The 124,633-nt window shown below is 37.8% G+C and overlaps 5 protein-coding genes across 7 annotated transcripts; all 5 read left to right on the forward strand.

The window, feature by feature from the left end:
* Positions 1-17,094: 17,094 nt before the first annotated feature.
* LOC149007283 (ras-related protein Rab7) lies at positions 17,095-34,160 on the forward strand. Its single transcript, XM_089166743.1, has 7 exons — positions 17,095-17,361; positions 17,501-17,527; positions 17,661-17,760; positions 33,132-33,278; positions 33,367-33,447; positions 33,559-33,704; positions 33,830-34,160. The coding sequence occupies exons 1-7, from the start codon at positions 17,309-17,311 to the stop codon at positions 33,897-33,899; spliced, it is 624 nt and encodes a 207-aa protein (XP_089022869.1). The 5' UTR covers positions 17,095-17,308; the 3' UTR covers positions 33,900-34,160.
* Positions 34,161-37,496: 3,336 nt separating this feature from the next.
* Positions 37,497-38,441, forward strand: LOC149007284 (uncharacterized). The gene has a single exon (XM_089166707.1). It carries the CDS (start codon positions 37,700-37,702, stop codon positions 38,210-38,212), a length of 513 nt encoding a protein of 170 aa, XP_089022833.1. The 5' UTR covers positions 37,497-37,699; the 3' UTR covers positions 38,213-38,441.
* Positions 38,442-63,284: 24,843 nt separating this feature from the next.
* LOC149007285 (uncharacterized) lies at positions 63,285-74,945 on the forward strand. Its single transcript, XM_089165307.1, has 3 exons — positions 63,285-63,396; positions 74,342-74,442; positions 74,522-74,945. Exons 2-3 carry the CDS (start codon positions 74,349-74,351, stop codon positions 74,668-74,670), a joined length of 243 nt encoding a protein of 80 aa, XP_089021433.1. The 5' UTR covers positions 63,285-63,396; positions 74,342-74,348; the 3' UTR covers positions 74,671-74,945.
* A 7,497-nt stretch (positions 74,946-82,442) lies between these two features.
* On the forward strand, positions 82,443-89,887 carry LOC149007286 (uncharacterized). 2 transcript variants are annotated; one of them, XM_089165688.1, is made up of 4 exons: positions 82,443-82,712; positions 84,328-84,526; positions 86,200-87,102; positions 88,640-89,887. In XM_089165688.1, the coding sequence occupies exons 2-4, from the start codon at positions 84,428-84,430 to the stop codon at positions 89,525-89,527; spliced, it is 1,890 nt and encodes a 629-aa protein (XP_089021814.1). In that variant the 5' UTR covers positions 82,443-82,712; positions 84,328-84,427; the 3' UTR covers positions 89,528-89,887. The 2 variants fall into 2 exon arrangements, with proteins under 2 accessions (XP_089021814.1, XP_089021813.1); XM_089165687.1 differs by having other exon boundaries at positions 84,331-84,526.
* A 25,235-nt stretch (positions 89,888-115,122) lies between these two features.
* Positions 115,123-120,018, forward strand: LOC149007287 (sulfite exporter TauE/SafE family protein 3-like). Of its 2 annotated transcripts, none has more exons than XM_089165888.1 (12): positions 115,123-115,807; positions 115,896-116,055; positions 116,540-116,740; positions 116,818-116,879; positions 116,973-116,997; positions 117,088-117,179; positions 117,249-117,335; positions 117,416-117,466; positions 117,679-117,900; positions 118,935-119,028; positions 119,172-119,312; positions 119,438-120,018. In XM_089165888.1, exons 1-12 carry the CDS (start codon positions 115,568-115,570, stop codon positions 119,524-119,526), a joined length of 1,464 nt encoding a protein of 487 aa, XP_089022014.1. In that variant the 5' UTR covers positions 115,123-115,567; the 3' UTR covers positions 119,527-120,018. The 2 variants fall into 2 exon arrangements, with proteins under 2 accessions (XP_089022014.1, XP_089022013.1); XM_089165887.1 differs by having other exon boundaries at positions 115,124-115,807; positions 116,970-116,997; positions 119,438-120,016.
* The last annotated feature ends 4,615 nt before the right edge of the window (positions 120,019-124,633 follow it).

A 124,633-nucleotide genomic window follows, 5' to 3' on the forward strand; every position in this document is an offset into this window, starting at 1 on the left:
TGTGAATAGAGATTCTAACATTCTAGATTTGGTACATAGTGACGTTTGTGATCTCCACAGTACCCCTACTCGAGGAGGAAATAAATATTTTGTAACATTTATTGATGATTGTTCCAAATTATATTATGTATATCTCTTGAATACCAAAGATGAAGTTTTGAAATATTTTAAAATATTTAAAAGTGAGTCTGAGAATTTTTGTAAGACAACAATCAAATGTCTTAGAAGTAATAGGGGTGGGGAATACTATGACCCTGTATACTTTGAAACTGTGGGCATAGTACATGAGGTTACAGCACCTTATTCTCCTCAGCAAAATGGCATGGCAGAAAGGAAAAATAGGACTTTAATGGAAATGGTGAATTCTATGATGTCCTATTCTGGTTTAAATAGTGGTTTCTGGGGTGAAGCATTATTAACAGCCTGTCATATACTTAACAGAGTTCCTTTCAAGAAGAGCCCAAAGACCCCATATGAACTTTGGAAGAAGCGAAAACCAAATTTGGTGTACCTTAGGATTTGGGGTTGTAAAGCTATTGTGAGAATCCCATAACCAAAAAGGAAAAAACTAGGTGAAAGAGGTGTTGAGTGCATTTTCTTAGGAAAGCATATAGGTTCATGGTTATTGAACCTAATGACTCAATAGAGTTGAACACTATTATTGAGTCAAGAGATGCCATTTTTGATGAAACCAGATTCTCTTCTATCCCTAAGACCACTAGTTATTTAACTGTGAGAGATATAAATGAAGAGTCTCAAACACCTAGTGTAGAACCAAGGAGAAGCAAAAGGCAAAGGACTGAAAAATCTTTTGGCCCAGATTTCTTTATGTATCTAGTTGAAGGTACTAGAGAAACTCAGAGTAATCAAACCTTATTGTCTTTAAATGTAGAGACAGATCCTAAAACATATGAGGAAGCTATGAAGTCACAGGATGCTGCTTTCTGGAAAGAGGCCATAAATGATGAAATGGACTCCATCATAGGAAATAATACTTGGAAACTAGTTGATTTACCTCCTGGATCTAAAACAATAGGGTGTAAGTGGATTTTCAAAAGGAAATTAAGGGTTGATGGAACCATTGATAAATTTAAGGCAAGGTTAGTGGCAAAAGGTTTCACACAAAAGGAGGGCATAGATTATTTTGATACTTATGCTCCAGTGGCTAGGATTGCTACTGTTTGAGTTTTAGTTGCATTGGCATCTATATATAAATTTGTCATTCACCAAATGGATGTCAAAACAGCATTTCTAAATGGTGAATTAGATGAAGAAATTTATATGCAACAACCTGAAGGGTTTGTTGTGAAGGGACAGGAGAATAAAGCCTGTAAGTTAGTGAAATCACTATATGGACTCAAACAAGCACCAAAACAGTGGCATGAGAAGTTTGACTGAGTAATTCTATCGAATGGGTTTAAAATACATGAGTCCGACAAATGTGTGTATAGCAAGTTTTCTGGAGGAAAAGGTGTGATAATTTGTTTATATGTTGATGACATGCTTATATTTGGTACTGATTTAGAACAAGTAGAAATTACTAAAAAGTATTTGTCTGCTAGTTTCGATATGAAAGATATGGGTGAAGCTGATGTCATTTTGGGCATTAGAATAGTCAAACATGATGATGGGTTAATGCTGACATAATCTCATTACATTGAGAAAGTGTTGAAGAAATTCAACCACTTAGATTGTTCACCTGTTAGTACACCTTTTGACTCCAGTGTCAAGTTAGTACCAAATGATGGAAGAGCTGTGTCTCAAACAGACTATGCTAGTGCTATTGGATGTCTAATGTATGCAATGACCAGTACAAGACCAGATATAGCATATGCTGTAGGAAAACTTAGTAGGTACACTAGTAACCCTAGTAACCTACACTGGAAAGCTGTCTTTAGGATTTTTAGATACCTAAAGGGAACAACTAGTTATGGCTTAAGATACAGTGGGTATCCTACTATTCTTGAAGGGTTCCACGAGATGCTAGTTGGATAATGAGGCAGCGAAGACCACTCATCCACAAGTGGTTGGATATTCACTCTTAGTGGGGGTGCAATATCTTGGGGTTCAAAGAAACAAACCTGTATTGCTGATTCTACTATGGCAGCAGAGTTTGTGGCGTTAGCTTCTGGTAGTAAAGAAGCAGAATGGATTAGGAATTTATTGATAGAAATTCCAATATGGCCAAAACCCATGCCACCAATATCGCTTCATTGTGATAGTGAAGCAACCTTGGCTAGAGCCTATAGCCAGATTTAAAATAGAAAGTCAAGACATATTGGACTTAGACATAGTTTAGTAAGGCAGTTGATAGTTGATGGAGTAATTACCATCGATTTTGTAAGATCAAGTCAAAATTTGGCAGATCCATTGACAAAAGGTCTTACAAGGGATTTGGTCAAAAATACTGCAAGAGGGATGGGTCTTAAGCCCATTTCCTAAGATCACCAACAGAGGAAACTCGTCTCAATACTTGAGATATCAAATTTGAGTTCAATGAGTAAAGTACTCTGTATGGAGTGGTTTGCAAGCACTAATAATATACCATCCCATAAAGGAGTGCTTGGTTCTTGTAATGTAGATGGAGGATGAGCTATATGCTCTTAATAGATCTATAACAGTTCTTGTTGAGGTGTTTATTACAGGACACTTCTGATAGATCTACCTAAGTGAGTGCATGAAGTGAGGCCGCTTCTGTTGAGTTTGGGCTTAGACTCTAAGGCACTCATGATACCGGGATAGAGACACATGGCCTTATCAGTGTCTGTTTTTGGAGAGTATTCAGAGAAGAATTCAAGTGTGTGAGATACGTCCAACTTGTCATCATAGAATTATCAGTTCAAAGACTTGTCTACTGTATACTTCTGATTAGCTTTGATGGATTTCACTAAGTGGAGGTTCAAGTCTAAGTATACCTACCATTTAAGCATTTGGTTCCCAGTTGTTGTTGTGTACTTATTTTCATTATATTGAAAATAGTGGGGGAATGTTGTATTATTTTTAATATAATAAAATATGTTTCATTTTATTGGATTAGTAAGTGCGGAAAACTTTCCTTTATTTATTTTAGGAAAGTGTATTATTATATAGTCCCACATTGGAAACCGAGGTGTCGGAATCCAGGTTAATTAATAGGTACCACCTATTAACTCTAACTTATAATAATGAGACACGCCAGTGTGTGTGCAGTGTATGAGTGAGGACGGTATACCGTCCGAGCGCGCACGCGCGGCGTGGGCTGTGGGCGTTTGTGGCGCACGCACTTAGCACGCTTGCATTGCTTCGAGCGAGATCAGATCTAAACCGTGTGATCTAAACCGTGTGTTATGATCAACGGTAGATCTAGGGCAATGGAAGTAGATCCATAAATATTGTTTTGATGGTTCAATATGGATCGTTAGATCGTGCGGCCGAACGATCCGACGGCTCATATCTGAACGTCAACATTCGTATCCCTACAGAGAGGTGCACCCATACGAACAGAGTCATGAACTGTTCAGTAGAGGCACCTCAATGCCTATATATACGTTTAGCTTCACAACAGCAGTACAAGAGAGAAAATCCCGAAGTCTTCTCTGTTCTTGAGTTTTGCGAGTGCTTAGCAAAACTCAAGAGATTCAACTCGAAGTTGGGCTTCTTTGTATCCGGGGGGGGGGGGGGGGCGGGCCCCACGGCCGCGGGGGGGGGGGGGGGGGGGTGTTTGGGGGGGGGGGGGGGGGGGGCGAGGAGGGGAGGGGTAAAAAAAAAAGAGTGTTGTTTTTTTTTTTTTAGGGGAGGTTATTTTGGGGGGGGCCCCGAGGTTTGGTCCAGGTCACTTTTAGTCCAGTTTAGGTTTCCTTTTGCATATGGCTCCCCTGTAGTTTTAATAAATGATTAAATAAGGACAAGTTAACAGAAATTGTTAATTTAATAAATTTGGTGACAAAAATACCCTCGTTTGGAATTTTTTGTTTTTTATTTTTGTTTCGTCCCACAAAGGCTTCATCTTCAACATCGAATTTTCAAGCTAGAAGGGAAACCCTAGCAGCAATAACTTGCTCGTTTTGAATTCAGTTCAAATCACAACCTCTCAAACCCTAAAAAACATCAAAATGGAAGTCATGAGGAACAAATTTCAAACTTCAATTCGATTATGATCTGAGATGAAAGATTATTCTTCAGATACCATACCTGTTCTCACCACTGGTTCTTTGAGAAAAAAAATTCAAAACGATGGATCTACAATCCAAAAAAAACAACACAAGAGCACAAAAACGAATAAAGAAATTCAAAAGCCAAAAAGAAAAAAACTGATTTTTTCTATCAGAATGTAGAGGAACGTCAACTACGAATCCATTCTAAAATAGAAGAAGAAAAAAATCGAAAAAAAAGAAGCCCGAACAGAAGAAAAAAGACCGTCAAACAAAGTCAGAAACCTGAAAAAAATTGAAAATTAGAAATGGGTATATTCATGTATTCAATAATCCCACAGCAAAAGAACCGATTGTCGTTCTTACCTCTGCATTCTAAAGAATGAAGCAAAAGATCCACTTCCAAGAAAAATAGTAACTGATCCAAGCTTGAAATATGAGAAAGGTAACACTTTTGAAGAGCGGTTATCCCTGTTGCAGACGGAGACCAGCAGTAGTAGCAGAATAAGAGTAAATCGTTCTCATTTTCTTTTTTGTGCAGTAGCATGAGGATCACAGGTATGGTTTTGATCTCCAAATGTGGCTCACTCAATCTTCTTCGTCGACGCGAATGTATTCCGACTCCGACAGATAATTGTTCAAAGGGAATCGATGACTGTTTATTATTTATTTATTTTATAGTATTTATTTTAGTAGATTAAAATAAAAAATAAAAAATTCCAAACGAGGGTATTTTTGTCACCAATTTATTAAATTAACAGTTTCTGTTAAACTTGTCCTTATTTAATCATTTATTAAAACTACAGGGGAGCCATATGCAAAATGAAACTTAAACTGGACTAAAAGTGATCTGGACCAAACCTCAGGGGGTCCAGATGAAAATTACCCTTTCATTAACAATCGGGGGAAAGCTTAACTGCACAACATAGACTTGTGGTCTTGGATATGTGCTTAACCCCAAAAACTCATAAAAGGTCCAAGGTTAACTATCACAGGATAAGATTGTGAAACTTGAAAGGAGAGTGCTCGAAATCCTTCGTTAATGAAGTAGTCAAACAAGGAAAGTAGACTTTTAAGGGGGATACAAATGCGATGTGAAATGAAATGGCTATGTGTATCAAGAAGGTAGCTAAAGATGTCCTAGGTAAATTAAATGGAAAGCTCCATTTTTATAGAGAGAATTGATGGTGGGATAGTGAGGTTCAAGCTGCCATTGGAATAAGAAAGCAAATTTTAAGACATAGCAAAACTAAGGATGTTGAGGATCTTCAAAGGTATACGTTGGATAAAACTAAAGCTAAGAAAATTGCGGGAAAAGCAAGGAAAAGGAAGTATGAAGAGTTATACATTAAGTTGGCACGAAGGAAGGGGAAAATCTATTTATAAGATAACTAAGATGAGGGATAGGTAGAGTAAAGATCTTGACCGTGTTAGATGTATTAAAAATAGAGATGGTAAAGTGTTAGTATGTGATGAGGACATTAAGAAAAGATGGGAAATCTATTTCTCTAATCTACTAAATGAGCATACTTCAAGCACTTATAATTTGGAAAATCACACATTTCACCAAGGCACCAATTGTCAAACTTATATACGTAGAATTTTGATGTCCGAAGTAAAATAAGCACTAAGGAGGCTGAAACTCAGCAAGACACAATGTTTTGATGAAATCCCAATAAAAGTATGGAAGGACTTAGAAACCCATGGACTAATTTGGTTGACTAAGTTATTTAATAAGATTATGAGCATAGGGAAAATGTCATATGAATGGAGAAGCGTCGTGGTTCCAATTTACAAAAATAAAGGAGATATTCAAAGCTGTAATAACTATAGGGGCATTAAATTGATGAGTCATACTATGAATGGGAGAGAATAATTGAAACCCGTTTGAGACACTTAACTACAATTACGAAGAACTAGTTTGGGCTTACACCGGAAAGATCTACAACAGAGGCTATTTACCTAATTAAGAGACTTATATAAAGGTATAGAAAATGTAGGAAAGACCTTCATATGGTATTTATTGACCTAAAAAAAGCTTATGATAGAGTTCTTTGAGCGTTAATTTGGCAAGTACTACAGAAAAGAAAGTGTTGCAAGTAAATATGTAGATATAGTTAAGGATATGTATGATTGTTCGGTGACAAGTGTAAGAACAGTGAGGGGACAAAGTAATGAATTCCCAATTGCAGTTGGGCTACATCAAAGATCAACTTTAAGCCCATATTTATTTGCACTTGTAATGGATGAATTAACCAAAGATATTCAAGATGAGATCCCTTGATGTATGCATTTTGATGATGATATTGTGTTGATTGATGAGACTTGAGAAGGGATTAATACCAAATTAGAATCATGGAGACTAGCTTTGGAATCAAAAGGCTTTGAACTAAGTAGAACAAAGACAGAATATCTAGTTTGTAACTTTAGTCATGATAGGGTAGACGATGAGGTAGTGATACTTGATGAGGAGAATCCTCAGAGTGATTGTTTTAGGGCCTGTTTTGTTGTGTGAATCCAGCCATTTGAAATGAAATGAGATTTCAAATCTGTGGAATCATAGTTCAAAAAACTAACCGTTTGGTTACTTGAATCTGGTGAAATGAAATTTGTGGATTCATCCTTAAAACTGTTTGGTTACTTGAATCTGTGAAATGAAATCTATGGATTCATCCTGAAAAACTGTTTGGTTATCCTAAATCTGTGGATTTGAAATCTATAGATTCACCTTGAAAAACTGTTTGGTTATCTGAATCCATGAATTTCAAATTGGATAATTTTCATCTGGATGAGGTTTGGTCCAAATCACATTTAATCCACTTTAAGTTTTCTTTTACACTACCCAGTGGTTTCAAGAAATTATTAAATAAGGACAAGTTTAACAGAAACCATTAGTTTAATACTTTTTGTGACAAAAATACCCTTTTTTTTTTTTTTTTCGATTTTAAGGGGGTTATGTTGCTTTTTGTTGAACATGACATCAAAATTGGTTGACTTAGACGGATGCAAGTGCACAAATATAGATCCTAATCAACTAATTGTAATCTAATATTATTCATTCTTTGGAACTGCAATGCCAAGTCCTAATAACTACGAATCAGTATCCCGTCACTGTCAATGCCTTCGCTATACATATGTTGCCTCAAGTCTTCTCCACCAAGAATAATATCCGACGAATTCTAAAATCATTTCCTTATAAGAAAATGTACTTCTATATACCATTGTTTGATTAGGAGATTTTTTTTTTCAACTGTTGACACTAGCCTCATTGCTTCATCATGTAGCAGAAGTGGCATATCAGATAAGATACTTTCTTTGCATAAAAATATATTCGCTTTATTCAATTTAAATATCTTGCAACCAGTGTTCCTTAGCTTTATAGTTTTGTCATCCTTGGCTAGACAATTGAGAATCATGATTCATTTCTCTCTTATATTTCTGTTTTGGAACCCCATTCCCTGGTTTGATCTCTTCATCTCCACAACCAGCCTCAATCCATAGGAACTTGGGGAGATTATTCTAGGCTGCATCAGGTTCTATCTTGGTTCATCTTAAGCTTGGTTAGCAACAAACAACCAAGGTGCCAGAGAAAATACATCAGATATAATTAGAACAAGGGAGTCAACGTAAACAAATAACCAGAATTCAAGAACACTTATAGCTGTAGGTAAACAACTCAGATAATTGTGAAATCTGGACATGAAGTTTATCAAACACTGCAAGGAATAACTGTTCAAAAGACGGGTTCAATTCAATGGTTAGATCTCAAGAACCAGAACTGTCGCAAAATTAGTAACTTGAGATGTCTCAGTTTCAGAATTCAGAAATCTGAGAAAATGATGAAGTAATGGAGGTAAGATTCTGGTCACAGCAGTTCTTAGACTAACCGAGATGTCTATCAAGTAAACCCAATGGTTGGATTAGGAGTTCTTAAGTAAGAGTATTGATGGAGAAGGAAGCTGAAGATGATGATATTACTATGCATCCTGAGATCAGATTTAAATTAACAATTCATTTGGGTTCATATAGATTTCTAGCAAACCAACAGCAAGCAGAAACCCAACTCTTCTTCTCTTCATCTTAAATCCAATCTTCCCAACCAACTCTTTAATCCTACAATGTGGGTATCAGTCACAAATGATCCTATGAAAAAGAAAATAGAGATCAAAAGAAGGGGTTTTGGGTTAGAAAGAGGAGACTCAAACCACCTGTTGCTCTTCACCTGGCTCATCTACCGCCATTTTAAGCAGATAAAAATGATTTGAATGAAAACTAAGAGTAACCGGAAAAGGGAAAATTGCTATGAGCATGAGAAATTGCAGAATGAGGGATTTTCATATTGATCAGCTTTTTTCTGTTTTTTTTGTTTTTTCAACAACAAAAGACAACGAAGAACAGAGGAGAAACAAGAAGAGCATAGGAGAAGGTGCAGGCGCAAAGGGGAAGAAGAGCATACGAGTTGGATAGACACCAGAAAAGCAGATGGTGCCATAGCAGCAGCCGGAGTGTGTAACCAGGGGCGGAGCCAGGATTGAACATTGGGAGCCGAATGTATGTGGGCCAATGTGGGACCCACTATAGGTCTCATCTCAGAATATATTATTATATTTTAAAGTAGAGTCTACATTAAAAATTAGGTAAATTAATAGAAAATTTGTGAGTGTGAGAGAGAGAAAGGAATAATTTAAAAAAGAGAGATTGAATACCTGATGTGGAGAAGATTTAGGAAAATTCCAAAATTTGAAAATTTGCTAACTACTTCAAATTTTGTGAGACGTGTGAGAAAAAAAGAGAGAAAAAATAGGAATAAAAAAGGAGATTCATGAGAGAATAAATAGAAATGAAAATATGAGAGAATATATAAGGAGAAATTCATGGATCGTGAGTTAGTTAGTTTTTAAGCTAGTTTTTTATTAGAATTTAACATTTTATTCCTTAAAATTAGGGATTTAATGATAACCATTAGATAAATATTATGAATGACATTTGTACCCATCATTTTTATCTTAAATTTTTATTTTTAATTTTTGGAGGGGGCCAAATAGTGGTATTTCACATTTAAAGATAGAGAAATAAGGAGAGAGACAACGATATTCACAATTTCAAAAAATCCGGGGGGGCCATGGCCCCCTCCGGTCCCAACATGGCTCCGCCACTGTGTGTAACTAATTGCAGGAGCTAGATCCAAAGGGAGTGTGTAAAACGTTGAGGAGAGAGCCATTCGAGAGAGAGCGTTGCAGAGAGAGCTGTTCGAGAGAGAGTGTTGCAGAGAGAGCCGTTTGAGAAAGAGCGTTGCTTAGAGAGTTCGAGAGAGAGTCGTTCCGTAAACATGAATGCGCTCATTCAAGGGCTTTTATAGCTAGGGTTGATTCCACTCATTTCACCTAAAACTATGGACTCCAGCTATTCACATTTTTACTCTATATTTTGAAATGGCTGGATTTATGAACCAGCCCATGTCTTTCAACCAAATGGTTTAAAAAAACAGATTCATGAATCCACGGATTTGAAATCCCTGGATTCACATAACCAAACAGGCTCTTAGGTTCCTAAGTTCAATCATAAGTAAAAATGGTGATTTAGAGGATAATGTTTCCCAAAGAATTAAAATAGGGTGGATGAAGTGGAGAGGTGTGTCTGGGGTGTTGTGTGATCAGCGTATTCCATTAAAGCTTAAAGAAAAATTTTATATGACCATTGTTTGACCAGATATGATGTATGGTGTAGAGTATTAGGTTGTTAAAAGGAATCATATAGATAAATTCAGTGTGGCAGAAATGAGGATGCTAAGATGGATGAGTGACAAAATTAGGATGGATAAGATAAGGAATGATCATATTAGAGTTGGTTGGGAGTTACTCCCATAAGTGATAAGCTTCGAGAAAGTCGTTTGAGGTGGCACGACCACGTTCAACAGAAACCTATAAATGCCCATGTACGGAGAAGTGATATAATCCAGATTTAAAAAACTAGATCAAATGCAGTTGAATATCTTCTTTAGTCTCCCACAAAGAACGAACCTGTAATGATTCTATAATTAACTTGATACTATATCTTTACCTTTAGACTTCTCCCTATTCACTAGTTTGATGGAACAATCTCTCCTAACACTTTATATGCAGAGAATAATGTGACGCATTAGGGTTTAGAGAAGGGACCTAGCATTTCTTTATATAGGAAAACTTCTTAGACTGTCCATCAAGATCTAATAGTTCTTATTATCTCACACTAGACAGTTCATATAAGAGTTTTAACAACTATAGATTACCCATATTAGACCAAATAAGGAAATTAAATTAGAGTGTAATACAATCAATTAAGTCCACCTTATATAGAATATTTTACTAATATTCTAGCATTCTCTCACTTTGGCTATATTGATTGTGATACAGTTAAGTAAAAACAACACATCTCTTTGGTTGTAAGAAAACAGTTGAAAAACATTTTGAAAACATTTTGACATTTATGTGCACAACTTTATATTGGTCTAAGGATAATACTAAAACTCAATCTCTTCACATAAAGCCTTAAGTACCGAATCATGGCAGTAACTGTATCTTTTAAGCGACACAAGACCATCTATGACAAACACTCATAACTTTACTAAAAATGGATGCAATATAGTAGTGTGGCGACTAATGACACTATACAAAATCCTCATGTGTCATTCCGTTGTCATTCTAAATCTCTCATTTTATGTAACTCAATGTCACAAGAGAATATATTTTATGGTTCTCACGAACCTGAATATCATCTTTATAGTTCAAGTTTAACTTTATATGTTACTTGACATATCTCAAAGTTAATACATGTATGCCCCAATCTTTGCTTAAGGTTAACACATACCTTAAAACTTACATAATATGAAACATGATAATAATATGAACATGCATGTATCATCAAAGAATTTTATTGAATTCAAACAATATATTATCAGCGCAAATACAAATAAAATGTCAAGAGACAAATATAGATGAAAGACCTTATTACACAATAGAGTAAAATACAAAAATTTCCATTAAGCAACTGCATCTAAGGATGCTCCTAAGCTCATAGTTACTATATGCCTTTAAAAGACATCTAGGCAAAGACTCTTAGTTAGGGGATCTGTAACCATATCATCTGTACAAATATATTGTATTCTGATATATTTTAACATTTTCTTTAGTAGTCAAATACATGACCATCATTTATTTAGACCTTATGATCACACATTTCTTGTTGTTAATAAACAACACAACAAAATAGTAACATGGTACAACTAGATGAGTCTATCTACGATATTCAAATAAAATTGTCAATTACCTGAGGAGATTATTTAGCCAAATAATTTGAGTGACTGCCCCATAGCATACTACAAACTCTATCTACATAATGGAATAAATAATACCACATTCCATTTTTTTTACGATACTGCCCCTCCTGTCATCAAGGTAAATAATTTGATGTGGACTTATTATTATTCTAACAATTAGCAAGGTTAAAATCTATATACCTATTAGGTGTGGAAAATGCTTGTAGAGTAATATATAATCACTACCTTAAAATAATATATTTTCTTCAATTGTTCTCTCTTAGTATTTTTTTTATAAGACAACTATAACAAATTTAGTGTATTTCTCTTGAGAATTAGAACATTCTCAGGTCTATGGTCTAGCATACCAAACTTCTTTAAATATAAACTATATATGCCCTCTGAGAAAGATCCAATAAATGGCATAAATAATCTTTATGAATCTCAATGCCTAAGACAAAGATGTCTTATGAAGGTCTTTCATATCAAAATTCACGGATAACAATTGCTAAGTCCCCATGCAGTAAGCCAATGTCACTAGTATAGATAAAAATGTTATCAACATAAATAATAAGGAAGATAAAATTCCTGCCACTAACATTGTCATATATGTACTGATCTATAAGATTTTCAACAAAACTGAATGAAGTCAGAACACTATCAATCTTTAAGTACTATTGTTTGGAAGCTTTCTTAGAACCATGATAGACTTCTCAAGTCTATTCATAAGATGATCAAAATCATCAATCACAAAACCCTCAAGCATAGCCATATAGACCTCTTTATCAAGTTTTTCATTCAGAAATGCAGTCTTCATATCCATTTGGTGTAACTCTGAAAGAGTCCTTAGAAGAGACCAGTGAAAAAAATCTCACTAGTCAACTTCTTCTTTCTGAGTAAATTCCTTAGTTGCTAGTTTGGTTTTAAACCTTGCAATCTTTCCTTGTGAATTCTTATTAGTCTTATACACCTACTTACAACCAATGGGTTTACATCCTTTTGGACAACCTAACAAGCTTCCCAAACATCATTATATCTCATCAATTATATCATATCTCTCATTGCACCCAATTACAAATCTAATTAAAGATTAAAGACAACTTTTGAATTAGTGACTAGGTCAACCATAATGCTAGTATAATAGTCATGTTCACCAAAAAATAGATCAAGTAGTCTGGGAACAAGTTACCCTTCTTGGCTACATCAAACTCTAAAAACTAATTATCTAAGAATTCACAATTTTGGTGTCTAGACAAAGATAGTAAAAACAGGATCTGGGCAAGAAACAAAATAGCAATGAATACCTCTAGGTTCTAATTTTTGCATTACCAAATTATATAACTTTAGCTTTGCAGAACTACCTCAAACTTTAAGATGGTTCAAGTTAGATTTATAAATAATCCACAATGGAAAAGAGTCAAAGGAACATATTTGAAAATGACACGATCAAAGATATAAAGAGTTGTTATCAAGGCTTTACTCTATAAAAATTTAAGTAAGTTAATTTTAATAACCATACTCCTTAGCATATCCATAAGGGTGTGATCAAACCTTTTGGCTATACCATTTTGTTCAAAATTGTCAAGCATAGTAAACTGACCAATTATACTCGAATCCTCCAAGTACTTGGTGAATGGGCCCTTAAGCTAACCAACATTTTCATATCTATTATAATACTCTCCTCCCTAGTCAAATCTAATAATTTTTATGACTTTTCTAACTGTTTATCAATTTCAGTCTTAAAAATCTTGAATTTCTCAAGAGATTTAGACTATTCCTTAGTTAAGTATATAAACCATATACAAAGTAGTCATCTATAAATGTGATGGAATAATAATTTATACATAGGGTGACTGAATAGAAACCACTAAGTCCATTTAAATGACCTCCAACAGGTCGAATTACAGACTATAGATTTCTTTTGGCCTTGGTCAACTTACCCCTGCAACAATTTACGCAAGTATTTAGGTCACCTTCAAGGGTAGGGAGGATGCTTGACTTTATCAACCTTCCCACTTTTTCCCTAGATATATGACCAAGTTTTTTATGCTACAACGTGTAAGACTACTCCTTAGGTAAGGGTCTTTTAGGGCAACAGTTTCAACATTACAGGAAATCTAGATATCTTCATTTAGAATCAGACATAATCTATATAATCTATATTACATTGTACAACATCCAACCTTATTTGAATTAAAAATATAAATATTCTATTATTTTTCACTTCAAAAGAATAACTACTTAAGTCTAAAACTAAAATAGAAATCAAATTTCTTCTAAACACGGGTACATAAAATATGTCATCTTACATCAATTTAAAACTAATATTTAATACTGAAATGATGTCTCCTACTACCTCTACATCCTCTTCTATTTGTGTCTCCATTGCAAGCTTTGATTCCCTCTATATTAGCTTCCACCTATTTTTGAATCCCTATAGTGTGGAAGTATATCATTATCTAGTCATCAGAACATAATGAGACTAGTGAAAATTGAATTCTTGTATAACAATCAAATAATGAATTCTTTTATTCCAGCATTTGGCTAACCAAGCTTTGTACTTGGTGCAGTAAGCCTTTGACCTTCTTATTACAGAAAAAGCAATAGTCAACTCCCGTTTTATAAGGAAGTTTTCTTTGGTCCCAAATTGTTAGTCTAACCGGATTCTTTATCTTTACCCCAAGAATCTTAATGAGTATGGTTCTTGAACTTCTAATTTCATGGGTGTTGTGTTTAGATGCAAACAAGGCTATATAGGTTTCATTTGTCTTTCTTTAGTTTCTATTAAGTCATTTAAGGACCAAGTTTCATCTTGAGAAAGATAAATGCTCTTTATAATTTCAAACTTAGGGGAAGATGCTAAGGGCTTTGAAGGACAATAGTAGGGGCAATGAAGAAAAACATTTGAGTCTTGAGTTTTGTCTCGAAAAACAATCATCCTAATAAAATAATCCCTAACTTCTCTAAAACCATCACACCTAATGATAAATAACTCTTATAGAAATATACTTATTTCAACAATAGTGAGATAACAATCTCAAAGCAGTGCATTCAGTGGGTCAACCACTCTTCAAGTGTTCCTTGATGAACCTCTTAATGAGTAGTAATTAGACATAATTTTTCACCTGTATAGTGTAAATCAACTTTTATCTTCTAAACTCTAATGAGTAGTATCCATCGATTTCTCAGTAACTAATAATGTGTGGTCATCTATTATTTCTATAGCAAACAATACATCCTCTATAATTTTGTAAAGTTTGACTTTATAAGAATTTCAATAACAATTACACTGTTGTTGACAGAAAATGTGACTAACATCAAACAATGCCTACTTTATTAGCATAATATGTAATTTGCAAGCACACTGCTAGAAATAATACATATATATCTCATGTAGACACTTTCAAACAGAATTCATGACTATACAATTGTAATACTCCCTCACTTTATTGCTACAATGTGGATAACATGTAACTTAAAAACACATCACTAGAAAATGTACATATATACCATCATGAAAATACATTTGGACAGAATTCATGACATATAGTTGTTCCAATGGCCATGAAAATGTTCCAATATCAGCGCCCATGAGAATGTTCCAATATTCGAAAATCTATCACATTTGGGTGTATAAACTTCTTGAATCAATCAACTCCCAACTATTTACTGGATAAGTCATCTTCTTAATGTCAATATGCAATTATTCACCTTTGAGTGTATAAAGGTTTATTAATATCAAGAGACATCCCGTTATCTTATATGATTATTATTCCACAAACCTAACAATGAGTGCCACTTTGTTATTCACCCATAATCAAGCTCATGAAACTTTCTTATGTTGAGATATACTTTATATTACTCACAATATGATATTAGTTGTAATTTTTTAAACCGAATGGCAAAGGGCTAGATTGCCGATAAAATTTGAATACATGCTAATACATTGTTTGAAAAAAGCTTCAGTATTATCAAAAGACAATCAAAATTTTATAAAACATGCATGATATACATCTTACAATTGCATAATATCATATAAAACATGCTCACAATACAAAATCATATGACAAAATAAAATAACCATATTAAAAATTTGTCCAACAACAAAGGTACAAAAATAATATAAATATATTATATCATATTTCACATATATAGGTGTAGAATTTGATCCTAAAAATGGTTCCATTGTGTTTGAAAGGATCCAAAACATAAAACAACGAGAGCACGCTTCAAAATTTCTTACAGTTTAATTGGCCAGAATTAAAAAAAAAAAAACCATATATATAACATTCTATTTTTTTAATATAATTAAATTAGTTCAACCAGGACAGAACCGGGTCAGACCAAATCGAACTAGGAGGCCTGAACTACTCACGAGCATACATGTTGACTGACAATTAGCTGGTCGACTTGTTGAGTCATACAATTAGGTTGTGGTCAACAACTAAACCAAAGGTCAAGTAGTCTGATTGAAACAAACCAAACAGAACCGATTAATGCTGTCAGATCGTTGATTGGTCAACCGGGTTGGCCTGATTGACCTGTAGGATCATGGTTAGGGGGGTCATCGATCGATTTGAGTCTGACCCGTTGACCTAGTCAAATAGCCACGTCGTCGCCCAATAATCAATTATTTATGATTAAATAACTCTAGAAAATAAAAATAAAATGGGATGCCGGATTTCGGCAGCATTTTTGGAGTTTGATAGTGGCCCATAATATACCGATCTCTTCGGTTTTTCTAGAGCTACGCAGTGGTGATCTTTGATTTTCAAGACTAATTCTAGAAAATAAAGTTATAGGGCAAAAATTATATCGTTTCAATGAAAACCCTGGGGAGAAAATTCACAAAATTCATTGTTTCGATTTTAGAGCTCTAAATAAACATTAATCAACATCATTGTGGGTTTAAATCAATTTTATGTTTAGTCACATGTAAGATTAAATCTAGTCAGGCTCACATAGATTGATAAAAAATACTTTAAGATAATAATAGTACAATATGATGAAAAATACATTCTTTGGGATCCATGGGAGACAAAATACAGTGGAATCTTTTCTTTAGTCTCCCACGAAAAACAAACATGTAATTGATTCTATAATTAACTTGATACTAGATTTTCTCCTCTGGACTTCTCCCTATTCATTGGCTTGACGGAATAACTTCTTTGAACTAACATTTTATGTGCAGAGAATAATGTGATGCATTAGAGTTTAGACGAGGGACATAATATCTCTTTATATAGGGAAACTCATTATATTGTCCATCAAGATCTATCGGTTTCTATTAGTGTATACTAACCAGTCTATATAAGAATTTTTTTTTTTTTTTTTGATAAAGTCTATATAAGAATTTTACCAACCATATATTATTCATATCAGACCAAATAAGGAAACTAAATTAGAATGTAACACAATAATGAAGTCCCCTTATGTAGAATATTATGTAGAATATTTTATTCTAACATGCATGGGGACCACTATGGATTTTGTGGAGTATACTTGGCTTTCGGTGGAATTATATTGACGGGACCCATGCTTGTGCTCGTAGTTTATAGCACAAATGCTTGCATAGGTCGAACTCGTAAGTTCGAATATTGCGTACGAGGGGCGCTAGGTCGGCATTACAGCGTCTCCTCTTTTTGTTTATCAGAACATTAAAAACGTAATCAGTGGCATTTTCGGTATGTGCAAAGAAAACTGTCGAAAGTGTCCTGCGACTTCGACCCGTCTTCTTGGTTCTGTTCATATTTTGGTCGGTCATTTTAATTAATAATTATTAGGAAAATTTTGGGCACCTCTCTGTAAACTCATCAGGCGAATTCGACAATTCAAAGCTTTCAATTCCAAAACTTACCAGAGGGATTTCGAAGCTTTTGAATCAATGGCATCTCGAAGGCGAGTGCTTCTAAAGGTCATTATCCTCGGAGACAGCGGGTGAGTCCCTCCTTCCCACCTGAACCGTCTTTTGGTGCACGGATTTAATCCGTAAGATGTTTATTAATTTCTCTCTTTTCCCAAAGATGTTTATTAATTTCTCTCTTTTCCTAATTTCCTATTGATTAATCTTTTCTAGGGTTGGGAAGACATCTTTGATGAATCAGTATCCTTAAAAGTTTCAGATCTTTCTCTCTCTTCATTTAAATACTATTTCTCTTTGTGTTCATATTGATGAGTTTAGACATTTGTATGGTTGCGTATTTTTGGATGTGATTTCCCTTAAACGCTGTATTTAGATACGTGAATCGTAAATTTAGTAATCAGTACAAGGCAACAATTGGAGCAGATTTTCTGACAAAAGAAGTTCAGTTTGAAGATAGGCTATTCACATTGCAGGTGAGGTTCCTAGCTCAATTTTCTCGCCCAGTCAGATTTGCTTTTAGTTTCTCTCTAAATTTCAAGTGTAGTCATTGTATGTTTGTTAAAAAAAAATCCACAACTTGATCTGTTAATCACGTAAATTGATTAAGGGAGTTCTGAAATTTGAATTCACACACTTGTGTAATGAATTGATTGCACCATAAACCTATTAATAATTCGTTGGTTAATTCATTTCATATGCCTAATTGCACTTCGTGCGAATTATGGGATTCCAAGCTGATCAGTGATTTTGGCTTTGGTTCGTTTTTTGTTTAAAGCAGCTCCTTTAGTGATGATTATTAAGGCTTTAATGTATTTCCAGGGTTTTTCTTGTGCCACTTCCTTGAAACCTCCGTTGTTGAATACTGTATGAAAATTACAGCAGACTACACATTCTCAGTCTTTCCTCTATGTATGTGCAACTGTGTGCATGCTTGTGGACACACATGTTCATGTATATGGACAGTCTTGGACGGCTTATTTTCTCCTTCCCAGAAAAACTAATTTCGGGTTATTTTTGATGTATGGTTTTCATTCCTTTGGCTCAGAAAAAGAATGAAGTAATAAATTGAACCGTGACTATTCTATTTGATGAATTATTCGAGAATACTTTGACTTGAGATTTCAACTTTCTGTGAATAATTTTAAAAAAGCTTGAAAATTTTGCCAATCCAAATAATGACAAGAATAGTAACAATTTACTCTTAGCTCAACTAAATAGGGTCGGCCACAAGAATCCTTTCAAAGACAAAAGATAGATGAATGGTTCATCTTCTTCTACAAAACATATGGAAGCTTCTTTTGGGATTCTAGAGCTACAGTGTTCAACTTTTCAGATCCACCAATCTTCAACGTTGAGGACTAAGAATCACTCAAGAGCCTTTTAGAACAACTAAGGTTTAGGACACTGGTGCCCTCTTGGACTCGGGCTCTGCTGCATCTGCAATCTGATGCCCAGGGAATGCCCTGATGTGGACTGTACTGCTCTGTTTGAGTTCAAGTCTTTTAACCCTGCCATCCATGGTGTTGTTCAAGTAACCTCATCAATTAACAGTGTCGCCAATGGTAAGGGAAAAAACCCAAACAAAAAAGGAAAAAAAAAAAAAAAAAAAAAGGAAAAAAAGGAGCAAACCCCACCGCCGCAGGAGGGAAAAAAAAGGAAGGAGAGAGGGGGGGAAAAGAGGGGGGGAAAAAGTAAATTCTGTTGGAGTTTGCCAAGGGAAAGGGGAAAAAAAAAAGGAGAAGGGGGAGGGGAAAAGGGGAGGAAAAAAAATAGAAGCAGCAAGCGAGCGCGGGGGGGGACCCGGGAAGGCTGCCAGGGTGCCAGCGGAAATGCGAGGCTGGTTTATCTGTGTTTCATTTTATTTTGTGTAAATTTGAGAAAGTTATAGGTTCTTAGTATATAAATCTGTGGTGGCGCCGCCTTCCCCCCTGAGTGGTTTATTAAAAAAAAGAATAATTAAATAATGTATGCCGGGTTGGTGGTTTTGTTAATATTTTTTTGTGGTTGATTTTCCCTTCAAATTTTTAAAAAACAGAAGAGATATAGGTCAGGGCAGTTAGGGAGGGACCTAACCAGTAAGTGATAATGAGTTTCTGAAACAGTTTGACAGAGAGTGTGTCCATGACTCTCAGGTAGCTTCTGCAATTGTTAATGAAGTTTTCTTCTTATCCATTTCATCTTACCTTCAAAAACCAAAAACTGGTGCTGTTCTTCAATACCAAAAGTTCTTATTTCATGATTGATTCCCATATGAAATGAAATTCTTGTTGACATATGGATTTAGTGTTCTGAATCTTCTGATGAGTAAATTGAAGAGCTGCATTTACCATATTTTGGCGGCCTAATTAATTAATGGATCAAAGTTGTTTAGGCATTTGAATTGGAAGGGAACTGTGAATCTCTTTTGCAACTCTTTAGTTGAATTGTTAAATAATGGATAAACTTTGATGCAATGATTTTTGTGAGTGTTGAGTGAACCATGGATTTCCTTCTTTTGTGTCCCCCTTTTCTGTTCACACTCAGATTCAGTAATTTGATTCATTAGGACTCTTAACTTTCATTTATTCTCATGCAATGTTATGAAGAGCTGTCTTTATTTACTGTCGACTCCACCAATGATGTCAACCACTCAACTGCATTTGTTGAGATCATGTGGAGGTGAATCTCATTAAATGCTTCGGTAACAGTATACCTGATACTATAATGTGCTTCCCATGCTCCATGTTTGTTGAAAAGGCAGTGATGTAAACCAAAATTCTAGGGTTTTGAGTTTTGATACTATGTCCTAGAATTGGTTTCACTCTAGGATCCTCTTTAATAGAATCAGCAGTCAATTAGGGTTTAGAATACCCTATGGTTGAAGGGAATGGGTTGGTTATGGTTTAGGGTTTGAGAGAAATTAGGGCTTTTAGGGTTTTGGGAATTTAGGGGATATAGGGTTCCTTGGTGATATGGTTATGAGGGATAATATATGGGAAAGGTTAGGTTAATGTGTTGGATATGTTTTTATGGATCTCAAAGATACAAACCGATCCCATGGGAGAAGTGATAAATTCTTTGAGATGGAAGCTTGGGTCTATAGAGTGTCAGAATGGGTTGAAATTTGGAGGGAATGTAGGTACTAGTAATGGATATGATCCCTAAAGTTTGGTGGGGCTTTGGACGGCTAGATTGAAAGATATTAAGATTCTTGTTTTTAACGTCTTGGAAAGTATGAAAATTCAAGAAAATAATTATATCTCGAAATCGGACGGTCAAAATGGGGTCAAATTGGGATATAAGGTCACTGGGGTTGGGGGGGGGGGGGGAGAAGGCTGCTAAAGTGTGAGACAGATCTAACGATTAGATTGGTGTAGATCTGACATTGAAATTTGGGTCTTAAGAAAAGTCCTAAAATTCAAGAAAATAAAACAAGAATGGTGCTGTGGATGAGGGAAGAATGGGAAAAGCTAGGGATGGGGTTGGGGATGACATTTGCTTACTTTTAGATGGTGAAAGACTGCTGTTATGGTTGAATTGCTGCTGGAATTGAAGAGCACCTGCTGAAATTGAAGAAGGAGATCTCACACAATCGCCGTGGCCTTCTCAAGAAGCCACTACTTGACTTTCCCCCAAACTCATATTTAGTTTCATTCAATTCAACTTGAAAATTACAAAGTTGGAAGGCTTTGTTTATAGCCACAAATAAGAAATAGAAAAGGAATTTGAATTGGTAAACCAACTGGAACTCTAACTGGCTCCAAAACTAACTCAACTTCAACTACCACTCAACTACTTTGACATTAGAGAAAATAAAAATATTAATAATAAAAGAAAAAAAAACCCTCTTTCGCTAACTCTATAGGACTCTAATCTAAATTCTAGGAGTTGATATGGAGCCCTAAAAATAAGGAGATTAAAGTGGACTCAAATTGTGAGATCCCACCCTAATTGGGAATCTCATCTAAACCAGGGCTCTCAAATATCTTGCAAAATAATAATAAAAATAAAATAAAATAAAAAATATATCTAGGGTCTAGACAACACATTGGACTCAATGGGACCCAGATCTAAGACACTCAAAATTGTCAAAATGGACAAAATACCCTTGGGAAGGTTTGGCCAGCCCTTTAATGTGCTAATTGGACTTGCTTCTTGAGCCAGCTTTTGCTGGTTCTTCGGAGGGCCCTGGGTCTGGTTACATCAGGCTGCAATCTCTAAAAGCCAGTTTCTAATATCAGAGAACTGCAAAGCCAAGACAAGACAGTTTAGGGTAATCTTGCTGGGGTGTATGTCAAAGCTTCCATGGACTAGCCTCAAATGGGCTCTTGTCTTGTGGCTAGTGATGGAGATGCTAGGGTGGATGAGTCTGAATGGTTTTAGATGGGTTAGTGATATGACCATGAGTCCTGCCCCTTGCTGAAACCCTTAGTGGGGCCACTTGATGCCTCCAAGAAGCCTCCCTAGGCTGGTGGAATCTCCTAGGAGGGGCATATAGGGCATTTTCAGCCCTCTTTTTATTCCTGGAGTTAATTCCAGATTTAGTCCTAGAGTCCAATCTGGGTTTTACTTCTTATTTGAGTTGTGCCTGAGTTGGTCGAGTGTGGATATGATTAGACTCTTCTACAGGAATGGTTCCTATCTTTTAGGAGTTTGCTTTTAATTAGGATATCTTTATCCGTAGTTAGTAGTTGAGTGTCCTAAGGAGTTTGTTTTCAAGGTGAGCTTCCTTAGATAGAGTTTTAAGTTATCTAATCTTTTAATTTTTAGCACTTGTATTTTAGATATTGAAATTCTATTTCAAGGGTCAAGATTACATTGTGGGATCCTAGTCTATATAGGAATCACTCTTAGATTCTAGTTCTTTGTAGTAGGCTAAAAATGGCCTATTGTTTCTTTGAAATTGTCTGATTGAATAAAATTAAAGTATTTGTGGGACGGAGAGTCGTGGTTCTCTTTGGGAGGACTACAATGGATTTTTGAAGAGTTCTTCATCAACAATCAACAATCAATCTCTAGTTCCAGCAGGCATTAACATATTCTAGCATCTTCCTCAAGTCTCCATCATCTTCTTCAAGAACTACAGCATCGTATGAGTTAGTACAGTAGACCCCCATCCCTTTCCTACCCTCCCTACTGCATCCATCAAACCCCTTCCCCAGATCCTCCCCCACCCATGCAAGACCATACTCCCCCACTCCCTGCTGTCCCACCCCTGGCAGCAACCCCTACCCTTTATAGTCCTTAAACCCTATCTCCAGGCCCATATGATGCTTCCTGGTCCGTCCCCCACCTCTCCCCTACCCTGCTGCCCCTTCATCCCCTCTCTTCTCTTCATCGCACCCTCTCCTCTTCTCTCTCTGAATTGTGGCAACAGTAGCAGGAAAAAAAAAAGAATCAAGGTTGCCCAAGATCTTGTAGAGATCCACCCATAGCCTTCCCCAGAGTCATTCCCAAACCCATCCAAACCCCAACTGCAGGGTTCCTTTACCTTTCCTAATTTGCCCTAATATTATTTTGGCCATCCTACTACACCTAGTAAGGATCCCATCTTTTGACAAAACCCTAATTTTTCCCTTTTCTCCAAAAGTCTTCCCACACAATTTTTGATTGACCCATATCCCTCCTAAGAGATTCCAACAACTTTCTTGGATGACCATAGGCATTCCATAATATTTTTACTTTATTTGCTAGAAAATTATGGGCAAATCCTAAATTCTAGGGAATCTCTCCAAGAAACCCTACCCCTATAATTGGATTTACATCAGTTGGTCTAGATTCAAATTTATAAACTAATTGGAGGTTTTGATGTAGTCCTTTAATAAATGATCAACTTGGATTTTGTTCTTCTAAGATCTTGATGAGAGCCAACTTATGGTACAAATAGGTTAGGTTTAGTTAGGCTAGGTTGTATTATGTTGCTTGGAATTTTTATTTTTAAATCTCAAATGGAATCTATTGGATTTAGATGATTCAGTAATTGTTTTTTAGGCTGGGTGACTCGCCCGACCAAGGTGCCAAACAAATGGAGTCTATTGGATTTAGATGGAACAGTAATTGTTTTTGTAGGCAGAGTAAGTTGCCTGAGCAAGGTGCCAGACAAGATGATGGACAAAGGCTTTTTCTGACTCGGTTTAAAAAATGAATGGAAAAAACTTTCCAGTCAGAGAGACAAATTCACCAGCAGCAGTTCAAGCTTTTATCTGTGGTGAAGCACTTTCTCTATGGGTAGTGCCAGTGCAGTTATTGATCTTGATCCATGGGATCTGCTGATTTTGGGTCAACCAGTGAGGGTTCTGGGTTATCAATGAGGCATCGACTCGGAAAGGATACTTGGCAAAGTCAATGGGCTTTTTAACTGCATATATATATATATATATATATATACACACACACACACACACACGCACTTAGGGGTGATGGGGTGTTGGTTGCCGAATGTAGGTGGGGGAGCTGGAATGGATCTATAGGTTGAATCATCAACCGAAACAGGATCTTGACCTGTCTTCATCGAGAATTCTAGATAAAACCCTCTTTGGAGGTTGCCTACCAAGATTACAATAGTCGATACCTAGATTAGCAAGATACTAATAAGAGTAGCAGCAAAAGCTGAATCAAATTTCCTAATAATTGGTTTCTTCTTGTATTCTTCTCTAAGGGTGGTATTAATAGATGACTGATCTGCCCCTTATGAGCATACTAGAATTAGGAAAAGAACTCCAAAAGTTGTGGAACTTAAAACCATATTTGACTTAGAGATCCTACTGGACTTGGTACTTGAATACTTTAAACTGAAATTAAACCTTTAAAAGCTACTACAGTGCTTAAACATAAAGTAATAGACTACTCTGTAATAGCTCATTACAACATTCTTAGTCAATTAACAAGCTATTTTCATAGTTAACCTAGAAATCAGCTTTTAGGCCCGTAGAATAGATCCGGGGCAAAGGCCCAACACTCAGAGCTATCAACCCTAGGTTAATTTCAAAGGAAAAAGGTTTCTTGATACGTGGTAATTTGGGGTGATCTTTCATGGTGATGTTTGGGTGGCCAAGGATTTTCAGAACTGGATGGAACTTTGACCTAGTTTTTATTTTATTTTATTTTATTTTGGGGGGGCGGGGGTGTTTATTGTAGGGATTATGCTTTCCAAGTTTGAGTGAGTTTGGATGGTTAGCTTGACAATTATGGAGCTTCTTGATTTTAGGTCGAGAAATTATGGTTTCTACCAAGAAAAGGTTGATTCTATGGTGAGGACTTTCAGATCAGGTTGGGGTTCAGATCAAAGATAAGGATTGTGTGAGGGAGGTGTGTGTATGGAAGCTTTCTGATGAATAGATCTTCAGATCTGATGGAATGATTGGCTGGTTGGATTGGGATTTTATTTGGCTGAAATAAAAATTAATTAATTAATTAATTTATGGGAAAAGAAGGGGGATATGGATTAGGTCTTTTTAACTCCACAGTGAAGGAAAAAGGCAGATCTTCGAAGGACTGATTCCATAGTCAGCACTAGGGGTTAGGGTTTCAATTCTTAAGCACCTCAATTTTCCTTCCTGGACTTTGAACCACCAGGGAGCGAGGATTTTCTTCTCCCCCAGGCCGGGGCCTCCACACAAGAAACTTCAAATGTCTCAGGTATCCAATGTCAAAATTTAATCAAACCAGCTGTAGTTTGTTCTTCCTTCATGGGGGTTTAAATAGGCCCTACGCCAATTGATTACTTCAAAGGACATGAAGTCCTAACTCAAAACGAAAATGGTAACCACGTCCTAAAGCATAGGGAACTAGTCCCAAAATAAAAGAACAGCGGTCCTCTAAATCATGGAGGCTGCTTTAATCTAAATAAACACTTGAACTAAGTGCCTCTGACCTTAAATACTGAAATTATATTGCTGAAAATCAAAATTACACTAGTAGACGGATGGGCTGCCAGCTTTACTGTTGGGCAGCAAGGTCTTTAGCCCTGTTTGGCCTTGTTCTTCCATGGTTGTCACGGCGACAAGGCAATGTGAGGCAATTTAGGCCAGTTGAGGCGACGAGGCGCCTGCCGAGGCTCTTTCGAGGCGGTCAAGGCATTTGAAATGACATTTTTAGCTTACATCCCATACGCTCTTGCTCATCGTGAATATATCATATTTAATATATTAAAAAAAACCAACATTAGGCTACCTTAAGTCATCCAACATACCAAAAAAACCTCATATAGTAATTATCTTGGTCCTAAATAAATTACAAGTGTTTAAGTACTATGTAAGTTCTCTTATAAAATCAGTAATTCATAATTTATTATGAAGTGTCATACTATCATCAACTATTCAATTCATAATAAAAAAAACCTGCTGGAATAGGACTTTGCAAGTAATTACAGGGACACTAGAGCCATACTTCCTCTTGGAGAAGCGAGAGGGGAGTCGGGTGATGGGATGAAGGCGAGTGTTTAGGAGGGTTTTTAGGTTAGGGATTTTGAGAATTTTCTGTATCGTGTGCTAAGTGAGGAAGAAGACAAAGTAGTTTTTTAATTATTTTTTTGATTTAATATTTATAAGTGATCCCATATACAGTTCAGTTTTGATACATCATCCAACTAATGTAGTTAGATATGCATTTTAATTAATTACTTTCAATTTAGCATATTTGTTTGCCTTGAGCCTCAAGGCGTTTGAGGTGTCCGAGGCAAGGCCTTGAGGGTCAACACAACTGCCTTATGCACATCATATAGGGCGAAGGTTGCCTCACACCCTTGAGGACCTCTTCGGATGCCTAGGCGACTCCTTGACAACTACATGTTCTTCTTGAGGTTGTGCAATCTTGGATCTGCATTAGATCCTGGATGCAATCAATCTCCAGCTGGTTTCCTTGATTCTAGGTCATTTTGCATTAAGAACCATTTTTAAACATGGTATACTAGTCACTAAGTTGCAGGGAAACTGATTTAAATAAACCTGATCAAATTTGATATACCCTCAGAAAACTCAGTAGAATAACGCTTCACAATGTTCAACAAGGATAAACTAAGAATAGCTTAAGAACTTCTTACTAGAAATTTAGAGATTGATATTTGACAGAAAAACAACAAGAAAAAAACTCTGACCTCATTCCAGAAGTTCAATAGTGAAGAAGGGGATTAGAAATGAGGGTTTGGCTAGACCTCTCACGTGGCCTTGATGGAATGGTACCAGCGATATTGGAATCTTAGCTATTATGGCAATTGAATCACATTGACCATTAATAGCAATAAGCCGTCCTTGTTTGAAATAAATTGTTGGATGCTGAATGGCTCTTACATCCTATGTTTAGAGTTGATTGTTTGTCATATACTCTTATGTATGAGTAGTGTCTTAAGTAAGAGGCATGAAGTAAGCCATTAATATCAATGAGCCATCCTTTTCATTAAATACATTATTGGGTGCTCAATGGCTCTTACATAATACATATGGAGTTGATTGTGTCATATACTCTTATGCAGGAAGTAGTGTCTTAATTAAAAGGCATTAAGCAAGTAAGAAAGAAGAAACTATCTGAACCATTGGGAAAGAATTTGAGTGTTTTAACCGTATTTTAAACGTTTAAACAACACAGGGGAAAAAAAAAAAAAAAAACAAGGGGGGGGGGCAGGTGGGGGGGGAGGGGGAGGAGATGGAGGAGAGAGAAACTCTCGAGAAAGAAGCTTTGGAGAAAGATGGTGCGCATAGGTCTTCGGATAGGGCTGCTAATGGCTTCTCTCAGAAGATGGACGGTGGGAAATCTTACGCTGGGGTGGTAGGGACTTCCATTATGCCTGAGATTGATTCCCTCCCATCCCCTATGCAGGCTGGATCTTATCGGCGTATTGTTATTCCTCAACTTGAGTATGAATTGCAGCGTACTCAATTTCGTTTCTCCTTGATTGGGAGGGCAAACTTTCGTCAGACAACAATGGATGCTTTACGTGATCTAGCTTCTAAATCATGGAAACTGAAACAAGGAGTTTCTTTTCATTCCTTGGGAAAGGGTTTCGTGATTTTTCAATTTAGATGTGAGGAAGATTTGTTAGAAGTTTGAAGAAGAGGTGTCTGGAATATTGGCAATCAACTGATTCGATTCCAACGTGGCGTCCGGATTTTAACATTCATGCTCCTCAACCGCCGCCAAACGGTTTGGATTCGTTTCCCGATCTTCCTCTTGAATACGGCATGCCAAGGTATTACTTTCTATTGCTAAGACGGTAGGTCGTCCTGTTTCTTTAGACCGTCGTACTCGCCTTGGTTCGTGGGACATTACGCAAGAATTCGGTGGAATTAGAATTGGAAGCTGAGCGTGTGTCTGAAGTTCAAATAGAACGCCTTGAACCTGGTTCTACACGTGTTTTCAGCTTCATTCAAAAGGTGATCTATGAGGATGGAATTCAAAGATGTTTTCGATGCAATCGAGAAGGTCATTTGGGCAAAAATTGCAATGTTAATATGCCTTCGGCTAAAGAGAAGTTTGTTCCTCATCACTTGGCGCATGAAGATGCGGTTCTGAATGAAGGTCCTAATTCTATTAGGATTGCAAAGACGCTGGAGTTTGAGGGTGAGAGTAATTCGTCCTCTCAAGTGGTTCATGCGGCTTTAGTGGAGGCAGGGCTAGTGGACTCTCCGTCGGCCAATGAGAATTTAGTTAATTCTTTTTTAAATCAAGGGGTTTCTGATAATGAGGTGTTGGTTTTGGGTAAGGACTCTTCTTCGAATCCTAGCCAAGAGAGCGACCCTTTTGAACTTCAAAAATCCTTGATGCGGATAAGAGTTCTAAATCTCATGGAAACCTTCTTTTGGTTGATGGTTTTGATTTTCAAAATGGTGTGGTTATTGGTTCGGCCACAAATTTTGAATTTGAAAAATCCTTAGATGTAGATAAGTGTTCTAAGTTTATTGGTAACTCTCCTTTGGAGAGTTCACTAGTGGGACCCGAAGATAAGATTGACGATTGTGATTCAGCCAAGCATTTTGAATTTCAAAATGTCCATGTTTCGGGTAAGACTTCTATTCAAATTGAAAACCTTACGTTGGGGGATTCATTGGTGGGACCCAATGATAAGAATGAAGGGTGTGATTCGGCCAAGCATTTTGAATTTCAAAATGATCATGTTGCGGGTAAGACTTCTATTCAAATTGAAAACCCTACTTTGGGGGATTCATTTGTGGGACCCATTGATAAGAATGAAGGGTGTGTTTCGACCAAGCATTTTGAATTTCAAATAGGTCATCTGCATGGATAAGAGTTCTATTCTACTTGAAAACCTTAATTTGGGGGATTCATTGGTGGGACCCAATGCTGTAAATGCACTAAGAGGTTCGACCAAGGAAGGAAGGTATTTTAGAGAGAAAGGGGCTGACGTGGCAACTAGGGAGAATGCGTTGGACTCTAGTGGGGCCCAGAAGAGTTCGGCCATATTTGAAAATGATGGAACGCTGCAATTGGAAGTTGTTCCTCCTCCTTCGTCTTCTATCTCAATGAGGGATGAAGGCTCTCCTCGTCGGAAGCCTGGTCGTCCTAAGAAGGCTCATGCAGTGAAGAAAGTGGCTACAAGTAAAAAGGGTTTGTTGGCAGAGGAATTCAAGAAGGTAGATGCTGCTTTAGGGAAAGTCTCTACAGTAAATAAGAGCCTCTCATTGGGAGAGGAAAGTGCTGCTTTGTAACTGTTGATATGAAGCTTTTCTTTTGGAATATTCGCGGCATTGGTAATGCGTCTGGTAGGAGGGCCCTTAAAATGCTGTTAATGACTCATCAACCAGACATGTTTTGTGTCGTTGAACCAAAAGTGGATGTTAGTAAGTGCCCAATTCTCTTTATTAATAGATTGGGATATTCTTCTAATTTTGTGTATAATTTTCGGCAGGAGAAAGTTCCAAATCTTTGGGTCTTTTGGAAGAGAGAGTTGCAGCGGCCCTCTATTCTCTCTTCATTCGACCAACAACTCTCTCTTCAATCAAGGGCAGGTGTCAAGGTCATCGGGGTTATGCTTGTTGTGATAGATCTGATGAGAGGCTTTGGAGGATCTTATTGCCTGAGCACATTGTTATGGGGACTTTAATGCGGAGGGTGAAAGGAGGGTTCAAGGATTCAGGGGAGGCGATTTTAGGACATGATGCTTGTGAGCTTTTGAAGTTCCATCTGGTAGAAAAGGAACGAGTTGGTAATGTCGTCGGTCTTGATAGAAGTTTCTTCAATGCGATGGTTAGAGTTGTTGGTGACAAAGACACGAACACGGACACCGTTGGCGTGACAAAGGGCAAACGGAACCGGGTTCAATAATTTTGGATGAGCGATTCTTTTTGGAGGTGGCGTTGGCTTGGGTGGAAGGTGTGGTGATCCATGTACGAGAGATTGAAGAAGTTGGGCGTTAAAGCGGGCAAAAAAAACTAGAAGAGAAGGGAGAAAGAAGCAAACATATGATCAACTGATAGAGATGAATAGATCAGAGGCGAAGTCAAAACGAGTGGATGTTGGATTTGGAAGGTCGGGTTGAGGAGGAGATAGGAATCAAAATCACAAAACGAAGGAATAAAAACGTTAAACGAATGGATGACACGGACACAAGTCGGTGAAGAGGATTATGTGGTGACTACTGAAAACAAAAGGGTTCTACTGGGAACGAGTTGTTGGGATTCCAAAAGTGCTGATGGATGATGATGTATATGGGTTGTTAATAGAGATCAAAGAGGGATGGAAGAGGAGGAGATGGTGAAGTTTTGAAATGTTGGGATATTGTTTAGGATTGGGGGGGATCCTTGAAAAGGAAAAAAGGGTAAAAATTGTTTCTCACTTTAGTTCAAGGTGGAGAAGGCAAGGAAAAGGCCTCTATGATGGGGATTTTTGAAAGATGTAAAGATAAGGTCTGGGAGTCCTTGAAGATTTGAGGAGCAAGGAGCTTGAAGGTAAGATGATTTTGAAAATATGTGGGAACAAAAAACATCTTGTAGAGGAGGGATGGGAATTAAGATTGATATTATGAAGGCAGATACCTATCATGGGAGTTTTTATTCTTGGTCTTGAAGGCTTGGATTTTCAAATAGATGGGTTGGTTGGATTCATGAGATGTGGCACTAGAATCTCGTTATTGAATGGGGACAGTGGATTCTTTGGAGTTGAAAGGGTGGAGGGACCTTTATCTCTCTTTTCTGAAGAGGTACATGGAGGGATTCATTCTTTGATAGCGGTAGATTGAGAGTTTGTGGTCCAGGGAGTAGAAGTTCCTTCCGCGATGTATGTTGATGATATTTTTATTTTTAAATGCTCTTTATGTTATGTTAAAGCTTTGAAAAATTTCTTATCGAAGTATCAAGAATTTTCGGGTCAACATATTAGTTTGGAGAAGAGTAGTTTTTCTTGGACGTGTGCTCTAGTGAAAACAGAAAATTGTGGACATATTAAATATCCAATGTCTCTTTCTACTGATATCTGGGGATAGATATTTTTAAAGGAAGAGTTACTCGGTGATGGTCAGTTTTAGACAAGATTAAGAATCGGCTACAAGGGTGGTGTGGAAAGTTGTTATCTTTGGCAGGTAGAGTGGAGTTGGTACGTTAGTTATTTCTAGCATGAATTCATAATTCAGGATTGGGGCCTAGCTCTATTATTTCTAAGCAGAGGCTTGGATGGTAACTTCATTTGGACGGGGAGTATAGAGGCTGTGAAGAAGGTTACGTGTCTTGGGAAAAAGTATGTACTCCAAAATGTGAGGGTGGTTTGGGTATTCGGAGATTAAGAGATGTCAATTTTGCTTCCTTATGCAAGTTGGCTTGGACAATTAAACATAAACACGTTTTGCTCATTTTTAAAGGGGAAGATGGTGGACAAAAGGGAAATTTAAAGATTTATGGGAGAGTCATCTTTGATGTTGGGATTGAGGAAGGTTTGGGGTTTTGTTCAAGCTAATGAACGGTGGTAATTGGAGATGGTGAATATAAATTTCTGGTTTGATAGATGGTTGGGGAATTTTACCATTGAGACTATGTTGGTATTCTCTAGATTTAGAGGGTCATTTGAAATTGACATTGCGATTGTTTAAACAAGGGGAGTGGAGATTTCAGTCGGGGAAATGCAAATTAAGAGGTAACCTTTATTATGTTATATCATGACCTTGTGTTGGTTTTGTTGATGTTTGTCATTGAAGGTTCGGTGGGGGAGAGTTTAGTTTTCGATCGGCATGGGATCTCTATCGTAGAAAAGGAGAACAACTGGAATGGGCTAAAAGTATTTGGAAGACTTCTTTGCAGCCTAGACAACAAGTTTTCTGTTGGAGACTTTTTCATGATAGGCTACCTGTTGATGCCTTGTTGACTCGGAAAGGGATTATGCTGGCCTCTCGTTGTAATCTATGTGGTAAAGCTTCAGAGGACATAGGACATCTCTTTCTTCACTGCTATTTTCACGTGGATGTGGAGAAGCTTTTGCAGCAAAGTTTGGTTATAGTTGGACAGTAAAAGATTCGATTGTAGAGTCGTTCAAGGCTTGGAAACACCAGGCTTCATAGTCTCCTTTACAGACTGCTTGGATTAATGGATGTTGTTTGCTTTTATACTTTCTTTGGATGGTCCGCAATCAAATCCGGTTTGAAAATTTAAATTTCAGGACTGATGAGGTGGTGAGTTTAATTTTTTCAGACTTAGTACAGTTTGGCTTTAAAATGGATGGAAGAAAAGTAACTCCTACCATTTTTTCGGATGCAAGAAGACTGGGCCTTCACTTCTCTGTTTTTAGTGCTGCTCCTCCACAAGAAATTTTTTGGTGTCCTCCTGCTGTAGGTTGGGTTAAACTAAATATTGATGGGTCTTCTTTAGGCAATCCAGGAAGGTCTGGCGGTGGAGGAGTATTTCGAAATGAAGTTGTTGCGGTGGTTTTCAATTTCAGTATTTTTTTAGATGTTAAAACCAACTTTGAGGCTGAATTGGAAACTTCCATTCACGGATTACGTTGGGCAAGGCATTTACAAATTAAAAAGCTTTGGGTAGAAAGTGATTCAAAAGTTGTGGTGACTTTAATACAGCAGAAGAAAATACCTTGGTATATCTTTCATATGTGGAGAGAGTTACAAGAATATTTGTTGACTATAGATTGGAAGATTTCACATTGCTATCGTGAAACTAATACAGTGGCAGATTTTTTGGCAAATTCGGCAGCTAGAACAGAACTTCGATATTAACATTCCTTGGTCAGCCAATCCTTAATGAACTTGATGTGGATGCCTCTAGACGTCCTAGATTTCGTTTTATAAGTTAGTGGTTTTCTAATATGAGCAAGAACCAGTGAGGAAGGGTGTATTGGGGGCAACAGTTGTTGCGGGTAAGGGAGGTTGGTTCTTTATACGGTATTAATTGATGTATTTTTAACATTTCTTCTTCGCTAATATAATGAAGGTGTTTCAGAAGTGCTTCAAGTAGCTTTGAGTTAACAACTGATTCAGGTGTCTCAGGAGTGCTTCTAGTTCTTCCTGTTTCTTTGGTACTTATTAGATTACCTGTATGGATACTCCTGAAGCTGTTCTGCATCAACTTCCCTAGTTGATCTCTATATGACTTGAGTTTTCACATTAAGGTAGATTTATTTATTAATGTATTTGGGTTTTTTTTTTTTTTTTTTTGTTTTTGTGTGTGGGGGGGGGGTCCGGATCGTCTCCCCTGACAGCTGTTGACCACGAATTACAGGGGTGCCCACAAGGATAGGGTGGCGGGGATTTGTTTAATGTTTTATTATTTTTAATTGTGGGCCCCACATAATTTGTGGTTGTAAGGCGTCGGGGGAGCAGGAGATGATCCACACTCGTGGGGGGGGGGGGCTTGGGGAATCGGAGGGCAAAAAACTTTTATATTATGAGTGACTTATTTTGTGATCATCTGTTCAGATATGGGATACTGCAGGACAGGAAAGGTTCCAAAGCCTTGGTGTTGCTTTTTACCGTGGCGCAGATTGCTGTGTTCTTGTCTATGACGTGAATGTCATGAAATCGTTTGAGAACCTTAACAATTGGCGAGAAGAATTTCTGATTCAGGTAATAATAAGGAACTGTCTGGAATATGCAGCAGTCTGAATTTCTGAATAGCTAAGGACTTGAAACATTTTTCAATTGACTTTATCAGGCAAGCCCATCAGACCCTGAGAACTTTCCGTTTGTAGTGTTGGGGAACAAGATAGATGTTGATGGTGGCAACAGCCGGGTGGTAAGCAGGCCTCTTTCTTTTCTTTGTGATATTTTCTAGCAAAGCTTGAAGGATTTGGTGGCCAAGTTCATTTGGTAATATTGTTCTTGCATGTTCTTCATACTACATCAGGTATCTGAAAAGAAGGCAAAGGCATGGTGTGCCTCCAAGGGGAACATCCCCTACTTCGAAACTTCTGCAAAGGATGGTATTAATGTGGAAGCTGCTTTCCAGTGTATAGCAAAGAATGCTCTAAACAATGAACCTGAAGAAGAAACGTAAGTTTTCGAAGGCTGTATTTCCCTACTCTTTCCAATTTTGTGTTTGTATGTCTGGTTTTCCATAGCTGACTGATATCTGTAATATCTTAAGCTATTCCTGGCATTGTATTTTGTGGATGTAGGTATCTGCCGGACACCATTGATGTAGCAGGTGGAGGTCGGCAACAAAGATCTACTGGCTGTGAATGTTAGGGTGCCAGTATTGGGATGTAAAGGCCATATTCATCCACCATTCAGATCACTAGGGTGTTCTATTGCATAGTAAGTAGGTGCTCAAAGAAATGGAGACAATTTGGCATATGATTAAATCTGTTGATGCCTTCCAACTGTATTCACTGGAATTTATGGAGATTTCTATGGTAATATAAATTATATTTCGCATCGACATTTCTACTAACCCTTAATACAGTTGGTTTACATACATGTCACTTGCATCTGTTAATATAAACCTATGAAAAAAGCAGCAAGGGCTCAAAGCTTCTTTTCTTTCCCAAGTGCCCTAAGTTCAGATTTATGAGTGTCTGAAGATCCAATCTTTGAGCGTGTAGGTTTGTCCACTGAAGCCTTTGGGTCTTCTTCCCGTGTGGACTCAAGCATGCATGGAACTCGAAGGAGTTTTAGTGATCCGTATCTTCCAGGAATGTGCTTCAAGCACAACGATGACAGTTTGATCTCCATTTTTCTTCACCTTCTCCCTCCCCCCCCCCTTTTCCTTCTCCTTGGGCCTCTGGGTCCCAAGTTTGTGACGAGTTCAGATTATCTCCCTTGATAGGGGAGCACTGGCTCATTACACTTTTCAACCACAAAATCAGGTGGAGTTATCAAACGAAAATTTTTAAAAATTTAAAAATTAAAGAGGGGTGGGACCCATATTGGTACCCGTGGACCTTTGTATTCATGGTCGGTAAGCAAAAGTGCTCTCATCAAAGTCGTTGATTTGGACTCCAAAAAGGAATAAAGTGGACCAGAGGTGGGATTTTTAGTGTAATTTATACATGGACCGTATCTCTATTGTGGATGAAACGCTAGGATGATAGATAATTCTTCGAGAGTGATCCAGACTTGTCTATGATTTTGCTTCCGTCTTGCACATTTAATGTGCATGACGGTCATGCTGGTCGTTGGATCAACTTCGAGATGATCTGAGCCATTTGTCCATTTTCAAGAGGAAAAAAGTTGTTTTTGTCATTAAAACGAGCGGTTTACCCCGACGAACTACTCGACTATCTACGAACCGCGATTTATAAGTTTTAAAATCCTGATTCAAAATATACGTTCTAGTAATATATGTCTTCAAAATCGATTACGACCAACATGAAGGCGCATGAACGAGTTTGTAGCAAGACTCCAAACTCAGGCGCCAAACAACTCTCTGATCTATCTTCTTCTTCGTTCTCCCACGATTCTCCCTCACGATTGTACAAGTGAACCCCTCCATTTGGATGTCTTCTTCCATTTGAGCTTCAGACTTATAGCTAGTGCAAGAGTGAAGCAATATTGGATTTTCAAAATCGATTTTGATCAACAAGAAGGCGTATGAAAGAGTTTACAACAAAACTCCAAACCCAGGCGCAAAGAACTCTCTAATCTCTCTTCTTATTTGTGCTCCCATGATTCTCCCTCACGATTGTGCAAGTGAACCCCTCCATTTGGATTTCTTCTTCCATTCGAGTTTTAGACTTGGACCAGTGTGGAAGTGAAGCAATATTGGACTTTGCATTCCTTTCTTTACGATCAACTCACCAAGTCGATCAGCAAAAGGGACCATCCAATGTATTTTGTAAGCTCCAATCCCTTATTTTTCGTTTTTTCTTTTAGGAGTAGCTGTAGTTGTGAAAATAGAATTTTTTTTTTAAATTTTTTTAATCAATTCTATGTATCAGTTTATTAGAGTTTCTTGTTTTTCCTTATTTCTTCCCTCTTTGATTGTTTTGCATCCTCTTCCTTCTATTTTAGCTTGTAATGTTGTTCTAAGAAGTAGATGGTTTGATATCTTCTCCGTATCTGTTTATTAGAGTTTCTCGTTTTTCCTGATTTCTTCCTCTTTTGCTTTCTTTTCCTTTAATAATTGGTATTTGGTTGTTTTGCATTGCCTCTTCCTTCTATTTTAGCATGTAATGTTGTTCTAAGAAGTAGATGGCTTGATATGCTCAAAAGATAAATCCCATGGCATATTTAGGTCATGATTTTTCCGAATACAAATAATGCTACTTCCCTTACTGTGCAATAACGTGTATCATCATTTGGCACAGTTGGTGCATTGATGAGTTCATAGGTTATGCTTTGGATATGGAATAAGATCATTAAAAGTTCCAGCTTTGCTCAGATTCTATGTTACTTTGTTTGCATAATTATGGGTTTGTTGTTGCCATGAATTCTCTAAAATTATTTTGGTAATTGAAAAGGAAAGCTAAGTTTTTATGACTTTGTTAGTGCATCTATGTCAATGATTTTGACCTCAAAAGTTGAAACCAAAGGGAAGTATCTCTTTTGTGTGTTTTTTATTCCCTTCTATCTCACATTATGAACGGTAGACAATAATGAAATAATTGGGCAGGTAATGGTGATTGAAAGACAAGCATGGAGATTCATCTGACTTCATTGTTCTAAATGCATATCAAAAGCCCCCCGGATTTGGAGAATGATGTCTTTCACTTGGGTTCTTGAGAAAATTCTATTTTTTAAAATTATTATTATTATTATTATTATTATTTTATTTTATTTATTTTTATTATTATTTTTTATGTTGGGCTTATGTTTCTCTGCAACAGTTATGGAGAACTGACAGAAATTTATGAGTTTTGAAAACCGTCCTTTCTAAAAATGATTTTGAAATCGTATATTTTGAATAGGACATTTAAAAACTTATAAACTGCGGTTTGGAGGGGTAAACTGTTTGCTTCAATGACAAAACTGTTTGTCAATCATGAGTTAGTAAAGCGGTTAAACACTCTACCTCCCATGGGGGGCCTTGGGTTCGCACCCATTCCGCGGCATTAATTTGAGGATGTAATCGTGGTTGTGGTGCGCGCGAAGCTGGCCAGATGAACCTCATAAAAAAATGTAACAAAAAAAAAAAATTTGGCCAAAACAATTACAAAACTATTTTTTTTTTGTCTTTTTTTTTTTTGGGTGAAGCTGGCAAGTTGATATTATGTGGAGGAGGGGGAATATTATTAATATATGTGCTGTCAGATGGGTGGGAACCCATGTTGTTATCTCTTGAAAATGGACGGTTGTTATCTCTTGAAAATGGACAAATGGCTCATATCATCTCGAAGTTGATCCAACGGCCATATGACCATCTTGCCCATTAACTAAAGCAAATCCCACCCTCCCTCCCGCCAATGGAGGAGTAGTAGAATGGTTAGAAACTTACTTCTCAGTGGAGAGGTCATGGGTTCAACTCTTACCGGCGGCATATGTAATATCTCTATTACCATATATAAAAAGCGCATTTGTACCAAAAAAAAAATTCCCACCCTCCCACGGGGAGGTCCGTTGGCATATATAAGTATATATTTTGATCCAACGGCCATATGACCATCTTGCACATTAACTGAGGCAAATCTCACTCGTTTGTGGCCAATGGAGGGTTAATGGAGTGATTGTGAGTTTAGGTGGTGGGTTCAATCCTTGCTGACGGCATATGTAATATTTCGTACTTAATATCCTTATATATTACCCAAAAGTTTTTTTACCACGTGGATAGAAAGATGGCTTCATGCGGAATATCACGGACCGCAATGATAATCGAAATAATCGATTTATTTGGAAGATTCAGGTGTTTCGTCCACTTCAAAAAAGTCCATGTGTCACGCATTAACGGAGACAGGAGGAATTCAATTCTGGGTGTCACATCCGTGAAGAGAAGAAGAAGGGAAGATCAATTGCAGAGCGCGGTGGAAAGGATTGAAGTTGGGATTTCTTCGATTTCTGGATCTAAAATTTAATAAGAGCTTCGCCAAAAAAAAAGGAGGCTAGGGTTACAGATGGAGGCATCCGGGGGAGAAAAATTGCTGAAGATTCGAGCACCGAGGCTCGAAGATGCAGGTTTAGAGGACTGCGCTCTCTCACCTAAATCCATCAAAGAAGCGTTCTTCAAGGCTGCCAACTCCATTCGTTCTAGGGCTTCTTCCATTCTCACCACCACCGCTGAAGACGAAAGCTGCATCGAGGACCCTGGCCCAAGCGAAGGCAACTTGTCGGATACTCTGTTAGGGTTATCACCGGAGGCGAAGCCATCGGGATCTTGTAGCAACGAGAAAGGCGGTGGCGTTCCAGAGTTCCACGGGGATGACGTCGTCGTCGCCGGCGGTGATTCGTTGAGTGATGAGGAAGGTCAGCACCGTGACAGCAGAGTAATTGGTAAAGAGGTTTATGGGGAAGGGAAGGCATGTGTTGATGAGTTGCAAGATCTCAAGATCAAGGAAGAAGTCGACCACAAGACCGGAGATGAAGATGAGAAAGACGAAGGGCCCAGTTTAGCTGAAACTTATGTTTGAGCTTCGATCAGATAGGAGAGGAAAAAAAAACCCTAATTCTTCTGTTACTGTATTTTTCTCTGTTCTTGTTATGGTTGCAGTTGTTTCGGATAATCAATTTGTGATCTGACTGAAACCATGAAGTTTTAGTTTGTGTGATTTACCATTCAGCTTCAATGAGGGTGAGTTTGTTCATCAAAATTAACGAAAGGAAAAACCGGAATGAATATTGCTCAGAACAGCTGCCTTTTTTTTTTCTTCCCCGAACCGAACCGGTAGCTTTTTATTACCCAAAAACAAAAAAATCGGTAGGCTTTAGAGAAATTTTCAGCGCCACCCTGCTTATCCCTAAAATTTAATTTCATTCCTTGAATGATAAATTCCTCTTAATATATCAAGATATATATATATGGATGGGACTTTTAAAGGGGTCCATTGAGTATCCAATGGAAATAGAGGGGGCTCGTATAAAAAATTCTAAAAATTAATTGAAGTTAATGGTGTTACTAATAAAGAATCTCACTGATAAGTTGGATCATTTAAAAGGTGGCATTAATATTAGAAAGTAATTTAAGGTGTGGAAATAAAATAAAAAAATTTTTAATTTTTATATTAGTGGAAAATTTAATTATTTTAATATAAGCAGATTTGTTTTGATTTTATAAGGTATTGGTGTTTTATAATACTTCTTCGTTGAAATTACAATGGTCTCACAGTTGTTGTCATAATTGGATTGAGAAATTTTTTTCTGAGCATTTGATTTTTTATGAAAAAAAATATATAATATAAAATAATATTAAATGGTTCAGCAGTAGTTGGTTGACAAAGGAGCAACTTTGGTTGACAAAGGAGCAACTTTGGTTTTAGTCGAGCACTAAGAGTCACTAATATATGTGATAAGAAGTTGGAGCTTTTGAATTACGCTTTAGGGTTTAATGTAGTTAGGGGTGTCGACTCTTGACCAAATTGTTAAAAGTGATTTAAATCAGTTCGTTAAGATGTTAACTGGATCAATGAAGGTTTATTGGATGAAGTAGGGGTTGGGGATTGAAAAAACTTATTTGTAATAAGTTTTGGGTTGGTTTGGCTCAATTGTTATGGGTTAGTTAGTCCAAATTAAATAATTTGGGCCAATTTGCTCGTATCTTGATTAAGCTTCAAAAGAATCTTAGAGAAGCCCATTTGAGACACTGTTGATCATACCCGATTAGATTTCAAATCTATGGAGTTACAATCTCTAAAATTAGATGTTTGGTTGTGGATGAAAAATCAAAAACATTTGCACGTGATTAATGTCAAATGTACTTTTTTGAAATCTGATTTCAAAAACCTTACCTCTAAATCTAAGCTGATTCCACGTTTTAGTGTAAAAAGATGAATTTCTAGATTTCATGAATCTAAAGATTTTTACAACCAAACCGGTATAATTCTCAAATTAATGAATCCAGAGATTTGAAATCTTTGGATTCATTAACCACCACAATTGGTGGGACCTTTAGAGAAGCCATTTGAACAGTCGAACAGTGGGACCCACCACATCACTTTCCACAAAACATTTACCCCCTTTTCCATCACCCCCCTGCTAATGGGACTCACATTTTTTTTTCTCCCTCTCCAATCGCCTAAATGCTTTTCTCCCTCTTTGCTACTTTGGAAATTTGCTTTCTCTTCTAGGGCAAACAAGGGTTTTCTTAGTTATCATGCCATCATCAGCCTCCCTAATAAAGCAAGTTTAAATAGTTTGGGATTTAAAGTTACAAAACTGGCTGTTACTCTGGTGTCTTGTTATTAATATTAGCTAGGAAATTTACCAAATTTGGGAGGCCAAGGATGCTTTAGTTTTGGAATAAAGTTAAGGACTTGCTCCATGTTACACCAGATCTCTTGGACATTCCATGAAACCCCTCAATTTGTTACTAGATTTAAAGCTTCCATTAGTCAAAAAGTGGAATCTCCCATTCCAAAATAAATCCCATGCACCATCCCATTATGTTTAGTTCTTGATAAAAAAATTTAAAAAAATAAAAAAATAAAAGCCTTACAAGAGAGAAGAATTAATGCTTCTCAAATCCATGAAAGTTACACAAAAACATGTATGTCTTAGGGATGCAAGTTTGGCTCTAATGACACTGACCCTCCCTAAGCCCGCCCTGAGCCTAAATAGGGCTTGGGCTCAAGATTTTGACATTGAGGGCAAGTTAGGGCTAAAATATTTTTGCCTTGACTAGGGCCAAGGGCGGGCATGAGATTACTCTTTGGCTTGTTAGGCCTGCCCCGACCCGTCCCAAATTTTTTGTCCTGACCCTGGCCCTAATTCTAGCCCTAATCTTGACCCTAATTTTGTCCTTGATGCTTGATCTCAATGAATTAGGAATATGGACAAGGATAGGGTCAATCAGGGTCAGGGCCAAGTTTAGGATCAATCAGGGCCAAGGCCATAGACAAGGCCAATCAAGGTGGAATGGGTTTGGCTTGGCCCCTATAGGGCTTAGGGTCAAGGACAACAATCATTCACCATGAACTAGAATCAAGGTGGGAATGGACTTAGGTTAGAATATATAGGGTTGGGCTTGGGATTGCAAAAGCCCGGCCCTATTGCAGCCCTAGTATGTCTTCCATAAATACTCAATTGATTCATTTGAGTGGTGGTCTCAAAAAATAGTTTCCCAATGTTGTGGATTCATATTGCATATCCATTTACTCACACGAGTAATAGTTTGATTGCATTTGGGAGGTTTACTGAAAACCTTGTTGTTCCTTGCATGTCCCACAAAATAACAAGTTATAGCTAACCTTAGGAGATGGATTCTCAGAATCTCGCTCTTTGGACATGATTTGGAAAACCATGATGTTTCCTTTAGACTCTTGTCTCCCCCCCCCCCCTTGTTGTGCAAAGAGCATGCTCATTGTTTTTACCTAGGGTCTTGACTCTGTCTTCCGTCCTCCCTCTTGAAAGACCGTTCCCTTTGTACATTCGCTCTCTCTTTTCGTTAATATATTTTATTATTCACCCAAAAAAAGTTATAGCTACATTGCTATTATGCTCTAGATTGCTGCTTTATCTAAGGAGTGATCTCTTAGGATAGTTTTGCAGAAATCAAGCATCGAGTTCTAATGGAGAAGGTCCTTTCTCCCCAATGGCCCCACCGCCCATATATTCTTGGTCCAATCACAATCCATAAATATGCCATGTGGACTCTTCTTGATTACCACATAGGAGTGCATAGAGGCTGATCTGTTGTTCATTTTGAGAGAACGTCATTAATATTATTTTAGTGACATGTAATGGATTTTTATTGTTGAGATTCGACTTTTAAATGAACTTGAATGTTCATTACTATGCATTAGAGGTCATCCTAAGCAAGGGATGGGTCAAGCCCAATATACATTGTGTATTAATTACAAATAAGCACACCCTCAGGGGAACAGTCACGCCAAGGTAGATTACTTGGGGGGGAGGACCAAAATTCGGTTGCGCGGTGGTAACATCAAAACTGGCTCATTCTCTATTTTTCCTGCTTGAAAAATAAATAAATGCGGTGCTCACCAAAGATGTAACCAAAGAAATGGTTTGGTTTTAAACCTTTATCCAAAATAAATTATAGAATGAAAAATAAAGTTGGTATGTCAAAAATGAAAATTGAGAACAAATCTACAAGGTTTGGAAGTGAGAAAAAAGAGAAATAATAGGGTTTTCAAAAAACGAATATGCATTTATACCATTAATTTGCATTTAAACTTGAAGTGTCTTGCGGGACAAAAATAAATGGAATGAGTTTTTGATCCATTAATCCAGATATGGACAAAAAGAAAAATTCCCATCGGATGTAACAGAACCTGGGAAGAGGTTTTTATCTATTCTTTTTGAGCAAATTGCAAAGGCTGAGTCACTCCCCCAACCGGCGGGATGGAGGGAGGCCTTACAAGGCTAGGTTTTTCTTTACAGTGAAACCGTTTTTTCATGGACTTTTTATTGTTGAGATTTGACTTTTAAATGAACTTGAATGTTGATTACTATATTAAGATCTCTCCAAATGTAAGATATACATAGTGTATTAATTACAATAAGCACTCAAACTATGAAGGTAGATATATTTGGTATCATCATTTTATTTTTTATATTTAAAAATAAATAAACCTTTCAAACAGTATTTATTATATAGAATGAAAATAAATTGTTGTCAAAATGAAAATTGAGAACAAATCTTCAAGGTTTGGAAGTGAGAAAAAAGAGAAATAATAGGGTTTTCATAAAATGAATATGCATTTTCCATTATACCCTTAATTTGCATTTAAACTTGAAGTGTCTTGCACAAAAATAAATGGAATAAGTTTTTGATCCATAATCCATATGGACAAAAAGTCTATTACAAACCTTTCAGGGTTTTTATCTATTCTTTTTTATATGGTCGACCTGAAATAGACCAACCAAGGTTGACCATGAATGAACTAGACAGACCAGGGTCGACCATGAATGAACCAAACCGACTAGGGTTGACCATGAATGAACGAGACAGATCAAAACCTGGTCGAACATGGGTAAACCAAGTAATGTATGCGTCAAGTAACATACACTAGAAGAATTAAAACTAACACTCCCTCAACATCCGGATAAGATTTTGATCTAACATAGAGTCGGGACTAGTCATAGAGTTCTAGTTGAACTCAATCACCATTATATCAAGGATGACTTAAATTTGATGATCAACACTTGTTTGATCACATTGTCAAGGTAACTTCCTAAAACCTATATAAACCTAGCATTTAGTCATAATCAAGTACGCGTTCCATGAGTACTCCGTCTAGCATTCAAAGTTTTACAACTTGTGTTCTACTTCTAAGGCTGTGTGCATTCACTAACTTGCTTGTTAGAGGCGTTCCTTGACCAACCAAGTCACGCATGTTTTTGCAGGTCAATTTGCTTACACTGATGACCAGGATTTTGGAGCAACAATTTTTGGCACCGTTTGTGGGACCTAGTCAAGAAAGCCATGGTGGTACTTAGATCCAGATTGCAAGCAAGAAGTCAATTTAATGATCATGAAGGACCGCAGAACCAACCCATGGATCCAGATCTAGTTGTCAAGTAGACTCTTCCGCGCACTAATGCCCTTGCTGGTTCATCCAACCAGTTCGCTCCCATTAATCAGTTTAATGAATTACAAAGACATATACTAGAGATGAATGAGTTAATTAGAACCAACATCCGTCAACAAGTAATTCTGCAAGGTCACGGCCAGTAGGGAAACCCCTTGCTTCCTAATGGAAGGCAGGATGATAGAGCATCGAAGCAATGAGACATGCACCTTTACTCAATTAGTCTATATGACCATCTCAAAGAAATCTCAACAAAGGAAAAGAAAAGGTTGGTGATCCAACCCGACCAGCACGCAAGGCAATCCATACATATTAAGGACCCTCTTTCAAGAGGAAGTAAAGATATTGAAGATCATGAAAGTAGTCATCCTTTGGCCGATCACTGTCAAGGAATGGGAGACCATGATGTTTCAGGTAGAGAAGTTGCTTATGTTAATAAGTGGTTCGAGGAACTAGATAAAAAACTAAAAAGGTTGAAAGATGCAAAAAAGGATGACCTATATTCGGTGTTAAAAGATGACCTATTTGTTCAGGCTGCCTCAAAAGTAGACTGCCAAAGGATTTCAAGTACCCTACCTAGACAATATATCATGCACAACAAATCAATGATGTCCCCATACAACCACATTCAAGTAGCTTTGTGCCTAATCTTTCCAACTTCACTGACCGAGGCAACATCCTAATGGTTTTTAGGGTTGAAGGACGGATCAATTTCAAATTTTGACCAGCTTGATCAAGAGTTTTTGTCGCCCTTCCAAAGCAAGGTATGTAGAATCCCCTAAAATCCTAATTCAATAACCAATCGTTTCAAGTCCATGAACATGAAGTGTTAGTAGAAGGCAACTTTTGACCATTCGAGTTGAGCCCGAGAATTCTAGAAGTCAACCTATAGACTTGGACGAAGTAGATGATGACCTGGCCACCTTAATTGATTTTAAGAGGAGAGAGAAAATCAACATAGAAGGTTTTAAAATGAGATTTTGACATGCACAAAAACCAATGCAAGAGTATCCCAATGCCAACGTAAAATATACCATTGAGTCAAGCATGATTAGAGGTTTCTACCTTCCGAAGCACGTCAGAAACCGTGATCATACGAAGAAGTTATAGGAGAAGTTGGTTAGGGGCAGCTAGTCAAACTGACTGCCTACCCCCTACCCCAAAAATGGTATTTTTGGATTTTTCACTCTGGAAACCCTATTTTATTGCTCATATGGCTCACAAATGAATTGTTAATGTTCTTTTCAAGGCTGAGAGCTTGGTAGAAGAGAAAGGTGAGGTGTTGGGTTAAATCATTGGAGTTTGAGGCATGTCGAAGCACATATTGCAGAGATTATAATGCGTGAAGGTAAGGAAACCCTCTTTCTTTTCCTTTGGATTCTTTAAGTTGGTAGTCAGCATTTATAGTGAAAAATGTTGGTAGATGAGTTGTTGAATGCTATTGAATGTTTGTTGAAGCTTCTTAGTATGTTTCCTAGTCCTTTTGAGTGTTGGTTGGTTTCATTTCACCAATTTGAGATCAATCGATCCTCTTCTGAGATGTCCGCGGGCAACTCTCGGAGAACCAAATTGGGGCTTTTGTGTTGGAGACTAATTGGTGTGTTTGAAAGGTGTTTTTTTGGGACATTATTGTTGTTCTTTTGAAGTTCCAAAAATCCCCAAAATATTGGATTTCAAAATAGAGCAAGGAAACCCATTTTTTGTTTTGAGCCCGGGGTGGTCGACCAGCCCTGGTGAGCTTTGACTTGCTGCTCCTATATGGGTGTGCGATTTGAGTCCAATTTATGCGTGGTTTAGTCTCCAATTTAAACCTAATTTAATCTATATGTCTTCTAGGGTTCTTGTAGCTTGTTAGCATCCTTGTATTTGTGGATTTCTTGGACTCTTGGAGATCATTCTTGTTATTGACTAGTGAGTAATACATTATCATGTATTTGTGTATTTGATTCAAATTCAAATTCTTGTTATTATAAATAATGTATATATTCTTATGAATTGTATGTGAGACTTTGCAATGATAGATGGTAATATGATATTTTATTTTTATGTTATTATTCAATTCATTTAAATGATGATTGTGAGTGGGAAGTGTTAGAAAATTGGGTGGTAAGGTACTACCTCTCTCTCTCTCTCTCTCTCTCTCTCTCTCTCTCTCTCTCTCTCTCTCTCTCTCTCTCTCTCTCTCTCTATATATATATATATATATATATATATATATATATATATATATATATATATATATATATTTATATATATATCAACCCGAGGTTGTGGGTTCACCCATTACCCCTAGTGCCTATGCATTCACTTAGGTTATCCATGTACATGGTCAATTGGTGTCCAGATGCATTGGGTAGTAAACCTTAATGAATGCTACTACCCATTCGGCATGGGCATTGAAGTTAAGTGATCCGTGATTGGCAGTGGCTAGGTTATGTTATCGTCCAACACAACATGTGATTTTCTTGGGGAGGCACAACCCACTATTATCATGCAATTGGGAAGGTTGCATATGCATAGTGGTAGGGTTTGTGGTATGTCTAGCACAATGTGTGATTTCCGTTGGAAAGCCACGAGAGTATCTGTCTTTGCATATGCGGACAACCATAGGGTTACGGGATGTTAGTTCAACACAATGTGCGATTTTTGTGGGGAACAACATCCTTAGGTGAGGAGGATATGCGGACCAAAAGGGCCTAGGCATGAAGGAGGGTATTTGGATCACATGTAGCATGAGGCTCAGTTGACCTTACATTGGGCTAGATTATCCCTGACACGTGCTTGCACTCAAACCAAATAGTGTGGTGAGAGAGTGGTGACCTAATCCCCAACCACATTATGATGTGACCTAAACCCATTACCGTGGGTTCCCAAAAGAGGTAACCAGTCTGTTGTTGTAACTTAATGTGTGTCCGCCATAGAGACTTCACTTGTTGGAGTTTAGGAGCATACTTGCATAAGCATACATTATGTCATTTATATTTATACATCTATATATATTGTATATTGTTTCGTGTGTTGGATGCACGATATGTGATTATGTTGACTTCATTGAGTTTTGTGAAACTCACTCCTCGAATATATATATATCTATTTTTAGATTCTGTTGCAAGTTATGAGGATCCTATTTACTTGGAGAGTTCGCCATTGGTGGAGTCCTACGAAGGACTGGCGGGAGAGGACATAGAGGTGCACGGAGAATCGTGCCCCTACTAGGACTGTTTTCAGAGTCCATCAATTCTAAGGATTTGGAGATATCATCTGAAGATATAGTTGCCTTGATTGTGATTAGTTATATTCTCTATTTATTTTGTTAGACAAGGGTGCTACTTACCCTTTTTTTTTGTTGCAAAAGAGTTCACGTATTAATATCAAAGCCTTGAGGAATTTTACATCTAAGATTATCATACAACAAGATCCAATATAAGAATGGGGGAGGGGAACTAACATAGAAGAACTAGTCCCGTGATCTAGCAATAGTTTTAGTGATAGCATTTGCAACAAAATTAGCATCGCGAAGGATATAATGAAAGTGGCATCTTGTGGAAGTAGAGGCAAGTTAAAGAATATTCGTTACAATAGCAATGACTTTCCAAGAAGGGTGCGCCTGTGAAGTAAGGAATGTCGCTAGGGTTTGGTTATCCATTTCTAAAATGATGTGTGAAAGTTGAAATTGTTGTGCACACTAGAGAGCCTTCCGGATTGCAAGTGCCTCGGCTACCATAAAATCTTATCAACCGGTAGCTTAACCAAAAGAAAAAGGAACCTGATGATCCTGAGTTTGGGCTAAACCTCCTATACCGGAAAGGCAAAGATCAACATAAGATGAGCCATCAACATTGATTTTGACCCATCCTACGTGAGGAACTTCCTAGCGAATCATACACTATTTACCTTCTTAAATCTTTCTTGATAACATTTGAGACTTCCGTTGTAACAACTCTAACTTCCTTTTTAACTCTAATTATGATTTTTTTTTTAATCTTTTAAGGATGACTGTAATAACTTAATGATATGATATCTTTTATTCTTTTGCTCTTAGATTATGTAGTTATCACCTCCACGAGTATTCGAGTGAGCCCGAATTTGACCAGGTGGGGTGTGACTGGGTACACACGAAAAAGAGGGAGGACATCCTGTTCTCAGTTTGGCAAGGTCGATCAGAGTCAATCAAAGACTCCCTCCAGAGATTCAACAACCTAACCATTCAAAATGAAAAAGAGCGAGGTTGACTTGTGGAGAAAGACACCAAAGTTCTAGCAGAGGTCAATCAAGGTTCAAAAGCTAAAACAATTAGAGTTTATTAGACCCATTAATTTTTTGATCGAAATGGGAAAGCCCAAACATCGTCATCCAAAAGGTCACCCCTGAAGCATATCACTTACATGTTCCAGAGACTAGACAAGAGATTCCATGACCATGGTTTCGAGCAATCTCATAAAATACTATCAATAATGCATTTCAATTTCTACTTTAGTTCTTTCCTTAAATAATTTTGATTCAATATCAGTAAAGAGTTTAGCTCTAATTTTGTTATCACTAACTAGCAACCCAAGAATTAATGCAAATCTTTTTGTTTTTAGAGCAATTTATACTCTCAATTGTTGAGCAATTCCTTATTGCTTCTGGGAAAGTTACCCACAATCACTTAAAACCCAAGTTACCATGCTCAGGGGAAAAGGATTAGTTATATGCTAAAACAAACATGCCAAATCATGCCAACTTTGGAACATAATTTTTTGATTGACCAAAAACGTAGTTGACAAAGCAAGTACAACTAAAGGAACGTCTCCGACAAAGTTGCAAAAAATGTGAATATCGTGCTCGACCAAGTTCAAGGTCGATCAAGAAATCTTTCCATTAAATAAAGTATGGTCAACCAAGGACAAGATCAACAACAAAAGTAGCTGATCCAAAAGAAGCATTAATGCAAATCTTTCAATATTTGACCAATTTATACTTTAGCTTTTTGAGCAATTTAATCTCTTGCTTTTTGAGAAAATCTTCCATTTCGCTGTTTAACATCGATGCAAATTTCGCTTTTTGAGCAAGTGTTTTTAAGATGGTTCAAGCACCAGAATGATTATGCTCGACCAGCACTGGAATGATTCCGCTCAGCTAGAACAATGGATTTGCCAGACTAGAAAGATGAATCTGCTCGACAATAATTGTAGACATACTTTCCCTTCGGTTTAGGCACTAGAATGATTCAGCTCAACCAAAGCAATGGTTTTTCTGCTTGACCAGAACAATAGTTCGAGCACTACAAAATTCAGATGCGTTTGATCAAAACATTGGCTCGAGCATAACAATATTTTAAGTAGCAGAAATGATGCAAGTTTGCACACTCAGCGATCTTCTCCCCATCAATGTGTTGCCTTTTGAACAGATAAATGGCAATTTGGATTCAGCCAACCATCATTGCTTTGTTCAAGCAAGAACATGGTTTCCAAGGCTAGATTTATAGTCCTTTGGTCCGAGCGTTGAAGCTTCCCGACCAAGTGACTAGGGGGCGAGTGATATGGTCTACCTGAAATAGATCAAGGTCGACCATGAATGAACCAAACTGGTCAGAACCTAGTCGAACATGGGTGAACTGAGTAATGTGATGCACTCGTTAAGTAATGTACGCTGGAAGAATTAAAACAAACTCTCCCTTAACTTCCGAATAAGATTATTGGCCTAAAATAGAGTCGGGATTAGTCATAGAGCTTTTGTCAAACTTAGTCACCATTATATGAGGGATGACCTAAATCTGACAATCAGTACTTGTACGATCACACTGTCAAGGTAAGTTCCTAAAACCTATAAACCAGCACCAGCCAAACAGGAGCATCCAAAGTACTCCACCACACAAAGCCTAAAATGTCTACCTAAGGCGGGCCAACGCCGGGCGCCTCAACCAACAAGGCAAGCACTTTGGGCGCTGTGAACAAGATTTTGGAGCAACAGTACAAACAAGGATTTAAATGGTCCAAACACCAAAAAGAAAAGGAAAACGAGAATAAAAATTGAATATGCTAGAAGAATTAAACAAACCCCCAAGCGAATAAGATTATTGGCCTAACATAGAGTCGGGAATAGTCATAGAGTTTTGGTCGAACTCAGTCACCATTATATGAGGGATGACTAAATCTGACGATCAGTACTTGTACGATCACATTGTCAAGGTAAGTTCCTAAAACCTATATAAACCTAGCACTTAGCCATAATTAGGTATGCATTCCATGAGTAATCCACCTATCATTCAAAGCTCTACAATTTGTGTTCTACTTCTAAGGCTGTGTGCATTCTAACTTGCTCATTGAGGCGTTCCTTGACCAACCAGGTCAAGCACTTTTTTGTAGGTCAGTTAGCTTGCACTGATGAACAAGATTTTGGAGCAACAGTTTTTAACAAACATAAGTTTTTTTTTTTTATGGGTTAAGATGCTTTCTCTTTTGTGAGTCTATAGTGAAGTGTTTCTATCACTGACGTCAGAAGCAAGTAACATTAAAAGATTCCTCAGGACTCCTACTTATTTGTGTGTTATACCAATGTGGGCTTAGCTTGGGTTAACTTTTGAACCAACAGAATCAAGCCAAATTAGGCTAACGAGGGTTCGAGCATGAGTGAAGAATGGTACAAAAGTCCAACTCTTAATAAGAACTGCAAGCGAATCATATGTGGGGTCCCCAATAAGGGATCCTACTATGGCAAGAAGTGTGATCTGTTTGCAAAGGTGGGGTGGAGAAGAAAAAAAAAACATGTGGGCCCCATGTGTAGTGGGGTGAGGGAGAAAGAAAGGAAATGAAAGGGTTTTGTGGAAAAGTGATAGTGGTGGGTCACATTTTTTACTTTTCCAAACTTTTCCTCAGAATCCCATCAAATTTGTGGGGGTTTTAAAATGGCTTTGGGTAGGAAAGTTGGGCAGCCACATCACCAGATAAGTTTTCTTGATTCAATGAAGCTTGTCTCTCACTTTCCCACCCCAAACAACCAAATAATCTAGAACTTTGGGATTTAAAGGAAAAGTAAGAAATCTATACTTTTTTCAAGAATTTTCCCACCCCACCTTAGTGAGAGAGTTGTATCCATCATGGGAGGTATAATCTTAATCGAGTTAGTGGATGCCCAATTGAGATTCACTAAAAAATGGACTCTTTTTGAGTCGTGATCTGGATGGCACTTTGAACATCTGACAAACGGGATCAAACAATGTAAATCTATTAAACGATCCTCCCTAACTTTTCGATTCACTCAGGTTTTTGCTCAATGACTTCTAAGTTCATAGGGCCCCATTAGCTTGGGAAGATATTATTCATACTGACTTGATTGTCGAAGTCGGTTTCCCAGTCCCGATAGCCGGTCCATACTTTTTTTTGTTTCTTGAATAGGCCAAACCAGGATTAATAGATTCAACTTCAATTCACCCTAGGGTCAGATTTAGATGCAACAACTTGAAAAGAGAATTAAATGCTTGGAATCCGATGAAAAAGTAACTTGGCCAAACCACAGAAAGTAGTGGTTCCTTTGTACCTTTCTTGGCATCTCTTTTTCTTTCCTAAAAGAATAGACATGATAGTGAGATGCATTTCTAGATTCTTGGTGTATGATTTTCCTTTCGTTAAACTAGAAGATGATAAATCTTACTCAAAAAATTATAGAAAATTAAGAAAAAAGAAATCAAAATCAGGATGACAATGGTCTAGATGCTTTAAATTAGAGTTGGCCATTGTCATCCTGATTTTCATTTCTTTTTTCTTAATTTTCTACAATTTTTTGGGTAAGATTTATCATCTCTACTTTAACGAAAGATAAATCATATATTCTCAGTGTACCACATCTTCTTCACACAGCTAGGTCTAGATGCTTCTTTGAAAGATAAAGCTTAGAAGAGAATAACTTTTCATATTATAAAGCTTAGAATCGAATAACTTTTCATATTATATATATCTACCAGTTTGCATTGATAATGTATTAGGTGTTGAAGAGAAGAGAAGAGAAAGAACAAATGGGTGGTAACGTTATTTTCCTGTCCAAGCCTGAGGAGTGGAGCCAGTATCAGAAAAAAGATAAGGTACCTCTGTTGTCTTTGCTTCTTTGTTCCGTCTTGTACTTGTAATTTGTAAATATACTTTTTAATTCAACTAAAGTATACTTTTTAGTGAAGATCATGGTTGAGTATTCATTGATCAAATATTTAATTGTTGGAATATTTGTTTATATATATAATCCTACAATTGGAGTTGGTCTTGTGAATATTTTTTTTTGGGGGGAAATGTATTAATGAAGAAATCTTTATAAATATTTTAGATCTTATATTTATTACAAAATATAGTGTTTCAGAGGTTTTATGGCAACATTTCTATTTGATTTTTTTGTTTCCTTATTTCTAGGTAGAAATAGCTTTTCTTAATTTTATAAATTTTTATTGTTTCTCATTGTTTTTTGTACTGAAATTATGTATGATTACATTAAAAAAAATTAGTTTTTGTAAATTAAAAAAAAGTATGAAAAGAAATTTAGTTATTTGAGTTTCAAAATAGGAGATTATGCTTTGATATATATTAAACGAGAAAAAAAAAAAAATGCCCTTTTGCCTCTTCAAGAGAAGCAAGTTTCTTTCATGTGTTTCTCAAATTGGTCTCAAAATTATGTTAAAATGTTGGTTTGTTTAAAGAATGAAAGGGGAAAAAAAAACACACACACACACAAGAAAAGACTGGATTACACATGCATGATTTGAGTTGTTTCTGTTCCAAAAAATGTAAAAAAGCGTAAGAAACAAGAAATAGAATCGTTACCATATAACCCCTTACTATGGAAAATTTTTAGCAATGAATTTCTAATTATTTTCATCTTCAAAATAATATCTTAGTTATATGTATTATTTAACAATTTTGAACATTTAATATTACTTAGAATTCTATATCTAGTTTATTTTTCTAATGCAAACTTAGGACCCGTTTGATAACCCAACGAAAATAGTTTTTTTTGTTTCTTGCTTCGAAGCAAAAAACTTGGCTGAAAATTATTTTTGCAATATAAATTAAAATTTATGAAAATTTTTACTTCGAGAAACACTTCGGTGCAACAACTATTTATTGTTTCATTCTATTCTCAAAACTTTCATAATGTCTTTTTCTTCTTCTCCAATGTGAATATTCTTAGTTTTTTTACCCTTCAAAGTGACAAATGTTTGGATGTTTGTGAAAAATTTTCAAGTTTGGTATTAATTCTCATTCTCAATTTTGCCTATTTAAAAAAATATATATAAGAATTCATTTTTTTATCAAAATGAAAAATGATTTGATAACTTTTGTCTAGAATAAATTATAGAATGAAAATAGGTTTCATATATCCAAATATAAAATAGATAGAAAAAATGAAACTAAAAGTTGAGAGAAAGTCACTAAGCTTTGGAAGTGAAAAAATGGAGAAACAATAGGGTTTTCATTGAAAGGAAAAAATTTATAATTGCTATTTTATTCCCAATTGACTACGATTATGAATTTTGAGGGGTTTTTCTATTCTTTTAAACAAAAATAAGATTTAAAATGAACATTAACACATAAAACATAAAAAATAATAATAATAATTGATGCAGAGTAGTTTTTATTTTGATAAAATGTTAAATACATTTTTACTGTTATTTCCTTTTAATGTAGGTGTTAGCCTTTTTCACTGCTCCATGGAGTGGACAAGCTCACAAAATTGCACCAATAATTCGTGATTTGGCTAGAGAATATCCCCACGTTAATGTTGTGCAGCTAGACTTGCGCCAATTTGAGGTATGTGAATGAATCTACCTTAAGTCTCAAGGTTACATTATTAAATTGGGGTAATCAACACTTATTAATTTAGAGATCATAAGTTCAACTCACTATGATGATATATGTAATACCCTGCCACCCTTTAATATAAAACTATCAATTCCATAAAGAGACATGTATCATCGTTTCAAAAACTAATGCTGTACTGATTGCAATCCTGAGAGGTGGCTCAATTGGCAAAAGACCAACACTTCCACGTAGGAGGTTAGAGTTTGAATCCTCTTTGGACCAGGGACAAAGCCATGTCTATGTTAATTATTTATACCCCCTTGAGGATTTAGTCGAGCCAAATGAACCTTAGATTATAATAAACAATTAAAAAGAAAAAAAAAACCGAAATAGCTCCATTATCATTTAAATTAGTCTATCCACCTATCTGATACTCACGTGTTTGGATCTTCTACCTCACGGGTAGAGGATTGTGCTTTCCTCACATTCAACCACATTGTCAAAAGTGGATCACAAGTGAACACAGATAGAATTCCCTCCTAAATATTTAGTGAAAGGATTTGAAGTAAAATACAATTTTTTACCCGTATACATCAAATCATTATTTCATATGCCTTCTCTTCATCTCTTTTCTTTATATTTCTATTTTTCTTTATCACTGATCATGCTAACCTGTATCAACACGAAACTTGCCAAAGATTGGAAAGTGAATTCAGCTCCAACAATCTTGTTCCTCCAAAACGATCAACAACTTGGGAGGATGGAGACTCCAAGACCATATCAGCTGTATGATGCGATGGACAAATACTTTTCAACATAAGACACCAAAATAAATGAGAAGTAGAAGTTCATCAAGTGGGTTCTAGTTAGTAATAAAATAAGCTGAAGTGAGAGAGGAAATTATGTACTCTGAGTAGTCCTCATTTCTATTATTAATTGTGATGTCATTCTGAACTTAAACTATTTTATCTACCATGATATGAAAACTATATAAATAAGGGTTTTAGATGAACCAATGTTGGGAAATTTTATGCTTTGTGTTTCTAAAGAGGTTTTAGAAGTCGAATCTATTATGACAAAGTAGATTGAAGTGGTACAACACATTTAATGAAGGCCTATAAATATTCTTACACGAAAAAATGATTTAATCTGAGTTGAAGGAATTAGAAGAACTAGGGACTAATATTTTGTCCATTTTTGTCCCAACATCACATCAAAATATTGAGGTCCATTTATAAATGTTGTTGATGAGAGGGCCCGCACACCAAACAGTGAACACAAACTCCGAGGAAACGCAGAAGTACCTAAGGTAAGACACCCCGAATGTGAAAACGGGTCAAAAGGCTTCACCCCAAGATTAGTCGCCAAACCTTAAGGTACAAAACCAAAAACGAAAAAAAAAAAAAAAAAAAAAAAAAAAAAAAAAAAACAAAAACCCCAAAAAACCACCCCCCCACCAAACACCCCCACCAACCCAACAAACACAACCCCACCCAAAAAAAACTACCAAAACACACACAACAAAAAATACCGACTAAAACCAACCCACCCGGCAAAACCTGTAAGACAATAAAATAAATAAAATTTATTAATTAAACTTTTACAACAATAAATCACATCATTGTTTTTTAAAATTTAATCACAAATCTTTAATGTGACTTATAAATGGATTTCAACCATTTGATTTAATGTTGGGACACATGTCATATATCTACAAGGAAATGGATGGTCCATTTCTGACAAGGAAATGAACTGGAATAATTTTTGAAGAAATAGGGATAGGAAACAGTCCATTTCTGATAAGGAAATTGACCATCCATGTATTTGTGGATGTGTGATATATGTTATTGTGTCCTAATATCACATCAAATGATTGATTTTTATTTACAAGTCATATCAAAAAATTGTAATTAGATTTGAAAAAGAAATTGATGTGACTTATAAATGGATTTCAATATCTTGTGGTGTGTATCTTTGGTTTAACTGTTGCTGTCTTTGGTACATCTTTCGTTCTAAGGGTTTGACACCACCGGGCCCGGGGGCCCCGGGGCATGTTTTGGGCTTTTTGGGTGTTCCAAATAAATGGATTCATCTTTGGAATAAGAACAACATGGCAAACAGTGGATTTCCAGCTTAGGGACTCACAATGAGAGTGATCAAATGTATTGAGCTAAGTAAGAAATGAGCGTAAGGCATAAGGACTCAGTTCTCGTAGACATTTAATAGGATCTCACATAATATAGGTGGTGCTTCCTCATGATTCGTGAGTAACTTCTTACTCCTTGGAGTGTTCCCAATATCTTTGAGTTCCCTAAAATCAGTCAATAAATAAATAAAATTTTAAAGAAAGGGATTGAAAATAAATTTTCATTTTTAATGAATAGGCAAATTATATATAGACCCCTATGTTTACAATCAATTACATTTATTATTTTTGGAAGAAAAAAAAATCAATTATAGATGCCCCTATTATTAAGAATTGAAAGCTATAAATGGACAACTCTGTTAAATTAGTAAGGAGGCTTTCGTAATTGATTTTTTTTCAAAGGTAGTAGATGTAATTGATTGCAAACATATGGGGTTTATATGAATAGGTGAATTGTGTTACTTACGGGGGAGGGGGGGTGGGGGGAATCGAAATGATCACCACTATTTTCAACTGACCTTGGGATGGGTATGTCTCTACTCAAGCCTCGCCTTGGGTCAATCTCTTTCATGTGGTTTACACCCGCACCACCCTAAAAAAAAACTCTTTTTGCATTCTCCAACGGGTGTCAATATTGTTGCAGAATATACACTAGTCCTGAATGATGTTATAGGCTGCATTCACCCTCATCTTCAATAATATTCTCTTAGCACCCCGGTCCCCCCCCCCCCAAAAAAAAAAAAATAAAAAAGAATAAACATTAAAGGGACATATATAAGAGATAATTACTATTGTCGCTCCCTTACTTTGATTTTATTACTGCTTTATCTCTTGTACTTTTAAAATTATAATCCAATCTTTAACTTTGTCTACAATTACTGATGACCCCTTACCGTTAAGCTCCGTTAGTTTATTAATGATGTGGCATCAATATATTTTCTGAAAATACCAAAAATGACCCTAGAGTTATCTCTATACTTATTTATCATTTTGTCATGTTATAACCAATGAATGAAAGTTCGCCCGGTTCGCTACTCCGTGAACCTGGCAAACTGGCGAAATATTGCCGAAATCTCGGCGATATTTCACCCCTCAATTTATAATTTTTCGCCCCTTGTTTCGGGGCTAATTTGGTCAATAATTTTGGTAAATTTGATGCAAATATGTGATAAATTTAAATTATTTCCTATAAATATTTCCATTTAAATCTCCTGCCTAGCCACATTTAACATGTTACCTTGTAAGGCCTAAATCATTCAGACATAATTGGAATGATTAACCGACGATTCTATTACAAAATTCCTTCACAATTTAAATTGTTTCCATAAATTATTTCATGTATATACTCTTCCCTAACCACATTTGGCATGTTGACTTTTGATGACTAAATCACTAGAATATAGTTGGTAAGATTGCTCATTAATCTTGAAGATTTTGCTATAAAATGTCTTCCTATCTATAAATTATTCTATGTAGATTCTCTTCCTAATTATATTTAGTACATTAACTTTTGAGTCTTGAATCATCGGGACAGAATTGGTAAGATTGGGATAGAATTGCAAGAGAAATCGTCTAAAAAATGCAAGAAATAACATAAAAATCGTAAAATAATAATAATAAAATATCTATTTTTTTCGATATATCGCGATATTTTGCGAGATATCACGAGATCGGCGATCTCGCGATATCTCGCATATCTCGTTTCGGGAGGGGGTTTCATTTCGCCCCCTCCCGATAATATTGCCGAATATATAGTTCCTTGGTTATAACTACCATTATTTAATTATGGGAAGAAAAAAAAAACCTTAAGTCAATTTTCTTCTCTTAAAAGAAACTACAAATAAAGGAAAGATGTGATTGAATAACTCAAAATAAAAACTTAAGATGAAGAAATATCAAATTTAATCCAAAGTTAAAAATTGGAACCTAATATATGTTAACCATTGTGCATGTTACTAAACTTGTAAATACATTGGCTGGACATTCTAAATTTCTTTAACCCTTTATTTTGTAAAATTTAATCTCCTTCGTTGAACTATCTTACACTTAATTTTATGGAAATCAGTTCTAACCGTTCCTTCTTTTCAATTGTTTCTCCCCTTTTTTTTTTCCTAGTAACAGCCACTCTTTTTCAACATAACCTTATAATTAATCTCATCATCAAACTTCTTTAACTCTAGATGCTTCTCAAAGTACTCATTTGCAGTTATTGTGTTAAATTTTATCTATTGAAGATTGAAGGACAGTTTCAATGAAAAACCAAATAGTGAATTATTTCTAACAGTAAAATAAATTGTATTGGGTTTTTTTCTCTTGACTCGAACTCTTTTAGGGTTTTTCCTTCTTTTTTTCAGCAACACTGACTATAATTCATAAATGCTCCTTTGAGTACTTCAATGGATTTATTTATTTTTTAGAATAAAAATAAAGGCTAACATTAAGATAGAGAGTCGTTATAATTACAAGCAGTGCTACCTATGACAGCCGAATTAGCTAGTTTAGTGAAATGTTCTTGTAATAGTGGGGATTTAAACTTACAAAATGATGTTCTAAGGGCGTTTATCAAAACATTAACAAAAAAGGGAGTTAGATTTAATGGCCAAGTAGAATTTGGTGTTGTTAGATGATGTAGTTCTTCCTCTTGGTTGCATTGGATTTCTTGCATAGTTAATTAATGTCTTCCAGCATATTCTTGTCCTTTCTAGATTGCCTTAGGGCCGGTTGGGTTAACCAAATGGGAAATAAAAAAAAAAAAAAAATAAAAAAAAAAAAAATTCAATTTGAGAATCATAATTATAAAATTAAATGTTTGGTTGTGGAATGTGGATTCATCCTAAAACTATTTGATCGACTTGATTTTTGTGAATGTGCAAATATATAACTTTTTTGAAATCTCCGGGTTTCACCACTAAAAATCTCTGATTCACGTTTTAATGTAAAAGGTGAATCTCCAGATTTCATAAATCTAAAGATTTTTACAACCAAGCGGGTATAATTCTCGATTCATGTCCCCACGCACCACCACCCGTATTCTTTAATTAATAGCTCCACCGCATCACCTTGTATTCTTTAATAGTTCATGATGTACCCCTGTACACAACATAGTAGTTAAGTGGATTGTTGCATAAATCATAAACACTCCATAACTCACAAAATTTCTACTTAATTTGCATATTTTCAGTGGAGTAAGTATCAGGGCCCTCTCCCATGTGCACTATGGGATCCAAATATAAGTTATTGATCCACTATGCTATGTTTTTCATAACCTTGTGTGGGTTGGGTTGTTCATTAGAGAAATGGACTTTGTTCCTTTCTATCCATATGAAATAACAAGTTATAATGAAATTTGAAATAATCCACTTCCTTTGTTTTGATATTGACGCATTTAGAAGAATATTATAACACCAATGTAGAATTGATTCATAAGAGATGAATCGCAACCCAAGTAAGCCTGCCGCTCATATATGTCTAGTCCATTCACACGAAAAGAATACGTGCCAAATTGTTTCATCTGATTTTTGACACAGTGTGCACACTGTGTCAATATCCACCCAATGTCCCAAAAGTTTTTTAGTAGTAGACCTGCATTCATCAAACCCAAACAAAAAAAAACAAAAGTTTTGAATCTTGGATGTAAAAGATATTTCCAAAAAAAATTGCCACCACCTTTTTTCTTTAGTGTTTGTATTTTGTGAGTGTTGGTTTCATTAAAAAAAATTAGTTCTTTTTTGGATTTATACCCTAAAGTGCTTTTTCAATGGGTTCATACAATTAATTTCACTTTTTTCTTTTTTTTTTTTTTTTTTTTTGGTACAAAGGGATTTTATTAAGTCGGGGGATGGGATATTAATATGTTTGAGCGAGAGAGTCGAACCTATGACCTCTTCACTAAGGGGTTTGGGTTTCAACCATTAGAACAGCTCTGCATTGGCATTTTTCGCTCGTTTTTAATTGTACAGATACTATTCTCAATCAAAAAGGGCAAAATGCAATATGTGTTTATGTAGCTATTGGTCAAAAAGCATCTTCTGTGGCTCAGGTAGTAACTACTTTCCAGGAAAGGAGGGGCGATAGAATACACTATTGTGGTAGTCGAAATGGCAAGACTCACTGCTACATTACAATACCTAGCTCCTTATACAGGAGCCGCTCTGGCCGAATATTTTGTGTATCGTGAACAACATACTTCAATCATTTATGATGATCCCTCCAAACAAGCACAAGCTTATTAGAGAACCGGAGGCAGAGAGAGTAAGGATCCCAATTTTTACATCTAAAATATTAACATCTAGAATGCAAAATAAAATTTTTATACTTACATATATATTCTTCTCTTTTTGACCCCCACCGTATAGAGTCCGGATCTTCACCCCGTTAAGGGAGCACAGACTGCTCCCCGACGGCTTTCCAACCACACAAACACGTGGGGGCCATAGGTGAAAATTTAAAGTTTTTCATTTTTTTCCAAAAATGTTTTTCCCCTGTGGGCCCCAAGTGTTTGTGTGGTTGGACAGCTGTCGGGGAGCAATCTGTGCTCCCCCAACGGCTTACCACCACAAAAAACGGGGGGGGCCGAGGGGTGGTGATGGGAGGGGTTATTTATTTATTTATTTTTTAATATTTTCAATGGTGGGGCCCACCGTTTTTTGTGGTGGAAAAACCGTCGGGGGTGATGATCCGGATTCGTGAAGAGGTACATCAGTGAGATCTGGATCGAAAAGCCCTAAATCGAGTGCATCTCAATCAATGAATACCAAGTAGTCGCTTGTAAATTTCAAAAAATTAGTTGAGACTTTGTAAAATAAAAAATTTATATTTACATTTAAACCCCACACTCATTTACATTCGTTGGATTCATATTTGCGTACGTGGTTCGATCGCAACCACTAGCTACTAACAGCAACGGCTGCCGCAAATAAAAATCCCGAGGAAGCACACACTTTTTCACAACAATCTTGATGGGGCCGACATTGGAATAATAATAAGGAATTTTAAAAATAGGATTGCCACTAGATCGCACATGGGCCCATCCAATTTTGTGGTAAAAGAAGCATAGGAGAGTACATATTTCTCTCCAAAACGGGAGGTGATCCGGACTCCTTATTAGCGAGCGTCTGGTTGCTGGATTTTATAGAATCTAGTTTTGGTTTGCAATTCCGGTACAACATAATCTGGTCCTCTAAAATTTAGTCTATTTGGTTAATATAAATCTGAGAATTAAAGCTACTTAAAAAACTATTTGGTTACACTGAGTTGGACCTGAATCTATCCAAAAATTGTTTGGTTGACTCAAACTTGTTCTTCAATTATCTAGAATAATTTCCCTAATTTTGAATTTTAGAGTCTAGTAGTCCAACTTTCACAAAGTGCATAACTATGAATTAAAATATAATTTTTTAAAAAAGAAAATGCATTAAAATATATTATCCCACAATCCTAAGTTTAAAAACATTATCCATGAACCTATACTACTTTTTGCAATGTGGGTTCATAATTTAATTTTAATATAATGAATCAATAGATATTATATAATAAATTTAAATTTTATATATTATTATAAATTATTAATATCCTAGAAAATATGATGGGTGACAAAATTATTAAGTAGGTGTTTGAAAATTAACTACAAAGGATGATATATACTTGAAGTGAAATTAATTCTACCAAGTTGTTTGTGATGTATAATCTAAACTTTCAACGAATCATATGAATACATATCTTCTCCGCCCAAGGAGAGCGCCCGCCTCTTTAGACATGGTTGCTTGGTACCCACAAACCATGTGTTAGTGTGTTACCCATCAAGAAAGGTGGGGTGATGGGTGGACGTTCTCCTTAGGGGAAAGGATATTTATTGGTGGAATACTCTATCAATAATGTTTGTTTCTACAACATTCTATAATGAAATAGGAACTGATGTTTTCAACAATGGAAAAAAATATATATTATATATCTATACTTTAGGGAAGTGGCTGCACCATAGATATAGAAATATATACAATAAGAAAAGAATAATTGAGAGAAAGGGAAGGGGAGAACTATAACCAAGGAGGGTTGTTTCCTTGAAAAAAAAAAAAACTAAAGGAAGATGACTACCACAAATACAAATATTTGATGTTGTACACATATTAGCTCATTAAGCTAAAGGCCGGAAGAAAAAGAAAATCACAGGCAACATAACCACCAGTAAGAAAACCTCAGCCAACATAATTTAGTTTTGGCAGCAAAAAGCCTACAAGTTGCTCTAGCAAAACCCTGAAATACCGTCAACTGAAACCTTTATGTAACAACAGCAACAATGAAACTACTAATGGCCGGTCATTTCAGAAGACAGCTGAAGGAGCTATAGCAGCAAATATGAAGCTGCATCAAGCCAAGTAGAACAAAAAAACCCAGTAAAATTTTGAGCAAGATGGAAAGTCATTGCTCTGAGGAAGATTTCTTAATGAATTGCTAAAGTTCAAAAATTTGCCAAGTAGAACAAAAAAAACCAAGTAAAATTTTGAGCACTGTCAGTCCTATATAGCAGGAAAACCTTGATGATCAACAAGAAGAGCTAATCCACACCAGATAAATCATATTACCATACATAGCAGAAAGATAATGCTGAGTGTTAAGCAGTAGGACATTTCTTGGACATACAAATCCGTTTTGAATCTTTTTGATTACACAGATAGCTTGTCGCAATGGACATACACATCATCTGTTGAACCTAGACCATCATCTATTAAACCTACAACTTCACTTAACCTTACATTTCCTCTGACATCTATGTCACATTTTGCAAGGACTGAAATTAAAAACTAGTTTCAGATTGAAAAGAGTAATACAAATTATCATCTGACAATCAAAACATTTAAATTCTCAGAATGAAGAAATCAGAAGCTTCTTAAGGTTTTGAAAACAAATAAAGGACTCTTGCAGAATGCAGATGCTGCAAGGGGAGACAAGAAAAAGAGGAGAGGAATGTAAGCCAAAGCTTCTTTTCTTTTCTTTTTTTTTCTCTCACTTTTCTCAAGGTTCTTGGGTAGAAAAATTCTAACTTCATTACAGTACTTATAATAATGTGAACATTGGAAATTTGGAATGGATGTTCATAGCCACTGTCCTGTGGCTCTCTCCGCCTCTTTCTTAAAACTATAAAACACAGGGGAACTCCTCCGGGGCCCATGCAACTGTAAATAGCTTTTCACTCGTACTAGCTTGAACAACCATTCAAAGGAAGGGGGGGGGGAAACAATGGGGGAAAAGGGGGAGGAGGGGGGGCCATCCTCAGATCATAGAGGTTCTAAGAGATCAAAAAGCAGTTGGATAAAATTCCGACTCGAGATCCATCTGTGAGGTTTATCTTAAGCAATATGTGGGTTTAGATTATTGGGGTTAATGATTGATGGAGGTTTCAGCACATTGGACCGATACACTACCATTAAGTTTGAGATGGGCCAAACTGGTCCATTGTAGAAAAACCTTCTGTTTCGTAGGATCAAGAAAAGAACTGTTTCTTTTGCACTTTCTTGATGGATCGAGGAGGGAAATGGGAGTGAAGAGTTCAAAAGACGACAGGATATGGAGATGATGGAAGAATATGCAAGTGGAAGTTGGAGAGAAAGAGGTGGATGTGAGAGTTGTTCAAGGCAAGAGTAGAAGACAAGTGATACCCAAGTGGTAAGCAGCTTGGTCCGCTTAAGCAATGTTGCGGTATTGAAATCTTGTGGATGCAAAAAATCCTCGTTGGGAGACTCACCCATCACAGCCAGGTGTGTGACCCGGGTTGAACACCGGATTATTCAGGGCAAAGCCTTGAAAAACCGGGGTTGTCAACAAAAAAATTAAAAAAAAAAAGACAAGGGATATCACACAAGTTGAAAACCCGATTTTTTTCATGTTAAGAAGTAGTGGTTTGCACAAAGCTCGAAGAGAAAATGTAGGAAGGAACCAAAATCGGGTTTGAAGGAAGGGTATGGATCTCATAGGATTTGGGTTTTCAACTCGGGTAAAAAAGGTGTTTAAATGTTTACCCTATCATCGTATGACACGTGGCAAATTTTCATCGCTCCTCCAACAAGTGGAGCCGAACCCTCTCTCTCCTCTATCCTCTTCTAGGCTCGGAAATTTTCCCTAAAATTCATTTCTTCCGGCGTTTCGAGCTGCGGGCTTCGGTCGATAGTGGGTGTGATAGTCTAATTTGTTCCGGTGAAAAGGTAACGTTCTCTGGTCCATAATTTTGATAATGTCAAAGGTTCCTCTCTTTAGATTGTGTTTCAACCATGTCTGATTCGAGATCTCTAATACCTGTTTTAGATATTGATCACAGTGTGGATGGAAATTCTGCCTGAATTTTTTGGTACTGATGTCGTACTATGTGATTCAAAATTCGGAATCTGTCTAGAATAGAACTGGAGAGGATCGAATCTCAGCTTTGATTTGTTTCGTTTTATAGTGTTTGTTGGTAGGAACAGTTGACTAGCTTTCTTGAAGCAATACTTGGGTGGGATTTAGTGGGAACCCCTTAATTTTGAGGAATCTCTTAGTCATCCTCCCATTTCAGGATCGGAGTAACTTATGTCTGTTTCCGGGTATTGGAAATTTGATGTCAGATACTGTAATTGGATGTTGATATCTGTTTGATGATATTTATATAAGATATTGGTGAGGATATTCAAATTTGAAAGTGGATGCATTCAAACGAGGTGTGATAATTGCGAGGGAGTGAAAATCCTTTATTGCTGCAGGTAAGGAGTCCCAGAAAAACTCAAAAGAAGAAAACCTAAAAACAGAACTCAGCCAATATAATTTGAGAAAAGTGGATAATAATAGTAATGAAAATCAAATTGTTTTTCCATCTCAAATGGGTTTCAGTTGTCCTCTAACATAATTTTATAGTGTAACTTATCAGTTTTATGCTTATATTTATTGCAGTTTTGGATATCTCCTTTATTTTTGTAAATTGGGACCATGATGCTCTGTCCCTCTCATCTAACATTTTCTTAGTGCTCATAATCTTATTAAGTAGTTTGGTTTGCCAAGCCAACTCATTGGTGCCTAAGCTCTTCCATACTTCTATTGGGATTTCATTTGGACCTTGTGCCTTGCCTACTTTCATCCTCTATAGAGCTTCTTTTAATACTTGAAGTGTGTTCATTTAGTAGGCTAGAGAAATAGACTTCCAATAAAGAACATGTAAAATTAAGTGATAGATTCATAAATAGGGGGTTGTCTAAGAAGGCCAAAATAGAGGTGCTATTTGCAAATGCTGCACTTGGGTAAGATCAGTAGATAGAAAGAGATGCAAAGGCTCTGAATCATCTTTTATTTATCTTCTATTCTTCTTCTCCAACGAAGATAATGTCATGCTTGCAACCCCTCTAGCTCAATGGAGGAATTCTACCTTTGTTGTAATTTGAAGAATTGCTCAAAAAAGTATTATGATTCATAGACCCCAATAAAGTATTTATAGTTACAATCTAGTTAAGTCCCACACTAAGTAAGAAAAGGAAATGCAAAACAAATAGAAAAAGAAACTAACTCTAAGACTTATTAAGAAATAAATTCTTATTTTAAATAGAAAACCTCAATTCATACTTTCAACACTTCCCCTCAAGTTTGAGCATTGATATTTATCATGCCTAACTTGCTCATAATGTAATTGAATACTTTCGTGCTCAAGCTTTTTGTGAGAACATCAACCCATTGTTTATTTGAAGTAACAAAGGTGATATGGATCAACCTAGCCTCAACCTTATATCTTTGATGAAATGTCTGTCAATCTCCACGTGCTTAGTCCTGTTATGCTATATTGGGTTATGAGCTATGTTGATCGCTGACTTACTATCTAAGTATAACCTTATAGGAACCTCCAAATCTGTCCCAACCTTCGAAGCAGCCCTTTAAGCTATAGTACCTCACAAATGCCTTGAGCAATCGCTCTAAACTCGGCCTCAGCACTGGACCGCACAACCACAGTTTGTTTCTTGCTTCTCCAAGTCACAAGATTACCTCCCACATACACACAATACCCAAAGGTAGACCTCCTATCATCTGGACATCCTGCCCAGTTTGCATCTGTATATGCCTTAATCTTCAAATGTCCATAAGTTGAAATTAAAATCCCTTTTCCTGGAGTGGCCTTCAAGTATCTCAAAATTCGATATACTGCATCCAAATGTGAGGAGTAGGGATCATACATATGTTAGCTAATAAGACTAACTGCAAATGTGATGTTAGGTCTAGTGTGAGATAGATAGATCAACTTTCCCACTAATTTTTTATACCTTATCTTGTCAATTGATTCTCCTTCCTTTGCCTTCAAGTGTAGGTTAGGCTTAATAGGAGTCTCAACAAGCCTACATTCTAGCATCCTAGTTTTCTTAAGAAGATCCAATGTATACTTCCTCTAGGATAGAGATACACTGCTAGCAGAATATGCCAACTCTAAACCTAGAAAATATTTAAGTTTTCCCATGTCTTTGATCTTAAATTCGGTTACCAAAAAAGTCTTCAATGCTGAAATCTCATCCTCACTACTGCCTGTGATCACAATATCATCCAAACAAAGTGTGGTTTGCATTGCTTTGCTTATAGCCATTAGATATCATTACCTTATGGAACCTTCCAAACCATGCTCTTGGAGATTGCTTTAACCCATATAAAGCCCTTTTTAACTTGCACACTTTCCCATAAGTTTTGGTAGTAGAATACCTAGGTGGTACATCTATATATACCTCCTCTTGGAGTCCTCCATGCAAAAAGACATTCTTCACATCTAACTGTTGTTGAACTCCACCCTTTATTAATTGCACATGAAATAATAGTATGAGTTGTGTTCATTTTGGCAACAGGGGCAAATGTCTCTTGGTAGTCAACGCCATAAGTTTAAGGGAAGCCTTTGGCTACCAATTTTGCCTTGTACCTTTCAATAGTCCCATCTGCCTTGTGCTTGATCACAAACACTCATTTGCACCCAACAGTCTGCTTTCCTGTGGGCAAAGTTATTAAGTCCCATGTTTTGTTTTTCTCCAGAGCTTGCATTTCCTTATCAGCTTCCTTCTAGTTTGAGTGAGATAATGCCTCTTGCCAAGTGTTAAGAACAGAATTAGAGGACAAAGAAAAAATAAAACTTTGATATTCTAGGGATAAGGAATGACATGAAACATAATTGGAAATAGAATATTTGGTGCAAGTTCAAGGCTGCTTTCTTAATGTAATTGGTAAGTCCAAAGGAGGATCAGAAGAAGGGTCAAAGATAGACTCGCCTGGAGGAACGGATTGTTCAAGGTTAGGAACTAAAGCTTTTAACTAGCTTGGTTCAGAAGGGGTCACTCGTTGCTTTCTTTGATAGGTTTTCAGAGGTTTAGTCTCCCCCTGTATATCTTCCACCAGTTGTTGCTATTCGATCACTCCATCTTCCAAAGGAGGATCATCTGCAGGAATCTCAGGAGAAATATCGAAATGATGAATAACACTGGAGCCTCTTCACGAAAACTCTCCCCTTCAAGAAGTGTAGAGGGAAAATAATGAATCTATTCCTGGAACATAACATCCATAGAGACGAAAACACAACAAGAACTAGGATATAACATTTATACCCCTTCTGTGTTGGAGGATAACCTAAGAAAATGCATTTTAACTCACAAGGATCCAACTTTCCATAAACATGGTGGTTTTGGACAAAGACAACCCATCCAAAAACCTTAGGTGTCACTATAAAGGCTATTGTCCCTAAAAGAACCTCAAGGGGATAACGTTGGTTTAAGACTTGGGAAGACATTCGGTTAACTAGATATGCTGCAGTAAGAACGCATCACTCCAAAACCGAGGAGACATGCATAGTAAACATGAGGGAATGTGCTACCTTAATTAGATGTCTATTTATTGCGTTTGGCAACCCAATTTTGAGGTGAAGTGTCGACGCAACTAGTCTAGTGTATGATGTCATGGTTTGCTAAATAGGAACGGAATGCTCCACCTAAGTACTCAGTTCATTTATCCGTATGAAGGATTTTTACTGTCGCCCCAAACTAAGTCCTAATCATATTATGAAAATTTTGAAAACACAAGAAAACGTCACTTTTTTGGTGAAGTAAGTAAACCCATGTGGTCCTAATGCAACAGTCAATAAAGCTAACAAACCATCTATGACTAGATAAATACACGGTTCGAGGAGGACCCCACTCATCAGACTGAATGATTGAAAAAGGGATTTTACTATGATGATTTGAAATAGGGTAAACATGCCTAGTCTATTTGGCCAAAATACATGCCCCATAATAATAATAATTCAAATTACATATTTTAATCAGATCAGGATATAACTTAGACAAAATAGGTAAAGGAATGTGGCCAAGATAATGATGCCACTGCAATAAGGTAAAAAGTGCAGGTGAGGTGGAACTAGAGACCGTAGAAAGAGCTGATGGGGACCCATCCATCAAGTAGAGCCCCCCTTTCTGTCTACCACTGCTAATCGCAAGCCCTGTTTCCAAGTCCTGGAACACACAATTGAGAAGGAAAAAAAGTTATTTTACAATTCATATCATGAGTAAGGCTACTAATAAATAAAAGATTAGTGAAAAACTTAGGAACATGCAAGACATTAGATAAGGTAAGATCGTAAGAGAAGGCAAACATATAATAGATCCTTTCCTAGAAACAGGGGAGAGAGACCCATCAGCCGTTCGAACATCCTAAGCAAAAGGAACAGATGAATAAGTATAAAACAAAATAGATGAGCCTATCATATGGTCGGTTGCCTCAGAGTCGATTATCCAAGAGGGATAAGTCAAATTGGCATTGTGACAACAAAAAATACATGCAGGGAATTGTGGATCAACAAAGGGAATAATAACAGAGGCTATACTCACATTGGAAGTCGGTACTGAAGAAGATGAGTAAAGTCTGGACATCAATTGGCAAAGGTATTGGAATTCATCTGAGGAAAGAGATGTTAGAGTACTCAGGGTGTCAGAATTGGCTTGATTTGTAGATGCTTGATTGTTGCCCTTGGTTCCATTCCTACCTCCTCCACGGGAATTTGTTGGACGTCCATGCAACTTCCAACATTTGTCCTTTGTTTGACTCTCATTTCCACAATACTCACACTCTATTGGAGGGCGGAAATCATTAGAACTAGATTTATTATTGCCAAAACCAACCACAAATGCAGATCTATCAGATGTCTGAGTGTGTACCATCGTTGTCCTTCAACTGTCCTTTGTATCTAGCATGGCATAGGCTTGAGCCAGAGAAGGGAAAGACTCTTTAGAAAGGATCTGTGTGCGAATTTGATCAAATTCTATATTCAATCTTGCCAAAAAATCATAAACTCTCTGTTTATCTTCCCATTGTTGATAGGCAATAGCATCTTTAGCATTCTTCGGTTTAAATTTCCTATAAAAATCTAAAGTTTGGTAATATACCCGAAGATTGTTATAGTACTGAGAAAGAGTAAGGTCCTTCTGCTGTAATTGATTGATTTTTTGTCTAATTTCAAAGCATTATGCATCATTGCCTACTCTGGAGTATGTATTTTTAGCAACTTTTCAAATAGTTGCCTCATCAGGAAGGAGGAGATAACTCTTTGCTATGCTTGATTCAATGGGGTTGATGAGAAAACTCAGGACTAAACATTCATCTGTATATCACTTGGAAAGTTGCAAACCAGATATAGTAGGTTTGGTAGAAGTCTTATCAAGATGGCCAGTAAGACCATGAGCACCAACAGCAAGGGAAACTGAACGAGACCATCTAAGATAATTTGTCCTATTAAGTTTCACAATGGTCATCTGAAGCGGAGAAAACTCATGATCCCTATGAATGGAAGACACGAGAGACTCTTCAGATGTACCTGACAAGCGAGATATGGGATCAAGCATCACAAGAAGAAATCACTTAAATTTACAAATAGCTCCCTGGAACTTTTAAATTTACAATTAGTGAATCAGACCCCTGGTAAGACTTGAATTTGCATAAAACTCCCCGTGACAATTCGAATTTACATAAAGCGTCCTCAAAGTTTTTGAATTTACAAAAAACCCTTGATTTTTTTTTTGAATTTACACAAAAGCCCTAAAAGTTTTTGAGTTTACAAAAAAGTCCTTGAAACTATTCGAATTTACAAAATAGCCTCCAGTGAATCAAAGGAAATAGTGCCATGATCTTAGAAACATCCTTTAAGAGACATCAATGGGTCTAGAACATTCACAAGGTCGGGTTAGGTCAGGCAATAGGTTCTAGTGGGATTAAAAGAACAAAATAGGTTCGATTCTCTCTTACATAAGGGCTGACGATGATGGTTTCAGGTATATAGAGGCAGAAGAGCAGTATGTGAGAAGAAGAGAGGTTGCTGGAATGGGTCCAGGGAGCAGCGACAGTGGTGGTGGTGGTATAGTTGAGGAGGTAGTGGCAGCGATAGTGAGGAAAATCAAGAGAAAAAAGGTTTCTCTAGTTCCCTCTTTCTTCCCTAATCCAAATTAGGCTCTTGATACCATGTTGTAATGTGAAGCATTGTTCGGAAAAGTATTATGATTCATAGACCCCAATAGGGTATTTATAGTTACAATCTAGTTAAGGCCCATACTAAGTAGGAAAAGGAAATACAAAGCAAATAGAAATAAAATACTAACTCTAAACGTAATAGGAAATGGAATCCTATTATAATTAGAAAACCTCAGTCCATGCTTTCAACAACCTGTGTATTCTCTTTTAATTTCCCTTCACTCCTAATATGCACTTGAAGGCAGTGGCCATGAAAAAAAAATTAATCCAAGTAAGTTTTGAATTTGCCATAATGAGCTTTGCCTGATTCTTTTGTTTATTTTTCTTGGGTAAAAGAGTAGTTTATTAAAGACTAAAACCAAGATTTTGTTTACAACCTAAAGCATCAAATAATAAACACCAAGTTAAAAACAAGGGGGGATGGGAATTAGTCCAAAATTTCTGTTGGGACTTTGCTCCTTCCTTTGCAAGTCGATCTGCGACGCCATTGCCTTCTCGAAGAGTATGAACAAACTGGATTGAATTAAACCCATGTGCTAGAATTCAGCTATTGTGTATAACGGGCTTAAGTTTCCAGCATGGTTCCCTTTGAGGATGTAAGAGAAGATCTATGACATCCCAGTTGTCTCCTTCGACAATAATATTAGAGAGCCCCAAATCTTGTGCCCGGATTAGGGCTGATCTTATTGCCAATGCTTCTGCCACAACCTTCATAAAAACAAAATAGCATCCGGCCCATGATCTCTCGTGATTCTTCCATGACCAGCTTGAGTCTTAGAAGCAACATTCAAAAATGAAGAACTGTCAACATTTATTTTGAGCCAACCTTCCTTAGGTGCTATCCAGTGGATCATTCTGTTATCTTTGGAATTTGTGACCTGTTGTGTAGGCTTGCTTAGATACTCATTTAAAATTGAAGTAGTTCGTGCGGTTACCCGTGAATTCATTGATCTATGATTATTGATAGCTTGATTGCTGTAATTCCAGATTTACCATATTCAGATGAAGATGTAAGTTTGCGCTTTCCTGTTGTTGTTTGCCATGATGTAAAATCAATTCCTTTACCTGTGAGTGAAGTGGTTCAGTTGCAGTCCAAAGAGATGGTATTAAATGTGACCAAACCTTTTTGTTGAATCCGCAATCTAGAAAAAGATGTTGTGCATCATTGAGCTCAAATCCACAGAAACAACATGTTGGGATATTTGACATCCATTGTGTTTGAGCAGCGCCAGTGTTGAGACCTTGTTATACAAAATTTTCCAAATAAAAATGATGATTCTGGGGGCTAAATTGAGACTCCAAAGCTTCAACTATGTTGTACTATTATGCTCCAAGGGTAGAGTTGTGCCTCATCTATATGCCGATGCCACACTAAACTTTCCAGATGCTGTGAGACTCCATATAATTTCATCAGGTTTATCAAAGAGAGGTAAAGGAATTTGTGAGATCGCATCTTCCAACTCTGGTGGCCGCCACCATACTTTTAAGTGTCTCTCTATTCCATGTTTGTGTTTGTTTATTGATAAAGAAAGAGACCTGTTTTGGAGCTTTTGGAGCTAAAGGCAGCGGTGCTTGTTGAGGGTTTATACCAGGTATCCAATGATCTGTCCATGGGTTGATGGCTTTACCATCTCCAACCAAGTGAAGCAATCCTGATTTTATGAAGTCTCTTGCTTGCAAAATTGATCACCAACCCCATGAGGAGGTGTTGGTGGCCTTTGCCTCTAGGAAGTGTACATCTTTGAAGTATTTATGCTTCGTCAATCTTCCCCAAAATGACTGATTGGGATTGAGGAGCTCCTAAGCCTTCTGAGACAGAAGAGCTAAGTTCACTAGTTCCATTTTTTTAAAGTTTAGGCCTCCAGATCTCTTTGATTGACAAATTGTGTTCCAACTGAGTGTGTGTGGACCGAACTTTTTGCTCCGTTAGACCAAAAAAATTTATTATTTGCTTTGTCCAAATCTTCCAACATTGACTTTAGTAGCTTAAAACAAGACATGAAATGTGATGGCATGGCTGATAATGTTGCTTGGATTAAAACCGACTTTCCTGCTGATTTTGCCTGATTCTAAGGTTGTTTTTTGCATTTTTCCAGAGAGAATATTAGTAAATGATTTATATCTACAAGGATATAGAGGGAACTACAGAGATTTATCAACTCCTATGTTTTGAGGGATTTCATCATGTACCATAGAGGTTGGATTAGATTCAATGTGTAGTGAGTTGAACCCTCTTAGAATCTATCTCTTATGGATGTCGGTTGCATGGTTTGAGTGCAAACCGTCATCTCTGCTTGACATGCGTTACTTATTGATCTCATATTTCTTTAATCTGATGGGTGTTCTTGGTTGAATATGGCAGTTTTTAGTTAGCTTTTGCTCCATTAGATCCAGCTTCTAGAATATCCAAATCCTTCAATCTTAGCTCTAGAATTCAGCTTGTATAATCAAAGGAGGAAGATGATGAAGATAGTGTGGTTCTTTACTTAACTTTCTTTCTCTCTTTTTTTGAGTCTTTATGTTTAAGGGCAGTATGGTAAAGAACCACACTATCTTCATCTCCAACATAAAGACTCCAAAAAAAGTTCCAAGGTTTAAGTATAGCTCCATATTGGCCGATGCGTATCTGTATCGCAGGCCTACGATACAATACAGGCTGATACGTCTCTAAAAAAATTGTTTCCCATATCATTTCCCAAGTTTCTCAATGTATCGGCCAATATGCTGAGAGACGATATGATACGTCGAGGCATTTCTTTTTCTAAAAAGTAAGTTGAAATATATTCAAAGATATGTATCGACAGTATTGTTTGTATTGTTAAGAATTGGGCCAATACATATGAGCCGATACATAATGATAAAATGGATAGGTATCAAACTACCACAAAAGGGGCGGAAAGAAAGGGTTGGGTTCTTACTTTCTTCAAGTTTTGTGACAAGTTGCAGAAGGGGGAAGAAAGGATTATTCATTTCACATTTGTTGCTCAACCCTCTTCCACTCTTTTCACATTTAAAGTTTTTAAACCTCAATCTTCATCTGCTGCACATATCAATCTCAAGGTCAAGTGACTCAAGCCCAGGTCTTCTTTGCTACGCTCACAGATTTCTTCAGTAAGTACAGGGACATTAACATGCTTAGATGTTTTGAAGAGCCATTGTTGCTGATGATTAGGTCTTAAGGACATTAGAAGTTCTTTTCTCGATTCTGTGAGAGATGGACTTTGTGAGGCTCTTATTGATGTCATTTTCTGTTATGACACTCAGAGTTCATGTTTGATTTTCAAAAAGTCAGGCAGTGGTGAGGTCAGGCGCTTGAGGAGTTAAATGGTGGGGAGATGAGTTTCTTATTAAGAGACTGAGAGAGAGAGAGAGAGAGAGAGAGAGATCTGATTGTTGGATTGGTGAGTGGAGAATGTTAAAGGGAGTAGGCGACAACCGCGGACGACAACGCCATCTGGAAGAACTCCGCTCCGCCCCTCAAACCAACTGCTTGCTTCGGGAAAGAAGGGGGGTGTCTCTCTTTTTTCTCCCCCAACCTTTTTTATTTTCTTATTTTCACTTGGCCGCCCCGTGGCCCACTTATGGAAAAATACTTCAGCGCTTCAGGGCTATGGCCATGCACGGCAAACTTGTTGATTTTAGCCAGGCAAATGGGGCCCAACTGGTCCTTTTTTACTTTGGAAAAAAAAAAGTAGACAGGGGAGCAAACCACTGCCCCCTTCATCTTTTGAGTACTGGAATTAGTAGTAATACAGATGCTAAACATCTTGTATTATGTATATGAAGTATGTGTGAACCTGTTTATGTAATTTCTTCCCTGTCAGAAAAAACATGATGATGTATTAGCTATATCTATTGTTTTGAAGTACACATGTTTAAGTAATAGGTGCATGCCAGAATGATTATGTATTAGCTATACATGTTGTTTGTTTGTCTAAATTACACTATTTTCATATATATTTCGATCATTTCTATTCAATTCCGTGCCAATCTATACGTATCTATAATACTATACGATACAAACTGAAACATCTCTTAAAAGCATCTGACTGATACACAATACTTTAAACCTTGTTCGGTACATTATCAGTATGAACAGAATGGTACAAATGAAACATGCCATACTGTACAATATCAGCATGCCATACATGTATGGATTGGTATATTGGTACATCATTTACCATCTCGGTACAAGGCAAATGTATTTGGTACTCCACTGAATTGACAACCTCACCGAATATTTGTCGTCTTCCACATTGATTATGTAGTTTGTGCTAGTTGCTTGTAATATCTTTGATACCATCACACTATGCACCTGCAATGGTGCCTTCTGTCTCCAGATTAGAAGTCTTGATGCGTTGTGTACAACTCTAGTGCAGTTTATGAAAATTGCTTCATCCGAGGAAACATTTTTCAGTGTTTGCAGAATTTGTCTTTTTGTGCAGCTTTTGAAGCATAAAGACCATTTTTTCTGTTCACTCTTTTTTCCTCCCTCTTACTTTTTGTGGTTTTCTCTTCTTCTTCTTTTTTTTTTTTTTTTTTTTTTTTTTTGGGGGGGGGGGGGGGGGGGGGGGGAGGGTCGCTTGAATGTGTACTTAAGTTAGTATGTATGAATATGGACTTACAACTTTGAAATATCTATGGATTTTGCAGTCTGACCATGACAACTGCTAAGATTTTGGGTGCTCTAGTGGGATCCTTTGCAATTGCCTACGCAGTAGATCATTTTATTGCTGACAAGAAGCTATTTGGAGGTAAGCTATATTTATTTTGTTAAGACTCAAACAAATATAACTTTGAAAAGTTTATAATGTTGCTGGATTCTGATGACAGGTACGACTCCCCGCACCGTTTCAAGCAATGAATGGTGGGCAGAAACTGACAAGAAGTTCCGGGCATGGCCACGTACAGCAGGACCCCCAGTGGCAATGAACCCTATCAGTCGCCAGAATTTTATTGTGAAGACTGATTCTGAATCTTAAAAGTGGCACCTTGTGAAACCCAATCTGCCCATAGAGTTTTGAACCGTTTCTTGAACTGTTGCCTCATATTGTTCATGTCCTAGGTTTTACTCATTCACATAGTTTCACTGTCTGGCCATGATTGAGGTTGAGTCTCAGTACAGTCTTCTTTTGAAATTTTGTTGGTTTGGTGAACCTCTTCAGATATGAATAATTGTCATATAAGCAACAGGCCAGAGGCCATTTGAACTCTTTCTTTTAGTTAGTACATAAAAGTATATATGCATTTGCAGATACTGTTGATTTAAAGCATCTTTGGTGAAGTTTTGTGCTTACAAAATTGAATCAGTTTGCTCATGCCCAAAATTCAGGCATGTATAAGCGTCCATTTTCAGCCATGTAGCAATGATTCTTGTGACTTTTTTGGAGTTTCAACTCCATATATCAAAGTTGTTCTTGTTCCAAATGTTCTGCTGATCACTCCTTTTTCAAACAAGAGTGAGTTCTGATCTCGCAGTGGCAGTAACTTTGGGGCTCCGACAAGTTAAAAAGAATCCCAAAACTATGGATGCCTATTAGTATGTAGGTATCAAATTGGGATTTTGTTTGGGTGCTATTTAATTAATGTGCAACACATGCAGCGTATGGTTTAGATTTTGATCTCGACTGTAGGCTGTGCGGTGCATCGCATTAATTGTACAGCACTGAAGCACGACTCATCAAATTGAATCCCAACTGCGTCTTTAGGGGCTTTCTTGTTTTTGGTTTTTTATTGTTGGGGTAAATGTCTGCTAGGGCCTTGATGTCCGGTGATGATAGGGCTCAGACTTAAGATTTAACCATAACAGTATTATAGCGTGGCTAGATCTATGGGCATTGACTAGTCACACATCAAAATCTGGGTTCTATGGTTGAAATCTTTTTGGATGGTAGAAGCTCAAAAATATAATCAGGAGGAAAATTCTCGTTTGGAGATCCTAACAAGTTAGCTTTAGAACCAAGTGAATCCTGACAGTTAATCTCACCAAGCCTTGAAGTATACCACGGCACGATGCGATACCAGTCAATACGCATCCATATTTAGATACAATTGTTACATAGATGTTGAAACATTTTGGGAAAATTACGTGATTAGCTGCTTTTAGGTTTCCCTTTACAAAAATAGTCACTCAATGTTTCACTTTACAAAATTAGCCAAAACTGAGTTTGCATTTACAAAAGTAGTCAAAATATTGATTTTTCACATTTTTTGGACATTTTTTACCCTTAAAACTAATTACATCGAGTGGGAAAATCACTATTTTGTCCAAAAGGGTAAAATCATTATTTTTTCATACCCTTTGGACATTTTCACCCCTATGCCGGTATGATCAATTTTAGGGGTAAAAATGTTTAAAGATGTGAAAAAACACTATTTTGACTAGTTTTGTAAATGCAAACTTAGTTTTAGCTAGTTTTGTAAAGTAAAACCATTGAGTGACTACTTTTGTAAGGGAAAACTTAAAAGCAGTTAATCACGTAATTTTCCCAACTTAGTTTTAAGCTAGTTTTGTAAAGTAAAACATTGAGTGGCTACTTTTGTAAGGAAAAACTTAAAAGCAGCTAATCATGTAATTTTCCCAAACATTTTCCTTTTTTCCCGATAGATTGTGTCACAATGTATTGATCAGTATGATATAATATTTGATACAAGACACTATGTCAATTAAAATTTTATGATGAATTCATCGATACTGATATTTTAAATCTTGAATTTAGAAACTCAATTGGCTTGGTGCTCCTTAGGCTTACAACTTCTTAGATTTTGTCTTCATCTTCATATGTGAGCAAAGAGGAGGAAAATATGAATATGTGTTTTTTGTGCATCACATTTGCTCAAGCACCATCTCTTCAAAACTCATCAGTGGGTGATGTTCTAAAACGTGTAACAGGTGCTGTGAATGAGTGGATTGTGGTGGCTCTAGATCCATGCCCACCTCCGCTTGAAGTTCCCCAGCTGGTTTCTCTTGGGCTAAACACCCCACCGGGCACCTTTAGCATCTTTTCCGATGGTTTGTGGGATTCCAATAGCCTCAAGGGTGCTCATGGATGCATTTGATGCAGCTTTTACGGAGGAAATTGTTGTCACTATGTTTAGAACTTTTTTAAATATTATTTTATATTTTTATATGCTTTAATCGTGTCTTTTATCCTATGGTTTTTATTTAGTTCCACATCGGATTGAGAGGAGCTGATTATATCGTTTATATATAGTAAGGGTCAATGTAATATTAATTTGAGTGGATTGAACCCTGTGCGACGCGAGCCGAGCTGAACCCACAGCTGGATAGGTACCTTCTTGAAGGGAGTTGAACTGAATAGGTACCCTCACAAAGATAGGTGACCTTACCTTTTCACTCAGCCTTTGGGGCTCTATATAAACCTATTTTCGAGTTCATTCTGAACAAAGAATTTCTTCCTCATTTGTTGTTATTCTGTTAAGCAGTGAATATAACCTTATTACACTTTAAGTAACCTTTCTAGAGTGCATCCTTAAAGATTTCACCTTACTACACCTTAAGTAACCTTTCTAGGGTGCATCCTTAAAGATTCAACCTTACTAAACCTTAAGTAATCTTTCTAGGGTGCAACCTTAAAGATTTGGGGTGAAGAAATATTGTGATTACAACAACAGTTCAAGTGTGTGTGCAAATTCCTTAACTGGTTTCGATATAAATTCAAGATCAATCTGTAGCTTTTGATGCTGTTCGTTTTCATTTTATTAGAAGGGATTTAACTAGATTTCTTGGCAACCGGGTCTCACAAGCTTGGCTTGTCCAAAACTTGGGGGATGTCTCCACGACTCCACCGGATTTTATTTCTCTTCCTGCTGTGGTTTCGAAGAGGAGGTTCTCTCCTGAGTTTTTCCAATAATAAAATAATTTCATTTGGTGGACGAAAATAAAGAAAGGAGTTAAAATTTCTTCACATCAATCTAAATTTAAAAAAGATGAAAAAGCACGGCTCTTCATTGATGGGGATATTTATGAGAGCCTCTAAAAAAGGCATTGTTCGCTCTTCAATCCTCCCTAGTCTTAAAAAGTTCTGGAACTTTATTGGTTTTCAGGAACAATGGACTGTAGGAGATGGTAAAAGTGTTAATTTCTGAAAAGATAAATGGTTTGAGCCTTTCATAGTGGTGGAAAGTATCTAGTTGAATGAAGCTGCTGTTCAAGAATTTCCTCAGAGACTAGCAAATTTCTTGCATGAGGGGGTGTGGGATTTTCCTATAGTTGGGTCAAACCCTCTTCAGTATGTTCTTCAGTTGGCTTTTGAGTTTGAAGTGGGTGATGCCAGAGCAGTGGACAAGTGTAATTGGAAGGTGGAAACTAATGGTACTATCTCTCTCAATTCTCCTTCGAATAGCCTTAGAAACCAGCACACAAAGGTGGAGTGGCATAAGGTTGTTTGTGGTGGAAATTTGCAGCCTCGTGTGTTTATGTTTGGTTGGAGACTATTGATGAGGAGACTCCCAACATAATCGGTTGTACAACAATGAGGAATAGTTTTGGCTTCTAAGTGTATTTTATGTGGTTCGAGTGCGGAGTCTATAGATCATTTGTTTATACAATGTGACTTTATTGGGGGTACTTTGGTGTAAATTCAATGACTTCTTCTAGTTTAGATGGGGCCATATCGTTCGTTGGAGGATGTATGGACTTGGTGGCGCAGGAAGGCCATGGTGACCTCTTTAGTCAATGTGTGGATGAAGGGTTTTGTCTTGACTCCATACTACACTTGGAGAGGAATGTCAGAAAACACAATGGCATTGGTAGAGGGCTGGATTGGGTGTTTAAATTGATCTTGTTAGAGCTGTAGTTTGAGACTTTCAATGTGTAAGAGGGGCTGGGCAGATCTGGCCAAGAGGCGATGTCAAGAGTAGCACTTCATGTAAAGTTAAAGCCAAATGCAGAGCCGAAGGAGGTGGTTTGGAGTCGAATTGAAAGGGGTTGGTTTAAACTAACATTGATGGCTTGACCTTAGAGTTTCTTGGGCATGCAGGGATATAGGGACTGATTTGAGACTCAAGTGCCATAATGTGTCCTCTTCCCATGGGCATTTGGGTGTCAAAACGAGTTTGGAGGCTGAATTCATGGTCTTGAGGAGAGTGTTGGCTGCTGCTTGGCCCATGGGTATTGTGAAGTTGTGGATTGAATCTGATTCTATGTCAATGGTCTTGGCAATGAAAGAATTTTGCATTCCTTGATGTTTCTTGTAGCTTTGTTATGGATTAAGAGTTTGTGTGGAGTAGATAAATTAGAGGATTACCCACATTTGTGAGGCTAATCCAATTGCTGACTTCTTGCGAAGGATCAGACTTTATCCCTATAGGATCAAGCGCTTGCCGTTGCTCCAAAAGTCTGGACCTGTGGATACAGTGCTACTAATATGCTGCGATGGGATGCTTTAAAGCTCCCATAGTTCAGGTTTTATATATATATATATATGGTCGGAACAGTGAGATTAGGCGTACATGGGGCAATTGATGTTGCATGGTTGAGTGGTATGGTTCCTGAGTGTATATCTTAAACTTTATTTTTCTAATAAAATTTGATCCTTTAGTTAAGAATGAAAAGTAAGAAATACGAGTAAATCATTAAAGTAAACGCTAGTAGGTGTCGAAAGCCTTTCTTCTTCTTCTTCTTTTTCTTTTTTTATTTTTTTATTTTTTTAATTAAATAAAGTCAAATCCTATAAGTATCAATTTTGATAAATTCAAATTAAAAAACTTGAAAAGAATTTATTACCCTAAGGGGCATTTCATGGGGTTCTAGCCCCTCATGGACCTAGCGGGGGATACTTGAGGGCCGAAAGGTGATCCAGGTTGGGCCATATTGGGTCATTGTTGAAGAAGCCCAAATTAATGTTTGGATAGATTGGTGGCTACCTCATAGCGAAGATTATAGAATCTGTTGTTGATCGAATTAACCGATTCCTATCACTAGGGTTTCAGAGCTGATAAACCAAGAAATGAGGGAATGAAAAGTTGATCTTACAAATTAGATTTTTTACCCTGCAAATACAGATACTATACTGTGTATGAAGTTAGGGTTATTTCAAACATGTCGATATCTTGTTGGTTTTGATCTTGCTAAGTTTTTTTAAACTAATCCAATATTTTTCTACATATGGTGAATATGTAGGGCATGACTTTGAGGAACTGGATTGTGAGGCAGAGAGCCAATCTTACTGATGAACTTCTCTCATATATTATTTGTTAAGGATAATAAAATATATTTTTATTTATCTTTAAATAGTTATGTAATTGGTGATGAAATTTTTTATTGATAAATGTAATAGTCAAACCACTTTATTTTAAAATTTTAGAATAATGAAAATGTTTCAATCTATTACAATTTAAAAATAAACTTTCGCTAATTAAAAATTATGAATTCTTCGAGTTTAATGTTATAAAATTATTGGTCTATCTTATCATGATCGGTTAACTAGGGCTGCAATTAGGCCAGGCTTTTGTAATCCCAAGTCCAGCCCTATATATTCTAATCTGAGCTTATTCCCGCCCTGACTCTAGTTCAGAGCCAATGATTATTGTCCCTAGCCCTAAGCCCTACAGGGCCAAGCCAAGCCCATTCCCGCCCTCATTGGCCCTAATTGGGCGGGCGGGGGCCCTAAGGCTCGACCCGAGGCCCCGGCCTGACCCCGATTGCCCCCGACCGAAGCCCGGCCGGCCCACCCCCGATGGCCTATCCCTGGCCCTAACCCTGATTAGCCTTGTCCCGCCCTGACTCTAGTTCAGAGCCAGGATTATTGTCCCTAGCCCTAAGCCCTACAGGGCCAAGCCAAGCCCATTCCCGCCCTCATTGGCCCTAATTGGGCCGGGTCGGGATGGGTTGGCCCTAATTGGCTCTGACCCTGATTGGCCCTGGCCTTGACCCTGATTGCCCCTGACCCCGATTAGCCTTGTCCCTGGCCTTGATTGACCCTATATTGGCCCTAACCTTAATTGGTCATTTCCATGAACCTAAAATATCAAATGTAAATTCATAAAAATAAAATATAATAATAATAAAAATAAAAGTATCATAAGTAAACTAAAAATAAAATTCATAGAAATATAAGATGATTCAAGCTCATACAAAATGATAAAATAGTCAATAAGTTGATAGTGTTACTTTAAACATAAATAAATTCATACTCCACAATTCTATATTGATCTATGAAAGTTTCCCATTGCTTTGATGATGGAAATTGAAAACCTCTCCCATTACTTTGGTGATGGAAATTGAAAACCCATTCCATTGATATCCTTATTCAACAAAAAAATATATATACTTAAAACTTTGTTAACAAGTAAATCAACAATAATTTAGTATTGATATTTTTTTCACAGTTAAAGAAAATTATATTTTAGTTACAAATATAGCTATCTGGCCTTATATAAGTTTTTTTTTTCTTGAAATATTACATCAGAGGCAAAATAAAGATGTTAATATTCATGAGGAGAAGTTGGAATGTAGATTTGTTAGATATTAATTCTCTATATACTAGCTTTTATTATTTATAATATATTATCTCGCTTTAGTCAAAAAAAAAAATCAATGATTTTTTGGAACTAAAAATGATTTAGTTGGAAAATAAAAATTATCTTAAAAATAATATAAAAAGTGAACTTATAATCTAATATGATCAAAATGACTGAAGGTCAAAGTCGAGACTTATAGTTATATCAATGTTAATGTGAAGATTAGGGTAGAAATCTAATACATGATCAGGTCAAATTAACATTAAGACTAGAGCCAAAATTAAGGTTCGAGCCAAAATCAGGTGGATGCTTACTACATTGGTAATGAAAATATAATATATTTTTATTTAATTTTTTACAAAACATGATCATGTTTTTAAAATTTGATACATGTCAAATATTCACACATGTAGATTATAATTAATTCATCTCCATATGGGTTGAGGGTCCAGACTCAAATTAGGGCCAAAATCATGAGCCTAGATCAATGCCAAGATTAGGGCCAATATCAAGGTCAGAATCAGGGTCAGATTCAGGAGCCAAGATCAGGGTCGAGATCAGAGTCAAAATTAGGGCCAAAATCAGGACTAGAATCAATGCTAGAATCAAGGCCAATATTAGGACAAAAATCAGGGATGGACCGAGATGGACTGGGCGAGCCAGAGAATAATCCCGGGCCCGCCCTTTGGCCCTAGTTTAGGGCCAGATAATTTTGGCCGTAACCAGCCCTTAGGATCAAAATCTTTAGCCCAAACCTTGTTCGGGCTTAGGGCGGGTCAGAGCCGCCAGGGCCAAACTAACACCCCTACGATTAATTACCTAAGGAAAATTGATTCTTGAGATAATTATCACCTTATTTTGCATACATTAGAAATCAGAGCGTTATAGAGATGGAGCCCAGAAAGAAGCACTTCATTCACCTTTTATTTTTTATTTTTTTTATTTTTTTCCCATTTTCAAAATTTAATTCCGACAACAGACAATGAAAGATTAAAATAACCAACAAACAAGTAATGAGAGAAAAATTAGATGATTTAGTAGAAGATCTATATTTAATTAAATAAATTTGATGATAGATCTCTATAAACATTCAGCCAAGGGTCATAGAGCTATCCTGCTGCCACCTTCTCAAATATTTAACGATAAAAGTAACAGTTAAAGAAAATAAGTGTTTGATACCTAGAAATGGGAGAAAAGAAAATAAATGATGGGTCGGGTTATAAAACGCTTGTGCTCGGAATCAGTGGTCCTTTTAAATTGCTGGAAAATAGAACCTTGGAGGGTCACTCTCCGTCTCTCCGCAATCAAGTTTCTTCTTATCTGTTAGTCTATCCAAAGTTCAGATTACCGTGAGCCTTGCATTATATAATTTTTTTTCTGCAATTCCCTTTTCCTTGTGTGTAGTTTCTCCTTCAAGAATTTTTGTGGATAAGATCTTTGAATGGATGTCTAAGTTCTGGGTTCTATACGCACTGCAACGATGACCTTTCTCTCTGCTTCTCTGTCGATGCCCACTGGTGTCATCTAACCAGTACTCTAGGTACTTCTTACAACTTCTACTGTTCTTTCCCCAAATTTGCAAAATTAGAATGATCATGCTGAAAACTCCTTCCTACTCTGTTTGCAACCATTTCTTGGATTCATCAAACGATACCCCATCTGGAGATGTTGTCATTTTCTTTAAATCATTTTTTTTTTCTTGTTGGGTTACTTTGTGTTTCCATTCATCTTGGTTTCTGTTACACTTTTAGATTAATGATGAAAGAAAGGACAGATTGCGGTACTCTTTTGGTTTCTTGCTGAATCTTTTATCATTAGTCTTAATGGTTCTTAGTTCTTACTTTGTTTAACTGATGAATCATGAGGAAATGCAATCCCCTCATGCTTCCACTTTAATTTTTCTATATTCTCAAGTTAATTTTGATTGGATTGCTTGATGATTGTAATAGTTCCTTGTTCCTTTATTGTTGATTTAGGTGTCTAGGAACTATAATATATTATACTTCCTCTGCCGTTGAAGCTAGGATTTGTTGTTACAGAATTAGCCCAAAAAAAAAGGGAAAAAGAAACTTAATTATTTTCAAGAACCTCCCTCTTCCCTACGAAATTATTTGTTTTGTCTTTATACAGTTATCCAATTATTGTGTGCTAAAGCATCCTGTAACACAAAACAGCATCAAATGCAGAAGTAATTTCGTTATTGATCAAAAGGGCCACCGAACTTTTAGTTTTCTTTGGAGTTGGAAGCTCTACGATATAGGCACATCTGGGTAGGCTTCTTGAGCCCTCGTTCTGAGTGAGCAGCAGACCCGAAATGTTGGGGTGGGGCACTTCTGCACTTTTGGAGCTTGTCCAGCTTCTGGTGCTGGAAGTCAATGTGATGTTTTGTCCTTTGTAGCCTAAAATTTCATTTGAAGCTGAAGAAGATTAGCCAATCATGCACTACAAATCTTTCCTAAGGCTAGTTAGTAGTAACTTTATTCTTGGTTGGTTGATACATTAAATCACATCATTTTGTGATTATCTTAAATCTGATCTCAATTTTTTTTATTGTTGACGTAGTGCTGGAATGGTTTTATTATATCTTTAAATCTCATATGTACATCCATGGTCTACTTAAATGTGTTGCCTCAACCTGCACTGTATTTCTTTGTTTTCAGACTAAATATGGTTTGATGAATCTGTTCCTATTTGCCAAAATCAGAGCCTCTTGCCTTTATGTCCATGTGGTACATTCATCTTATTTCTTCCTCTCCCCCCCCCCCCTTTTTTCCTCCTTTTTTCTGGGGTATATTCATCAGAATTTTTGTCATTTCCTCAGTAGACTTCTATGTTTCCATAACAAGGATAGCAAGAAAACTCTACCTTATGTGGATGAATCCAATAAGCCATGCAACTTATAGTTGTATATATTTGGGATATATCCCTCTTGAAACAAGATGATTTGGTCGAAAGATAAGTACTGGGTGAATTTTTTTTGTTTTTTTTTTGGGGTTGGGGGGGGGGGAGGGGGGAAGAAATTGCAAGCAAAAAGGAACTGTATTGGTTCTTGTGATTTATTTAAACTAACTCGCCCCTGCAATTGGCATCCTTACTGATTCATTTCCAAATTTCCCTCTCTCATCCAAACTTTTTTCCCCTGAAAATTTCCCTAGCAGGTGCCATCTCTGACCACCACAAGAGGAAGTCTAGGTTGAAGCAAATCCCCTCAACACATACTTCGGGTGAACCAAGGGTGGACGAAAGCCACATAGGATGGAAGGTAGTGATAGGGTGGATTCTGGTATCACTACCAAGGACCAAGACAGAACAAGTACAGAAAAAAATGATTGCATTCAACAATCAGTTAACAAGGTATTTTGCCTCAATTGTTTTTCTTGTGCTGATTATCTCGTTTGCATTGTGTTGCATTTATTTTAACCTTTTTCAGCAGCCAAAATTTTTATTAAAGAATTAAGCGCTTGCTCAATGCTTAAAGCAATGGTTCAGTAATACATAAAACTGCAATCTTCAGGCATGTTAGATGCCTTTAATTTGCAAGGTTTAACTGTTTAAGTACTATTGAGGATGTCATGATTCCTGTCTGCAATTTTATTTATTTATTTATTATTATTTTATTATTATTTTTTTTAAGATTCAATTATCTTCCTTCAATTTTTGAAATTTTGATTTTAAATTGATCAGTAAATTGTTTTGGTCTACTTTGATTTTCTTTGTTTTTCTTTTCTCATTGGTAGCTTTTTCTATGGCCTATCATTTATATATTTCCATTGCATCAAGTCATTATATTTTTATTTGCTTGAGTAATTTATCATAGCCTTTCACAAGACAGAATTTTGAAACTTGTTATCTTTTCAAAACTATAAGATGGTCTGTGTGCGGCTAGATTATGGGTTTAAGAATGTACATACAAAGATCGAGTTAATTTTTCATCATGTCAGTCGATTTTCCAATTTTATCAAACTAATTAAAGATGTAGATTTCCCAACATGATCTAAATAGTCGATCATCATAATTGATGGGACTGGTAGTGCAAAAAAATTCTGGTCATTTGATGATTTGGTATTGAAGGGCAGGTTAGGAGGGGAGGGAAAGTCTGGGAAAATTACACCAGCAGGAGGGGAGAGAAAAGATCATATGGTAAAAGGGAGGGAGAGGGGGAGAAGAAGATTGCACACTCACAGATGTGCAGACTTCTCAAACCGTAGACTAAATTCATTCTTTCTAACCTGCTTATTCATTGGTTACACATCTACTTATAACTGCACCCCCACCTCCTCCCACCCCCACCCTCAACCCAACCCAAAATTAAAAAGTGAAAAGTCTCAGTTACTTCCTAAAATAGAGACTAATAAAAGTAGTCACTCAGTAAAACTCAAATTGGAGGGAGCAGCGGAAGAAGAGTGCACAGGCACAGCCACACAGCCTTCACAAGTGAAAATACTCAAGTTGAAGTTCTTAATCTGCTTCTGTTGTTAGTTACACATCAATTTGTAGAACTCAAAAATGAATAACGACTCCCAAGTACTTACTAAACTAGGAACTCTAATTAGAAATTCCCATACATGTTTAACAGTTACCTAAAATAAAAGAAATAAGTCCTAAAAATCCTAATAAAGCAGACGAAAGTTGGGATTTGGGTTTTTAAATGGATTCACATGGAAGTGCACCTGCATCATTTGGCCAAACTGACTCTGTTAGAGTGCCAGATCTGAACCCTGAAACATAGTGATTTTATTACAGAAGCTGCCTTCATGTTGAGAAACAACAGGATTTCCATTTCTTCAGCTGATTCAAAATCAGAGGACAAATCCAAACATCATTGCCATGTATACTTCATTGGTTTCTATTGGCAGAAATACTATAATGGTGTTACTCATTTTCACTACATACTTCAGCTGGTTCAAAATCGTAGGAAAATTTATTTTCAAATTGGAGCCAAATTTCAGTATTATTAAAAAATAATCTATAGAAATGTCTATGGCATCTTTAAGCAGCAGTATACTAATGAGGCTTCCCTGTCACAGGACCAACAACCTAACCAACTAAATCCAATTTCAAGACCTATGGATTCCTCGGTCCAACCTCACTGCCTAATCTGCTCAAGCAAAGAGAGCTGCCAAATAGTTCGTTCGAGAACTAAACAAATGAACTATTTGATTGAAAGAGGGAAGGCTTATGAAGTCCAGTCCATTTTTGACAGTTTATTGGAGGGTGGACACCTACCGTCCTTGATAACATATACCACTTTATTATCTGCCTTGACTGCCCAGAAGGACTTCAAATCTATTCCATTACTTATCTCCCAGGTGGAAGAGAGGGGAATGAAGCGTGACTCAATTTTCTTCAATGCAGTTATCAATGCTTTCTCTGAGGCTGGAAATTTTGAGGAAGCCATGAAAACCTTCTGGAGGATGAAGGAAAGTGGATCTAAACCCACAACCAGTACCTTCAATACCTTAATCAAGGGGTATGGTATTGCTGGTAAGCCAGAAGAATCCCTTAAACTACTAGAGTTGATGTCTAAGGAGGAAAATGTGAAACCTAATCACAGGACATATAACATGCTTGCCAGAGCTTGGTGTAACAAGAACAACATTGTGGAAGCCTGGAATGTGGTTTATAAGATGGTGGCATCTGGTTTGCAGCCTGATGTTGTTACATTCAACACAATAGCTAGAGCTTATGCACAGAATGGGGAGACAAGTAAGGCTGAAGGGATGATATTTGAGATGCAGAATAATAATGTGCAGCCTAATGAGCGCACTTGTGGCATCATCGTAAGTGGGTATTGTAAACAGGGTGACATGGAAGATGCCTTGAGATTTGTGCGCAGGCTGAAGAGTCTCCAGGTGCAACCCAATCTTGTTATTTTCAACACTCTGTTAAAAGGTTTTCTAGATATTACAGATGAGGATGGGGTTGATGAGGTGAGTTTTGACCTTTCTACTACAATGTACATTTCAATTGATTTTTTTTTCTTCTTGTCTCCTTCAAAAACACGATGTAGTATTATGTGGCATTGAATTTGGCCAAATCATTTTCCAAAAGCTTGTAGGGTACAGTTACTAAGCCAGATCTTTTATCTATTTCAGTTGGTTTTGTAGCAATTGATTATCGCAAATGTTTGAATTTATTCGGTCTACTTTCAAGGGATTTGGGATCCATATAAGTTTTGATTTTATCTGGTTGTGGATTCTTACTATTGTGAATTTGCAAAAGATTTTCCCAAAAGCTTGTAGGGTACAGTTATTAAGCCAGATCTTTTATCTATTTCAGTTGGTTTTGTAGCAATTGATTATCGCTTAAATGTTTGAATTTAAATTCGGTCTCACTCTTTTTCAAGGGATATTGGGAATTTCCAATATAAGTTTTTGATTTTATCTGGTTGTGGATTCTTACTATTGTGAATTTGCAAAAGATTTTCCCAAAATACACTGAAAATTGTTTGCTTTGTTGTAAGATCAGTCTGATGCTAAATTTGAAGCCAATTTTTGTCGTCTTTCCCAACAAAATTTCTTTTTGGCGTAATATTTCTCTTTGCTATTATCTAAATAGCCGCTTTGTGAAAATTACTGGGATAAGGCTGCATAGGAAAACTCCTCCCTCAACCCCCCCCCCCCACCCAAAAAAAAAAAAAAAAAAAACTGCTCTTGCAAAAGCCTTTGGGACCGGATTCCCCTATTTCTCTTTGTGATAGTGGGTCACTTTTCTTGTTGTACATATATCATAGTGTTAGGTACCTAACTAGTGCCCCCAAAAGCTCCAAAGCTAATGGAATGAGCTGAGTCGAGCCTTTAAGCTATCCATGTTAGGCTAGCCCAATCTAGTGCCCATACACTAAATTTGGCCCCATTAGACACATAACATACCACCACGCTCCTACAGTCGCTGTCTTTGACAACTCTCACTCTAGCAATAGGTAGCCCTCTCCAAGTGGCTTCACTTTTACTCCCTAATTTTCTTTTTGGGTGGCAAGTAGCCTTTCTTGGTAACTTCCACTCTACTCCAAGCAGCCATTTTTGGAATTCAAAGCCTTGACATGGTGCCAGCTTTGATACCAAATGTTAGGTACTTGACCAGTGCTCCAAAAGCTGTATAGTTGATGGAATGATTTGAGTCAAGTCCTTTAACCTATCCCATACTAGGCTAGCCCAATCTAACGCCCACACACCAAATTTGGCCCCATTAGGCACATAACATATAGCATTTATCGAATGATAGCAAACAAGTCCCTGATGGCTGGTGTTCCAGAATATTTAGTTCTGCTCTTTAGCTGCTGCTACATCAAGACTGTTTGTCATTCAGACTACATATTTTTAAGAGAAAATTTTGTGGGCTTAACATTATGTCTTCCAGCTCTTGTGGATTTTTATCTTTTTGGTTTTCATAATTTTTTCCTCCATCTTCTGTTGATATACATTATATTCATAAGGAGTTACTCACTGATAGTCTGCAATTGGACAGGTTCTGTCACTGATGAAAGAATTTGAGGTCAAACCAGATGTGGTAACATTCAGCACCATGATGAATGCATGGAGTACAGCTGGACTCATGGATAGATGCAGAAAGATCTTTGATGACATGGTAAAGGCTGGTATAGAACCTGACATCCATGCATATAGTATTCTTGCAAAAGGTTATGTACGTGCACGTCAACCGGAGAAGGCTGAAGCACTTCTAACAACAATGGCTGATTTGGGTGTACGCCCAAATGTTGTCATCTTCACTACCATCATTAGTGGATGGTGCAGTGCAGCAAAAATGGAATATGCAATGAGAGTTTTTGAGATGATGTTGAAATTTCGTGTCTCTCCCAATGTGAAGACATTTGACACCCTTATATGGGGGTTCGCAGAAGCAAAGCAGCCATGGAGAGCAGAAGAGATGCTTCAAACCATGGAAGATATGAGGATCCTTCCCAAGAAAAGCACAATCCAGCTTGTAGTGGAGGCTTGGCGTGCCGTTGATTTAGTGGATGAGGCCAACAGGTTCTTGAGCACAGTGGATCAGGAACTGATTCTTCCCTCAGATACAACAGATGAGATACCTGCTCAGAACCTTGAAAGGATTTACCAGAAACAAGATCTGGTTGCTCCTTTTTCCAATCAATTGCATGCACCTGGGTTAGTAATTAATGATCAGCAAGGGCCAGCAGCTGCTAACATAAGAAGCCGGATGGTGTTGAAAGATGCAGAGTTCTCTTCAGATTCTCTATATTCTTCTACTAAATCCATGTTATCCGCTCATGCATGTGGTTTTGGGGCAAATTCACCAATTGTATGCCAGAAGCCATCCCAAATTCAGTTTGGAATTTATGGACAGCTTGTAAATTCATGTAAATTGTGTTTTTAAAATTGAGGAGAGGCTAATGGGATGACTCCTTGGAGGACTATAGACATGAATCATACAGCAAGTTTGTATTTCCCCCCGTGAGGTGCACCCAATGTGAAGGAAATGCTGCACTTGCTCCCAAGAAGTTCAGTCAGTTCCTACCATAGCATAAGTTGCAGATAGCAAAGAGAGCAGATTCATTGCTGTCAAGAATCGTGTAGGGCATCACAAGAACCTCCTTTCCTCTCTAAATCTTCCAAATTGTACAAGTTATTTGCAGCATACTTTGTGTATTTGCTTACAAAGCACAGTATACAGCAGGGGACAGAAATTGTTGCTTTATTCCTGACATCAATGAGAATATCATAGTATTGATTGTAATGCTGGACTCCCCCTTTTCTCTAACTGCTGGTAAAATCTTAAATTTCTTCTATTTGTGAGAAAGATTGGAACATTGGTGTTGGTGCCATTGCCAAAATGGGGATGCTTGGCAAGGAGAAGATTAAATGTCAATGAGAGATCATTTCATACCTGCACGCCTCAGAGTTATAGTCAACTCAACTAAATGAACCTGTCTAAATTGATTGATTTGCTCATTTGCCGTTTAAGGCATGTTAGCAATTTTATAACCTATTAGTATCTTTTCTCACTTGCTAAAAAGATAATGAAGCAAAATGACTTTGAAGCCCAAACCTGCAGAAACTTCTCCACTGTGGTTTCACAGTCTGTTACTGGAATCAATAATGCTTACCTTCTTGATAATAAATTGATCCAGTATGAGTAAGTATTTTAGTTTACTATCTGAGATTTCCAAGAGCAAATCAGCTACCTTGTCAAGAACACTGATTCTGAATAGCCCAAAAACAGCACCAATGGTTACAACTGAAACAGCATTACTGGTAGAAATGATCATCAAACAAGGTTTACTCCAGCAGAAATCAGAATATTTGATTTCTCTGTTCTCTGAAGTCTAAATGGCATGTGAAACAAAGTAAAGAGAAAAGAAGAAAATGCAAACTCACTTGAAGTGAAGTAAGAAGGTTGGGTCTTTCAATGCACAGGTGAAGTAATGAGGGTACCTGTGCGATTGATCCTGGACATATGTGACAACCGAACTACCTCGATGACCGAATGAGAAGTAGAACATTTGGGGTTCACCTGAAACAGAGGAAAAGAAGAGGAAGGCTAGCTAGCAGCAGAACCCAACACTGTGATCCTGGTAGATGCTAAGGTTGAGCGTGGGTGGACTACTTGAGTCCCAGCTCAAAGTGGTCTGATCTGTCTTTGAAATTTTAACTCAGTTAGGCAAATTTAACTTTAGGTGGCTGTGGAGGCTTTTGTGTGGGTGATCTAAGGGTTGGCTCAATTGACAAAAACAACACTTCAAAAGTAAGAGGTCAAGAATTCTTGGGATTGGACTCTGCCCCCATGTATACATGGGTTACAATTCCCAGAAAGATGATAAAAAAAAAAAAAAAAAAAAAAAAAAAAAAAGAAGAAAAGAAAAAGAAAGAAAGAAAGAAGAAGCGAACTGGGCCTTGTGTAAGCCCAACCGCTCAATTCAAGTGTGCACTGAATATTGAAGGAATCACTTCATCCATTCTCTTAAGCATATTTTAATCACCATGGATAACCAATAATGCTTATTTTATTTATTTTTATTTTTATTTTATGTAGAACTGAGGTTTGCCCGACCAATTTATGTAGTTCTTGACTATATCCTTCTACGGAATAGCTGTTATATATATAATTTAAATATAAAAAAGATTTTGCTCCTGACTTCAAGAGATTTCTTCTCTTTTTTTTGGTAGTAACTTCGAGGGAATTCAAATCTAATATCCTAATAATTATTATTTGAGACATTATTTGATGACTTAGTCAATGAAAACATGTGTTTGAGTTATATACTCAAGCATGTGCTGTTTACGGTAGTAAACGCGTAGGACCCGAGATTTCAATTTCGATAATTAATATTCAACGGTCGAAATTTTGATCTCTAAAATTTTGGGTCCGACAAATTTGAAATTTCACGTGGCAGCCCTGCGAAATTTCCGTCGTTACACTGTTCCGTGCGATTTGCAGATTACGACAGGTGATTTTTTTTTCTCTGGTAAACACGTGATTTTTTATTTCTTTTATTGACAACACGTGATCTTTTCCACTTCGAAACCAGCGCATGATCATCCATCACATTTGTTGCTTTTTCTTTTTTAGTTTTTAAACATCACATTTATATGCTACAATTATATAAAATAAAATAAAAAACCGGTAAACAATCATAAAAGGTTCCTACTTCCTACGACTGCAGAAAGGTGCCGCAATCCTAGTCAGCGCAGGGCCTCTCTCAGACTTCACGTGGGTTTCGTAGGGTACTCTGGCAGCCATGCGCTTCTTTTGGTGTTCATCCCAAAAAAAATAGGCCATGCGCCTTTCTAATTAGATCACGTGTTAAAATTATCTTTAAAGTTCAAGCCTGCTATGGGCTTTTTTTACCTTTTAAAGTTCTAGTCGACCATGCTCATATACTTTATTCATAGAGTTCAGATCAACTTCACATTAGGAAAGAATAATGTATTCGCTTGATGATTTTGAACCACACAATAAGTGGTGAGGTCCATATGAATATGTTCTTTTAATATTTATCGATAGACCCCACCCCTATGTAGTTCAAAATCGTCTGAGAAGCACATTGATCTTTCCTAACTAGGAAAGGAAATGATCTAGACTTCTTTTCATATGGTGTGTCACTAACAGTAACAACCATTTGTGTAATTTTGTTAAGAAAGTGACAACTATTTTTAGTACTTAGCCTTAAACTGTTTATTTCTTAATTGAAATAATGAGTTTTTTTTTCATATTGTCCACTTAAGTTCTCTTCATCCACATAGGGGTTGGATACATAATGAGTGAGGGACATTTTGATCATTTAAATGGATAAGGGGTATTATTGTCTATTAGCAATTAAAATGGTGAGGGTATTTATGTCTTAATGCATTTTTAAATTTAAAAACTTAACAGTAAAATGGTCAAAAAATAATGTTGAATTTGTTGTAATATTTCAAATTCACTAGTGTGGATGGTATGTAATGTTGACCACATAAGTGGGCAAACCCGAGTTTAGGCACAACTTGGTAGCATGAAAAAACCTCAAGAATAAGTTACAGATATATTTTATTTTTTGAGTTTAGATTCTTTATTCACAAAAGTAGAGTATTATTACACTACATTTTTTCACTATATAGATTCATTTTTGAGCATTGACAAAGTAGACCTGAGGTAGTAAATCCCCCTCCAAAATATGTTGGAAGGCTCTTTTTTGGTCATTCACTCCAGTATGGATGAACAACAGCTTTTGGAAGTAGTTCTTCCTTCAAGCTCTCTTCCTGATCAATTGGAGGGTGACTCTCTTCGTCGTAAGCCTGGTCGCCCAAGGAAAAATAAGAAGGTTAGAGCAAACTGATGTTAATATACCCTGGATAGCATTGATAAGGAGAGAACTTGATTTAGAGGCTGTTGGTTGTTCTTGTTTTAGATTTTGATTCATTATCTATGATTATGTGAGTTGGATCGAGTGAGGTTAGGTGTATTTGGGGGCAACTGATGTTGCGGGTTTGAGGGATGGCACTTTGATAGTATGTTTGTTATTTTTCTTTTCGCTTTTTAATACAAATGACCCTTTTAGCGAAAAAATTATGATGTTTGCAATGAAATTGTTAATCACGATATGTAAAAGTCAATTTTATTTTTTTTTAACCAAGGTTCGTCTGGACTAGCTTACACGCATCTTAACTACACCCTTAAGGTGTAGCTTACTATAATTATCTGAATGTGTGGTAGAGCTTTGCCCCTAACCTCTAGAAGATTCAAACCCTTGTTATATTTGAATTAAAATAATAAAATAAAGGGAAAACGCCCCCGACTGATTTATTACTAATAAAACCAGCTTACAAAAACGGCCCCCTCCTTATAACGGGAAGTAGCCGAAGTTTGAATAGTAATGCCACTTGTCCTTATTAAAATTAAGAAATCAAAAGACGATACTACCCCATTTATAAAACCAGTTAAATGTCAATTTTACCCTAACTCATTTATTTTGACTTAAAAAATATTGATTTCCACCTCACTAAACATTTATTTTGAATTAAAAATTGGCAAAAAAAGAGGCCCACCCTCCCTAGCAACGAGGGAAGGAAACCACATTTTTTTTGGGGGGGGCAATATTGGAAACGAACGACACCCCCCAGGGAGTTAAACAACCGCTACAACCCACCAGCGAACCACAAAACTGCGAGAAGGAAAACGAGAGGGATACGCCAAATTTGAGTGAACTACTCCCCTCTCGGTTTCTATTTAATTTATTCAATTATTATTCTTTATTTTGGTGATTTTTTTTTAGAGTAAACAGATTATGATTATTTCTCACAATTAATAAGGGTATATGTAACTGACAAAAGGGTAAAAAGTAAAGAGATAAGTAAAAGGGTATTTTGGGATTTTAAAAATATGGAGATGCCACATCCGAAACACGGAACTAATAGTAGGGGGCATTAGTAATATGACAAAGTTAAAGGTTGGATTAGTAATTTTACAAAATACAGGGGATACATTAGTAATAAAATCAAAGTACAGGGGGGCAATAGTAATTATCCCTAAAATAAATTTACCCTTTTTTTCCCCTTATTATTGGATTTTTAACCACAATTACTCAACCAATATATAGTATCATAATAGAACCACCAGAGTTGGTTGCAATCAGGTTTGCACTTTGAAGGGCATTCGAGTAGAAGTCACGTGTAAGGGTGTAAATGAATAATTGAAATTCGCTCCCGACTTCACATCCTCATCCGTTTAGGGGTATTTGAATCCGTCTGATTACTAATATGATGCTGATATGGTATACCCCCTTTCTAACCGGTCATTATCTGTCCGATCAAATTATCCAATTAAGTTACTTATTTGAATTTGTTTTTCTTATTTTATATGTTTTTTTACTTTAAATATATGAATATTTTTCTATATTTTTTACTAAAATAACTACCAAAGTTGCTAAATTCTTAAATTGCAAACTTAACCCTCACAAATAAAGTGGTAAAGATGTTACTAGGTAGACGAAAACTTGTATTCAATCTGTATTCATTGCCATTTAAAATAATCTATTCAAGAAAATAACTATCTGATTATCATCCGAATCCGTCTAAAATCTGATAGGATATTATACGAATCCGTTCGAATATAATAGAATACAGATATAATATTACCACTATCCGATCCGAATTCGATCCGTTTACACCCTTGCTCACATGTGTTCAGGTAGAGAAATTTAACAAAACACTCCAATTAAGCTAAACAAAGCATATGAAATTGATTGTGTTGTGGGTCTAGTAATGGATTATAGAAAACAGTCTTTGTACACTTATCCTAAAAATATAGAATGTCTTTGTACAAGGACATGATCTTGACTCAAATCCAAATATTTATTTAGTCATGGTGGAATCAATTGGAGGAAAAAAAAAATCAAATCCTCTCTTTCTATATTAGCAAAAGTTTAACATAGTTAATTATGTAATCGCCATTTAAGGAATATTAATAAATCTTGGTTACAACATTTAACTATATATTATAGCATATATTTAAATATCATTAGGAGAATGACATATTCAATTATTTGATTAATTGTATATTTATTTAATATGATCAAGTGTTAGATAATCTATGAAGTCCAATAGCAAATATCATTAGGAGAATGACATATTCAATTTTTTTTTTGGGTCATAAATTGAAAAAAAAAATATATTATTTATCAAATGCAGCTAAAGAACCATTTGCAGCTAGCCTCCATAAATGAGGGATTTACAAGCTGGTGGAGTAATCCACTACACTTCAAACAATTTGTATTAGCATTGAAAACCAAGAAATTAAAGCTAGTTTGAGTATTAGAAGTTTTATATATTGATCCATATGAAGGAAATGGAAGTGAAGAAAGGGAGCAAAGACCGAATGTCACTAATAACAACAGAAGTAGCCTCATCAACTGAAGTCGAGGCATTATTTAGGGTCACAATTAGCCACAAGCAAATTGAGACGGCTACATAGCTAGACATTCAGGCTATGAATGTGAAATCCATCCTTGGATTTTCACTCCTTTAATTCGTGGTTTCAAGACCAATAACTCGGGCCTTGAGTCGGCGATAATTGTGGGTCATTCAAGTTAAGCTCAAAGGATTGGAGATGAAACCAATGTTGGTGGATGACCCTTGAAGTGACTCAACAACTCTCCTAGAGTTTAAGTGAAAAAAGAAGATTAATTACGATGGTGTAAAAAGTGTGATTTTGGAATGTCCATAGATCAAAGATGGAGAATCCGATTGATGCAAATAAGGTATCAAATCGAAGATTGTCAAAAGACCTTTCCAACAAAATAAAAATCATTGAAATAAGAGTTCGTTTGGGGATCCAACCATGGATCGGTTGGTTGGGCTATTTGGGTGAACCAACCCCCACCCCATTTTCTGTTTAGGGGCAAAAACGGAATTTTGGATTTTTAAGCCATATTTTATGTTTTAACTCATCTGTAACCACATTTCTTTATGCAAGAACGAGTTTGTGGCTGCGGGAAGAAGAGAAACCAAAGGAGAAGAGCGGTTTCCATCTTTTCAAAGGTGCTCTGCGATTCAGATTATTGCGGGAACGTTGAAGAAAGTTAGAATTCTTAAACCCTTCTCCTTAATTATAGTTGGTGAAAGTTTGATCTTCTCTTCTTTTGTAGAGATCTTGAAAGGGAAGGTTGTTAGGTATCTTTGATGCTTTTGTTTTCTTATATTAATGTTTCCTTGGTTTCCTGGGAGTAATGGTACGTTCCCTTACAAAAGATTTCATAATTTGACTCTCCCGGTCACCAGGAGCCAATTTGGGGTTTTTTTATATTGGTCAAATTGGATGAAATTGAAGGTATCCATATGATCCTTTTGCTGCCAATAAGACTTTCCCAAAGTTTTGTTTTGATATAAACTTCGAATTGATGGCGAATTAGAGACCATTCATTAGTGAGGTTGAGAACTACCATTTTTAACCTAATTTTCAGATTTGGATTTTCGTGGGAAGATTTTGGGATATCCTTTGAAACTCAAATTGTCTCAATTTTATAATAATTATTTCTTTTGCATCAATATGTTTATGTATCTTGTATCTTTAGTCACCAAGCTATAGGAAGGAATTACTAAACTTTGGAGAAAAAATATAGTTGGAATGTGAGGAATATACTTAACATTATCTTGCATGTTTAGTTATGTTGATTAGTTTTTATTATTGATATCTTGACTTGCCTTAGTATTATCTTGTGATTATATCTTCTATTTTTCAATATCTTTGAATAGTCATATGAGAATGTATGAGATGGATGCAATTGAATGGACTGAATTTTTATTGTTGAATCCTAAATTATTGTTATGAAAATATATGGATGATGTTGAATTAAATTACTCTTTTTATTTTATACTGCTTATTAGGGTTGTGGGTTTGCCCATTGCTCTAGTGACTTTATATGATTGCTTAGGTTGTGATTGGGAAATGGGGAATGCCCTTTTGGTACTTCTGCCATAGGATACCAGAGGATGTGGTATGAGACTCATTCCTATGGTGCTCTTGTCGCTTTCTCGATTCTCTGATTGACATACTTAGGGCATGTCTACAAATGTTGGGCTATGTGACCTCATTAGTACTACTACCCTTTCGGCAGGGGTATTGAAGCCGGTCAACTCGTGATGTTAGTGGCTGGGTCCTATGTGCTAAACAAGCCCACTATTATTATAGAGAGGTAAGGTTGCATATAATAGATAAGGATTCATAGGCGCTCAAGACCGGTAACTAACTCGTGAGAGGACATGGAGATCATCCTATCAATTATATGTGGATGACCATTGGGTAAAGAAATGGGATCCAACAGATGCCTCCCGTTGAGGATTCCATTCATAGGTGGGAAGGTATTGAACCAACAGAGCACTAGGCATGAGGAAAAGTATCCTAACTATATATAGTATGAGACCATATGACTTTGCATTGGGTCTAGGATTATCCTTAACACGCGCCAGATCTTATATCAATGGTGATGTGAGAGAGTGGTGACCTAATCCCCAATCATGGTTTGGCAAGACTTTACCCAACAACCACGAAAAACCTAACAGACGTGCTTGAGTGTCGTGAGGGAAGAATGACTGAGACCGCCCAAAGAAGACTGGTGTGTGACTTAATGCGTGTCTACCATAAAGACTTCATGTAGAGTTAGGAGCATAATATATGTTAATGACCAACATGGTAATTCTTTACTATCCAATCCGGCTTGTAAGTAATCGGTCCGACCACTAGTTTGAGAGGAATTGGCTCGACCATCTAACTTATGGGAGGACCGACCACCATCTCAAGAATATCCGATCAAAGGTGAACTTCTACTATACCTCAACTATCTAAAGAAATGAGTCAAGTAAACAACTCACCATCCTTATGAATGGAAGACATGGGAGACTCTTTAGATGTACCAAATAAAGGAGATATGGGATCAGTCATCATTGGTAAGGGAAAATTATTCAAATTGACAAATAGCCCCCTAAACTTTTTGAAATTATGAAAAAGTCCCTGCAGTTGTTGAAAATTCTAAAAAAAATCCCTGAACTTTTTCAAAATTTCTTGAAAAAACTCCTTAAATATTTTCAAAATTACGAAACAATACCTAGAACTATTCAAATTTGCAAAAGCTGCCATTGTTTCTATCACGAAACTATTGTTGACTACAGAATAACTCTCACTAATTCACGTGAAAAAATATCTCATCAGATTACCTCCAATTGATATATTGTTGAACCAAAGTACACCAGGAAAGTTTCTAGGAAAGACTGGAGGGACACAATCGGTCCACTTAAATACCAGACTCCTTAGACAAAACTTTCTTAGACATGCACTTAATCACCCAATATACATTTCCAGGATACCCGAAAAGAAAATAAACACATGAATAGCGACTTCAAAAAAATTTCTATAGCACCTCTATAGGATGAAAACAAAACCTTGCTCTAATACTATATTGTAATGTGAGGAATTGCTCCTCTAAAGTATATCTTTCACAAGACCGCAATAGGATATTTATAGTTACAACCTAGTTAAGTCATATACTAAGTAGGAAAAATAAATATAACAAATAAAAATAAAACTCTAGACTTATTAGGAAACATAATCCTATCCAAATTAGAAAACTTCAGTCCATGTTTTCAACACATATCATTATCATTATTTATATTATTGATACTCATGTTATGTGTGGTGTGAAATCTTGTGAATGAATGCGTGATATGATATTGAATTGACCTCACTAAGTTATGTTGAACTCATTCATTTTTATATATATTTTTCTATTAGATTATACTGCAGGTTATAAGGACTTCTTCCAAATGGAGGATTCGTTGCCGACATATCTTCTTGAAGGAATGACCGAAGAAGAAGTGGACTTGCATGCATGGAGCTTCATGTCAGTGTTAAGATTGTCCTTATGTGGTTGAATTCTATTAAAGATTTAGTTTAGTTTAGTTTTCTACTACAATGAAAATTATCTTTTTTCTTTTCAAAACTCTAATGTTATACTTTTTGTTTTGAAGTAATGGATGATTGTATGTATTATTTCTGTTTTGATAACTTTATATTTAAAACTTGATTTATTCATGTCCATTTGATTTTACTATATCATATATTATGTGGAATTGTCATTGAACCTAGATCTTGGGTGTATCACCTTCATAGGTATTCGGGTATGACCGGATCCAGCTGAGTGGGGTGTGACAATGAAGCTAGTACATAGACGGATGACATCCTTGATTGCCTCTACTTCCATAGTTATAGTGAAGAACTAGCACCACGAGTTTCTTTTGCAACAGCAAAACTCGAGCTTGGGTGCGGGGGGCCAAACCGCTGGGGCGGGGGGGGCGCGGGGGGGGGGGGGGGGGGCGGGGGGGGGGGGGGGGGGGGGGGGGGGGGGGGGGGGGGGGCGGGGGGGGGGGGGGGGGGGGGGGAGTAGATCAACAGGGGGGGGGGGGGGGGGGGGGGGGAGGGGGGGAGGAGAAAGGGGGGGGGGGGGGGGGGGGGGGGGGGGGGGTTTGGATCTATCGGTGTGTATCTGAACCTGAGTCTCAGATAGTATTCTTTTTGATCGATTGATCCGTCCCTCACCTTGTATGGTAGTGAGGTTTATATAGAGTGTACCTTCGAATCTCCTTCGTTGGATGCACTCGAGCCTTCTTCGGGTAGTCGTTGGATCTTATCAATGAGATCCGTTGAGCGATAGACTTCTACTAGTTTGGGCTAGTAGAGGACTCTGAGATAACCGTTAGGTTATGCGATAGTTATCCCTTTGATGATGATTATCCGCAGCCGTCGGTTTGAGTCTGTGCTTGTCATCGGGGTGATTACCCTAATCCATAAGTAAGATTAGGGCACGCTTGCGACCGAATAATCTTTCTTCTTGACAAGCCATCTTCCGGATCCGGTTCGCTCGGGAGCGATTCGGTTTTCTCCGTCTCGACCGGGGTCGAGGGTCGGACCAGGTATGAACCCGGTGCGATCATAAACTCTCCATATCACGAGCCCCCGGACCAAGCGTTCGGTCGATCCCGAGGGCTTGGTTTTTAAGCCGGGTTCGTCGTCGGGTGATGATCTCTGCGTGCTTCATTAAATGTCATATCACATTTAATGCGGTGGTCACTTTTCCTCGAGCGTTGTGAGTGTAAGGCCACGTATCTCCGTTGCGGTTGATCCGTCGTGGCTCCACGTCATCCAAGCGACGGTTTCCGAACGCCTATTTCGGATTCGTGAGTTCAAACTTTCAAAACGTCTTTCAATCTTGATCGTTGATTTTGAATCAATCTCGATCGTTCGATTCCCGAACACTCGTGCGGGAGTTTTAAAAGCGGTTCGTTGTCTTCGTAGGTTTCATTCTTCTGTCTGGAATTTGAACCTTTGTTGTGCCTTCGCGCCTTCCTGCTCTCAAGCTTCCGTCTCCTTTGAATCGGTAAGTTTCTTGGTCTTTTCTTTTTGTAGTTTCTTGAAGCGAGTAATGGCGGACGATAGGGCTTCTTTAGTACCCCATGTTGGTGATAGCGGTGATGCTTTTGCTTCTCTTGCTCCCGAACGGTCGGATAGTGATAACAAAACCCTAACCGTCCTGCGCGGGGAGTTAGCTGAAGTTTCTCAAAAAGGTTTTGAAAGAAAAACCGAAACTTCTCCTGTCCTTCTCGAGTCTGGATCTTCCAAGATTGTCGAGTCTTCTAGGCGGCCTCAAACCTCCGGGTCCAATGGTGGACTGGCTGCATTCCTTCCATTTATAATGGAGAAACCCTTCTTTCGGTTGTCCAAGATTTTGACCTTCCTTCCTCTTATCGAGTTAGGGCTCCCCACCACGATGAGAGGGTTGATTCATCCCTTTCGGGTGAATTTTCTCTGTACATAGATGCCTTGGAAAGCGGGGTTCGCTTTCCCTTTTTTAATCCTTTATTCTCCACGAGTTTTGAATCATTGGAACATTTGTCCCGGAATGCTCCTCCCCAATAGCTGGCGTCTCATCGTCGGCTTCTTGGGTTTGTGTTTTGAGCTTGGCATTACGCCATCTCTTTCTCTTTTTGTACATTTTCATGTTCTTTCTATCTCCCATCCTCCCGGATGGGTCTTTCTTTCCAAACGCAATAAGGCTGAACTTGATTGGAGGGGCGGCATCCTTGTCAAAGGAACTTGCCCTTCTAACCACAAAAGATGGCGCGAACGATACTTTTTCTGTCGAGCGCCTCCATCGGATCTTAACTTCCCGACCACCTGGAGGAGGTTTACTTCTTCGTCCGAAAGTAACCGGGGCCTTCCCTTATCCGGAGAAGACGAGGCGGCCATCGGGAAGATCAAATCCATTCCGTGGTATCAAGAGATACATGGATATGAAGTGGAGTATAACTCCATCCTTCGATCTTGGGGCTTGGCTCATTGTGAGCTTCTAACCATCATCCTTTGATTTGCTGAAGTGATATGTCTTGAATTCCGATTCTTGTCCTTCTTCTTTGCGGTGCCTCCCCGAGCAGAACCACGAAGCTGCGGGTGAAGGCCGCTAGGGCCGTTGTGACAGCCGAGCAACGATCGCCCGGGGTCTTGACTGCGAGATCAAGAGGCTTCTCTTCCCTCTCCCGACCCCTCTTACGGGGGTATCGGGGAATATCGGGCACTGTGGCTGATGCTTCGGGTAAAGGGAAGAAACCAATGGTGGAGAGGGCTAACGTCTCTTCCTCCGTCCGAACCAAGAGGAGGCATGACACAATTGATGCTCCCTCCAACAAAAAATCCAAAGCTTCGACGGATGGTGAGGAGGTCTTCATCCCCCGGTGGACCACGAAGATGACCGACGGGGTCACTCGGGATCTGAGAAAGGCTGCAGTGGAGCTCCCTCGGTCTTGCTCCTTCGATCGCCGGGAGTTTGAAGCCCTGGATGACACCTCCCTTGTTAGTCAATCTACAAGGTAACGGTCTTCTTGCTTACTTATGTTTTCATAATTTCTTATGACTTCTTCGATATCTTCCGTCTTCCCGGGGAATCTTTGTGTTGAGCTTTTATCAACACATGGAAGCATTGAGCCGGGTTGGTCGCCCCGACTCCTTGCTTTGCAAACTTGTGAAGAGAAATTGGCCAAGGCCAATTCCGAAATAGACCAGTGATTGCGGCTACCGTGGAGCTGCGAGAAAAAGCATGAGGAAGAAGTGATCTCCCTCAAGGAAGCTCTTGAAGCTTCGAGAATTCGTGTCTCTGCTGCCGAGCGCGAGGCCGGGAAGCAAAAGGCAGCTGCCACGTTGTTTGGTGACAGCCTTGAAATCAAAAGTAGGGAGCTCGAAGAACATCTGAAGTTGGCAATCCCTAGCAAGCTTTGAGCATATAAAGCCGGACCTTCGGAAGGAGTGCATTCGGAAATACACGAGCAGCGTACCTTTCTCCGAATTGCTAGGTTTCTACAACATTCGGGCTTATCGCATGGGGCAGAACGACGTTTGGGAGCGGATCCTTGGAACGATCCACGACTTCGCTCTTGCTCCTTTTCGTGAGGTATGCCACCCGAGAGGTCTTCGGGAAAGTTGGTATGGATCTCCCCCAGTGGGCTCGGGGAGAAGATGATCCTTTTCCAGGTGACCCTCAATATGAGGCATATCCGAATGACGAGCCGGCACTTCCGGAGGAGAAATCACAAGCCGAGTCTCAAGTTGTTCGTTGTAGAGGATTCAGCCGATGCCACTCTTGAGGAAGGCTCTTCTCATGGTCTGAGAAAAGTCATCCCGACCAGGGTCCCTCGGGCAACAATGAAGAAAAGGCTTAGGGAGTTGTTCTTTTGTAAAGATGTACTCTCAATTTAATGAATAGACATTTCTTTATTCATGTTGGCCTCAAAATTTCCCCGTCTCCTGCCGAAGTCTTGCCTTGAATATCAAAGTATTAATGATAAAACTTATCACTTAACTTTTCATTCCTCGCCGAATAATGATCTTATAGAAATATTGTGAAGATGCGTTTCGGGAAGATGCGTTAATCTTCCCCACTACTTCATTTATTGCAAAGTCCGCACGTTTCCCTTCTGCGAAGTTCAAACGTTTTCCTGCTTTTGTATACCATTCATTGTTTCCAATGAATCGGAAATACATCCATTATTTTAATGGCGGTGCGACGATTGGAGGTTTCTCTGCATCGGTGCTCGCTTCCACATGTTTCCATGTGGCATCTCTTCGACCGTTGATCTTGCTTTTTGCGGATTTCGAAGCGTCGTTTCGATCTGGGTCGTCGGTTGTCCTTAGCCTTCAACCGTCGTCTTATACCTTAGGCTATTTAAAGCCTTCGTGGGTACTCTCCATCTATCCTGACTTCTGCAAGATAGATTTGCTAAAGTGCCAAAGCAACCTTTCGTCCTTCGGCACCTTCCGTATTCCTCGTACTCCAACGGCGGCTCTATCCATTTACGAACAAGTGAGTTTTTTGATTTCTCATCTCTTTCCCCACTTCCCCCGAAGTAAACTGCACGAGTAGTTATACTTGGGGTTTAGGTTGTTGGTGCATCGGAAGCTTTAGAAAACTAGGGTTTCCCCATTGTTCTTTGTCGTTTATTTTAAATCGCGATACGGCTGGTTTTTTTTGTTGTTTTGCATAGTGGCTCCCAAGATCAACCCGAACTTTATCGAGCAAAATCTTGCAAGAAAAGGGTTGCGTCGGTGGTGGTTGGGGCCGGTGCGGTGGTTTCAGCTAGTGAATCCTCCAAGCGTAAGGCGGCTGCTTGGCGGTGAATCTTCAAGTCGATTCCTGCAGCACGTTGATGCCGTCCCTACGCCTCCTTTGCCCGAAGTGATCGCTCGTCTTTCCCGGGGAAGATCTTGATCACTCCGTTGCCGATGGTGCTGCCGGAACTCCTGCTGGTGAGCTTTGTTGGTGAGCTTTGTTGGTGCACCCCGAAGAAGACTCTTCGGGCATCCGAGGCAACTATGTTGGCGTACCGATGAAGGTGTGGTCCCAGCGAGTGCTGCTCCTATTTCTAACTCTAGTGCTTGTTTGGCATCCTCCTCCTCTCCTTCGAGTTGGAGGATTTTGCCCACAGGGAAGCGCCGTCGGGTGACAAGTGATGAAGCTCGGCCTTTGCTTGATGTAGTTCATCCTTCTCATCCTTCGCCTGAATTAGTGTCAAACGAGTTTGACGGAGCGTTGGAATGGTGTCTTGCTGCTCGAATGACTTACGAGAGCGCGAGTTCTTTCCAAACTTCCGGATGAAGTCTTTACGAAGTCCTTTGGTGATGTAAGTCTTTCTTCATTATCCTCCGATTCTGAAAAATTACTTTTTGCTCCTTGCTAACTCGGAAGTTGTTTGCGGGGAGTCTTCTTTAGTAACTTCCACAACCAAGTGGAAGCGGTTACTAGACTCGATGGGTTGAGCAATGAAGTTTCTAGGCTTCGGGAAATCTCCGAAGCTAAAGATGTTGAGATTGCTCGCCTTCGGAATCTAGCTTGGGAGGTGGCGGGGAGAAAAGAATTCGATGATTGGTCGTCTTCGGTCGGACTTGGATGATGCCGGGGAGAAGATCCGGCGACTGGGAGCGGACGGTTGGAAAGTCGGGAGCTAAAGGATCTGAAACATTACCCGAAAGGCAAGCTGTCGTTCCTTTGCCGAATCCCTTCCAAGCGATGTTCGCAGAGCTGCGTCTTCAAGTATTTACACGGTAAGCCTTTTGTTGATATCGTTGAATGCTTATAACTTGCGGGCGTCCGGGATGGTGAGAACGAAGTATGGGAATCAATATTAAGGAAAGATCCTCATTTTGATACGACTCCCTACGGTCTTGTTTGCCATCCTGAAGTATTTACCGACACAGGTATTCCTCCTCCCATTGGACCAAGGATAAGATTGATCCTCCACCTTCCGATCCGGATATTATGCAATATCTGGAAGATTCTCTGTTTATTCTCCGCTGGAAGAAGTCAATTATGACGAGCTTGTGCCGAATGCGAGTTTGGTCGAGGACCATTCTTCTCCTGGACAAAAGTTGGACAAAGAGTATGAAATTGCGGAGGATTTTCTGAATATCGAAATATTTTTGTAATCCTCATTTCTTCTCTTCTTTTCCTTGACTCCCCACCAATGGTTGACTCATATGTTTGTTCTAGCAAAGTCGCGTCGATCTTGTATAACTTGTTAACGGTCCTGTAATGACTTTCTTCTTTGATCGGAGATTGTATCCAGCTCTTGTAATTGTTTTGATACTGGCCTCTTTGGATCTTACGAAGAAATAAGAAATTACTTTATCTTGAACTTTGCTAGCCACTTGAATCGCCGTTGCATTAGGTCTTAGTTATGCCGAAACAATGCCTTTACTTAAGGATTTCCGGAGAAATACAATAAGTACGAGAAGGAACTCACTCGGGTTTTAAACCGATGCCTTATACTTAAGGATTTCCGGAGAAATACAATAAGTACGAGAAGGAACTCACTCGGGTTTTAAACCGATGCCTTATACTTAAGGATTTCCGGAGAAATACAATAAGTCTGAGAAGGAACTCACTCGGGTTTTAAACCGATGCCTTATACTTAAGGATAATTCAAAAATTCAATAAGTCTCGAAGGAACTCACTCGGGTTTCAAACCGACGCCTTGCAAAAGGAACTCACTCGGATTTTCATCCGATGCCCCGACTTAAGAAAGTTCGAAAGATTTTCCATAAGCGTTGAAGTGTTGAAGGACCCACACGAATTTTCATCCGATGCCTTATAGTTGGATCTTGTTCTTGAATGTGGTGTATGATGCCCCCCAATCAAAAGATAGTTTGTTGAAAGCCAAAAATTGCATTGATTGAGTTGAAAATGATTACATCGCGAACAAAATTGAAATCATCCTCAAGGATAAAACTTTTTGAGATGCCTAGCATTCCACGAGCGATCCAACTCTTTTCGGGAATCGATGTTCTTCATCTGTAAGCTCTGAACCGACCGGTTTCACAACCATATAAGGTCCTTCCCGGGGAAGGGTCCAACTTTCTTTGGTGACGCGGGTCGGAAGCTAGGGTGTTTCTCAACACCAAATCTCCGGCTAAGTATCCGACGATTCTTCACTCGAGTATTATAATGAGACGCTATCCTTCTTTGATAATGTTGAGTTCGTGCTATTGCCTTTGCCCGAACTTCGTCCAACAAATCAAGACTATCAAGCGGTCCTTGTTCATTTGCTTTTTCCTCGAACTCACGATCCCGTAACGTCCCCGCCATTATCTCCCACAGTGCCAATGCTTCGGATCCATATGCCAACCTGAATGGGGTTTCTCCTGTAGGTGTTCGAACCGTAGTTCTATAAGCCCACAGTACATTATGTAGTTCTTCGACCCAAGAAGCTTTGTCGGCTTCGAGTCTTCTCTTTATTCCTTCCGGTAGTGTTCGGTTAGTAACCTCTACCTGGCCATTGCTTTGGGGGTATGCCCCACGAGGACATACGATGCTCGATCATATATGTTCCACGAATTGCTCAAATTGTGGACGGTCGGCCCGAGTACCATGGTCGGTGACAATTATCTTTGGAATCCCAAAGCGATATATGATTGATTCAAGCACAAATTTCTCCACTTTTTCTCGGTAATTGTCGCCGGTGCAGCTTCTACCCATTTTGTGAAGTAATCAATTGCTACTATCGGATATTCCCGTCCGCCCGATGCCTTGGTGAATTTGCCCATGATATCAATTCCCCACATTGCAAAGGGAATGGGATTTAGAATTGAAGTCATAATTTCCGCCGGGCGCTCGATCTTTGTAGCATGAATTTGTGAGTTACTACATCGACGAACGTAGTCCATAGCGACCTCTTGGATCTTAGGCCAATATAACCCAAGTCTTAGAATTTTGTGGGCCGGGGCTCTGCCACCCATGTGAGCGCCACAAATTCCTTCATGAACCTCGGCCAAAGCTGATTTTGCTCCTTCGGGGCCTATACATCTCATAAGGGGTCCAGCATAAGATCTTTTGTATAGTCTCCCATTCGAATGACAAATCTAGCTGATCGAATCTTGATCAACCTTGCCTCTCTTTGGATCCTCGGGTAACTTGTCATCTCTTAGATATTCGATTATTGGATCCATCCGGCAGCGTTCCGCTTCAATATAAGAAATTTCTTTCTCATGATAACTTGGAAAAGTTACCTCTTCAATGTAGACCGAAGGGTCTAGATTCTTTTCCTTGGCATTGGCTAGTCGGGATAGCTCATCGCACTTTGAATTTTCATTCCTCGAAATCTGAGATATCTTCAAATTCGAAATTGGTTTTGAAATGCTGCACTATCTCCCGATATTTTTGCAAGCGTGGTTCTTTAATGCCATACTCCCCCTGGACTTGGTTGACTATAAGGTGAGAGTCACTATAAATAGTAACATCTGCAATAGCTAATGCCTTTGACAACCGAAGTCCCGCTATCGGGGCCTCATATTCCGCTTCATTATTACTTGCATCAAATGCGAATCTTAAAGCATATCGAATAATAAATCTGCTGGACTTTTTAATAGAATTCCAGCACTTTGCTCCGTCTTTATTACTCGAACCATCCACATATACCTCCCAAGTGGTTGGTATAATGGGATCCTCAATGGTGGGTTCTGGTGCGGTAGTTTCTACTACAAAGTCGGCTAATGCACGAGCCTTGATTGCGGTTACGGGCTTAAAGCTCACTTGGAACTCACTTAGCTCAACCGACCGGGATACCATCCTTCCGGACAAATCAGGTTTGTTAAGAACTTTACTAAGAGGAAAAGTTGTAAATACCTCAATTGGATGAGCTTGAAAATATGGCCTTAGCTTCTGGCGGCCATCATGAGAGCAGAGCACTGCTTCTCAATCTGCGAATATCTCGTCTCCGCATCTAGCAACACGTGGCTTACATAGTAAATCGGCCCTTGTTTCTTATCTTTCTCCCGAACAATCTTGCTGCGACCGCCGAAAGGGATGTCGCTAGATATAGCTGTAATATTTCCCCCTTCTCCGGTCGGGACGGGATCGGTGGTTGTCCAAGTGCTTCTTTTAATTCCTCGAAAGCTTTACGGCACTCTTGAGTCCACTTTGCTTCCTTACTGCCCTTCGGGTCTTTAAGCGCCTTGAAGAAAGGCAAACATTTTTCTCAGGACTTGGAGATAAATCGATTTAAGGCGGCAACTCTCCTGTCAAACATTGTACATCCCGAACGGTTTTGGGAGCCTCCATATCAATCGAGCTTGAATTTTGGCGGGATTAGCCTCAATTCCCCTCTGTGATACCATGAAACCCAAGAATTTGCCCGAGGAGACTCCAAAGGCACATTTTCGGGGTTCAACTTCATTTGATGTTTCCTCGATCTTGGAAAACCTCGATCAAATCTGCAATGTGATTTGCTTTTGTAAAGCTTTTCACCGGCATGTCGTCAACATATGCTTCAACATTCTTTCCTATCGGCTCTTTGAAAATCTTGTTGACGGCCCTACGATATGTTGCTCCTGCATTCTTCAGGCCAAAAGGCATGACCTTGTAATAATAGCTTTCACGATCAGTCATGAAAGCCGTATACTTCTCATCCTCCTTATTCATAAGGATCTGATTATACCCGAGTAGGCATCCATGAAACTTAAAGTTTCATATCCTGTGATAGCATCTATCAAGAGGTCAATCCGAGGCAGCGGGTAGCAATCTTTTGGGCAAGCTTTGTTTAGATCCGTGTAGTCTGTACACATCCTCCACTTCCCATTCGCCTTTTTCACCATCACCACGTTGGCCAACCAAGTTGGGCACTCGATTGGTTCTATGAAACCAGAATTCTTAAGTTTTTCAACTTCGTTCCGAGCGGCTTCATACTTTTCAATAGAGAAATTTCTTCTTTTACGTATCCTTGGTTTCGCCTTAGGGTCTATCCGAGTTTGTGCTCTGCAATGGCCCGATCGATCCCGAGCATGTCCTCGGCGAGACCATGCGAATACATCTTTATTCCGTTGAAGAAATAACTTCAACTCATCTTTAAACTCTTCCAATTGTTCGGACCCGATATAAGTAATCTTTTTCTCATCCTCGGTACACAGCTGGATTTGCTCCGATTTCTCCTTGGTTCGGGCCTTTGCATCTCCGTCTCTTCCCGATCATCTCGAACTTCTATGGGGAGGCGGTAACCTTCCTCGGACCCTCCTTGTCTTTTAAATAGGCAACATAACACTGCCGAGAGATCTTAGAGTCGAGAGGAGACTTGACCGATTCCCATATCGAGTCGGGAATTTTATCTTCAGGTGCTTTGTCGAAACAATAGCACCTATCTTGGATAAAGATGGTCGCTTGAGAATCATATTATAGGCTGGTAGTTCTCGAACCACCAAAAAATTGATTCGGACAGTTGTTTCTTTAGGAAAACTTCCAATGGATAGATCCAACTGAACCGATCCTTCCGCTCTGCAGATGACCCCTGCAAAGCCATATAGGTGTGTAGATGAAGGTTTCATCAAGTCTGATCCACCTTCAATTTTTGATACACTTCGTAGGAAATTAGGTCAGCTGAGACCTGTATCAATCAATACTCTATGCACTTCCCGCCGTGCAATCTCTACCTTGATGACTATAGCATCATCATGAGGTAAACAAACGTCTCTTTCGTCTTCTTCGCTAAAGGTGATAGAATCTTCACCATTCAGCTTCTTCCGCTTCTGCCCTCTCCGGCTCCAACAAATTTGGATTTGGTTTTTAGACTCCGGAATGATTCGGGCTCTGGACCCCCCGAAGATGGTAAGGATCGGTGACCGAGGAGCGGCTTCAATCACCTCCTTGCCTTTTTTAGACTTCGGGGCCTCCCTCGATCGTTACGAACTAACCGAACGATCCCTTTTAGGGGCAGCCGCACGTGGCCCACGTGGCTCCTCCCTTCTCCTGCTAACAAAGCTGGACGGATGTCCACTGAGATATCAATCTTTCAATATACGCCTTCGGATGGCGACAGTCATTAGTGTAATGACCATAGTCCTTGTGGAATCGGCAATACTTTTCCCGATCCTGCTTGCTCTCCGGGTTTCAAAAGAATTTTAGGCGGCCACTTCAAAATATTTTTTCTTTTGAGGATATTCAAAATATCGGCCCGAGGAGCATTCAATGGAGTGTACTCACTTCTACCGGGGGATCTTTGGCGCCAAGGTTGGGATCTTCCAACCCGATCGCGAACATTCTTTTTGGCTTAGCCTCGCTCGGGGAGCCTTTTGTTCCTTATTGGAGACTTTATTATCTCCTTGGCGCGCATCTAGAATCTCCATGACTTCAGCTTGCTTCGGCATCTCTGTACCAACTCGGCATAAGTCGTGGGTATATCCTGTAGTAATAACTCCGGGAGTTTCCGATTTGTGAGTCATGTGAATAGAGCGGTTACGGCTACTTGTTCATCCAAGTTTTCTATCTCCATCGTCACTTTGTTGAATCTTTTCGAAACTCTACGATCGATTCGTTCTTTCCTTGTTTGACGATAAACAAGGTTTCTTCCATTTTCTTGACTGTATCCCACTGCGGAATCGCCCTATGAATTGGCGCGCCAATTCGTCAAAGTTTACGATCCTTCCCGAGGGGAGGTTAGAAAACCACTTTTGTGCCGCTCCGAGTTAGAGATGAACCGAAAACCCGCATAAAATTTCATCGAATTACGAAGCGCCATGGTCCGTTGGTAATAGCCGATGTGAGCTGTTGGATCTTCGGAGCCATCGAATGTTGAGAAGGTAGGCAAACGAAAGTTATGGGGAAACCGATATCCCGCAATTGGCTCGGCAAAAGGAGTCTTCCGAATGACCGAGTAAATATCCTCGATTATTCTTCCCTTAGCCATTGCCCTAACTTCTCATTGATGTTGGCCAATTCTTGACCAATCTGGGTCGGGTGATCTTGGACAATACGATCCACGACCTCGATTAACACGATCATCACGTGCTACCCGATCATCACGAACAGCCCGTCCTTCCACGAACGTTTCTCTCGTCACGAGTGCTCGATCATCACGAGCGGTTCTTCGACGGTGGGTGAGTGAGTTCTTACCCCTGTATCCAACCTTGTATTTGAATCGGTTGTACTCTCTTGCGGTGCGTCGAACCGATCGCCTCGCCTTGGTTGATCATCAATCCTCCGAAGTCCTCGGTCTCCTTCACGGAAATTCTGATCAACATTCCGGTCTTGACCATTCTTTGGTCACGTGGCAATGCACGTCTCCCTGAATCGTGTTGATCGGGTTCTTGTGGTAAAACCACTGGCACGGTGAGCACGCGGAGTGCTTGGCTCACCTCCAAGAGTTGAATCTTTACCCGATCCAATTGATCTTGGATTGTATCGGGGAGGAAGATTACGTCCTCCCCTGGCCATCATCCACCTCGATAGGATTTTGGCTTTCTGGGGAATATCTGGATTATTCACCCCGGTATCTGAACACCGGAATTGCGTTGTGCGGCTCTTTGATCTAGTCACCATGGCTTTTTCAAGTCTTTCCCACAGACGGCGCCAAATGATGCGTCCAAAATCTGCTCGGCCCTTGGATCTCCACGTGATGTCTGCCAAAGCGAAAGCGTCGGATGTGGCCCGACCGGCGGGGTCGGGAGTCCACCTCCGAAGGCTAAGTCGGTTGATGAACTTAATCACAAGCGGCTCTGCTAGAAGCACGAGCTAATGAATGAAGAAACGGGAAAGGTGATCTAGATAGCGGGACGGCGATAGTTTGGATCTATCGGTATGTATCTGAACACGAGTCTCGGATAGTATTCTTTTTGATCGATTGATCCGTCCCTCACCTTGTATGGTAGTGAGGTTTATATAGAGTGTACCTTCGAATCTCCTTCGTTGGATGCACTCGAGCCTTCTTCGGGTAGTCGTTGGATCTTATCAATGAGATCCGTTGAGCGATAGACTTCTACTAGTTTGGGCTAGTAGAGGACTCCTGAGATAACCGTTAGGTTATGCGATAGTTATCCCTTTGATGATGATTATCCGCAGCCATCAGTTTGAGTCTGTTGTCATCAGGATGATTACCCTAATCCATAAGTAAGATTAGGGCACGCTTGCGACCGAATAATCTTTCTTCTTGACAAGCCATCTTCCGGATCCCGTTCGCTCGGGAGCGTTCGGTTTCTCCGTCTCGACCGGGGTCGAGGGTCGGACCAGGTATGAACCCGGTCTGATCATAAACTCTCCATATCAGGTTCCAAATGATATACCTAAACCACATGAATTAATTTCAGAATGTCAAGAACCATCAGTGAAAATTGAATATGATTCAAGGGAAGAAGGAAACATGCATGGTTTATAGTGGTTGAGGTGATTTAAAAAAAAAAATTCATATGAAAGTAAGAAAAAGAATTCTGAATAAGAAGTGCAGTACTAGAAAAGCTGATTTATTTTAGTTCTTGGTAGGTGGAGACAAATCCGGATTTGTGCTCCCCCATAACTTCTGACCATAAAAACCAGTGAAAATTTATTTTTATTTATTTATTTTCAAAAAGTGTTTTTCACCGTGAGTTCCCACTGATGTTTGTGGTCAAGAAGCGCCGATGGAGCACCCCGGGTCTCTGGACTCGGTGGAGACTTCACACCACCTATTCGCGAGCAAGAAATCTAAAACAAAAATCACAACTCACGTGCGCTACGTGGTTTTAAATAATTACAACTAAAAGGGACCACACGACTGGAATTGATACCACGTACGGTTTCTTTATGAATTTTGTTTTTTTATTTTTTTGGTAAACTGTATTTTTTAGTTTTTGTATTTATTTCTGTTCGTCCTTCTTTTCTGTTATTTGTTTTTTATTATTATTATATTATATTATATTATATTATATATTTTTTTCAGTTTCGAAGATTTTCTTTGCTTTACTTTTCAATTTGAATGGTGGGTTTCTGTTATTTAACGAATTTTAGAGTCTTGATAGTACAAATTTTCTATATTCGTGTACTTCAAGTCAATGCATCCTTCCAAGCTTTCTCAGGCCTCAGCCACCCCTTTCTCACGTTTACTGCTAAAATGCCAATAAAAAAAAGTTTGAAGAAGTATAGAAATCCCACCAAAATCCAAGACTCACTTAAATGTCATAGAAATTTCGACAATATGTCAGGGTTTTGGTGAAATTTGATACTTTGCTCTTAGTTTAGGTTTATCTCTTGGGCCAATTCGACTTGGCCCTATCTGATCTTATTTTGATTTAGTTGAGTTTGATTAAATTAATAAAAATTATATATAATTGAGCATGAATAGATTTATACAAGTCGGATCATTTTTTTTTTAAATTTAATTACAACTCTTTGATGTTACTTATAAATAGATTTTAACCATTTGATGTGGGTGTTGGAACACGTATTATACATGTACAAGGAAATGGATAGTCTATTTTTGACAAAAAAAAAATGAATTGAATAAATTTCTTTATTCTGATGGCTCAAAAAATTCTCCAGATCTATTTAGAATATTTAGCCATTGGTTATGGGAAAAAAATCCTCCACTGTGTACAATAGTACATTTTTGTACCAAATGATTGGCTGAGATTAAAAGGTTAATTTTAAATTTTGAGTATTTACTTTATTTTCTCAGCTAATCATTTGATATATATATATGCATTACTGTACACAATAAATGATGTTTTTCCGATTGGTTTGACCATATTCATATATTTTCAACCTTTTCCCAATAATTTCTTTCCGTTTTTGAGTTATATTTAATTATTTTATTCTACTGCTTGGACCCATAGAAAGAAATATCGCTGAATTTCGGTGATGTCGGTACTTAGCGAACCGAAAGAGTGGGGCAAAATGATATTTGTGGGATATCGCCGAATCGATATCTCGCCTTTTTCTCGCCGAACCGGCGATATTTAGCGAAAGACTGACGATTCTCCGCTAAACACAGAGTTTAAGAAAGATCCATATATTTGCTGTTCAAAACGATCTCATTTGAAGTTGTGATTCACAATAAAAACCCAACGATGCTCATTTGAAGTTGTGATTCACAATGGTAAACACCCCAAATGTCGCCTCGCAACTCCGGAGTGCGAGTGGAATGAGAAATAAATAAATAAAACAAAAAACAAAAAGCAACCATCACGTTGAGGGGGGGGCGGGCTTTGGCCTCCACGGGGGGGGGGGCCCCCCGATTTATCTGGCTAACTTTTTGACAATTAAAATCAATTTGAATTTATTTTTATTTTCCCCAACCCCAAACCCCCCCCCCCCACAACACAAAAAAAAAAAGAGAAGCCACAAAACAAAAAGAAGGTGGGGTTCACCCACCCCCCCCCCCCCCCCTAAAAAAAAGAATTTTGGATATTAGTTCGGAAAGAAAGAAAAGAGAAGAGTTATCAATTAAAATTTGGGCTTTACTGGAATGGAAGAGTATGGAGAGTATGGAGAGTAAAGAGAGAAGAACAACAGCTAACGATAAGATTAAGACAAGAGAGAATTTAAAAATAAAAGAAATGAGAAAAAAAGTAAACACTCAACACTCAACCAAGTTTCAACATCTCAAACACTGAAATTGATGGACATAAACATTTAACAAATCCAAAAAAATAATATTTAATTTTATTTTATAAAGAACAGCGGTTCGGTCAACTAACACACGTGGTTGTGTTATGGATCTTACCACTCTACTAACCCTGCATTGACAATTAATGTTCTTTACTTCTTTGTTTTTACCTCACTTGAGTACTTAGAACCAAAACACTTTTGGCAAAATCTCAAAGACAAAGTTCGGTGAAATTTAGGTGATATTTTGCCATTTCGCTCGGTTCGCTGAGATCAACGAACTTTCGTTCATTGCTTGGACCAACTTTCATTAATTTAATTTCTATTAAATAAAAAATAAAACTCCATTTATGAAGTTGAAGTCAAGTTATATGTTTTTTTTTTTTTTTTGGGCCAAGAAGTTGAAGTTAAATTCACTCGTGGAGAAATACTGATAAATTTTAGTATTTATTTCTCTTCGTACACGACTTTGACGTGACGGAAGACTGACGACATAAAATGACAAACATTAAAGAACACGTCCCCTCTAATTTAGCGTTTGTTTCTTTCATGATTTAATGCAACGTTTAATGCATTTCTTTCTCTTCCATTGGATTTGGATTGCAAATCATCGTTCACAAGTTTATAAGGAGGAAAAACATAGCTTTTTCGACCCTCATCTGACACTAATACCATCTGTGATTCCTCTGTGAGCCACTGCATCTCTGCAAAACCAGTTTATTCCGGATTCCTTACAAACCAACCATCGTAACAGAAGGAAACGATCAACCCATCTCTATTGGTTGAGATTTGAGACTCTCAGAGTTGTTACAGAGAGAGAGAGAGAGAGTTGTTTTGTTGGAAGGTGTTAGGAATGCTTTAATTGATTCAGGTGGACTTCAACTTCGATCGTGGAGAAGGATAGTTTGTCTGCCAAGCTTAGCGAAGGAACCCGCCGGAAATTCGTTGGAAGCTTAATAATTTCATTTTTTGGGTTAAGGGTTTGAGCGAAGCTTGAGTCTTTTTAAGATATGTGGAATATTTGTAATCTAATCGCTCAAAGTGGAGCGAAATGGCAGGCATTGAGATCGTTGGCTATGATTTTATTGAGCTTTCTTATGGCTTCTGTATTTGTTTCGGCAGATCGAAGCCTTAGACTTCAGGCTTCGAGGTATGGAGGAACTGATGAGATTTTTCAGTCGGATTATCTTACGAAATTTGTAAATTTCTTGTGGAACTGGGATAAATCTGGTTACCAACATGTCTGGCCTGTAAGTTTCCGAATCTCCATTGATTCTCTTTAGGATTCCATTTTCTTTTTCCTGTTCTAACTTTGTAAAAAGTTGATTCTATTGACAGGATATGAAATTTGGATGGCAAATCGTTGTGGGTTCACTAGTTGGATTCTTTGGAGCAGCGTTTGGAAGTGTAGGAGGTGTTGGTGGGGGTGGAATCTTCGTTCCCATGCTTACCTTAATTATTGGGTTCGATGCCAAATCAGCAACAGCTATTTCAAAATGTAAGAGTTTAGACGCTTCTGTTCATGACAAAAAATTCTCCAGATTTCAAACCTTCCCCATCATTTTCCCTTTTCTGTAACATCTTTTGCACACTTGCCAAAACTTGTGATAATTTTTCCTGGAAAAGAATACCATTTTGTGTTAGATGAACATTACAGCTAAGTATAGTTCCTGCAACTATTTAGAGTTAGATCATTTTTTACTTGAATCCCTGGTTCGTCCAGTAAAAAGGAGCTACACAAACTTTAGCTTTTAATTTTGACTTTCAATTGCCCAAAAAAGAAAAGGGGCTTCTCCATTAGCAGAGGCTTCCACCTTGAAAGTGCTCCTCGGGGGATACCAGGAGAAATGTTCTTCTTTCACTGCATCTGCCATTGCCCATGCTTCAGGCGTTTTTGTTTTCGGAGTTCTATTTTTGTTTTGTGTTCTTTTACTGTATTAACCAGTTACCCACTGCAAGTACTGAAGAATGTGTTTGGGCAGGTATGATCATGGGTGCAGCTGGTTCTACTGTTTTCTACAATCTTAAGTTAAGGCATCCAACTCTTGATGTTCCCATCATTGACTACGACATGGCACTTCTCATCCAACCAATGCTCATGCTGGGAATCAGTATTGGAGTTGCTTTTAATGTGGTCTTTGCTGATTGGATGGTCACTGTTCTGCTAATTGTTCTCTTTCTTGGTAAGATTATCCTGAATTTTACATCTTCAAGCCATAAAATTCAGTTTCAAATGAATCCTCAATTGACTCTGGTGTAGGCACGTCAACTAAGGCATTCCTCAGGGGAGTTGAAACATGGAAAAAAGAAACTGTAACGAAGGTAGTCTATGATCATTGATTCTTATTGCAAACACCTTATATGAGCTAATTCAGCTGAAATCTGTCTGAACGTTCTTGATTTTAATTTAAGGAGGCTACGAAACGTGCGGAGTCAAATGGTGAGTTGGCCTACTCTATTTGTCATTTCAGTGAATATGCTTGTTTGATTTCATTGCAACTGAAGCATGTACATTTTCTGTTATAATCAGTCACTAGTTCTGAAGAAGTTCAATACAAGCCTCTACCTGGTGAACCCAGCAATGACACTGAAAAGGAGACCAAAGGATCCAGAGAACCAGAGGTAAGTAGAATGTTATGAGATTTAATTTTTCTCAAGTGCATTATGGGCTAACCTGTCTCACCCCCTCAGGCCCCTATTCTTGAGAATGTCTACTGGAAAGAACTTGGCATTCTCATTCTTGTATGGCTTGCATTTCTTGCTCTGCAAATTGCAAAGGTCTGTTCTTTCTGTTGTCTCTCAATTCCTTTCAGACGCTACTCTTGGTCTTCGCACATGCTAATGGCCTTTGAACACAGACCCAAACAGCAACCTGTTCGGTAGCGTATTGGGTTTTGAACTCATTACAGGTACTTATTGTTCTCTGATCAGTTCTGAATAGTCTCTATTTCTTCCTTCTTTGTGTTGTATATAGTTGAATTGGGCCTTCGGCTTCAATATGAACACTAGGTACTACAAACATGATTTATTGGCTAAAGATACTGACGTATGGTATTATCTGCAACTTGGGGCTCCATTTTGAAATATCCAAGTGAACAAAATTTCCTCCATTGTCTTCCAGATACCAGTTTCTGTGGGAGTATCCTCGTACCAGGCGGTCAACCTGTACAAAGGACGGAGAGTGATTGCCTCTACGGGAAATGCAGGAACAAACTGGACAGTTAGTCAACTGGTTCTCTACTGTTCATTTGGTGTACTGGCTGGTGTAGTTGGCGGACTGCTCGGTCTTGGTGGAGGCTTTATTTTGGGTCCTCTTTTCTTGGAGTTGGGCATCCCTCCTCAGGTGATTGTGTGCCTTTTCCTTGGTTTATATATGATCTGATCGTGCATTTAATGTTGGGTTTCTTGCAGTAGTTTAGTATAGAAATGCTCCATAAACTGTTTAATCAGTGCATACTATAAGACAAAACGTGATCTTCTAGTTATCTATAAGGTTTAGAAATGCATAATGGAGCACTAGATAAAAACACACAGAGAATGAGTGTGGGTAAGATGCTAGTTAACTAAGCTTACTAATGATAAGCTTCTTGTCTTCACCATGCTACAAGGTGAGATGGATGAGTTGAACAGTTTAAAGTAAGATAGGATTAGAAATAAATGCATTTGACAGCAACCTAGGGCAGCATGAATAAGTACATAATGGGAAAACTGAAAAATAACTTGGATTGTGGAAATCAGATTGCCAATACTTAACCTAGCAGAAGATATAGCCCTATATGTTGAATGTAAGGCTATGGGATTGGGGCCATGAAACCTACACAGTAGTAAAAGGTTAAAGCTCAGTTGGGTTGAGATGAGCTGCATGCATGTATTATTGTGTTTAGCCCTTCCTTTTCTTCGTAGGAGGTAAATTGGATCAAATTATGAAGTGGAAATTGATAAAACACCTTTCAATGGGCAGTTGTTCAGCTTAATTAGAGCATCAATAACCTCATAAGCACATGACAATCTCTAGCTTTAGTCACTCCACTGGTGCTTTTGTGCTGCCATTCCCAAGCCCAGTTGAAGGTGGATTGTCACCTTCTCTTTGTAACTGTAATAGACAAGTTTTACCTAACCTCAGAAGAGTTCTTTGAGAATTGTTAAATGCTAGGATGTGTCATTGGAAACTGAGTAACAGCTGCTATGGTCTTAAATTGAGTGGAACATCAAATTTAGCTAGCTAAAATTAGATGAGCTTGGATTAGTTCAATTAATTGAACTTGCAGTGAACTCAACTGATTCCATGTTTGGATGGAGAAAATGACTAAACATTCAGTTGTTCTCTTTTACCATGAGTCCTGGTTCGATGTTTTAACCTTTCTGATCTGTGTGCAGGTCTCAAGTGCTACTGCCACCTTTGCCATGACATTTTCCTCGTCTATGTCGGTTGTAGAATATTACCTTCTCAAGCGTTTCCCAATCCCTTATGGTCAGAACAGGCTATTATTCTCTAGTTCTTATTTCTGTAGCCAGTCTGTTTCTTGGGGAAAAGAGAATTGTTTTCCTCTGTTCACATGAATTTTATTTGTCTAAAAGTTTTGTGATTTATAGTAATTAGAATTTCTTTTGCAGCTCTCTACTTTGTTGCTGTGGCAACGCTTGCTGCCGTTGTAGGTCAACATGTGGTGAGAAGGATAATTAATATCATTGGAAGGGCATCTCTCATCATCTTCATTCTGGCTTTCACAATTTTTGTGAGTGCAATCTCACTAGGTAAGCATCAACATGAAGAGGAACTGATCATTTGATTCTTTTTTTCCTAAACATTTTTGTATCCAGCTTCTTGTCTTTCACCTAGAGAAACCATTTTGAGTGCTGATGTTCTTTTTATGAAACAGGTGGAGTTGGAATATCGAATATGATTGTGAAGATTCAGAATAAAGAATACATGGGTTTTGAGAACCTATGCAAATATAAATCTGCGTGAATCTTTCTATTTGTCTCGTTCCACAGAAATCTCTGATTTAGTGTATTCATTGATGCTATTCATCTTCTTCAGCCATCCTCATTTAGTTGGGAGTTGTTGTATTATTCATGTCCGGGAAGCCTCAAGCTGTCCCATGCTTCTGTATCAATCTTTGGTTTCTAGAATCAACACTGCCATTAACCATTTAGTTATTCTCTGTAACTCTGAGCTCTCATTTTTTGTTTCCTCTGAACCTGCAAACTAGCTCTACAGGTTAGCTTTTCCCAGCAACCCACAGCTGCTCCAGGAGGTAATGCATTTTAGCTGTAAGAATCACTCTTATGATTTAGTCTGAATTTTTTCTGCTGTTGGTCATCTATCAAACTTGTCTCAGGGTCTGAACTTGTAGGCCCAAGGGATGGGAAGGAAGTTTGGATCACCTCTACTGGGGAGAGCAATATTGCTGCTTGATGCTTTCCCACCACACATTTGGTACAGTTGTGGTGGAGATGCATTAGGGGAGCAGTATGTGCCCCCACAGTATGTGCCCCACGAATGGTGGGTGATCTAAATTCTTGCAGAGGGGAAGGTGTGGAGGGACAGAAGTTCGAACCTAAGACCTCCTTGGAAGTACATTCACTCGCGTCTGAATTTTACCATCTTACACTTTGGAAGGGGGAAAGAAAATTTTACCAATAGATCAGATAAATACAGATTCAAAATAATTTTAAATAGGCAATTTATTTTTTAGGCCCAGTCCAAATAGGAGCCTACAAGAACCCAAGATGAGGTCCATTAGAGCCTTAAAGATATTAGTAATTATAAGTAAGCTAAATTTGAAGAAACTTCTTTTTAAATAGCATAATATAATGTTCGACCTGTTTTAGGAGAATTATCAACCACATCCTTGAAGCTAATTGTCTTAACGTAAAAGAGAACAAAAAGAAAAGAGCAAATTGCTTCAGCACTTCAAAACAAAAGCTTTCGAACATTGATTTCCATTTTATCTTTGAAAAGCAAAGAAATCTTAAAGTTGAACTTTCATTGAACACATCACTTCAAAACAAAAGCTTTCGAACATTGATTTCCATTTTATCTTTGAAAAGCAAAGAAATCTTAAAGTTGAACTTTCATTGAACACATCACTTCAAAACAAAAGCTTTCAAACATTGATTTCCATTTTATCTTTGAAAAGCAAAGAAATCTTAAAGTTGAACTTTCATTGAACACATTACTTCAAGGTTACTACAAGTACATGAAAAGTTGTTTTACACCAAAGTGTCTAGGGGGCCCAAGTATTTTTTATTTTTATTTTTATTTTTTTGGGGGTTTTTGTGGATTGATACATTGCCCACTTGCATCACAACAAAATTTCAAAAGAGGAGACCTTGGTAAATAACAGTCTATCATCTGCAAAAATATGGAAATAGGCTTTGACCTCCCTCTAATTTGAATACCTTTAATTAAGCTTTGCTTTTTGAACCTCTTGAAACATGGCAGTGAGAACTTGGGTGCACAACACAAATAACCCCGATGACAAGGATCACCTTGACTAATACCTCATGTGTGAATGATGGTTTTGTTGGCAAACAATCAACGAGCAAGAATGGAAAGACAATCCAGCTAGATTCAATCAACCACAAATCCAGAGGAGATTTGGTAGAATCCTCTTGTAGTAGTAGTGAAGAATATTGTTACCAAGCTGGTACCCTAAAATAATTGTATTCACCATTATTTAAAGAGAACAAATCTCCCAAAGTGGCTAAAAAAACGCTGGGGATTTATCATTGTAGATGTAGGCCTTTCAATGGCTAAACCACATTAAACTCTTGTGTCTTTTATTTTTTGTCTGTTTGATCTCGTTTCTTTATGATTGCTCAAATTCAATGTGGCCTCAGAGCGGCACATATCTAAAGGATTGAGTCATGCAAATTAGTTTCACGACCACGATTAGATAAGTACCAAGTTTTTGTGCTCTTTGTGCATTTGACTTTTTTCATGACTATCTCTTCTTCTAGTACTCCTCTTGATGGAGGAAAACCGAATTCCAATGAAGGGAGTAACCGGCTCATATCACTTCTATTGAATGGCCGAAATTATATGCCTTGGTCTAGAGCAATTCTTATTGCCCTTCATGGGCGCTCTAGGCAAGGCCATATTGATAACACCACCAACGCTCCAACCACAATCGATCCCAAGTGTGCTGATTGGTCGGCTACTGATAATCAAGTTATGTCTTGAATTTTTAATTCCATGGATGCATCCGTCTATGGGATTTTTGCTTACTCAAAGACTGCAAAAGATCTTTGGGATTCGTTGAAGACCATGACTTTTTGGGTTACAATAAGAAATTGACTGTTGTTCTCCACCTAATGATTGACATCAATCATTTTCTAATCATCTCAGAACATTGAAAAAGAAGTGGGATGAATTATGACAATGTCGTCCTATTTCTAAAACTATTGAGACCTATATTCAATGTGAAGAACAAGAAAGGATCTTCCAACTTTTGGCAAGTATTCGACCCAAGTATGAGGATCTCAAATGTTAGCTTCTCATGTTCCCTCATTTTCCACTGTTTGTGCCACCATACAGAGGGAAGAAACTTGTCATCATTCTATGAATCCTAACTCTAAACCCGCAGGGTAATTAATTGAAGTTGTTGCCAACAATGCCCAAGCTAATCGGTCATTTGTAGGAAAAGGAAAAGGAAAGAATCATACAAATAAATATCATTGTGATCATTGTGACAAGGATGATCACTCCAAGAAGCATTGTTGGGCATTGCACCCTCACTTGCAAGCCAACAAGGACATTGCTAATGCTAGAACTGCAACAGTTCTCAATCAAGACACTGCGTCTAATTTCCTGGCATCTCTTAGCAAAATAGCCTCACAACTTTAACAGTTAATGCAAAATAGTAGTAAGTTGCCTTCCTCCACTCCTACTACAAGCAACATTGCTCATTTGTAATGCCTTTGCCCTTACAACTACTACTGCAAAATATTTTATTGTTGATTTAGGAGCTAGTGGTCATATGTATTGCTCTTCACTTGGCTTGTCTAGATTTCGTCCAATTCATAAAAATTCATATCCACCAATTATTGTTGCCAATGAAACTCAAGTTCCTGTGAAGGGATAAGAAACAACTACATTATTTTCCTCTCTCTATGATGTTTTATTTGTTCATACTTCATCTTCAAACTTGTTGTCTGTTAGCAAACTCACTAAAGATTTAAATTGTGATGTTGTTTTCTCCGATAAGAAGGTGATATTTCAAGACAACATTACAGAGAAGATGATTGGTGAAGGGTGATTCCACCGTGGACTTTACATTCTTGTACTCCACGTATGGCTTTGGTGGCAAGAAGAAATAAAGAAGTTACTTCTCAAACATGGCATTGGCAAATGGGGCATCCCTCTAACAGAGTTTTAAAATCTTTAAATTCTAAGTTTATTCTTGATTCTAGTAAAATTTGTTGTTGTTCCAAACAGCATAGACTACCTTTTTTTATCTAGCTCTAGAATGTCGACTGAATTGTTTGGATTGGTGTATTCCAATGTATGGGGCCCTACTGCCCCTACACCTATTGATTATGGAGATGGGTTTTAGGTACTTTGTCACCTTTATTGATGATAAATCCTATTTCACTTGGTTATATCTACTAACATCGAAAAAATAAGTGTTGAAAATGTTTCGGGTATTTTGCAATATGATTCAAACTCAATTTATGACCTCTTTTAAAGTTCTACGTACAAACAATGGCACCAAGTATACCAATCATCCCTTTCAAGAGTTTTTCTAAAGTCGTGGTATCTTGCACCAATTATCTTTTGTTGGCACTCCAGAGCAAAACAGAATGGCCAAACGTAAAAATCATCACTTGCTTGAAGTGAACTGCTCTCTTTTGTTTCATGGTCACTTATCCAAATCTTACTGGTCAAATGCAGTGCATACCAGCTGCTACCTAATAAATCATCTTCCAAATGCAAAAATCATCACTTGCTTGAAGTGAACTGCTCTCTCTTGTTTCATGGTCACTTATCCAAATCTTACTAGTCAAATGCAGTGCATACCAACTGCTACCTAATAAATTCCTAGTAAGGTGTTGAATATAAATCCCCTAGAGAGATTTTTCTTGGTCGTCACATCACTCTTTTGTATCTGTGTGTATTTGGAAAAGTGTGTATCATTCACATACAAAGTGGTGAAAAATTTGACCCTTGTGCATGGAAGTGTGTGTTCTTGGATACTCAGCACTTAAAAAATGATATAAGTGCTTTGATCCTATCAACAATAAAATATTTATTTCTTGTGATGTTACTTCATTGAAGATCAAATGTTTTTTTATTCTAAGGATCAAATTTATGGGGAGTCCACTGTTTATGATGATGGTATTACAGTGGTTTACTTATTGAATGTGAAATCACAAGATAAAATGATGACCTAACATGTAGCATCCTATTGCCACCAATGTCCCTAGCATTACTATTGAAGAAGGTGTTCCTAATGAAGAAGATGTTGTGTCAAATCATACACCAACTCCTGATGAGCCTAATGTTGCAGCAAATCATGCACCAACTCCTAATGAGTCTAATGTTGCGGCAAATCAAGCACTTGTTCAGAGGATTACTCGTGCAGGACAACATCCGATTAAATTTTAAGATTACATCACATATTGCTTATCAAAATATCCACTTCAAAACACATATGTTTTGAGAATATATCACTTGGGCTTCACAATTTGCTATTTTCTATTGATAACCACAAGGAACTAGCTACCTTTCTTTAAGCTCAAAGATCTACTGTGTGGGTTCAAACAATAAATGAAGAACTTGCAGCCCTTAACAAAAATCATACTTGGGATATAGTTCCCTTGCCTAAAGGAAATAAATCCGTTGGATGTTGATAGGTCTACAAGGTGAAATACATGAATCATGGCTTTATTGCACATCACAAAGCATGGTTGGTTGCCAAGCTTTTCACTTAAACATAAGCTGAAGATTACAAAGAAATCTTTGCACCCATTGTTAAGATGAACCCAGTCAGAGTATTGATGTCCATTGCTATTAACTGCAACTGACCGTTGTTTCAAATTGATGTAAAAAACGCATTCCTACAAAATCT

Source organism: Hakea prostrata, chromosome 8 (assembly GCF_041222555.1).
Source record: "Hakea prostrata isolate BN-2017 chromosome 8, UWA_Hpros_2, whole genome shotgun sequence".
NCBI classification, from domain to species: domain Eukaryota; kingdom Viridiplantae; phylum Streptophyta; class Magnoliopsida; order Proteales; family Proteaceae; genus Hakea; species Hakea prostrata.

What these genes read in the sequence shown, in the direction of transcription:
- LOC149007283 (XM_089166743.1), top strand. Translation starts at nt 17,309, where the DNA reads ATGGCATCTCGAAGGCGAGTGCTTCTAAAGGTCATTATCCTCGGAGAC. An exon ending in AAGACATCTTTGATGAATCA is followed by an intron (nt 17,528 to 17,660) that starts GTATCCTTAAAA and finishes CGCTGTATTTAG; the next exon opens with ATACGTGAATCGTAAATTTA. An exon ending in ATGGTGGCAACAGCCGGGTG is followed by an intron (nt 33,448 to 33,558) that starts GTAAGCAGGCCT and finishes ATACTACATCAG; the next exon opens with GTATCTGAAAAGAAGGCAAA.
- LOC149007284 (XM_089166707.1), top strand. Translation starts at nt 37,700, where the DNA reads ATGGAGGCATCCGGGGGAGAAAAATTGCTGAAGATTCGAGCACCGAGG.
- LOC149007285 (XM_089165307.1), top strand. Translation starts at nt 74,349, where the DNA reads ATGACAACTGCTAAGATTTTGGGTGCTCTAGTGGGATCCTTTGCAATT. An exon ending in TGACAAGAAGCTATTTGGAG is followed by an intron (nt 74,443 to 74,521) that starts GTAAGCTATATT and finishes TTCTGATGACAG; the next exon opens with GTACGACTCCCCGCACCGTT.
- LOC149007286 (XM_089165688.1), top strand. Translation starts at nt 84,428, where the DNA reads ATGGAAGGTAGTGATAGGGTGGATTCTGGTATCACTACCAAGGACCAA. An exon ending in TTCAACAATCAGTTAACAAG is followed by an intron (nt 84,527 to 86,199) that starts GTATTTTGCCTC and finishes TCCCTGTCACAG; the next exon opens with GACCAACAACCTAACCAACT. An exon ending in ATGAGGATGGGGTTGATGAG is followed by an intron (nt 87,103 to 88,639) that starts GTGAGTTTTGAC and finishes GCAATTGGACAG; the next exon opens with GTTCTGTCACTGATGAAAGA.
- LOC149007287 (XM_089165887.1), top strand. Translation starts at nt 115,568, where the DNA reads ATGTGGAATATTTGTAATCTAATCGCTCAAAGTGGAGCGAAATGGCAG. An exon ending in AGCAACAGCTATTTCAAAAT is followed by an intron (nt 116,056 to 116,539) that starts GTAAGAGTTTAG and finishes GTGTTTGGGCAG; the next exon opens with GTATGATCATGGGTGCAGCT. An exon ending in AAGGATCCAGAGAACCAGAG is followed by an intron (nt 117,180 to 117,248) that starts GTAAGTAGAATG and finishes TCACCCCCTCAG; the next exon opens with GCCCCTATTCTTGAGAATGT.